The sequence below is a fragment of the Clytia hemisphaerica genome, unplaced genomic scaffold (assembly GCF_902728285.1).
Source record: "Clytia hemisphaerica strain Z4C2 unplaced genomic scaffold, Clytia hemisphaerica genome assembly, whole genome shotgun sequence".
Classification (NCBI taxonomy): domain Eukaryota; kingdom Metazoa; phylum Cnidaria; class Hydrozoa; order Leptothecata; family Clytiidae; genus Clytia; species Clytia hemisphaerica.
In genome coordinates, this window is record NW_027103740.1 from 136,684 (window position 1) to 280,862 (window position 144,179).

The window sequence follows — 144,179 nt, forward strand, 5'->3', positions numbered from 1 at the left end:
ACTTAGTAAATGCAAGTAAAACCAGCAGGAAATTAGATATTACCTGATGTATAAGTTTTGTTCATATTGGCTATGAAAGGGTTTTATTTCCGTCGTACGGAGCAAATAATTTTTGGCCTGAATGGCTGGAGTAATTTAATATGCAGAATTGGGTCATAGGTTGACGCGTTTTTCCAAACAACTATCGGACAAATCAACCTTCCTGTTATTCATATCTTCAAAGAAGGGTGACAGAATTAGATGAGGGGTGTCGACACAGTAGACCAGCTTATGGTAACACACGAAAGCATATTTAGTATAAACACGTGTAACTAGATATTTCCTTATTATTGTTTTAATGCTGGATTCAGTGGAGTTGTTAATTATATAATCGTTTGGGATAACGTGACTACCTATTGACTCAATTCCGCATATCTTACAGCTCTACTCTACCATTTTTGTTTTGATTTAATTTTGTATTTTATTGACCAGCCGAGTCGTTCATTTGACGGCTATGCATGTTAACCTCCACTGATGCAAGTTACTCGATCTCACGGTACCTGCTCCATTACGAAAATAAACCCTAATATTTGAGCTAATATTTTATTGAGCAATGTGCAAGAGGATTCGCAGCCTTATGACATGCTAATTTAGGAGAATGCTAGCGTGCCAATTTCCTACTTGCTTGTTTTACCTGCATCTATAGGGACTTACTAAAGTGTGGAGCAATTATTCTTGCAATAGACCACCGCGTTCGCCAAAAGGAGTATTCAACATGGAGAACATTGCGTCCTACACAAAAGGTGTTTCTTCTATCACTTCGATAGACTACATATTCTTTCCTACAAAAAATAGAAGATCATACCTGTGTTGTTGTCGTGAAGTGTATGTGGTGGAGATGTTCGAAAAGTATACTTTAAATCTATGTCAAGATCCCTAGCACTATAATAGTTATTTGGTGCATTCACTAACTACACAAACATAAAATACTATGTACAACTTGAAACGAATATAAATCTCTATAAATACTCTAAAAAAACACCAAAAAACATTATAATGATACACCACTCAACTCAAGCTCGAGCAGTCATTAAAAAAACTCTCAAGAGGAATGTTTACAAATGCTTGGTTACGTTAACTGTGCATTTTGCGGTCTCAAAACAGTAGGTTTTATCTTAGCAAGTGAGTCCATTTTTTGAATCTAATCGAGAATATTCTAGAAGTTTCTACGTTTCTACACCGTGTTAGTTATACTTTCGTTTTCTAATTTTTCTTCCGATATCGCCGCACCATGCCTATCGTAATACTTTCGCTAAGGCGAAATTAATAAAAAATATATTTTTGAATTCAGCACCATTTATATATTTGCCTATCTTAAAAACTATTTGAAAACGCACTTTTAATTAGAAATTTTTATTCATAGAGATTTCAACGAAATTAGTTATTCCTTCTGATTAGATTTCTATTCACGCTTTAAATTTTGAGATGAAGAAAAATGAAACTACAAGAATTCAGCTCCCAAAATTTCAAAACAAAAGGTAAAGTACATCTAAAAATATCAATGGTTTTCAAAAATTAAAATCTGTTGATTTGGAGAAAACTTCAGTGTAAACGTACCCTTTTCATGAAATTTTTTTTCACGCATCAGGTTTTGAGAAACTGTTTTTACGACTAATAATTGCTTTTAACAAAGGAAAAATGAATGGATGACGACACAGCTTAGGAAAGATGTCTCTCTATTAATTGATATCTCTATGCCACCACCTAGACTCTTGGAAGAGGTTTTTTGGGACAATATTGTCATGGAGACCACTAGGCTGCTGGCATCCACTAACGGATTCGTGCTCTTATAGAGGATGCTTAATAAGCGAGATTTCCTTTAGGCTTCTGCTCATCCTCTAGCGAAAAAAGTTTCTTATAGGAAGTATATAGGAAGTATAGGTCTGCGAATCAGACTAGATTTCCTTTGTCCAGAGATTTGCCGCCTTTAGCCGATATACGGCTAAAGACATTTTTAGCTGGCGAGTGTCTACAAATATAACATTACGTAATAATTAAATTTTCTGTGAGACACCAAATCATAGATTGGAAAATATATTTGGATTTTCAAAAAGAATTAGGCGGAAGGAAGTTTGCTTTTTTTTCTTCCTCCTTTCTTGTTTAATGTGGAGATTTTGTAAAAGATGAGAAATTAGATTTATTGACTTTAAGTTCCCTGATGTATCTTCTGTGTGCACCCAACAAAATATTGCTTCATAAAAATTTTGATGCTTGAATTTGAACTTGTATGAGTGTATAATTTTTTACCACACTGGATTCGTTGATCTCCTCGACTTTGGCTCCAGATAATTGTTTTGTCAGTTCTACAGATATTTTGCTGATTATTTCAAGGTATTTTAGTTATGTTTATACAGTACATTTTGGGGGCTATATTGAATATTTCTGACATTACTTCTTTATGATTCTACAAAAAGGGAGTGTTGTTGTCGGTTGTTGTTTCTTTGTTAAATGTTAAAACAAACAAAGAACTTTTCTTCAGCTATGGCTTTTCACTTTTCGATAGTGTGTGGCCTTTGTGCTTATCTTTTTCACTTAGCTTCAATTCTTTTGAAGAGATTGGAGTGTTTTTGGTTGTTTTCTTTCACTCTTTTGTTCATATTTGTATTTTTGAGCTGAAGGAGAAGTTTTGATAAATTTACAGACCAGATATGTTATAAAAGCAAAAGTCAAAAATAAATCTACAGACTGTACAAAATGCGCGCATCAGATTGTTTTTTATCTTTCGTTCTGTTTTGTATTTCTGGTCTTGGATTCGAATTTCGAATGTAAACATTCTTTTGAAAACGTTCGAAAGGATCGTGCAAAAATTAATGTTTTGCCCTTAGAATTAAAGTGGTTTTTATATTGACAAAAAATTTTTGTTTGCAGCAAACAACTTTCCAACAGAAATTTTTTTCAAATTATAGAAATTTTCAGATTTTTTCAAAAAAGTCATCCAAAAAATTAAAATAATTACAAAAATAGCTAAAATTTGCTAATTTTACCAGTTTTAACTACCCAGGTAGTAAAACTTTTTAGCATAGATACCACCCATTTTAGTATTTAACTAACCTGGGTAGTAAATTTTCCTTTCGATTTTTCGTCACACCACCGTAGTAAACATTATTATATCTGAGATTTTGCTACTGACCCCCCCCCCCTGTACTGTCTTATATTTTGGATTGAAGTTAATCTATTATATATAAGCTTACTTACCTAGGAACCTTTTAAATAAAGTTATCACTAAAAACAAAAATTGATTACTGTAGACAGTAATCTCTGTGTTTCATAAAAAGTGTTGTTTGGTAATAGGTCACTGTCTCAGAATAAAAGAAAAAATATCTAAACTTCTATTCTGGTCACCAATCTTGCCCAATAAGACCGAGGAAGTTAACTTTTCCAGAAACTTTGAAATGAGAAACAAGTTATGAAGTTGAGGGTATTAAAAATGCAAGGATATCTAACTAAACGATCTTCTTTATCGTTTTGTTTGTGATCGATGTTGCATTGCTGCGATGTTGCGATGAATGCCCAATGAAAGATATCTTTTAATATTGTTTTCTCGATTTTCTTCATCTTCAGGCAAAGAAGAGTTTCGACGCATGGGGAAGCAAGAAGGACGAAGTGATAAAGAATAAACGAAGAGAAATGAAAAAGAAAGAACAACAAAAGAAAGAAGAAGAAGATGAAAAATTACAAAAAACTAAAGAGGCCTCCAAATTCTTTGAATCGTGGAAACAACAAAAAGACGAAGAAATAAAGGTCAGAATTTCATTAATAGATCGGATCGATTATAAAGTCTGTTCCAAAAGAAAATGGCAGTTCGCACTTTTTTAAAAAATTGGGAAAAATTATGATCAAAAGTAATACCGCGTTGGAAATATGATTTTAGTGAATTAGACCTCGTTCACACGCTACGGTTCTGTTTCGCTTCCAAACGAAACCAAGTCATTCTATTGGTTGAATTCAAGTTTTTCGAATCGGAATGAAACGGAACCGTTACGTTCAAACATCGTCTTAAAATTTAAGCTTTGAAGAATCTTCTTAAAATTTGAAGATGAAAATAAAAAAATTTAGATGAAAAAGTGAGGATTTTGGGGCTATTAATTTGTTTCATCACTATTTTTGCTACATTTACTGTAAGTGCTCTCATTTCAATTTTTTCTGTCCAAATCTGTTGCACTTCTTGTAAATAAACTTGCAAACTGCCTATCAGCAAAAATAGTAAAAACTTCAACCTTCTGCAAGCAAAGCAAAATTGCAATTTCTTCACATTAAAAATTGCATCTAAAATCAGACTGGATGATATTTTATTAATCTGATTGCCGATTTTGAACCAATCAAATTAAAGAAGTGAAGAGCTGAAACTGTAGCTTGCTCCACGCACGGGTCTATATCTGAATCAAAATAACAGTTACTTTCATAATAGCGGCATAGTGGCCACACAGCTGAGAATAAACAATGGATCCAAAGTTACTTTTTAAAATTCTAAGTACAACCAGGGATTATCAAGATGGCAGACAACAAAACTTGCAATATTTGCTCTCATTTTCAAAGTTTTCATGGAATTTCATAGCACTTTTAGCAGATATCATCTACAGCATTTATAGTAAGTGAAACAAATAGGCCTTTTTCTATTTGATTGAAAATTTCAATTTTATATGTTTTCCTAAACTCTAAATAATATCGCTGATAGTGTATTTAGATTTTTTATATCTTTGTTGGGCAAAAGTTACAGTCATCCAGAAAAGGTCCAAAATGGCGATAAATTGATAAAAATGGTTGATTGATTTAAAAGAGATATGAAAAATCAGAATTATATTTAAGTTTAAAGTTTCAAAGAAGTATACAATATAATCTTTAGATCCAGTAGAAAAATTTTCACCTTTTTCATCTTCAATTTTAAAAGTTCATATCAATCCGCTTAAGATTTTCTTTCCAACGAGGTATTTAATTCAATTATCTTTTTTTCCCACGAGTAATGCTCAAAAATTACATACTGCTAATATTTTCGGAATAGTTTAGTTCACTGATGAACAAATTAAAAAATTTCTGTATATATCGAGTCTGGTACAGACATTTCTTTTATCAGTTCTGACCATTCGGTGTTAATAAAAAAATTCGGGTGGTCAAATATCTGCTTCATTGGCCTCAAAACAGTCGACAATTAGAAGATTTTTTTCTCCAAAGAAATTGACTTTTTAGTAACAGCATCGATATTTTGTCCTGATTTGTGTCCAAACTAACAAGTTATGCCAATATCTTTCTTCTCAGGCTCTTTTAGACCAGGGAGACTTCCCAATTATTCTCGTATAGAGAATTCACGCACGCATTTGCTAAAAATCCAATTTCAAAAGAAAATCAGCTGTAACTGTATCTCTTTGATTTTTAGAGTAAGAAATCGAAAGCAAAACGCGAAGAAAATGAGAAAACGAAAAAAGAAGTGGGTGAGAAAATGGAAAAGTCTGAAGATGCCAAGAAGGTTTTCGATAACTGGTAAAAAAGCTTCTTCAAACATTTTTTTTTCTCTTCAATAAAACAATTTGATGATAATTCTCCAGTCTTGATTTTTTCTGAAAACGGCATACATATACACATAACTATGATACTGTATGATCTTGAACTCTTTACTCTTCATCCTTGATTGGAGTGAAAAAACGACCTTATTTTACGACAAAACCCCGTCCAGATTGATGTTTTAACTCTACTTACATTAGAAACACCCCCTTCTCACAGACCTGGTGGGACTTTTTCTGCCAGTGGAGATAAAAATAACGGACTGAAAATCCATGGGGATTGATATTCCCATATTTTTATGGGTAGGGATTTCAAATGTTTTGTTTTTAAGTCAAAAAAATTCAGTGGGGAGGGAAGAAAATAGCATAACATTTCGTAGTGACGTTTATTTGATCATTTTCAGTGGGGACAAAAATTGAGGATAATTTTCCACCCTGGACGATATTTTGGACAATTTTTCCAGTGGGTCTGTGAGAAGGAAACCGTTACTTTAAAACTATCATCATGTTTGACATCTATCAATATCAAACAACCCCATGACTAGCCTGGAGATCCATGCTATGATTTCTTATTTTATATACTGATGGCGAAATATATAGCATGGTATGGGCTGTGAGCTTGAATTTCCCAGATCCTAAAGACGGTTGAAAACACAACCAATCAAATTTCTGTTATTCTTTCACTGGTCACACTTTCCTAAAAAACGCAAGTTCCGAAATTTGGTTCTTATTTTAGTAAGTGAGGACAGCGCTAAATTCGAATTTCCCACTGTAAATTTTTGAGACAGAAATCTGCCTCACAGCTCGTACCTGTCCTGTATACATCAGATTACAAAAATACAGGACGGGTCTCATGTCTACCCCACAGCTTTGCTACCATTTTGCTTTATTATGATAAACAAAAAATAAGAAATTTCTCATTCCTTTGTGAGATGAATTTGATTAAAAACGGGAGGTTCTTATTTGCCATTGTGGGTGATGTTTAATATTGCAATGGTCCGGATAATGAGTCCCACAGAGCCTAAATAGAAAACATGTGCCGTTTCTTTGTCATAGTTAGGGAAACTTCACCAAAATTATAATTAATCGCTCGTAGCTAGGTCACCTCGTGTCGCAAATTGCACTAGTTCGAGTCACATAAGAACTGATTTTATGGTAAGAGAATTCGATTGGACTAATCTGGAATTGTTAAAGGGATATGAAAATAGGATGCAGCATGATACAAAATCAAAACAAATGTCACATCTTAAAACAAAAAAAATCTAAATATTGTTATTGACACTTAATTTCAATTGTGTCGTTTACACGTTGTTGACAGAAACTTTTACCGCTATACACCTTTAAATAAAAAAAATGAAATTCAAAAGCTACGACTGTGTGAAACGCTTACCTATCCATAGTTTCTAGAGGGGTCAAGAACATTGAGTTTAAAGCCCGAAGGGCTAGAGTTCAATCTCTAACCTTTCTCAGGCAAGAAAAAGTGAAGCCTTGAAAAATGCGCCGTGTTCTTGACGACAGATTGAATCTAGCAATTCCTTTGGTTACAATTGATATTTTTTTCGAAATTTAGCGGTAAATTTTAGTTTCAATCTGTCATTAGTGTAAAAACCTGGCGAGCCGCTCAAGGTCGCGCAACTTTGGTAGGATTTGTTGGCTTCAAATCCTACCAAGGAGATTGACTTCTAGCCCTTCGGGCTTATTCTTCATTGGGGGGTTCTTGACCGCTAAATTTCGAAAAAAATATCAATCGTAAACAAAGGAATTGCTAGATTCAATCTGTCGTCAAAAATGCGACGCATTTTTTAAGGCTTCACTTTTTCTTGCCTGAGAAAGGTTAGAGATTGAACTCTAGCCCTTCGGGCTTTAAACTCAATGGAACCCCCTTTAGGTAAGAGGACCCCCCTTAAGTGCAACCCCCCTCAGGAAATTCATTTAAACTTTCACACCCCCCCTCTTAGAAAATCAGTATAAATGAAACGATTGTACAAGAGTCATAATTAGGTTAGATGATTTTTGTTGAATATAGACTTCTATTTGCAAAGGAAAAAGTTACTTGTTTAGAAAAAAAAGCTAATTTAGTTTAAAGCTGAAGACATGTTGTAGGTTGGAGTCCCCCCTTATCTAAGAAGACCCCACCTTAGGTAAGAAGAACCCCCCTTAACTGGCAACCCCCCTTAGGAAAGTCATACTTTTAACACCCCTCCCTTGCTTTTGGTTCATTTAAACCCAAGACCCCCCCCTAAATGTAGGGGGTAGAAACTCTGCGTATCTATCTCTCTGATTCATGAAGTTTACTTATTTTTCTCATCTTTTATCCACCAGGAAAGCAAGAAAAGATGAGAAAATCAAAGATCAAGAACGTGAGAAACGGAAGCTGAAGAAAAAAGAAGAAACTGACGCCGATTTGGACGGCATCGAGAAAAAGCAAGCCGCGCAAAGGTCTTATGAAGCATGGAAAGAACGAAAAGAAAAATCAAGACCTTCTTCTGCAAATAAACTACAACAGAGGTTAGGCGGTGGTTACACGTAGCCGGAGTGAAATTCACCCCGGGGTGAAATAAAAAAAAAATTCACCCCGGTCTATAAAGAAAACACTGTTCTGTATACACGTATTTAGGCGGGGTGAAATCGTTTTTACGCGGGTTGAACTCACCCCAGGGTTGATTTCACCCCGGTCCTGAAATCTTTAAAAAAATTCTAAAAATGAAGATTTAAATGAAGAAGAAAAAAATTAAGATCTTGTAGAAAAGTGCTATAACTATCATTTTCACTGAAGTGAATCCTTGATCATCGAACGTCATCACTGTGAAAAAAATTCTCAAAAATAATCATTCAGTCAAAAGATATCAAACAAAGTTATAAGCTGATTGACGTCTAAAAACGTTGTTTTCTGCTGTTTTCTGCTGTTTTTTGAGGTCAATCACTTATTAACTTTGCATCATAACTTTATATTGAATAAATATTTTAGTAAAATTTCTTCACAGTGATGACCTCCTAAGATCAAAAAATCTCTCCAGTGAATATGAAAGTTATAACACTTTTCTACAAGATCTTCATTTTTTTCTTCTTTATTTTCATCTTCATTTTTAGAATTTTTTTAAAGATTTTTTTATTTTAAATTGCTTCACTCACAAATATCTCTCTAATGATACCAAATTTATAAAGATTGGAGAATTCCTTCAAAAGTTATAGGTAAAAGAAAAAAGAGTGCACACTTATCGTGAACAGACTTTACGTTTTCACGCCGGGGTGAAAATAAGTTAAAATTTTCACCCCGGACTGAAAAATAGGGTTTTCACCCCGCCTTTCGCCGACGTGTATCCCAAAATGATTTTCACCCCGGGGTGAATTATTTTTCCATTTCACCCCGGGGTGAATTTCACCCCGGTTACGTGTAACCACCGCCTTAGTTGAGTTTCAATCTCAATAACAGATCACCATAAGGCCAGGTCCCCAATTTAATTGTTGAAGAGAGAGGTCATCAAATATTCGAGTTTATTGATAAGGCCCACCATGCCTGGAGGGAGTCTAGGTTTTCGAGGTGACGGGTATGTCAGAGCCAAAGTTCGAAAATCGACCCGTTGTGAGTCTTTGAGAGTTTCCGTTTCATATCAAACACATATTTCATATCAGGACAGTGTCTGCCTATTGTTATATTATGCCGATACAAGCAAAAAATATTTTTCTTTTCCTCTTTCTGACCAATCTTGCTCCACATCCGTGTCAATCCAATGTGAAAAAGCTTGTAAATTAAAATTGATGGGTAAGCAAACAATATCCACTCTTATTTAAAAAACAAACCTTTAAAAGTAATCCTCTACTTCTCATTATGAAGTATGATTGATTGCATTTACAAAAATTTTTATTCCAGGGCATGGTGTCCGTCAAGTCGGCAACGTGGGAATGCGATTCCGGGAGCGGTTAACCCTGTCATCGTGAGAAACAAACCTCCAAGTCCTCGAACAAGAACATTAAGTGCAACTGCAAGACTGCAAAACACTGGTAAAAGATCCAAGTAAAAAGTACTGAGTGATACACCTTACACTCACTGCATTCTGATTTACACTACCCTAAACCTACATTGAATCTTTTTCGTTTGAAGTAAATTTTCTTCTATCCACTTTTTAGTATAAGAGGGTTTCAATGATTTCAAAAAATAAAAAGTTGATTTTGTATTAAACAAGGGTCAATGACTTCCACAATTTGAACCAAATTAGGTATTTTGCTTAACTTTTCCATAGATGGCAACAACTTTTGACGGGTTTTGGATTGAAATATCTTCTTTTTTTATTTGGTGAAAAGAGGAATGATTATTTAGGCTTTGGAATTGTGGGAATCATAAAAAGTTTTTGAATGATATAAAAGTGGATTATTTTCGGCGGGGAATAGATTTTGCAAATTTCGGTGATTTTTACTAATATTTCAAAGTACACCCTTTTTCTCATAACAACTAGTAAATTTTTGTTGAGGCTCGGCTGTTCTTGTTTTTCTAGCACTTCGAGCGTCAAATTGTTCTTATCCTTTTCTTATTTTCAGCATTTTTGAGACTCTTTTTTTTTTCTCATAAAATTATTCTCATAAAAAAATAGCGTAGTTGTCTTACATTTTAGTGCTTCCAATACTTAATTCGTGAAATTAAATCCCCGCAAAAATAATATTTTAGCCAATCGCCAAAATTAAACCCACGTCATAATTAGATTCAGTTTTTATTTTGTATATGTTTGTTTTTATTTGTACATTTCTTGAATTTTTTTTCGCAATTTTTAATAAAACTTTTTGTACATATGTCATGAATATTCTTCAAAAGAACAACATCGAAATTTCAGCAACTGAACAAAACAATTTTTTAATCCTTTTCAAAGCCGTTTTTTGTGTCAACTTACTTACAACTAGACAATCATTCCACCCAACTCAATTCTCGATAAGCGTAAGTCATTTTCTAATGGAATCACTCAAGAAATTTGTCACTAAAAAGACTCGTTGGTTTTGCTTTCGAAAAGTTCCGTGGTTTTGCGAAAGATTCCCATTTCCGTACATAGAATTAAGATGCTTTTGCCACTCTTCTAAAGGAAAAAGACCAGGACTTCGGATACTTGCGTGAGTAAATATGAGATTTTCCGTACCTCTAGAAACAAACCCTTTCCAATCTTATACCGGTCCCCCGGGAAAAATAGCGGAGAGATTCCGGAAAAGTGACAAGAATCTAAGTGCGGGAATGGAATCTTATACAAAACGGCAGCTCTAAAGTCTGTCTCAAATTGATAATAGAATTTGAATTAGACAGTGGTTTTGTGCACGACACAGATCGTTGTCATATAAGGTAACTTTCTCGGTAACTTTTAACAAAAAAAATTTTTATGACGTCACATGGGCATGATGCCAAAGTGAGCAAAAACTGAAAATTCTCTTTGTTCTTATAAATAGCTATTGTATTCTAACAAACGCTTTAGAAAAAAGTTGCCTGAGTTTAAAATGCTTATTTTATCCTAAATATTCAATAAATTACGGTTTAAACGATATATTTGACATAAAAAATAAATTTGTATTGGAAAAGTGTCAATTTTTGTGACACCTTGTTCACCTTACTGTCAGAAATGTCATCATTATGCTCAAGGTGTGATAATTTTTAGGTGTCAAATTTTTTATTTATTTTGAAGCTAAATAAAAGTTAGGAATTTACAGAAAATTTCATGGCAAAAGCTCTATTATTATTTCAGGAGCTATTAACCAATAATTTGACCTCCGAACAGAAACAGCCCCCCAAGTCCGAATAGGCCTAATAGGGGCCTAATAATTAGGCCTAATAGGGGCCTAGGCCTAGCCCCCCTAGGCCGAATAGGGTTAATATAGAATTTTCGTTCGGTAAATTAATCGTAAAAATTCACCTCGGTCTACACTATATGAATTATAATGGGGAAATACCTTGAAAACAAAGTTTAAGCTAAAACGAAATCAAACTAGAAGGATTTTTTTAAATCAAATCCTCCAGATGTAGGACCGAGCCCACTTCACCACTACACTGGTTGCTCATTAAAATTATTACGTCATTGTCAATTTCTCTTTTTAAGAGATTAGATAAATATACATCTAGTGAAATGGAAAGAAAATGGCTGAACTTTCAAAGACACACAAATTTCTTGTAATTCTGAATGATGCAAACTGTTCATACAGGTATTCATATCCGTAAATCTTTAGTTGAAAAACATTTCATACAGTTACTCCTTGTCTTCTTTTGGCTTTGCAGATCTGTAATAGTGGAGAAGCAATCGAACAACCACTTACGTTAGGTGCCGTGGTATAGTGGTAGTCGACCTTGGCTTCTGTGCAGGAGGCCAGGGTTCGATTCCCACTCACGGCAGTTCACTTGGCAAGTGAACGTTCCTTCGCCCAGGTCAACCCATGCCATGTGAGGGGAATTGGGTAGTCAGTTCAAGGTGCTGACGGGACGCTCAGTAGTAAGCGTCTATAGTTGCGAGAATAGGCCTCTAAAGCCTCCTGCAACTCAACCAAATAGAAATAGAAATAGAAAAGTTACCGTGGGTGGAAGTCGGGTGTAACTTGCATATATGCCCATCAAATGATTGACCTATCAAAGCAGCAAAATTTCTAAACAAATGAACTACGCAGCTCCGCTCACAGCTCTACTCTACCATGTTTTTTTTTTTATTTAACTTTGTATTTTAATGACCCGGATCTAACTTTGTCAAACTTATTAATCGAACGACCAAGTTGTGTTCTATAAATTGACATGGTCTTGTAAAATTCCGCAGATCTCCACTTGCGAGGGCTGCGATCGCACCTTTTGCGCGCGCTCGAAATGCTTCATTTTTCTTTTTTTCTTTTGACAAATATCGTGCAAGCTTTTGCTCGAAAAAGTGCAATTGAATTACGCGCAAGTGGAGCGGCCTTCAGTTGGTCGGGTTTTCTCAAATTTTCGTTCGCTTAAGTTAGATTAATGTAATCAAACTAATCGAACTATCGAGGTCTCTTTAAACCTGACGGTACTAATCGAACGTTCGAAGTAATCAATAATGATCAATAACAATCCAAGGTGATCAGTGACCACTTATCGATTCTATGGGTGATTGAATATCACCTCTTAATCATGGCATTTTCTTCGACCATTTTCGATTGGTTCGATTGTTTCGATTACTTTCCGATTACCTTTGATCAAATAGACCTTTTTTCAAAGAGGCCACCCTTTTGAATAATTATGTAGTCCAGCAGAAAAACAATGATAAAACCATGCATAATTATTACAATATGCATGATACAGTAATTATGCATGGCTCTATCATTGTTTTTATGGCTGGACTACATAATTATTCAACAGGACATCCTCTTTGAAAAAAGGTCTATTGAATACCTTCGATTGTATTGAGTACCTTCCAGCCTTTGACAGTTAGTCACACTAGGAAATCTAGCTTTCAGAAAAAAAAACATCAGTCATCTACAGGATACATTTCAACAACAAGGATGAGAGTTACCTGAATCAAGTTCGCAAGACAATATTAATTAAAACTTGAAAGTTGGAAACAAAATAAAACGTGCAGCAGCCAAAATCAACCAACCAAAATTTGTCATTCAATTCCCGAGACAGCGCTTCGATTTTTAAGGCCTTGTTTATACGCTAAAGTAAAAACAATTACGCACATGTAAATGGGTCATTGTTTGAGGTCCGGCAAAATTTCCGGGAGATAGCCTATCCGGTAGTGCGCGGATCTAGGTGGGTTCCGCCTCCCCCGTAGATCTTTTTCTTGGTAAGTTGATCTTCAAATTAGTTTTCAAGGTTGGCTTGGCTCAAATTTTTTCATCTATGGCTCAAATTTTAGGCAATTTCTCAAAGTTTTTGAAAATGTAAATTTCATTAAAAAGCGCTGGGTTATTTTTTCATGAATCCCTTTAGAAGTTTTGCGGTGCATTTTTATGCTTGAGAGTCAAGTAAACGATATAGCGCTTTCGCAGCATTAATCTTTGATACGTATTTTGGCGGGACGCTAGTGTGGCTAACTGTTTGATTTTATCAAATATGTTTCCAGTAGCAGCGCTTCAAAACAATCTAAAACCAAGTTTATTTCGGCCAATTAAAACACCAAAAAAAAACCACTTTCGTTTTCTCCGACCAATCAGAACGCGCAATACGAGTTACTTGAGGAAACCCAGGGCAAAGGCACACAAAATGGCAGGCGAAATGCCTGGGAAATAAGGGGGTCAATTTTTATGACAGGCCTTCTTTTTGTGCTTTGGTTTTAAGTCATTTTTTTGGTTTTTCTTAAAGATATATCATCAGTCCGTCACAAACAGCGATATTTCGAGAGCACGGAAGCGCTTCAAAACACCAGCTTTTTTGGAGTTTTGTCTCGTTTACCCAAACGCTTCAATCTCGCGTAGGCTTAGTGGTCAAGACTAGAACCCCCAATACGAGACATTTGCCTGACCGAAAAAAATCATCATCATCAATTTTGTTAATTGTCAGAATCGTTTACTCACTGAAAATACTCAACTTTCTGAAGTTTTGTTTTTTTTCGGTTGTGCTTCATTTAAAAAATAACGAAGATGAAAAGTATTACCATCAATCCCGCGAGTAAAAAAAGTATTCCGACTAGTCTACGAAAAGTGCGCTTGCGCGGCGAATAGAATATCTCGCAAATTAATATATGCATAAAACTGACGAAATCCTTTCTTTTTTATGCTTAGGTGACGTCACCATTGATCCTGACTTGACAATGGAGAACCAAATTTGGCAATGCATAATTATTACGAGCGGCCGAGAAAGTTTGTGTGATGCAGAAATTGCGCGATAAACGAAGCCCTAGAAAAACGCCCACTGAAAATTGAAACTAGGAATTTATTGAATATTTCACTGATGAAGTATCAAACTTTTTGTTTTTTGTAATTATTATAAATTCATAATTTTTAAATACTATTTTTTGAAAGTCAATGGACAATTAAAGTGAATTTAAGCTGATTGGGTGGATATGGGGCGGACGGGCGTTTTGCACGTTCCGAGATCGGAAATTAAACGAGAGTAAAAAACGAGGGCGTCTTAGTAATTAATAGTAATTCATTATTTTTTTTTTTTTCGCGAATGAAAAATGAATTTTAGATTTTTGAATTAAGGATGTAATTATATAATATATTATATTTGATTGTCAATGCCAAAAGATATATTTCTTTACTTTGCGAATAATCTGCTGTGTTGCTTCACCACTTACCCCCAGATTGTTTTAGTAGACACTTCGGTCACGTAAATAAAAACATGTGTATATGTTGAAGCCGACTGTGGACTGACCGAAATTGCAATTTACATAAATTATTGTGGAAGTGAACGCTTTAGAGGAATGTTTGGGAAATCAAAAAGACCACTTTTGTGAGAATGTTGAATTTTGTTTATATGGCGGTTTGTGACGGACTGATCATAGTAATTGGTTATCAATATCAATAACAATCAAAGTACTCAAACTATTATCGAGTCTTCAAAGGGTTGTTAAGAATGTAATTTCAGTACCTTATTGGAACTAATTTTCGCGGTCGAAAAAAAATATCTGAAAAATTGCATTTCGCGGGTTTTAATTTTCACGGGTTTTTCTATTCTGGAATTTTCGCGGGTTTTAATTTTCGCAGTTTTGCCCTTTTTTGGACAAATTTCTTTCATTTTTCTAGAGATTTTTCAAATATTTCGATAAAATTGTAAAAAATTGTATTTCGCGGGAATTAATTTTCGCGGTTTTCAACTCTCAAAATTTTTCGCGGGATCAAATTTTCGCGATTTTGACGAAAAATCGCGAAAAATGCTAAAATTAAAACCCACGAAAATTAGTTCCAATAAGGTAATCAAACTTAATCAAACTTTGTATTTTGAGAGATTTGTGAGTATTTGATTAAAGTTCGACAACCGAACTAAGTCGAACATTAATCGGCCAATAAAGTTCAATTGACTTTGACAAAGTTCGATTAACCCTTCAGAGACTTGGTAAATGTTTGAGTACTTTGTTTTGATTGTTATTGATTACTGTCAACTGCTCTAACTTAGGACTATCTGACAAAACATGGGACGGCAATTCGGCCACCATTTCACCGAACCTCCAAAGTCATTAGATTTGAGTTATTAAGGAATGGCGTATTAAAAAATACATGATTTCGCTTTCGATTTCGATTTTACAGTAAGGCAAGACCAATAAAATTTGAACATGAAGTTCTCAAAACCTTGGAAAAAATACCAAAGTTTTGAAAATTTTGCAGTCTGTAAAGCAATAAAGATAAAATGTACTACCAAAATCCAGTTAGGAACATTTGACAAGTTCCTGTACGCTACTGCAATCAAAAAAATCATAACATCACTCATTAAGAATGGCGTTCATGTCTTTTTGCACTTTTTTTAGCCTAGACGATGTACTGTGAGATCGGGTAACTTGTATCAGTGGAGGCTAACATGCATAGCCCTCAAATGAATGACCTGGCTGGTCATTAAAATACAAAAATGGTAGAGTAGAGCTGCGAGGCGGAGCTGGGTAGTTGTATTTTAATGACCAGACAGGTCACTCATTTGAGGGCTATGCATGTTTGCCTCCACTGATGTAAGCAAACATATTAAGTATAAGCACACTGTGCTTTTAATTAGCTGAAATTATTTTTTGCGCTGGAAAAACTTTTTCAAACTTTCAGCGATGATTTGACCAAACTGTTACAATGAAAATTATCCAGCGCATTTTTTATCTTCTTACCTTCTTCATTTTCAATGAAGCACTCGAAGTTTACTGAAGGTAAGCACATAAGATATTCTTTAATTAATGATATTCATTGAAACACACTTCGTTGTGCGCTGCAGTAGAGTGCATGGGCGTGTAAATCAAATCGCGCGGCAACTAACTCGCCTTCTGTTGGAAGATCATATTGGGTGTTTTGTCGTTACCACCCGCATAGCAGCAGGCGCCTTTGTCTTTTCGCAACTCTTTCCACCATTTTAGATGGCCTTAACAATAGATCCAAAAGGGCGCCATAATCTTGGAAGGTAATTTGTTTTGGTCTCTGGCTTTGGGAAGTAGCAATGTTTTTGGTTGTTTTCGATAGAAAATGGTAAGAAACTTAAGTTTACAAGTGTCATTTAGTTTTTGCTGGCTTATAGAACAGCAGGATCCTCGATGGTTTCCCTAATTGAAATCAACTTTATTTTTCTTTTATTTTTTGGGATTTCAGGGCCAGCAGGGGGTGGTTGGTACTAAGTTGTGGGGGCCAGTGCCGGGTGGTGGTCTGATACGATAAGTAAAAAACAACTTAGTACATGGTACAAGTGGTGGTCCTAATTGAAAAAAACATTTTTGCAACTTTGTATCAAGGGACTAAATGGTGGTCTCAATACCAAATATGAGGCACCAAGTTAGTATCTGGTACTCAAAATCCTCAAAAATCACAAAAAATTTCTTATCTTAGGCAGTCAATATTTATTTCTTACCAAATTATTAGGATACTGTATTTATTACTATTGTTTATTAAACTTTTGTTCTTTGTTTTCCCCTGGGTGTTATCATAGTAGGCCTGATTGGTGTAATTATCGTGCAAATTTTGAACAAAGCATCAAATTTGGACCGGACATGCCTATTACCCTGTGGATTGATATTAGAAGGGCGGCCCAGAAATTTTTTAAGGGTAGCCCTTATTTCTGGACCCATTTATTGAAAACCTAGGGTAAAGCCCAAGAGCTCATTTTTTATGGAAATTTCAAACTCATTTTAGGCCAAAACTAATTATAGAATCTGAAAGCTCTTGAAAAACTATGTAGAAGACTTTTAAGCGAGTATGGCTGATTTCTGTACTGAACGGGAGTTATTTGATGAAGAAGTGGTGGTTTCCCCCTCATTTTGGTCATAAATCGCTTAAAAAATGACACTTCTATATCAAATAACTCCCATTCAGTACAGAAATCAGCCATACTCGCTTAAAAGTCTTATATACAGTTTTCAAGAGCTTTCAGGTTCTATAATTGGTTTTGGCCTAAAATGAGTTAGAAATTTCCATAAAAAATGAAGTTAAAAAAACAAAGTTTTTTAGAAAATTTAAAGGAGGTGTACCAGAAAGTACTATCACTAAGAATTTAAGGGTGGTATACCTATTTTGAGGGGGAAAATCAACTTAGTACAGGGTACTTAACGGTGGTGTGTCATTTCTTAAAGGTGATATCAAGATTGTACCAGGTATTAAGGGGTGGTATACCTATTTTAAGGGCTAAATTCAACTTAGTACCAGGGTACTAAATGGTGGTGGTCTCAGATAAATTTTAAAAAACAAGAAAGTACAACTTTTCGGCACTGGTCCAGTACCACAACTTGGTACCCCCCCTGGGGCCAGTCAGGCCCGTAAAACAACTAATCAAATTGGTCTTGCCTAAGTGAAAATACAGACCAGATATGCAACAGTCCCATGTTTCGACCAATCGTCCCAAGTTAGAGCAGTTGACAGTACTTCAATAAACCAATTGATTATAGTACATGTTCATAAAATAGGCAAGCTCTGTGACATTCAAAAAATATGAGAAAATCGTTTTTTGTTGAAAACCTTCAAAATAGCTTCTAGATCAATAAAATTTCTGGGTTAAAAAGGTGACACAGGTCCAAAAGACATTATTAATGGGATGAACTTTTGTGGGGATTAAATTTTGCAGATTTGGGTGTCATCGCAAAAATCCGCGAAATTAAGTCCCAATGGAAATTTGGAAGGGCCTCATCCGCGAAATTAAGGGTGTACCCGTGAAAAAAATCGAAATCTTTCTTCGATCTGCAAAAATTTCAATCTTCTATTGTCGGTTTTTCGTTCCGCAAATCAAACCCCGCTTTGAAGAAAATCTCTTCATTATTTTTCAAATATTATCATATAACTACAATATCAAAATTTTGAGAGAAGTTCTGTTTGCTAGCCCGATTTTGCAAAATTTGGAATCACTTTAGAAAAATTAGATTTAATCCTGATCAGCGAAATTATGCCAAAACTCAGGAAACTCTTAACACCTCTTAAACACCTTTCTCGTAATTTGTAAAACTAATGCGTGCGCATTATTTTGATGCTCTCGACACCGTTTGGGCTCTGGAGGTAAACAAACCCGTTTTTGGCTGCGTTTCCTTAGGGAAAGTTGTTTTTTTGAGCTTTTCTGAGCTTTTCTTAAGTTCTGTCAAACAAAATCCCCTCAAATTTTAGTATGTTCAATCTATTCATGATATTATACCACCCTGAAAATCTTTTGCCAAAAAAAGATTGCTATCAAAAGTTAGAAGCTGAAAACCCACTTTTCCTAACCCCTTGCAGGCAAAAACGCATTCATTTACCTCCCAAACAATTTTATACACAACGGTGGAGCACACATTTTTCCTGAGAAGTTTGAATTACAGGAAAGGTGTATCTGTGAAATTAAGTCCCGCAAAAATTTTGAATTTCATGGATAAGTCCATCATTAAATTATAAATTGATAAGTGGTCTTCAGTATCTTAAGACAGTAGAAAAATTAGAAAAATAATCATGAGTGAAAACCATAACTCTGACCAAAGACAGTGAATTTCTCTGCTGTCCATAAAACTTCTCATAAAACTTTTTCCTTCCCTTCAGTGGACTTGACATAGATCAGATCTTGACATAGATACTAGATTTTACCAACGGCCTAGTTGAATAGAGCAGTAAAAAATGCAACTTTTGTATTTTTCCTTTTTTTTGTGCAAAGGTTCCAAAAATGAAAATAAAGGAATAATAATAATTAAATACTATTCACTGATGATCCGCAGCACTATCGTAAAGCTAGAATCGCTTTGCGTACTCTTCGCTTGAGAAAATGATTGACAGATTAAAGTTTTTCACCCGTGTGAGAGCTCGCAGGTGTTCTCCCTATTCCTCGACAAAGCATGGCATGGGTTGACCTAGATGAAGGTAGTCATTTGTACGGTGGTTTGTTAGTGCCATGTACAGTACAAAACAGATATAATTAGCTAACTAACTGGGCCCAAATCAGCCCAAATATATTATGATTTAGCGTGCTAACTCGACTTTGCATACTAACTCTACTTAGCGTACTAACTTGACTTGGACCACCAAATAGAATCCCTTTAAAAATTGAAAAATACGGCTGTTTCAGGCTGTAAAACTCTGATTCAATGATCGATCTGGTGATGGTGACGAAAGTGACGAAGGCTCTCGTGATTATGGTGGTGGTATGATTTTTCTGGTGGCTCTGGTGATTCTGATGGTGGTGGAACTAGTGGTTCTTAAAATAGAATCAATTTTGTTGATGAATCTGATGTTGGAATCAATGCAGATAAATTTGGTGGATCAATGGTGCTGGTGAATCTGACGATTGAATTAATGGTGCTTATGAATGTGATGATGGGAGTAATGGTGTTGGAGTATGATAAAGAAATTAAGGGTGATCATCAGATTCACAATCAGATTCATCATTACCGTTGATCTCACCAACAGATCCATCAGTTCCATTTATTCCATCGTCACATTCATCAGCTACGTTGATTCCACCATCCATTGGTTTCAGTATATGAATCACTAGGACCATTGAATTCAACATTAGATTCATTCAGCACCTTTGCTTTAACTCAGGATCACCAGTACCATTGATTCCAGCATCACATTCATCAGCACCATTGATTGCACTTTCAGAATCACCCGGTACATCATCACCACAATCAAAATCACCAGAACAACCATCAACACCACAATAATCACCAGATCCATATCACCACCAGATTCATCAGCACCAACATCAGATTCATCAGACCCTTGATGATCATCACAGGAATCACTAGATCCATCATCACCACCACCAGAATCATCAGATCCATCATTGAATCAGAGTTTTACAGTCAGAAAAAGCTGTATTTTTCAATCCATTTTGACGTTCCATTTTAGGGGTCCAACTCCCCCGGTAAGTTAGTATCTGTTTTGTACATATGGCACTAACAAACCACCGTACATTTGCCCAGTGAACTGCTGTGAGTAAGGGGAATCAAACCTTTTTCACACCAGAGGGATTAGAGGTAAAAACAGCTAACTGCCATCATTTGTGATATCCTAGATTATATACAAAATAAAATGGTGGGAAATTTGTTGTGGTGAGATTTCATAGGAAAAAATGCAAGACTTTTACAAAAAGATAAAACTTACATGCATAATTCGTATTAGCTATGTTAAAACAATAAAGTGTGATTTGTAGAAGAAAGATTAATTTTGCCTCTCTTAAGAACCAGAAATAATCCTGATCTCTTAGAAATAGCTGTTTAAAAAAACATAACATTAGCCATAAAGTTAAGCTGCAGACGCTTTTATTCACAGGTAGTCGTTTTATGGATTTTTTGGTTTATCGTTAAAATAAACTCATTACTCTCGGGTACCTAATAGCCGGGGGGGGGGGGGGGTTGGAATAAGCAGGGGGTTGGAAAAAATCTCAAAATTTAATAAGCGGGGGGGTTGGAATAAAAATGCCCTGGGTGGAAAATGTTTGAGAAGGAGGCTAATACAGCAGAATTAAGACAAAAAAGGGAACTTTCAAAAACATTTCCCCAAAAATTAATAAGTGGGGGGGTTGGAATAAGAATGTCCTGGGTGGAAAATTTTCGAAAAATTAATTAGCGGGGGGGACCGGCTATTAGGTACCCAAGAGTATTGCCATCAGGGTATGGTAAAGCTGTCAAACTCCACCATTCAACAAATACTTGGTAATTCTAAGTTGCTAATACAGTAACTTTGGATCACCTATCAACCGAGAGTCATGAACTAATCATTAACTTATTACACTATTCTCATCTGTAGGGTAGAGCACTGTTAATAAGAACTTCTGACTTCATTCTCTACTAGCATTCTTATATAAATGATGTATGCTATTTTGGGAAATTCCCTTTTTATTTTAGATGGTTTCTATTGTGGTTTATCTAAGTGTTTTTAAAATGCTTTCTATTCAACAAGAAAGCGAAAGTAGTGGCCTATAATGGATAAGACTTAAGAGTAACTTGAGATTGTTTTTTGTGTACTGTGTGCATTTGTCTGTAATTCTTGTGTATGCCATGTTTGAGAGAAAGTAACTAAAATGATAGCACATGTTTCGCTTATGAGTTTTTGTTCGTTTTCTAATAACGAAATTGTTTGTTATTTTTTAGATACCAAAATGAACCAATAAACTATAAAAAAGCGTTGTAGAGAGATGACCAATCAGGGGCTTACTGGAATGACAATATAATGGTCAAAATGGCGGACACACGGAGGTTCACACACAAAAAAGACGTTTCATTTTGGTCTACCCCTGATTTGGGTTCAGCTTTACTAAGAATTATCAACGTAGAAGTTACCTTTTCAAATCATACACAAGAGATAACCAACGATAACCAACAAAAACCATTCGATAAATCTATGCAGCAAATCATTTTATATAACTAAAAACAAATATTGGTAGGTACTTGTGCAGCCTTTTTGGAAATTCCCTTTGTTTGTTGAGATAATAAAGCGTTGGGTCTGAAAAATACTTTACATGGTCTTTAAAGATCAATTTCATATCATTTTACATTTGCCACCTAGAATTTGGTTATGTCAGCTTTTCAATTTTTTCTATTTTATTCCTTTGTACTATGAACTATGGCATTAATTTGTCAGATAAAATCAGGTGATAATTTGATTTTAGGAATTGTTCCCTTTTTTAGATCAAAGGTTACACCATGAGTTTTAACCCTCACAATAGATTTTCCATTCTATAGCTTTATGTGGGTATTTTCCTGCAACCGGACTAAGCTGAAAGATGACACATGAATTTGAAAAGTAAAGAGGATTTCCCTCATTCAATTACTGAATGAATCTATATTCTTGCCAATCATGGGTAATTTTTGACTTTGAGAAGAATTGCAAGAAATTACGTGACATAAGGTTAAACCTCGTTACCATCTTTTAAGTACTTAACCTTTGTTAATTGCAGGGGAAACTCTTTTGTGAAATTTAGAAGAAACAACATATATATGGTAATTTTCATTTTCAATAAGGGTTTAAGGAGAGTAGAACTTGCTTTTAAACGTCCTTCTTCCGTTGTTATTCTTAGAAATTCGTTATATCACTTCCAGCTTTCGAACTGTCTAATGATGGTCCTTAATTTAGTTTAGCTGATAGATTTTATATTTCCTGTTTTCAGAAACTTATCTTATCTTTCGACATTCTATTTATGATAATTGACTTCGACATCGACATAAATATCCTTGAAGCAGTCATTCTTTGAATTTTTTTATTTCCATGTACACGTTTTTTATAAGAACATCCAAAGTTTTCGAAGCCTTTGGATGTTCTTAACTTTTTGAGATTTAAGGCTAAAAATTTTCTTATCATGATAATATTATCTCATTTATCTCTCATTTTGTGAATACTTTTGTCCGTCTTCCTAAGAAATCGGGTGTTTTAGAGTCTTCAAAGCCTTCAAATGTTCTTAACTTGTTCTTAACATTTTGGCCATCGAAGGCTCAGTGCTTATATAGTTTGCTCTTATAAAAAAACGTGTATTCTCTCATTAACCAATAATAGCTAGTCTTTCTTTTATTAGATTATATATGAATATGGAAAACTATTTTCTTTTTCTCACTAAATCCGTCCTTAATAAATGATCATAGGGAAAGTACTGTCTGTACACTACCCTGTTTAAAAAATTGATGAGAAAAGCAATTTTTATTGTTTATTCAGGTCTCCAGTTGCTTAATAAGAGAAATGAATCAGTTATATACATATTTTATAAGAATGCATGGAAATAACATATTGATTTAGAAAAGTTAAAGCCAAAGGGGCTTCCCCTAAAAATTCTCTTCTGAGACTTATATTATATGCCACCCAGAACTTCACAAGAAAAAAACCTTCGGTCAAGAAAAAAACTTATGCTTTTCATTAAAATTAAATTTTGAGTTGGGTATTCTTATAATGAAACGAAAACTTTTCAAATGTCATCAATATTTTTATTCAAAGTAATTGGCCAACACATTGATATAATATGTCCTAGCTATGATTCTTGTTTCTAGAGAAATTTGTTATCCTCTCAAGCGAAAGTAACCCACGGTCTAATAAACATGTGTAGCGATAGAGATATTCTCGATCGACTCATTCTTGTGCCAAAAATGCTAAGTTGCATGCATTTCAATACCTTTATTATCCCCCTCCCAAAATCCTTTTCCTCTGTAGTTCATTCGGGAAAGATGTTTCAACCACGAGGGGAATATTTATCATGTGCTATTAAAAGATAATGCTGAATCATGAGTTTTATCATTCATGAGACATGCTTGCTCATTCTCATCTAAACTCTTTCTACTTTTTATTAGATGTTGGCAAACGCTTGACAAATTTAAAAGTTTCAAAGAAAAAACCAAGAAGAAGATATTAAAAATAGCACCAAACACACAAAACGTACGATGGCTGGAAATCATGGTAAGCGAAAACGCACATTCTCTGAATGCGACGAAAAAGTCTCTCAACAAATCCTGAACTTTATCGTACAAGCGTTCAATGCTTTGAAGAATCGTAAACCGTTTTTAGAACGGGATTTCACCAAATCGTCCATGATACTTCCAATGCAGTATAACAACCAAATTGTCAAGCGCATCTGTGAATTCTCCATACTGATACCAATGGAGAGGAAAGGAGCAATTAATTGGAATCAAAACATCAGAGCACTTCTGCCAATGCATGTAGAAGATGATGGCAACTCACTGGCTCACTCTGTATCAGTGTACATATTCGGGATACAAGACAAGGCGCAACACTTAAGACAATTGATCTATCAAATGATGTTCATGGAAAAACAAGGCCAAGGTATTGTACTAAACAAATGAAAAATGAGGTTTTTTCCTCTTGAGCCTAATTTCTTTGTATTTTAAAGGCCTAATAATACCTCGTTAAACTTCAGTTGACTCTTGCTAAATCGATCTCGGACGGGGAACTTATTTCTTCGAATTATAGAGAGATTCGAATTATAGAAAGTATTCCAAGACGATTTCTCCTTGATATGGAATCCACAATCGGTTCAAATTATAGAAATTATAGAATTCAAGTTGTTTTTTCTTACTCTTGATTTTATAACGGTCGTTTCTCTTGCTTTGAAATATTTTTTCGAAGACGTTAATATTTTCGCTCATATCCGAATTATTTTTATTATTAGCTTATTTTTATTTTGATTATTATTAATTTATTCATCAAAAACTATTAGATATAGGGAATCATTGAATATTGCACTCAAACAGGAACACATACACACAGAGAGATTTATCAGAAACCGTGTCATTTTTTTCTCGTATCTAACGCCGTCTTATAGCTTATCGATCAGAAAGTAAAATTTATCTCTTTGAATATCTTTTCAGGTGAAATCTACAATCGTTGGACGGCTGATCGGTACCAAACAATCACAGCTCTTCAGAGGTATCCTACCTCGTGTCAAGAGGAAAATGGACGTTCATGGGATTATTACCTTGGAAATGCACAACATCGCAATCGTGACCCATTTACTGGCAAATATTTTCAACTGGAAGCTATCCACATTTTCATTTTATCCAACGTCATCGGTAGACCTATTATAGTGTACACAAGATGTGAATCAAGCAACGAAAACGAATTGGCCAATGCGATACGATATGAAGGTGTTTACCTACCCATATTGAGAATCAACAGTTCGTTCGAAAAATCTCCAGTTCTTGTCGGATACGAAGGAAATCGATTTATACCGCTATTCAGTACAGAGAATCAAGATTTGGATATTTACACTCACAAGTCCTATCCACATTCTCAACACTGTGCTCCGTTAGTTCGAAAAGATTTCACAAAGATTCCGGTACGATTCTTATTACCAAGAGAAAATGAGAACATTTTTCATCTTTTTCAAACTTTCCTTGATATGGTGAAGATCCCTACTGAGATTCCTCAACAGGATATTTCAGCCGCCATATTAAAATTCAAAGCGCCTAATGCGCAATCAATCGAACTGTTATGGTCTATGCTCGATGCGGCCAAGAATTACACAAACGAAGATGAACAACGACCACCCCTACAACACCAACAACAACCACCCCTACAACACCAACAACAACCACCTCTACAATACCAACAACAACCACCCCTACAACACCAACAAAAACCACCCCTACAACACCAACAACAACCATTCATACAACATTGCGTTCGTCAAAAAGCGGGCAAATGTAATAACCCAGCATCGGCAAATTCGCAAGGTATGTGTGAGCCTTGTTATGTAAAATTTCAAGCAGTATTAGCAAACAAAAAGAAACGTTCTCCGAGTAGCTCTGCACAGCAACAAAATGTACAACCTCTACCAGCTATGGACGATTATAACCGTATTGGGCTATGCTTCCAATGTAACCAAAGGCCCTCCAATACCTCGTATGATAAGATGTGTCGAAAATGTTTCGAAGATAAAATTCGTAATACGAAGCCAGGAGATGATGACGTGTTCGCCAATAAACCCAATGATAATGCTTATGAATCGTTGGAAGATTACCGGAAACAAAATATCCCAGCGAACGTTCCACCTAATCTCACACCGAACGCCCCACCGAATGGTCCACCCAAAGGGAACTGTAACCAGTGCGGAAAACAGTATTTTCTTGAAAATGCTTTCGGTTTATGTGAAGATTGTTTTGAGACCATCAAAAAGCAACAAGAAGAAGCCGAAGAGAAACAACGTAAAAATTCCGAAAAGAAAAATCAGCAACACCTTAGCATGCCGGTTGAAAATGATAACAACCCACAACAAGGAGCACCTGGTGCTTATGCAGGAATCGCAGCATATCAACAGCCTCAAGGAATTAGTATGCCGCCCATGGGGAGTGGATACCAAGCAGGTGCCCCTGGAATGGCAGCAGGGGGTGATTACGAAGGAAGCAGAGGGATGAATAGAGAGCCTGTTGCAGCCGCGCAGGGAGGCATTAGTGGAAAACCTAAAACTGAAAATGATAAACTACGTAAAAAGATATTTTGCTCAGTAGCTGGTTGTGATCAGAATGTACGTTCAATAAAGGATAATCAATGTGAACACCATTACAATTTCAACCAACAGAAACAAGTAGAGAAGAAAATGTGTTGGAATTGCAATAAAAATTTTGTAGATGATAACGCTCTTGGCACGTGTACAGTATGCGTGGCGACGCAAGGTAATCTCATCAAAGAAGCACAACAAGAAAAACAAGGAAACAGAAAGAATCTTAACGTTGGGCGTGGACCAGCTAACTTTAACGAACAAGCACCTCCCCCACAGCAGCCACCAACGGCCAATGTTGATCTTTTCAGTCTACCGGACCTTCCCCAGGTCAAACAACCTCCACCACAAGCAGCACCTCGTAAACGAGCAGATCAGCAGCAGCCTCAGAACCCGAACTTCCAGCAAGGGAATTATCAAGCCGGTTATCAAGGAGGACCAAGACCTGCGCAATACAATGATGTAGAGATGCGCTCACCGAATTACGGAAATCCACCCCATCAACAACCGAATTACGGAAATCCCCAACAGCAACAGCAACCGTATTACGGGAACCCGCCACAACAACAGGTGCAAGGTCAGATATTAGCAAGTTTACCTGATCTACCACAAGTTCGCCAACAACAACAGCAGCCACCGCAACAGAATCTTTCACCAGTACCAACTCTCTACGAAGGTTTCGGGCAACCGCCACACAATTTCGGTCACCAAGAAGGCCAAATGAAATGGCAACAACAACAAATACAGCAAGGCAAAACGTGCAAATTCTGTAACAAGCCACCTACACACGGTGAATACTGCCAAACCTGTCACGACGTTAAACAACTACCGAAGTGTGGAAATCCGGACAAGGCGAACTGTCCGAACAAAGTTGCTAACAAAGATGAGTTCATGTGTCACAACTGTATCAAAGAGCAGAGGGATGGGTTGGAAAAGGCGTTAAACAAAGGTCGGAACCTCCCTGTTCAACAACAAATACCGGCGTCAGGTCAACCACAACTGCCCATACAACAACAACCATACGCCATCCCTCAACAACAAAATCAACCTCAATACGCCATACCTTCGCAACAAAACCAGGTAATTATTTTTGGTTTCTCTTTACCACCTTTTAATTAAACTAATTAAACTATTCATTATGGTAAATTTGATTAGGATTTAGATTTTCTACGTACGATTATTGTGAATCAAGAGCTAAACTGGACACTTGCTAGTTTAAGTTACAAGGTCCTTTTTCCCGGCTTCCTATAACATCACTTATATACGTTTTCTCTGTTTGATGGTTTTCTTTTTCGTTGATCAACTTTTGAATAGCGACTGTAGCGCGGAGGCAGATCGACTCCGGTCGCAGATTTACCTGCTCTTAGTTTCCAAATAAACGCCCCCCCCCCCCGCTGTTAATTTTTCGTAAATTTTCCAACCCCCCGGACCTCATTAGGACCCCCCCAGTCTATTATTTTTAGAAACTTTTCAGCTTTCAAAGAGAAGGTCCCTTATTTTGCTCTAAATAGCCTGATTTTAGCCTATATTTACCTTATTTTTGAGTTTTCGCAAGTACAATTTTCAACCCCCCCCCCCGGCCGTTTATTTGGAACCTAAGAGTACTTACTTTATAGGCAGAGTATTCCTCGAAATATTCTACTTACTCTTTTATATTATTATTTGTATGTTTTTACTTTTGTTAGCCTGAGGATGAACGTAAGGTGGAAATATATTGCAATATTTTGCATACCCAGCCAAAATATTCTACGGTCAGTTTTTTACATTCAAATATTAACTTTTTAACTTCTCGTTATTCAGATGCCATGTATGACAAGAGGTTGCACTGGATTCGCTGTTCCGACAACAACACTATGTGACAGATGCTCCAAAGGCCAGTACCCCAATTTTCCGCAAGCTTACGGTATGGGGGCTCCACCGCCACCGCCTCCGCAGCAACAATACGCCGGTGGTGGGATGCCAAGTCCGCAACCCCAAGGAGGAGAAGAAGGATTTCATCCACAGGCGCAGAAGTGTAAAAGTTTTGATTGTGATTTCGTTGGGACGTTTGAGTATGGTGGTTATTGTCACGGATGTTTCTTGGAAGTCACCAAACATGAAAACGAACGAAAAAGTAAGTCAATTAATTTACTGTTTAATAAAGCTTTAAATATATGCATTCTTCGAAGAAAAAATTACTCCAGTCCCATTTATGAAAGACTGCAACTTAAAGATTATCACCAAGTAACCTCAGGTCAGGGACCTTTTTTCTCGATTCTCAAAATAACTCACATATCTTTTTGATAGCTTTAGGATTTCAATCACAACCACCCATGGGCGGTAACCCGATGATGATGGCGATACCGCCCCCTAATCCAGTTCAAAGTGCACCAATGTTTCAACAAATTCCCACAAAATGTCGGAATCCGGATTGCGATATGTTCGGACGAGCCGATTGGAATGGATTGTGCAGCAAATGTTATCAAATGAATAAAGTCGAACCCGATTAAAATCATTTTAACCACTGGATTGTGTCGTGAAATACAGATACGCCCATGTCTTGATATTCATTTAATGATAGTTAACGAAGCTGAAAGCACACGATGTTAAGAGAAGGAATGGTGTTGGAAATATACGAGTTTTGTTAGATTCGACTCGGCTTGATTTCAATTTCGATCGCAGTACTACGTATGTTGATTGGAGGTTGCTGCGTGGCTGCTACGAACGCAGTCTAGGTGCTTTAATCAAACTTCAATCGCTTAACCACGATAAAAGGGTTCCAATCTCCCGCTTTTTCTCTCAACTCCAAGTCCCCCTGAACCGCTAGTAAATTTTTCACATCACTGGAACAGGACAGCCCCGATGACTTTGTTCGTCAAAACTTTGTAAAGGGCATTCAGGAGAAGTCTTTTTTTGAATGTCAATCTCCATTTTTTTGACGACTCCCTTTGTTGGGCACTTGAGAGTGTTAAAGTAATGTGGATTCGAAAAAAAAACAAATTCAAGAATCAATAATTCGCTCAAATGACTGTTTTCGATTCAGAGCACGAAACAGGTGTTGTATCCTGTGGTGTCTGTAAGAAAGCTGAACAGAATTTATGTAATCCTTCCTTTTTTTCGAGGGTTGAGTTTTTATATACACCTTTTTGACTGTAACCGCCAATTACCGCGCGGGCATTTTTTTGTCCGTTTTACCATCCTAAAACCGTCCCAGTCTTTTTTTTCGCACCAGTTAACAATAGAAAAAGGTTTGTGTTTAGGGGGATAATTAAATAATAAAGACTGACCTGACCGCGCGACTACGGTCGAAAAGATGTATTGCCAGGCCATTATATCGATATTTGCAGCCCAATATATCGGATTTTCTGTTTGATTAAAGCACCTTACCTTAACCGCTTGTAATTTTGTGTGGAGAAATCAAGAGACGGCTTCTTAATTATCAATAAAGGAGAGCATTTTAAATTCACTGTTATCATTAATTGGTTTTTCGAACTATTCCAAAAACTTTTACAAAAACGTGAAAAATGAAACATTCCTGAATATGGGACTAGATAAAAATGGTTATGATTATTTACGAGACCTTTGTTGAATTGGAAAAATTGTTGTTTTGCAAACTTAAATAACGAACTATTCAAACTTTTGACACAGGTCTGAACTAAATTGACAGTAAAAGACTAATATAAACTTTATCTCTGTTTTCTTTTAATATTTTCATTATTTTTAGTATTTTCAAATATTTTGTTTCACGATTTTTTCTTTTGCCAAAATCCAATCCAATACACAATCACACAAAAAAGTGGCACTGCAGATTTCGTAGAATTAGAAATTCTCTCTTTTCGATTTCCAGTGTCCTGTTTGTTTACTTCATATTCTTTATTATACCCGTGAGAAATAATTTTGATAAAGTTATCGTCATAAATATAATTAAAATCTTCACAATAATTTTTCGATTTTTTACTTCCTCATGAAATGGGACAGCGATAGTTGTTGTCCTTAAAAAGTTGCTTTCTGAACTTGCTCGAATTTTAAGAATTAAATTGTTTTATAAAAATCCGATAGGGGTAGAAGAGTGACAGATCTGTCATTCGTTCGTGTGAGTGATTCACGAGTTCTTGTCATTTTTCCTCGTTGTAAAAGAGTCTTTGAATCTAAACGTTGCCGAGAAATTGACCTTACTGATGTGGCTCTTGTGCTTGGGCTTTTCTGAAAATTGGTTCTATCGTACAAAATCTGACCAAATGCGTACGGATTGTAAATAAAGTCGTTTTTCATATGCCATTCTTTATAAGCAGTTTCTGCGATTTCTTGTCGTATACTTTTCATAACTTCTTTTTCTTTCACGAACCTTTTGCGTAATTCATTCGAATATTTATCAAAAGTTTGCCTCGATAACTCCTTATCATTCTTCTGTTTGAACCACATCTGATGCGCAAGTAATCGAGCCACTTTTTGATGTCCCCATAAAGTTGCATAAATGAAAGCCATCCTGTTCGATGTATCCTTGAGATCTACCGTGGCTCCTCGTTTTAGAAGTAGTCTAACTTCTTCTATGTGCCCAATTGAACTCGCAAGATGTAGAGCACTCATACCATGATCTGTTTGCCTGTAAATTGGAGGTTAAAAGTAGAGTTGATGAATCATTGAATTATGTAATCTCTGTATGTGGATACCTTTTTACAATTTCTCAGCTTACATTTATGCTATATTTTTAAAAAGCAATAATCTGTTAGGAGAAAAATACTTCCAAAAATAAACGCCCCAATTCTTTTAAACGCCCCTTCGAATAAACGCCCCTCCTAAAAGCTCTAGGGGAGGGGCGTTTATTAGAAACTTGTGACTTAAATACTTTGATACAAGTTTTGTTTAAAATTGAAAAGAAAGTCTTTTTTGTAACCTATCAGTTTTGATGCAATTTTAGTCGCTGACCCAAAGAAATTTGCACTGAAATCCTGATATTTAACTAAAACGCTGATCAATCTGTAGATATGCTCTAAATATTCGACGTTAGACTCAAGTAATTTAATAAACACCCCCTCCTAAAATCGAGAAACTTAAATAAGGGGCGTTTATTTGAAGCAATACGGTAGATTACAAGGTTCAGGTATTCTAAAAAAAATCTGATATCATGATTTGATAACCAGATCTTCATTTTTCTTCTTCGTAATTCAACTTTTTTAAATCTTTCATCTTTTTTTGAAAATATCTTTCAAAAAAGAATTGTTTTCATAAGAACCAGGTACAATTTTGCTGAGGCTCGGCTGTTCTATTTTTTGACACTTTGACGAGCCTCGAATTGTTCTTATCCCGTTCTTATATATATGTATAGGGTGTAATTGAGGTATTTTAGGCTTTTACCCATTTATACTACATACTATGACCTCTAAATTGCTTGAAAGTAACTTCAGGCTCCAACATTTTTCTTAAGTTGTTCTTATTTTTTGGTGATTTTGAGCCTCAATGTTCTTATAAAAGAAAAAAAGGAATAGTAGCTTTTTTATATAGCATAAAAACATGCTGAGAAATTGCCAGGTAAATTAAAAAGTGAGACAGTCTTTTAACAAAACTTGGTTGTTGACTAAATCTTTGCTATCCCTTCTAATTTTAAGCCAATAATATCTTTAAATTTTGATGTTCTGACCGTTCAGATGAGCCCTTTCTTTGAGGCAATCCCTTCTTGCAGGGTTCGGGGAATAAAAGGATCTTTTTTTATCTCGATCTACCTAGACATTGGTTGATGCTAGCTTGCATAATAAAGCCATATATATAGGAACAGGACAGAGTACGAAATATATATACAGTATTTGTATACTTTTTTTATTCACATTTCGCAACAGCTTTAACAACCAATCGAAATTCTTGTTTAAATTGCCTTTCCTGCAGCTCTTATGTACCTTCGATATTCTCTTACGTAATAAAAATCTCATTCCCCTTGTTGAAAAACGAGTTAAGAGAGCGTCAACTGTCTTATAAACAGAACCTGATACTTCTTTTTACTGGGCCCCCAGCGGTTCGTGTGAATGCGGGAGGGCTTTTTCACTTGCGTGAATGCGTGAAAATTAAGAAAAAATTGCGTGAATGCGTGAATTGGAAAGCTTTGCGTGAATGCGTGCTCGAATGCGTGAATTTGGGGAAAAAATTGCACGATTGCGTAAATTGAAGGTCCACTGGGGTCTTTTTTTACCCTTCACGTCCTTCACCAAAATTCTATCAACTCACCTGTCAATGTCAGCCCCTTTCATCAGCAAGTAATCCATACACTTCAGTGATTCCATTTTTTTGTTATTATTGATTGAGAAATGTAAGGCAGTCCATCCTGATAGAGTGGCTGAATCAATGCAGCAACTAAGCTTCTCCACCAGATATTTCAATGCATCCAGTTTGCATTCCATTGCGGCTATGTGAATCGGTAAAAATCCCTGTATTATAAAAGAGAAGGGTAAGGGGTCGAATACAAATATTGTAATATCATTCCAGCGCACTCCGGCACTTCTCCAGTGTCACATATTTTTCTATTATGTTTTGTACTAGCTCGACTAATTGATACTACATACTGTACAAAAGCAGCCAACGAAGAGATTTTTTAGAAATATGTGTTCTTATCTTCTAGGAGACCAAATGTTATGACCTTTCACAATTTTTTATACAAATGCTGTGTTCGGATTTCTCAAGCTAAAAGTTTCATAAATTTTTGACCCTATAATTTTTGCCTGAGACCGAAATTTGTCCGAAAATCACAGCAAACTGTCCGAAAAAAAATTTGCACCTAAGTTATTTTGACCCCCCCCCCCCCCCCCCCCTCTACCCCTTAGCTTTCCAAAATGTATAACAAGTGCTTTAACTAAAAAAAATCGAGCGATTTTACAAATTTCACTCTACTAAATATCTTACAATACAAGATTATCTCGGCAAACTTGTTTTCCCAGATTTTAGAACACGTCAAACCATAAAGTAGTGATAAGTTTAGGGAGACAAGTAGTGCGATAAAGGTTTCCTAGAAATCGGAACACATAAAAAAAAACGTACTAATTTGTTTTTCTCCACGAAAGATGTGTTCTGAAAATTTATAGGGTTACCAATCTTTTCTTGATTATACCCCTGTCTCGTTCAGAACACATCATTTTATTTCCGGTATTTCTAGCTGATTAATTTTCGAAGATCTAACCAGAACAACAGATCAAAATTTCTAGCTGAAATATGCTCTCAGCAGAACACATAGGAAAAAAGGTCGCCTCGCCGGCTGCTTTCGATACTACTGTCAGAAGCAGCCGGCGAAGGGATTTTTTAGAAAATATGTGTTCTTATCTTCTAGGAGACAAAATGTTATGACCTTTCAATTTTTTATCCAAATGATGTGTTCTGATTTCTAGGAAACCTTTAGCGCACTATTGGTCTCCCTAATTTTATCACTACTTTATGGTTTGATGTGTTCTAAAATCTAGGAAAAACTGTTCGCCAAGACAAACTTGTAAGATATTTGTTTTTCTCCACAAAAGTACAAAAGATGTGTTCTGAAAATTTCTAGGGTTACTAGGCAACAAGATTACATCAATTTTTGCTTGATTATACCCCTGTCTCCTTAAAAGATGTGTTTTGAATCTTTCTAGGGTTACCTAGACAACAAGAAGACGTCAGATGACCTTGATTATACCCCTGTCTCGTCAGAACACATCATCATTTCTAGACATTTCTAGCTGATTAATTTTCGAAGATCTGATCAGAACAGATCAAAATTTCTAGCTGAAATATGCTCTCAGAACACATCGGAAAAAAAGGTCGCCTCGCCGGCTGCTTTCGTACTGTATATTCGGCATTTATTTCAAAACATTTTACTCTCTCATGGCCTCTCATCTCTGTCGTATGGCAGAGACAGCAGCTTCGCTTCAATGCAAGGTCTTCCTTTTTTCTACTCACCTTTCCGTCTCTTGTGGAAAGGGCTGCTTGTTTTTCCTTTTCATTACTTGTGATTTTCTCAAGCCATCTTACATCTCCAACCCTACACGCTATAAAGACATCTTGTGAATTTGACATTCTTCTTCTAGACATTGTTAGAAACTGGAAAAAGGATCAATCAAAGAAATAAAATATATTTTTTCGTCGATGTTCTGATTCTGATTTGTTTTTGTTTTGAAGCGCACGATCTTTGAGATGAAAGCTATACCTCGAAACAACATAGCATTTTAAGAGCCTAACCTTTTCAGAAAAAGAGAAGCCCGAGAAGCCATTGATTTATGTCACTCAATCGGTTGGGCCGGCTTATCCCGGGTTTTTGTTCGACTATTTTTGTTAATTTTTTTAAGCGGACCCCCACACGGCTGGTGGTGATGGCTGATTATATGGCTGTGTTGATGGTTTGTGTTTTTTCTTCAAAATTTGCTTCTAGTTCCCTCTTTGAATGTAGAGATAATTTTCTCTTTTTTTCTGAAAGATTTTTTAATGGACTTTTTTATTCTTTTCTTTTGCTGGCCATCAAGGTTGGTCGTAGATCTTTTTATAGCCAGCGACATCTATTTCTTCTCAGTTTGGTTTTACTTACGTTCTTTCAAAGCTTCTTGAGTATGATCAAAGCACAAAACAAATTAAACTGGTATTATTGCACCTGAACTAGTATTGACGAACTTTTCCAGGGGGGTCTGAACATTGATTTTCCAAGGGGTTCAGATTTTCCAAGGGGGTTATTAAAGGTTTCTCCAGGGGTTTCTCTCCACCTAAACTGGCATCAATAGTCACTTTCCAGGCCCTTTTTCACAAAATTTCACTTTCCAGGGGTGTCGACTCCTACTGTAAGTTGGTCTAATATCGACATCCCTCGTCTAATTCCGACACCCTTTTTTAGAGACAGGAATAATACTAATATGAAAGCTTGAATCACTGATTGAAAAAGGATTATTCCTCTGTGGCCACTAGGCCAAGAAAAACAGTCTCAACCTTTCTATCAATTTCAGCTGATAAAAAGGGTGTCCGAATTAGAGGAGGGATGTCGACATTAGACCAAGTTACGGTAATTTCCAGGGGATAGTTTGTTATCCAAAATTTCCAGGGGGTTAGTGAAAAAAGTTCGTCAATAGACCTTTTCGCCTTTCCATCTGCCATATTGAATTGTATGCAAAAATTATGGTGACCGAATTGCCGTGGTGAAATTCCCTTAGAAAGTATGCAAAACATATGCAAAAAGAAAGTATTAAATAAAAACTTACATGCATAATTGGCATTATATTAAAGTGTAATCTTGTAGAAGAAAGATTAAATTTGCTTCTCCTGAAAACTAAAAACAATTATATTCACTCATCTCTTAGAACAAGCACTTCAAAAGACCATAACATTAGACAGAAACTCAAACTGAAAAATCACACGCGAAGGTAAAAAATAATCCTTATTCGGCTGACGGCAAATTATTCTCCTGGGAATAGAGCCGCCAAATGATCAAATCAAAACATTGATAAAGTGTGACGTCATAATTACTGCTTTCAGTTTGCGTGTTTTGAAAGTTTGATGTGTGTACTCCGTCTTTGTAGAATTTTTTAATGGCATGAAAACAGAATATGCAATGTCTTTAAGAACAAATTCCTAAAAGGCTTTTGTTGTTCTGTAAATATTTCCTTTTGGATTAAGAAATTCCATCTTTTATTGTTCTAATGATTATGATATTTATTTATAAGATGCTTTGTTGTCTTTTTAATCTTTGTGTAAACTTGCATATGTTTTGCATACATTCCAACTAAATCCAACCACGGCATTTTCGTTCCTGTATTTTTGCATACAATTCAAGATGGCGGACAGAAAGGCGAAAAGGTCTATACCCCTGTATATACAATTTTTTTTTTTTGGAATAGCCCAATCAGTCTAAACTTAAACTCCTATATCAGGATTAGAAACTAGGCCAGTCTTACTTCTTTTATCTTTTCCTTTAAAACAACAATACAATGCTGACAAGTTGACACAACACATGTGTACATGTATATACATTGACAAGTCATCCCTGAGAGAAGTTTTTATAGAAATCTGCGACAAAAACGAAAGTGTTCTCTTCTACTGATTGATTCCCAGCGCTCCTTCGCAGCTGTATATATATCAAATTTCCACCAATGAGGTTGCCGCATTTCAAACAGCTCTTCTTTTTGGCACCCGTGACGTTTCTGTGCCTTGCACGACGAGCGGCTGTAAAATCCCACCCCTTCATTTATTTGTTTCAATTCATGATCCGTGGCTTTAGGTTTTTTCTCATTTTCAATTCACTGAAGAAAGGGGGAATTTGATGCAAGAGTTAGATTGTCAACAAAGTGCCGTAATCATTGAACTTAAAATCTTAAATATTTTCACTTTGAAGAATAGGTGCAAAAAAGTGAAACTTAGAAAAGTTTTATTTTTCATTGCATTAATCAAAATGTGGGATTTGGAAAATTTTCTATGCTTAGTTTTTTGCACAAACCTCTGTAACTATGGGCAAGCACCCTGTTGCTAAGATGTTGGCTTGAAATCGAAAGTGAAACCACTGAAAACAATAGTAAAATCAGCCCGTACTCGAAATCCCGTAATCTTGATATACAAGTTTAAGTCTATACCGTGAGAGGTCCTAAAGCCGACAGCCCAACCTAATTCCGACCCCCCAAATAACTGTTATGAAAAAAAATTCTATGTTTACAAACATTCCCTCTCCAAGTTGAACGATAAACTATTGCTAGAACTCTCGAAACAAAACATCTAAGAAGATAGCTGTAATGTCGAGATGTCAATTAATGTAATTAAAAAGTGCAAGTTGTAAAAATAATTACCTTTTATTCTGGATCAGTTGCTCATGTTTAAAACGATAACAGTTTTGTAATAAAAGTGACTTGTGCGGGAAAAATACGAAACAACTTGGACTGGTTTCCATCAAGAAACAAACAGACTAAATTGTAAAAATGGCGCGAAGTTGAAAAAAGGGCGGATGCAGTAGCACTAATTTGAATAACAAACATCGAATCAATGAGGTGGCAACTATCAACGCCCTTTTTACCACCTATAAGTCCGGATGTTTATTTACGGAAGGCCCGCAATCGGACAGCTCTTCATTTAAGTGTACTCTTTGACGACATATATTATCTTTAATAGAATAGGAGCAAGGTGTCATGTAATACATAATAATTGTAATATACGTCGTCTATTTGTATTCTTATCATGTAATATATGATATAATGTAATATACGTCGTCTATATGTATCCTTACACAAAGTCGTAGCCCCGCAATCAAGCCAAGTGCCAGTGTAAAGTAATAGAAACCAGGCTTGATTACGTAACGTTTCAAAATGAGCACGCTCGTACACAGACTTCTTTTATATTTTCGTGTGCTTTGGAAAATCAAAACATCTCGTTACTTTTTATGATGCTGTTACTACTGTTGTCATTTATGACGTTGTGCATATTGCAATGAAAAAATATGTTTTGTTATAAGAAGCAATTATTGTTATTTGGTTCAATTGGTTCAAAGTATCAAATCTCTCAGTTTAGTTGACACTTTGGTATCTTCGTTGCGTCACAGCAAAAGGTTTGTTTTTATTTTAGTTTGTATCTTTGAAAGGCCCCATCGGCTTTAGGCTGGGCTGTCGGCTTTAGGACCTCTCACGGTACTGCGAATCAATGACGAATAGATAACCAATCAATTGATTCCAATGAATTAGTAACCAATGAATACACCTTATCGGAAATTCCACAAAAACACTTGCGCTAAAATGGATCCGTTGAAATTGGGAGGTAAACATAAATGGTAGCGCGAGTAGCGACGGTATGGCTAGCAATCCATGGAGTACGTTCGCGTTGTACGGCCCAGCTTCAACACTACATTTCCGTCACGTAAATATACTACATGAATTCTAGACCTGTATAAAAGTTCCCGCGTAAAACAAGAACTCATTTGCTTATATCTGGCTTGTTTATGTTCCTAAAAATACACTGAATTTGAAAAAAAAAACAAAAAACAAAGCTTTCAAGATGCTAGCAGAAGCTATTAGAAAGAGAAAAACAACAACTTCAGTGGTTCTTCAGTTGATTTGGAGGCTCTTTTGGCATCAACATTTTGGGTGTTTTGTAAGGCTTTTTGCCTGAAAACCGCAATATCGAGCTTTGTTTACCTCCCAAAAAGTGTTGCGTAGCAACAACGCAAGGAGGTGGAATTTCCGATAAGGTGTATTGATTCCAGTAATAAATACAGGGCTTAAAATAAATACATTTAGTCAATCGGACACCATATGTCCGACTGAAATCTGACAGTCTAAACTTAAACTCCTATATCAGGATTAGAAACTAGGCTAGTCTTACCTCTTTTATCTTTTCCTTTACAAACAACAATACAATGCTGACAAGTTGACACAACACATGTGTGGCTTAGGTTTTTTCACATCTTCAATTTACTGAAGAAAGCTGGAATTTGATGCAAGATTTAGATTGTCAACAAAGTGAAAAATGTAAAAAATCATTGAATAAAAGAAGAACTTAAATAGTGAGGTCTGTTAGCACAAAAATACTTCAGATGGTGATTAAAGCATGAAATTTGGCACAGATGAGGATCAGGTCCGGTTAGCGTGGTACACAGGTACAAACTATACTTGTGAAAGCTACAACTATACTTTGTACCCGAAACTATTTTACTGACCAGATCGAATTCACTAGTATACTTTGTACCCATTACAAGTATACTTTACACCCGCGATCAACTATACTTTACACCCTGATCAAATATACTTTACACCCGCGATCAAATATACTTTACACCCGCGATCAAATATACTTTACACCCGCGATCAAATATAATTTCCACCCGCGATCAGGTATACTTTGCACCCGCGATCAACTATACTTTGTACCCTGATCAAATATACTTTACACCCACGATCAAATATACTTTACACCCGCGATCAAGTATACTTTGCACCCGCGAGCAAGTATACTTTGTACCCTGATCAAATATACTTTACACCCGCAATCAAGTATACTTTGTACCCATGATCAAATATACTTTGTACCCATGACTAATATACTTTGTACCCCGATCAAGTATACTTTGTACCCATGATCAACTATACTTTGTACCCATCACTAATATACTTTGTACCCGGCACTAGTATACTTTGTACCCCGATCAAGTATACTTTGTACCCCGATCAAGTATACTTTGTACCCATGATCAAATATACTTTGTACCCATCACTAATATACTTTGTACCCATGATCAAATATACTTTGTACCCATGACTAATATACTTTGTACCCCGATCAAGTATACTTTGTACCCATGATCAACTATACTTTGTACCCATCACTAATATACTTTGTACCCATGATCAAATATACTTTGTACCCATGACTAATATACTTTGTACCTCGATCAAGTATACTTTGTACCCATGATCAAGTATACTTTGTACCCATCACTAATATACTTTGTACCCGGCACTAGTATACTTTGTACCCCGATCAAGTATACTTTGTACCTTGATCAAGTACACTTTGTATCCACAGAATCCGCAATAAATCAGTTATGGTCAGTAAAACTCGAGTGCACCACTTGCCAGTCGAATCGGTTAAATCGATAGAGAATATCCTATGGACCCTTTTTGCGCACGCCCTTGTCTTTTGGTGTAATAAGGATCGGCTTAAAAAAGGTAAAACTTAACGTCATTTTTTTGGTTCCTGAACACACGTCCATTAGGTATACCCTACAAGTCCACTTGGTGCCCCCTACAAGTTCACATGGTACTCCCTACAAGTCTGCTTGAGACCCAAACACAAATAACTCGGTACCTGAACACAAGTCCACTTGGTACCCCCTAGAAGTCCACTTGTACATTGATGATGTGGTCAAATGGAGTATCCAATCCATACCAATCTCTTAAAACAATAAGAATACGTTTAAAATTAATTTGAACAATTTTCTAGACAACTACTGAAACGCCAACTCTCTCTTTACCCCAAGGATAGAATCTAACAAGATTGCTGTTAAAATTTTTGAAATGATTCGAAACATTTTGACTTTATTTGATGAAATCTTAACAAAACTGCTTGATAGTTTAATGACTTTATGGTGAAACATAACATAAAACCCAGCGAAAACTCGTTCAAGTTTTGCATAGAGAAGGATGTAACAAAAACGCATAAAACCTCGATTGTTAAACGCTAACAACTGTTTAATATTAAAATATGAGTTCCGAAAAAAGCTATTTTAATGCAAATAAAATCAAAGAAGTTACCTCTACATAAATTCCTCCATGTACTCTCGGGTACCTAATAGCCGGGGGGATTGGAATAAGCGGGGGGTTTGAAAAAATCTCAAAACTTAATAAGCGGGGGGGTTGGAATAAAAATGTCCTGGGTAGAAAATTTTTGAAAAGGACGCTAATACTTAATGCTAATAATAATTAGGACAAAAAAGGGATCTTTCAAAAACATTTTCGAAAAATTAATTAGCGGGGGACGGCTATTAGGTACCCGAGAGTAGCTAGTTAGGAATTGGAGCTGGATTCCCTTCATTGCCTTAAGCTTCAATTTAAATCTGTTCCAATATGATTCGATATTCTGAAAGTGAATACATGAGTTTTGAAATTAGATTTTAATTGCTATTTTTAATATATATCTAGAAAAACACCAGCACCAGCACCAGCACTAAAAAGCCTTGATTTCATTCCCTCTAAAGGACAAAAGCCGGGCGGCACATGCCCGTCATTCCGCAAACCTAGTACCCCCGGCCCGGGTTATGTGGAGAAATAATTGATTTTGTGTTGAAAATTTAGACTAGGCACATGGTCTTACTTGTGTGTGTGCACCAGTTTGAGGATCCACAAAATGGTAGGTGTGGTTGACAATGTCGTGTTGTACACAATTTGGAACAAACTGTCGCAACCGATTGTAAGCTGACCACCGGACGCTGTGGACGACAGTGTTTGGGTTGAGAACATTATTGATAACATTCACTAAAGTGGGACGGTTTCGACGGTTGACAATCTCCATATAACCTCTGGCTGGGGTGAAACGCGTGTCCACCAACCCAAATACCCAAACAGGTTGTCTTCTTCTTCCGACTCCTCCCTAGAAATTATGATTGGAAATCAAATCTAGCTAGAATTCAACAAATTCGGATTTCAGAGTATTATTTCCTCTCTCGGGTGGACTTTTTCATCAAATAATCGCTTGAAATTTCTACCTAGGAATAGCCCTCCCCTCAATAAAACATGCTTTGGGTTATACGTTTTGCAGCCTGTCATACTTGTGTATTTTACAGATTAGTATATTGCTGTACTGGCGTAGGCTGCATGCATCCCCAAATAAGTTTTGATATAGGGGATGCGAATCGGGCTCTGATATCGCTTCCGAGAAAATTACCGAATAGCTATGTATTTTGCAGAATTTTGGCGACTTGTATTTTTCAAAAAACTCGATGTGTATTGTTTGAGTTATTTGATGACGTAAATAGAAATCAAATACAGATTCAAATAACAAGAACATATGGCTAGAAATCTCTCTTTCTCCACTCTTTCTTTTTGTTTATCGAAATTAATTGAATTAGCAAACAAAACTCTCAAGATAACAAAAGACGACAAACTGTCAATCAAAGTTCTCTATCATTCAACTCTTTTTTTGGTTAGCAGATTTTTTGCTAAGTTCGGAACGGTTTTGTGAGCCTGATTCGCATCCCCTATATCAAAACTTATCAGAGGGGATGTGTGCAGCCTAGTACTGGCGGTTATGGGTGAAATGTTTTGATAAATATGAAGCCGAGCCCTCGACTTCAAATTAGCTAGTACAATAGCCATTGGTCAATAAATTTTGTCAGGCCTTAGTAGTGGTCCAACAACTCAAAAATGACTTCATATACATTCAACTATATCCAAAAGAAATTCACGAGGTTTCGTCTTAGAATAGATGTCACAGATCCTAAAGGGTTTGGGACCCTTTACTAAATTTCATATAAAAAAGTTTCTACAGCTGAAAGAAAATTTGTTTAGCCAAAGTTTTTCAACTGAATTGTAAAACAAATTATTGAATCGATGGAGTGATCTTAAAATTGTCTACGTGTACAGATTATTCCTATTATAGCCACTTTCATAGGATTCGGGTAACTGCTACATGCTATTTTCTATTCAATTTACACGGGAAAAAGCACAAATATGTGCAGATTCCCCTTCAATAAAAACGGCGGGAAAAGCTAACTTTTGTAATCATTAGTAAATGACTTAGGAATTTAGGAACTGTTGGAACATTGCGAACATTGACACTCTCTTTTGTTAAAGTTATATCTCAATTCGCAAAAGAGTGAGTTACACTAAAAGTTTGATTACTTCAGTGACGTTGCAAAATCAGGATCCAAAAATCATGTACTAAAAACACGAATCCTATGAAATAGGCTGATTAGGAACAGTTGAATTTCTGATAAAGCTGAACTGCGGGGGTCAAACTAGAGATTCCAAAATTAATCCCCCGAAAGATAACTTGCCATTGAGCAACATTACTATTCAATACCAGTATAACTAACATACCCTTTGAACGTGTTGGAATTGACTTTTGTCAATTTGCACCACGAAATTTGGCCCACCACCACCCACAGTTATCGGGTTGGGTTACAGATGATTCGTACAGACCTGCCGCAACAACAGGAACATTTTGATCAACAGATTGTGCCTTCTCTCAGCCTCATTGAATCTCTACAAGGACGGCTATTGCATCTCCTGAAAGAGAAATTTGTAATGTGAGGACCATGACTCATTCTCCCTTTTTGTAGAAAACTTTTATGATCGAATCTTTCTATATTTTAAGCTTCAATGTAAATCAAACAACAACCTTTTAGTAAAATTACAAAGAAGGTACTAATTTTCGCGCGTACTAATTTTCACGCAATTTCGCGCAGAGGCCCGAAAATACGTGAACTTTAATACCGAAATTATGCGCAGTGTTAAGGTGCGTAAACATTGATACTAATTAGTAATTAATAAATTGTTTCAAAACCGTGAAAAATTGTACGTAAAAGTGTAATTTTTTGCGAAATAAATGCCTTGTACGCTAAATTGAATCCACGCGAAATTTTTCAAACTGCTGACTCGCGAAATTAAATCCAAAATATTTCACGAATTTTTTGGCTTGCTAAATTTAATCTCGCGAAATTTAATCCGATTAAAGTAGTACCACAACTGCAATGGAAAGCGACCATGCTTGATGGAAATGACGGTTAATATCTTTAGAGGTTTAGAAATCAAGCAGATGACTGCTCTCCTTCGTAGAACTAAAAGTGAATTTCGAATATCAAACTGAATATCGCACACACTAAATTATTTTTAACAACAAAAAAAGTGTAATTGCCGCCCGTAGCGAGCTTGCGAGCGTAGGGTGGCCTACATAGCTTCACGCAAGGATATTGGACAGGAATCTCGATTTTTGCGTTTGTTTTGTAATCGGTCTTCCGACGTTTTTCGTTATTTTTCCCTTCGGGGTTTTTTTTTTTTTTTTTCTGTTGTGCGTTAATTTGTGGATTAAGTTTTCAAACGCAGGTAATTCTATGCACATTTTCGATGAACAATTATAGGCATCTACTTTATAAGAATCAAATCAATAACTCTTGATTGAAGGCAATATGCCTTTCAGTAATTAGTTCTTACAAAGTAAACAAAGGATGGCGAAAAAGATAAGCATATTTATTTTTATTATAAGCATCTACTTTATAAGAATCAAATCAATAACTCTTGATTGAAGGCAATATGCCTTTCAGTAATTAGTTCTTACAAAGTAAACAAAGGATGGCGAAAAAGATGAGCATATTTATTTTTATTATAAGCATCTACTTTATAAGAATCAAATCAATATCTCTTGATTGAAGGCAATATATCTTTCGGTAATTAGTTCTTACAAAGTAAACAAAGGATGGCGAAAAAGATGAGCATATTTTTTTTTATTATAAGTGTCTACTTTATAAGAATCAAAGAAATTTCAGAATTTTTTGCGTTTTCACTGTGATTAATGTGAGCGATAACTTCTCTTTTTGAGATGTGAATGACCATCTATCCCATGTCATCTCAAAAGTAAAGTTGAAACCAAGCTTTCTTCCTCCAACTTAAATTTTATCGATAAAACGAATTTAAAATCTACACATGCGTAATTTTGCTTACTTAGGGATATTTCGATAGGAAGCTCTGCGGGGCATTCTTAGCGACAGCTACTTGCTAGTATATGTCGATAATGACCTTCATTTTTAAGGAAATATTTAGTGGCAATTTTGCGATTCTTGTTCCTAATAATTTTCGAAACTTTCACTATAAAGAATTAAAAAGCTTTAATCAGCATTTAGTCGTTATAAGCATTTGTAGCGGGTGGCAGTTAGTGAAAGCTATGGCTAGTATAAATAATAGTACAACTCACCACCGATATCCATCACAACATTGGTCTTGTCGCTCCAAACGCACGTTAGAATTACATCCTGGACAGGCTTTCACGATACTCAGCAATCCTTGACTTGCAAAAAGTGGACAATCGCGATTTTGTCATTTCCAAACAGAAGAGCTCCCTATCTTTGTAAAAATCTGCGTTGTACAGTAAAAAAAACTACCCCTAATTTCAGCTCCGTAAACCAATTATACCGTTCTCTACACTGCTCTAAAGTTTGTGAACAAACAAACAAACTCATAAACAAACATTCTGAGATTCTAGCTCAAACTGAACTAAAAAAGTTTGAAGTTAAAAACATATTCCGACGTCAGTACGATCAAGACAAGATTTGACGTCAAATCACAGTACTGTAGAGCTGGCTGACAGGTCACTGGTTTTAAAATGGCTGTATTTCTTTGTGTGGTTGAGTAAGAGATCAGTTGTAATACGTTTATTTGCTCAGAATATCATGCTCTTCCAGAATATACCAATCAATTTCGTTTATTTTGACTTTTGAAACTCAGTTGTTTTCCTACCCCTCATTCATTTTCCCTTGTTTGAAGTTTGAAGTTAAAAAACATATTCCGACGTCAGTACGATCAAGACAAGATTTGACGTCAAATCACAGTACTGTAGAGCTGGCTGACAGGTCGCTGGTTTTAAAATGGCTGTATTTCTTTGTGTGGTTGAGTAAGAGATCAGTTGTAATACGTTTATTTGCTCAGAATATCATGCTCTTCCAGAATATACCAATCAATTTCGTTTATTTTGACTTTTGAAACTCAGCTGTTTTCCTACCCCTCATTCATTTTCCCTTGCAGTTTTGCCTATTGCGTCACTATTTTGGTCATAAAAAGTTTTCCTGGGCCTTATCCGCATCCTCCCTCTCAAAAATATGTTATAATACAATGTTCTTTGGGATAGACTAAAAATGGCTTGGTCCTAAAAATATGTCACGGAACTCCAAGCTTGCCCCCTACTATTATATGAAATTCTTTTTACTACTCTATTTCTATTTCCTATGGGTGAACTGTATTCAATATCAGATACTATTTGTAGGCGATTTATGCTCAAACCCTGCAAATAGAGTTGGTAACGGGTGATCATGTAAAGCATTTGAGAGAACAATGCCAAGCGTATTTGGTGAGACATCCTCCAATCATCGGAGGCCCTGGAATTCATGTGAAAGTTTCAATTCTAAAGAAATGCCAGAAGAACGAAAACCACCGATATTTTGATACTAACGCAACCAAACAAACGCACGGGATATCTTCTCCACAATAAAGATGACCGATTCTCAAATGCTGATAGAGCATGGGTTCTACCCATTGCTCAAGGGAGTATGGTCTTCAGTGAGACAAATTTTAATATTCAACCGAATATTGCGGTATCCAATACTGTTGATTTATACCAAGGCAACAGTCATCTAGCTAAACAGCATGCCAAAAGATGGATTTGTCAGAAAAAAGGAATCCGCTGCAATAAAGTGGGATGGTACTTGGCCGAGTACAATCTCCGTTTCTATGGGGAAATTGCAGAAGATTCTTTCGGGGACTGCTTTTCACAAGCTATGGTTGCAAATTATGCAAATGAACTATAAACATGCACATGTTTGATTATATTGTTTTCTTCTGATATTCGAGAGCGTGCTTTCAGTGCAAGTTGTACTCGAATACTTCCTTGATCTTTCTAGAAGTTTTTAAAATATATTTTTTGTGAAAAATAGGACAAATCCTTAACCTATGAAAATATACCTATCTTTTAGTTTTTTTACACATAAAGCTTATTCGCTTTAAATGTGCGCTATTTTGGTTACCATACTGAAACTACTCTCACGGAAATTATTCTAATTATTAGAGACTGACACATGATAGCAAAAAAGAGTGCACACATAAAGCAAAATGGAGTTCAGAATTTTCATAGGACTTCTTTGTAAAGTCTTTTTTTATTGGGGCCAAGTGCCATACACATGTATGTAGATCATTTCAAAAGAGTAGTGATATAAAAATTCAATTTTTCATTCGTATTATTCCTTAAATTGAACTGCAAATATTTTAGCCACTTGAATAAATTAAACACGTTAAGCCTATTGGCATTTTGCATTCTCATAAAGGATTCGATTTTAATAGCTTTTCCATTGCATTTTCTGTCATGGTATTTCGAAAAATTAACATTTTAGAGTCATTGATGAAAAGTTGATTCCCTCAAGTTCAATTTTGACAGATTAAACAATAAATAGCTATGAAATCTCTCAAAAAGTGCACTCATTATGACTGAAACCTTTTTGCCGTAAGGCTAGGCTACGGCAAATCTATTTTTCGTTGTTTTGGTTCTTTTGTTTGACTTGAAATGCCAAAAGGGAATTCCTTGGCTCAAAATGACATTTCAAATGGGAGCTAATCCCAGCACGATGGCACCATTAGGCGTTTGACAAAGTACACTTGCGGGTGTAAAGTAAAATTGATCAGGGTACAAAGTATACTAGTGATGAATACAAAGTATATTAGTGATGGGTACAAAGTATACTTGATCGGGGTACAAAGTATACTTGATCAGGGACAACGTATACTTGTGATGGGTACAAAGTGTACTTGATCAGGGTACAAAGTATAGTTGATAGGGGTACAAAGTATATTTGATCATGGGTACAAAGTATACTAGTGCCGGGTACAAAGTATATTAGTGATGGGTACAAAGTATACTTGATCGAGGTACAAAGTATACTTGATCAGGGACAAAGTATACTTGTGATGGGTACAAAGTGTACTTGATCAGGGTACAAAGTATACTAGTGATGGGTACAAAGTATACTAGTGATGGGTACAAAGTATACTTGATCAGGGTACAAAGTATACTTGATCGGGGTACAAAGTATACTAGTGCCGGGTACAAAGTATAGTTGATCATGGGTACAAAGTATACTTGATCGGGGTACAAAGTATACTTGATCAGGGTACAAAGTATACTAGTGATGGGTACAAAGTATATTAGTGATGGGTACCAAGTATACTTGATCGAGGTACAAAGTATACTTGATCAGGGACAAAGTATACTTGTGATGGGTACAAAGTGTACTTGATCAGGGTACAAAGTATACTAGTGATGGGTACAAAGTATACTAGTGATGGGTACAAAGTATACTTGATCAGGGTACAAAGTATACTTGATCGGGGTACAAAGTATACTAGTGCCGGGTACAAAGTATAGTTGATCATGGGTACAAAGTATACTTGATCGGGGTACAAAGTATGGTTGATCATGGGTGTAAAGTATACTTGATCGCGGGTGTAAAGTATATTTGATCAGGGTACAAAGTATACTTGCTCGCGGGTGTAAAGTATAGTTGATCGCGGGTGTAAAGTATATTTGATCGCGGGTGTAAAGTATATTTGATCGCGGGTGTAAAGTATATTTGATCGCGGGTGTAAAGTATATTTGATCGCGGGTGTAAAGTATAGTTGATCGCGGGTGTAAAGTATACTTGTAATGGGTACAAAGTATACTAGTGAATTCGATCTGGTCAGTAAAATAGTTTCGGGTACAAAGTATAGTTGCAGCTTTCACAAGTATAGTTTGTACCCGTGTACCACGCTAACCGGACCTGATCCGTTTGATCCTTAGAGGGTCTAAAACTTAATTTTAAACAGTAACACCAAATTTTGCCACCTGGCCACCTGCCAGATGACGTCATCAGGTGGCTTAGCAAAAAAAATTTTTTTGAAAATATTTAAAATCTGATGGTATCAGCGGAAAGAGCATGAAATGCTGATGAAAATCGAGGTATAAAACATGCCTTCAAAATCTTCCTATCAAAAGTTATGATTATGAAGGTTTAAAGTTTTGTGATGACGTCATCATAAGCCTTTCCAGGCAAAACCTAAAATCCCGTAATAACGGAACTAGTTAACCAAATTTAGCGTTTTATTCATGAATCCATGTCAAAATTTGAAGTTCTATCTGATGCTTGGGTCTAAACAACATAGGAAGGCTTAAAACAGCCAAAAAAAATAGTTGGTTGTACACTGTGCTCCTGAAGGGAGAACGCTGCGTTGATTTGCCTTGTAAAGCTCAAAATCTAAGTTTTAGTATTTTGTAGGATTTAAAGCTTTTGATTCAATTTGAACATCGGAATCGGAAAAAGCAATGAATTTTGATATGAATTCATGTATAAAACATGAAATTTGGTCAATTTGTACCAAAATTACGAGGTTTTTAAGTTTTGCCTGGAAAGGCTTATGATGACGTCATCAAAAAACTTTCAACCTCCATAACATAACTTTTGATAGGAAGATTTTCAAGGCATGTTTTATACCTCAATTTTTATCAGCATTCCATGCTCTTTCCGCTGGAACCATCAGATTTTAAATATTTTCAAAAAAATAATTTTTGGCCCAGCCACCTGATGACATCATCTGGCAGGTGGCCAAGTGGCAAAATTTGGTGTTACTGTTTAAAATTAAGTTTTAGACCCTCTAAGGATCATCTGTGCCAAATTTCATGCTTTAATCACCATCTGAAGTATTTTTACGTTTTTATGTGCTACCTGACCTCACTAAAAATATTATTACTATATAATATTTTCATTTTGAAGAATAGGTGCAAAAAAGTGAAACATAAAAAAGTTTCATTTTTCATTGCTTTAATCGAAATGGGATTTGGAAAATTTGCTATGTTTATTTTTTTGCACAAACCCCTGTAACTATGGGCGAGCACCCTGTTGCTAAGATGTTGGCTTGAAATTGAAACCACTCAAAACGAAAGTAACATCGGCCCGTACTTGAAATCCTGTAATCTTGATATATGAGTTTTTTTAAGTCTATACTGTCTGACATTTATTAAAATTTAAAATTATTTTTTTTCAACTCAAGTTTAATACATGAATTCCATGAGAAAATTAACATCTACAGTAGGTCAAAATTTCAAATTCAGAAATCACATAGGTTTTCATTTTCTCTTGAATACACATATGTTGAAGTGTGAGAATCCAGAAAATCTTTCTTTAAAGTCCATTTTTCACGCTTCTGTGCTGGGGTGAAGCCTTAAATAGAAAAAAATACAAAATTGCTTGAAAAAAACCAAGAACTTTGCCAGAAACTTTTTTCATCCAAATATGATTGTATCAGTACACAATCTGTGATAGAGTACTGACAACCAACCACTTTGGTTTTTTTTCTGGCTGTTATGCATGCCTACCCAACTGTCCGTTAGTCACACTGATAAGAAGAAAAGTTCCAATGAAAGCCAAGGGAAGCTGCATGTTTCTTTTATTTTTGTCTTAAAAACAGAAGTATATGACCATAGAATAAGTGCAAACTTTTAGCCCTAAAGGTTGAGTGGATAGCTCACAAGAGGCTCATCAAAAAGTGTCCGTTAGTCACGAAAATCATCCTACCTGAGATGAAATTTCCATAAGATCACTTTTTCAAAATGGTTGGTTTCTAACACCTTATTGCAAACAAATTAAGGCTAAACTTACCATCGGGGAAGCAAATTAGAATGTCCACCTTTGGAGACTTTTTATGAGGACTTGACTAGAAAACAGGCAGAAAAGAATATGTAAAGAGAAACAAATTTTAGGATGCGCAAAAATTGATAATAATACAGGTGCGCAAAAATTAAAGGGTGAGGCAAAGGTTGTTTTTAAGGGGTGCGCGAAAATTAAAGGTGCAAAAATTAAAGGGCTGGCAAATACAACGCGCACAAAAATTAAAGGCATTAAGGTATTAAAATGTGAACAATTCCATTGCAAGATATAGTCAAAAGTTTATCAATACTGTAATTGACTTCAAAAGTCATCAAAAATCATCAAACAAGAGCCCTCTTTATTAAGTCCACCAAGGCAAAGTTTTTTAAAAGCTGTATTTTTTGGAAGTTTACTTTCTTCTTCTTCATTTTTCATCTTCGTTTTTCCATTTTTTGATTTTTTTTCTTTTTTGATAATAATCCACTCAGGATTATCTTTTTAACCAGCTTCATTAACCGCTAACAACTAATTCAAATTCTATCAAAAGTTATTGAGGTTTGAAAAAACACTGCCAGCTAATTTGCAATAAACTTTAGTATCAGTCTTCTTGGATTTATATATCATTTGTTTAGTCTTCAAATAAAGATAAAACATCAAAATGGCTCATGGAATCATCTCAGACCCTTTGGTTTATGTGTCAAAGGTAAAAGAATCTATTATTATCTATTATATCAGGCACAATGCAAAGGGGAAGGCTGAATAATTAGACCTCTTTTATAATACCTATATGATGTTGATTGAATACTTCCATGAAGTCCAAATTTATTTACATATGCGACTCCAGATCAGCGCTGGGATCGCTTAGCATTCTAGCTCATTGGGCTCTTCCAGAAAATGTCCGTACATGGGGGGGGGTGAAGGATAAAGATTCTGGGGGGAGGATAAAGTGTCTGGGGGTAGTGAAAAATCTATAAAATTTGCCCTGTCCGGGGGTAAACTTGCTCTGTTTGGGGTAATTTTGCTCGGTTTGAGGGTTATTTTGAATGTCCAGGGGGTCAATTAATGCTTGTCCAGGGGGGTCAGACCTGCTGCCATGCATAGGTAATCTAAAAAGCTTTCACTTTAATAGTGAAAAAATAGTAAATTTGAGCCCTCAGGCCTTAACTTGGCTCAGTGGGGGGGGGGGTACAGACACCCATAGCCAGGTGATGGTGGTGTCCATTTTTGCCTTTCAAAAAAGTTAGTACCCGGTACTACTTTGGGGGTGGGGTGTGTATTATTCACTCTTCAAGCAAGTACAGGATACTAACTATTTGGGTACTTTTTCACATAATTTTGCTGTTTTTCAATAAAAAAAGTAGTTTGTTGTAATATTTCTAATTTTTTCAAATCTTAATTTTTTTGATTTGAAATTTTTTTAATCGACTAATTTTTTGATTTTTTTGAAGACAAAACTTCCTAAATGGTCAAGAAGTGTGTGATGAAAATCAAAGGACAAAAGCTTCTGACTCCATCATTGATAGTTTGCTTGAATTATCTGTCAATCTTTCAGTCTGAAAAACTAACAATAGTACCCCTCTCTTGGTCTAATCTGTAAAATTTAAGATTTTAGGGGTGGTGTCCCCATTTTTACTGGAGATTTGATATTTCACAGAAAAGTGCTACCAAGGGGTATTTCGGGTCCCATATCTTCCGAAGGACTTTTCTGTTTGCCTTGAAATTTAACAAACTTCTTAACCTAAGGTTGAACTACCACTGGTGTAAAAACGAACGTTTTAGCATAAGTAGAAAAAAAGCTCATTTTTTGCAATCGCAAATTTAACCGCTAAAAATCGCGAATTTTTCAACCAAAAATACATTGAAATATAAGGCTCTTGATTCTCTAAAACAAGCAAAAAAAATTTCCATAATTATATTTGACTGTCAAAAGTTACAGGCATTCTTGTCTCCACTGCCAATTATATCTGGACAGACTTTAGTACCCTATGGGTTAGTACCCTGCCTCTGTACCCCCCCCTGCTTGGTTGCTTATAAAAAAAGTGTAGCCATAAATGTGATTCGTCTAACAAGGTCATTAGAAAAGAATAAAAAGGTGCTTTTCTATATCTGGATGATAAAATGAACCCCTCCAATGTGCTCCACAGTGGGATACATATTTGAAAAAAAAGTTCTTCCTGTTTTAGGATCCTTGTAGCTGTATCAGTTGTCACTCAATGGCAAGAAGTCACCACACGCACCAACATTTTTCTCACTCCTCCACCACCCATATGGCTATTCATCAGGAGATGGCTGGCCATATAAACAATTGTATACAATCATGCTTCTCCCGCATTGCAAGGTATTTCCTTTGCTCTATTTAACAGGCTAGACTTCAAAAAAAATGTTGGTTTGTCTTCAGGGTTAACAGTTTGTCAGATTTTTTCAATTTATTATTAAGAGTCAAGCTTTTAACTTTTCTTTTCGGTTATCATATCACAGCTTATCTTGAAATTCAAAATATTGTATTATATTTTTAGTGAATATATGCCAACGTTTTCAATACCTCCACCTTCATGTCCGCCCAGTAGTGTACCACCGCCACACCCTCACTTGCCGCCCTTCCAGTGTTGTGACCATACACCGATGACTGGACCTTCACACTATCACCAGCATCGACACCACCGACAGCATTACCATCAACATGGGGCGGCTGCTCTAGACCGCCATCATTCGATGCATTACGCCCAATCGTTCTCACCGCCACCCTTAGTGCACGCATCTTGGGAATCTACCCATGAAACTGTTCATGTAAGCTATTTTATTCATTCAGGTTATGCCCCTGTATGCCCCTAAGCTAGGAAGATTTACTTTGTCCAAAAGTTGCCACATTAAATACTACGCTCGCTTGATATTTTTCCCGTAAAAATATATTTAAAGATAATTCTTTTTTATGATATAGATATCGAAAGGAAGCGCGCCTCTATGCTGACAAAGCAGATTGATTTTATACAAAAAGAATTCTCAAAAGGGGTGCCGAAAGGGAGAAAGCTGTTCTTTCTTTTTTTTTTTTAATTTTGTCTAAGCAAATGATATGAGATATACGTTAATTGATTCCCTTTAACTGCTGTGTCAACATCAATAAAACAAAATCAATAATCTCGAGCCTAAACGAGAAAGTCAAACTTGATTGAAGCAAAAGTTTAAAAGCTGGATACTAAGAAACCTTTTAGATTTGAAATGATATAGCTTTTCACTCTCGATTGCACAAAGTAAAATAATCATATTTTCTTGTTTTCAGGGTCACTCACTTCATCATTCATCAGCAACAAGTTCAGATCATGTGAGAGCTGATTATGACCGGCATCAACATCCTCCTACTCCTCACCATCCCACAAGGCGGGCGCACCACCACCAACAGCATCACCACCATCACACAGCTCAATCGCACAGACATACACCTTACTCTCATCATAACCATGATGCTCCTCACCATAGACATGTAGTAAGGGATTTTATTCTTCTTCTTACTCTCGTACAGATGGATTGCCAATCAAACAATTCATCGTTGTCAAAGCAGAAAGGCAAATCTTGAAATTAGAATCTTAGGAAAGTTTGAATTTTTCTATAAGGTATACCTTTGACAACGAGATTCGGCCTTGGGTCATGTGGATGAATCTCTCGTCTTTAACCTTTTGGACCCGAATGCCGTACATATACGTCCTTGAGACGTTCCGAATGTCGTACATATACGCAATTTGATAGGCATGTCTTTCTCGCGCAATATCTTTAATTGGCTTGCTTTCTGATCGTTGAAAAATAAAGAAAAAGAAAGTAGGGAGTCTAAGCTTTCCGTTGATATATAATGATGTAATGTTATGATCACGGTGTGAGTCAGCACTTTTCAAATAAAAACACTAATTCAAAATGGCAGACGGAAAAACACTGATTTTGGAGAAAAGTGAACAATGTTTGAAAAGCCCTTGTGACCAGTAGAATTGTTTTTGGATGCTAATTTTTGGTATATGGCTTCATGAGTAAGTATATTGATAAACTAGTAAAGAAAATTTTAAATAACTTCCCCACTTTTTTTGATAGAAAGTGAAAAATGCCAAAAAAGTGACATTGTCGAAAAATGAGGAAAAAAGCATTGGTGTATGTAAAGCTACCATTTAAGTTAGCATACTTTAATTGAACTTGTACCCAACCTAAAAGCTGCAAAACTTAATTAGCTTTTCAGGGATAGTTTACTTTTTGCCAAAAGATTTCTAGTTCTTGAGTTATGGCAAATTTCCCAAACCCCGCGTTTTCTCAAAAAAAGTTGCGCGCAGACAGCGTGAAAATATAAAAAACAGCGCGCTGGAAAGGTTAAGATGAAAGGTCCTATCAAAGGTTCATCTTATAATAAGAAGATTCTTAATATGCTAAGACTCATTTTTAAATTGATCTTTCTGGTGTCACAACGACGAATGATAACGAATAAATCGAAAGTAATCATCATCGACTCTTCAGCCTTAAATTTAAATTACCAGCTAGCTCAACAACTATGACCTAAATAGAAAAACAACTTGAACACAATGGTTTTAGAGTTCTATAAAATGCATTAAAAGTAGGACTTAAAAAAAGATGTATTCTTTGGCATAATTTACGTTGAAATTATTTAGGAAATTATTTTTTTCTGTGATTTGTTTAATTATATTAGGACAAGATGATGCAATCAGCCTATCATTCTTCTATTTTGTAGGAACACGTGCATCACAACAACTTTGAGCACGAGTTACAAAACCTTGCATTACGTCATTGGCGGTTACGTCAATTAGATGATCTCCATTCCTACGTCTCATACACCTCACACATGCATTTACCATGGCACCACCGCCCTTCCAGGGGCATCCCTGTAGAAATCCAACGCCATGAGTTTGTACCGCCCTTGTTCCGAGAAGAACGTGAGGTGGTGGAACAGCAGAATCCATCACAAAGCAACGAACCTAAAGGACTATCGCAACGAGAATTGGACAAGCTTCCTTCGTATCATGTTACAAAGAAAACCTTAGAAGAGTTCAATGAAAAGTAAGGATTCCGTTCTAATCACAGATATCTTATATAAAACACTAGACAGAGCCACTCTGTATTTCCCAAGTAACGACAGGTGAAGCAAAATAATGCATCATCTTTACTGAAATTAAGTCGTAGTTGGTCACAGTAGAAACTTGGTTTTCACTGTTGAAGTTTTTATGACGCTTTAAAATTTCAAGGATCGCGCAAGCTAAATTGTGACGTCACATCATTCAAAATAGCGAATTATTTTGCTTCAGCTAGGGATAGAGCCATCTAGTGTTTTACATAAGATACCTGTGGCTCTATTCAGGGGCACCATTTTATCAGAAATATGAACGGCTGAGCTATTTTGGATCCAAGGCACTTCTCAGTCTTCTATGATACCATGAACTTTCAAACCAGTCAATACTTATTGTTCATGGAGAAAAAGGGTGTAAGTAAGTAAGTATATACATCTGGTGGCTGTCGGGAGTGTAGGAGTCTATCCCCTTTTCTATTTGCGCTAGACCTGGGAGATCGAATGCTGAGGTGGAGCGCCACACCTGCTCTCAGCTCCCAGTAACTTACCGCCTAGATCAGATTACCCAAAGCTACTCATCCGCTGAGTTGGCGGTGACCGGGGATCGAACCCACAAACCTTAGATTTTAAGACGAATGCTCTACCGACTGAGCTACCCGGCCACTGAGAAAGGGTGACTATTGACAATTTGTACCCAAATTTGCTAAACATAGGTAAATATTGTCTAATTTTTAAATGAATTGAACCAATGTGAATGTAACCTTAGAAATTACTTTTATATTTGTTTAGTGACCGTTGTGTAGTGTGTATGTCTGAATATGAAGTTGAAGAGAAGTTACGCGTGTTACCGTGCGCTCACGAATTTCACGCACCTTGTGTCGATAAATGGTTGATGGTAAGAATTCGTTGTTTTGCAACTACAGTCGGTACTCTCTTATTCGACGTCCTAATATTCGATACGCTCCCTTATTCGATTAAATTCTAATTTTCCTCAAAAGTCGAATTAGAGAGCGCCATCTATTATTTTCTTACCATGGGGTTAGCTTTATTGTTATTCTTAGAAAGGTTGGGTTGTCACTTGTGTACTGAAATAGACAACTATGTAAACTATACCAAACTTCAAACTTGAGATCCACAAACTTGTTATACTTTACCGATTTGCAAACTTGATGAAAATAGATAGTTCTTTTAAATGCTATTCCATAAAGATTGTCCGTTCTTTTGAAATGAGATACTGTATTGTTTATAAAGTCAGATCGGTGTCAAAATCAAAACGTCGGGTCGTAATATCAAACCGTCAGATCGTCGGGCCGAACCGTCAGGCCGTAATGTCAAACTGTCAGATCGTCGGGTCGAACCGTCGGGTCGTAATGTCAAACTGTCAGATCGTCGGGTCGAACCGCCGGGTCGTAATCTCAAAAGGTCAGGTCGTCGGGTCGAACCGTCGGGTCGTAATGTCAAAGGGTCAGGTCGTAATATCAAAAGGTCGGGTCGTGATGTCGAACGGCCGGGTCGTAGCGTCGAACCAGACTGCCGGGTTAAACTGCCGGGATACAATGCCGGATTATCGGGTTTATCGGGCTTATCAGATTAGTTAAAATCTCGTTCCGCAGAATACTATAAACTAAATACTATAATACTAAGAACAAAAGTGGAAGCAAAATAATTTGATCAGTGAAATGTTTATATTTTTACCACTGATTAAATATACTTTCTTATTCAACTATCTTTGTGCAAAGTTTCAATGTTTATTTTTCTATGATGCTGAAGATACAAGAAGATATTTCCAACAAGGCTGAATTCTTTTTCTAACCAATTTATACAGAATTATCTCTTCTCTTGCTTCTTTCAGTTAAATAACAATGTAGTCAATTTTGAACACTCAAGAGGAGAAAGAGATTTCTATTTTCTCTCGAAAGTGTGCATATGGATCTGAGAAGTGAAATGAAACTCATCAACAAGAGACAAGAAAGACTTCATCTCTCGAAAGTGTGCATATATGGATCTGAGAAGTGAATGAAACTCATCAAGACAAGAAAGCCTTTTTCAAAGAAGATTTTCATGGTTCGTACTTCAAAATATGGGACATTTTTGTTCATCCAATGACTTGAAAAATCAACTCTGGAGACTGTAGTCTACATAACTTCAGAATACTTCGATATAATCATGGAACGCGGATATTATTTTCTCGATAAAAGCACTGTATCATGAGATTTTGCACAAACCAAATAAAATGAAGTGAAAAGTAACTCTACGATGAACAAAAAACTCTGGTTCTGAGCATCATATTGTACTGATTTGGAATTTTATGAAATAATAATGTTGAGGAAGTATAGTGCAGTAGGACACATTGATTTGATTAAATTTAAAACCCTGTGACTATCATTGAAAATTTTAAGATCAAACCATCGATCAAGGGACTTTTTCTTCTTGTGCTTCTGGCATGGTTCGACTCTGAAGCTACATATCTCTGCACCCTTTTTGAAAGTCCTCGTTCGTACATGCTATGAATTGGGAACAGTTGAACATATTTTTCATGTACCAGTTTGTTTCGTGATGGATGGACATAACTGCATTTTTTACAGTGGATATGCTGCTGTAAGAACTGTTTACATTTTATTTACGTTGTTAACTTGAGTGAATGTGGAATATTGTGACTGATGTTGTATGTAGTGACGATAAATACATATACTCAATGATAAAATTTTAAGATATTAAAAACTTTTTCTGCTAAAAAAAGGAAGTATTTTTTCACCAACAGTTTTCATAAAATTTTATTTACTAGGCAACTTTTTTCCCTATGAAGTGCTACTGTGTGAAAAATTCTGAGGGTGCTTTAATTGAGAAATTTTTTTTGAATGGAAAGAAATATTTTGGAAGGCAACTAACTTCAAAGAGGAGGTCATATTATTATTCAAATACTTTTGCATCACTCTTCTTAAAAGTGAAGCCGTAAAGTATTTTAAAATACTTTATATAGTTTTCAAAATCCAAATGTATATACAGGAATTTTGTAATGTGATGTTATTTTTTTCAAAAAATGTTTTATGCTTTATTTACTATTTGTTATTTTGTTCATCTGCTCTTGATGAAACACAAAGAACACAGGAAAACAAAAAAGAACTGTTTATATCTTAGATCTCTTTGTGTATAGAAAAACTCTTGTGTAGTATTTACATTTGTGAATCAATTTTGGCATAGCAAAACAGAAAATTTCCTCCATATAAGTATGATACAAGACAGAAGAAATTACACGAAAGATTTTTCATTCCCCTCCCAACTTCGAACGTTTTTATGTCGCAAAGTATTTTTCGGTTTGTTTAGATTACGAAAACGAAAGTTAAAATCCCGTTGACCAATCAAATTGTAAACTTTTATCGCGCTCGACCAATCAAATTCCAGACACGTGACCATAATATTTTGATTTGCGTAGTATTGGATTATCCCTTTAAAAAATGATATTTTACAGAACGATGTTAAATATCCCGATAAACCGGCATTGGATCCCGGCGGTCTGGCTCGACGCTTCGATCCGACCGTTCGATATTACGACCCGACCTTTTGACATCACGACCTGACCCTTTGATATTACGACCCGACCCTTTGATATTACGACCTGACCTTTTGACATTACGACCCGACCCTTTGATATTACGACCCGACCCTTTGATATTACGACCCGGCGGTTCGACCCGACGACCTGACCTTTTGACATTACGACCCGACGGTTCGACCCGACGATCTGACAGTTTGACATTACGGCCCGACGTTTTGATTTTGACACCGATCTGACTTTATAATTGTTAAAATTAATACATACCTCGTTGGTATGATCATTTAGTGTGGATTAATTTAAAAGCTTCTAAACACACATAAGCAAAAAGAATATGACCAAATAAAGAAGATACTGATATTCTGGTTATTAGAGTTTCAGTAAGAAAAAAAATGACCAACGTAATGTCCGACACCATAATGTATTCAATGTGACATATATCTTGTTTATCTTTAGACGAACCCAACGTGTCCGATTTGTCGCGCTTCAGTTTGAATGAGAACACACCTGTACATCATTGGAATGGTGTTATTCTTTAACTGGTGGTGATTCAAAGACAAAGAACAATTTCAATGAGAGATTCTCCAAAGAATATGAATCATCTGAATTCAGTCATTGTGTTTTTAAAAGCAAGAGGGTTAAGCGAATAGTGTTAAACCTCTGTTTTGTTTTTGTTCAGTTCTTTTTCGGATTTTCTTAGTTCGATCAGTTCGATCGTTCAGCGTGTTAGAAAGAGGATTTTTCATATGCGAGTTACGAATTACGAGTTATGAGTTACGAGTTGCATTTAGAACCACGAGTTGCGAGTTACTTTTTACGATCCAACTCGCAACTCATGGTTCTAAATGCAACTCGTAACTCGCAACTCGCATCTTATCGTATCACGTTAGAAATATTCGAAAGGATTTTTGAGTATTTTCTATGTTTTTGAAGCCATTTTCACGACTTTCCTTTCATAAGGTCGCGGTGTTTAATCATCATCTGTAAATTTACTGTCACTTATTTTTTAAGAATTCCGTGAAGATATCCTATTTGAATTTAAATAGTTAGACAAGTGAGAAATTCAGTTTCTTCAATCAATTTTTTTTTCAAGAAATTTAACATAAGATTTATTTTGTTGTAAAGATTTATTACATAAAGACCGTTTATTTTATTATTTTTTTGTTTTTTACACTTTTTTATATCAAATGTATTGTTCGTTTGTTGATTTCTCAGTCAAATGGTGTATTCTGTTGCCTCTGAAACGTGTTATGTATTTTAACGTGTTATGTATATAAACATATTATGTATTACATATTACGTATCGAACGTATTACCATAGTACAGCTTCTATGAGAATTTTCGTAAATCGAAATCTTTTCAATTTTATGCTTTCGTGCGTGTTAAACTACACTACAATGAACCTGCGATAGTAATATTTTTTCTGGATTAAAGCATGAAGCAAATCATGTCCTTAGAGAAAAAAAGAAGTTCTACAGATCAGAGAGACCTTAAAAAAAACCTATCAATTGTATTCGCGTTTGTTACTTCAACATTTATCATTGTATTGTATTATACCTCGTTAACAAAGTCAATTTTTTACGGGTAAAAATAAATAAATGTGAATGACATCTTTGCTTTTTGCAAGGATCTATAAGGCAAGAAAATCAATTGCTTGATCATTTTACGAACAGAAGTTCGGATGGATCTTGTGTGTGCTATTTTACAATGTTAGCTACACGTTTTTTCTTTTATTAGAACCCAGTTTATAAGAACATTGAGGCTGAAATTCGTCGAAAATTTAAGAACATCGTAAGAACGTGCCCAGACTCAGTTTGAAAAAAGATGACAAGAAACTATAATTTTTTCCTCTTTGTAAGCAGTTTTAACCAAATTTTACCAATTTTAAGTGCTCTTTATTTTGCATGATATTGTCGATTTAGAGTAGTCTGAAAAATTAAGATCGCATTTAAGAACATTTTAGGCTGAAAATTGCTAAAAAAATAAGCACATCCAGGCTCAGCCAAAATTTAGATGTTCTTATAAAAAAAAACGTGTAGCTGTGTAGACATAGTCATGTATTTCAATTTTCATGCTCGAGACGAAATTTAAGCTATAGTCATCGTTGCTATAATTAAGTAAAAAATGGTTTAGTGCAACCCTTAGGAGTTTTGAGTATTTGTCATTCAACTTGTATTAGTGTATAGTGTATAGAAAGTTCATTCATTTTCATAAAAAAAAACTTCCATAAAGGGACAAAAATAATTTTTAACAACCGTAATTTAAATATTATTGTAATTTCGTAATGTCATAAATATATCAAAAGAGTTGTATACCTCTCGTGCAATAAACACCAAATGTCTTATTCTATGCGAACCCATCATCAATCAGATGCTTAAAGGGACATAAAAGTACTGACGAAATTTGTAAACAAACCGTATGCAGCGCGATACAAAATCAAAACAAATGTCACATGTCAAAATAAAAAATAAAAACAAATACACGTTTTTTTTTTTATAAGGAACCTTAACTTTGCTCTGAGCCTGGAGTTCCTTATTTTTACAGAGAATTTCAGTCTCAAAGTTCCTTATCGAGTTCCTTACTACATAGGAAATTTTGAACTTTTTGCCCCTTAAAAGATCAAAATTTGGTCAAATTAGTCCCAATAAGGTACATTATTTTCAAATCCACTTATTCTCAGCCTGAGCAGTTCCTTAACAATTCCTTATTTTTTGAACCATTTTCAGCCTCGAGTTCCTTATAAACGTGTTCCATTATAAAAAAAAAACGTGTATGGCTGATTTTGATTGTTTCGATTGTTTTACAAGTTTGTTTTGGACACGTGATTTTAATTTACCAACTGACGGTCGTATTTGCGGCTAAAAAATTGACTATTAGAATCGCACCCTTACAGTGCAGAAAAAAATCTGTTAAATTCATACCCTTACGGTGCATTTTTTCAAATTTTAAACTCTTTTAGAGCAAAAACATCAAAATTTTCGGGCAAAAATTTGCAATTTTTCCCACTGTAAGGGTGGACTTTTATAAGCGAAAACTTCGACTTTGATAGCAAGTGATTTCTAAGGTTCATGGATCGATTCAACCATCCATTCATTTTTGAGTTTCCGTCCATTGTTTCTCTCTGAGGCATTTGATTTTGTGTAAGAAGCCAAATTGTGTTGATCTGTAACAACCAGCTCATTTATGAGGCCGCGACCAGTATATTTTTCTTTCACCTCACATGGATCTTCTCTCCGACTTCAATTTTAATTCCGGGTGATTTTTCAACTTCCCTGGTTTCACTTGCTTCAACTTTAGATTTGTTTTTTAGTTCACAACATTTTCGGAATAAAAACCAAAGCAAAACCATACACATGGAGCCAACACACGTGCACACCATCGTCAACCAGAAAGGTTGTTTTTGCGCATCGAAAATAATGCTGATTGTTGAAGCTTCTTCTGTGCTCTGCTTGCTTGATCGTGATTGAACCAATCTCTGCAAAAAGAAAATTTGAATAATCAAAAGGTTGAATTTGAGTATAAACGGATAATTTCAGACAGTGGGGACAAAAGTTTTCCCAGTTTAGAAGAAGGGGTCCCAGTGGGTCTGTGAGAAGGGGGTGTTTTTGTGAAAAAAATAACCCTTAGAGGGACTTTGAATTTCAAAAGTTTAGGAGGGTTTGTCTGAGGAAAGACTTTGATCAAAAATTATTAAATATGGCAGCATATTAGCACAAAAAGTTGAATCTCACCTGTGAAAAAGCCAAGTCTTCTTGACTGAATTCATTAAATTCTTTTTGCATCTGAAAATAAGGATTTGTTTTCACCATAACACCAAATCCAACATGATAATCGAAAAGTTTTGCAATGTGCTTGATTTCAATTTTCCCGTGATTTTTGAAAGCCGGCAGAGCATGAAAATATGCGTACTCATCCAATGCTATGGCTGAAATCATAAAAGAGGTAAATATTATACTGTGTGGAGGTATACTCATCTTATTATTATTTTTTATTCATAGAATTATATTTTACAGGTCTATCGACCTCTACGAAATAATTTTAGATTTATAAAATATTGTCTAATTCTTCATCTGTCGTCCAGTCGTCAGAAGATATGGACAGAGAAGACGTTGTTTTGGTCTTTGTTCTAGGTTTTCGAACTAGGCGAAGGCTTGTTCTAGGGCTTCCTCTTACATGCCAAACGAAATCATCATTTTTTTAATTCATTTTATTCGCCTTTTGGCACATATCTTTAATAATTTTTCTTTCGTTGATGGTGAAGTCGTCTGTAATGCTAAAGCCACCAATTTCATTGAATCGTTTCAGCTTATGCAGATTTTGCATTATCCGTTCTTTTTCCTCTATACTTTTTAAGATCAACTTATTGATTGGACGCCAATGTAGCCCTTTTCTGTTTTGTCCAATGCGGTGATGGTGGGACGGTTTGATATCTTGGACGCCAATGTTACCTAGTATACCTTCAATATCTATTTTGTCTTGTTCCTGTTGTTCCTCTTTGTTATCTACCTCTAATTCCACCATTCCATGTATAATAATATTTCGTTTTCTTGATTCGATGTCTCTGTCTTCATTCTTGTTTTCTTGTTGGTGTTATAAGCATGCCTTTGAGGGGGAGAGATTCTGATATAGAACAACACTGAAAAAATTGCCAAAAATTGTTCTGGGGCAGAACAACAAAACAATAATTCGAAAATTCAATAGAGATGAAATTTATGATAATTTTTCTCGCCAGAAAAGGATTTTTGCCATTTTCCAATAAAGCAGGGTCCGTTCACGTTAACTGTGCACTAATCCTTGTTTTGCTTAACTTTTTTTTAGCAAATACTTCATTGGGACTTCATTCCTAACATAACACATTATATATACCGTTGAAAAGATCATTCAGAGCACAATAACTCAAAAAATCTAAAAAAATATTGAAGCATAGGTTGGGAAATGGCAAGGATTAGTGCACACTTTTAAAGTGAATGGACTTAAACTGGGTTTTGCGATGTCAAATACCTTGTACTTCATCATTATCAAGAGCCTCCATCAACTGTGTTGTGTTGAAGTACACTATAAAAGAAAAGGATTGCGTGTTTTGGATTTCATTTTTAAAACTTTCATTAGATTTAACACCCCCTTCTCACAGACCCGGTAGGATTTTTCCAACCACTGGGGGTAAAAATAATGGACCAAAACTTGATGGAGATTGATATCCCCATGTTTTTTACGGTTAGGGATTTGAAGTGTATTGTTTTTGAGCCAGAAAATTCAGTGGGAATGGAAAATAGCATAATATTTTGCAGTGAGGATTTGCTTATCTGGTTATTTTCAGCGAGGACAAAAATGTTCTTCAAACAATATAGTTTTCCACTGGGGATGTTATTTTGGCCAATTTTTTCCAGTGGGAAGGGGTCCCCGTGGGTCTGTGAGAAGGAGGTATATTTACTCAACCGAAATGGGTTCAACCCATTTCGAGATAATAACGGCAATGTCTCAATAATTACCTTTCGGAAAAGCAAATTCCTTCATGATGCTGTTATAGACGTGAGGTTTACTTTCAATAAAACCAACCTAAAAAGTTAGTAAAAAGTTGGAAAAAGTTAAAGCCAGGTCTATCCTCTGAAAGGCAGGGTAAGCTATTATGGTTAAAGGTAGGCTAGCGGCCTTCTAGAGACGACTTCTGAACTATTTCCTATAGAGATTGTTTTGCAATTTTAAACATAAATCGTATTCAGATCAAATGGAAACCAGTGCAGTTACCTTGGAGCCACTCAATTCAAAAGTGGAATGTTGTCGGATTGCAGCATTTAACCCAGTGATAATAGCAGCCGTGAACATGTTGAATAGGGTGATGCCGATTAAAATCCAGAGAATAGCAAACAAACGGCCAAATACTGTCGATGGTGTCTTGTCACCGTATCTGGGAAAGAGGAAAGTGTTGAAATGGTTCAGAAATTTTTATTTATGTTCTAATTTGGCTACACATGTAACGACTTTTTTTAATACAAAATCTGTTGACTATAGAATAAATAATGAATAATAATGAATATTTAAATAATAAAACGAATCTTAAAGGAATCGTCAAAATGTTTTATCAGTAATATATTTTTTCAGAGCTCTCAAAATAAAGATTTTATCCTCAAATTCAAAAATCTATTTTCGAAATACAGCTCTTAACTCTCACCCAACTGTTGTCATGGAAACATAAGCCCACCAAAATCCTTAAGCTCCTCTCGGAAACGTCTTTGGAAAATGTTCTTCATTACTCCATTGGTCCTGTGAAGATAGAGAGTAGTAGTGACTGTTAGAAGCAATTTTCTGACTAATGTAATACCTCTTTCTCACAGCCCTAGTGGAACTTTTTCCCAAAGCGGGGATAAATTCTATTGAAATCCCAACGAGGATAGAAATTCTATTATTCTAAAATTCCAGGGTACTTTCCCGACGGAAATGAAATTTTAAACAAAATTTCCAGTGGGGTTGGTCTCGGCGGGTCTGTGACACAGGAGTGTAATTTAGGTTTGTAAACTAAATCGAAGAGCACAACCAAATCTCGCACATTGCCACACCTGAAATTTATTAATTCATTGAAAAAGATATAAATCCTGTTTCCAATTCCCACACCTTCAAATATTCTGTTGAAATCATAGATAGATGAGCAGGTTTGCCATAGGCTCCGCGAAAACAAGACTGTCTAAAGTAAAATCTCTAAATATCGACTATCTAGTTTTTTACTCAATATTATTGGAGAAACTTACAGATAGCCAAATCACCACGCCAGCACTGACAGCCATCGAAAGTGCAGTCACAAACAATGGCCAGGTTTCCAAAGAATTATAAACCAAACTTGTAACTAACGCAAACGCATCCAAATCTTCAATCAACCCAAGATAATATACACTTGTATGGGGAAAGACGGGGACAGTTGTATGTCCTAAAATGTTGGCTTCTTCGCCACGAAATTCCACTGGTGCAACGATTGCGTGATCAGATAAACCGCTGTAATAATTTTGGAAGTATTTATCATCATTTTGTCCACTTTGGATGTATGTGATAAAATTACATCCCAAACAACATCTCTCGATCAAGATTTCCTGCAGGTAGTCTACAAAAATCACAAAAAAGTAGGAAATACAACCTTGAACTTGGATAGAAATTTTTTATCGAAATCCTAGTGAGTATAGAAATTCTATCGACCCATTTTAAAAATATCTAGTGGGAGATGGTTTTTTAGGGTAACCTTTACATTGGATTTAAAATAGGGATGAAATGAAAGTCAATTTCGCAGAAGGGTTGAAATTGACTTTGAAATTGTAGGTGAGATTTTTAGGCAAATGTTCCAGTGGGGAAAGTGGTCCCACCGGGTCCCACCGGGTCTATAGCACAGGGGTTTATAGAACTGATTCTTACGCTAACTCACCTTTTAAGATCCCCTTCACCACTTTGTTCCGTGTCTTGTCAAAAGCCTCATAAATCAAGGGAGGTGAATTAGAATAAAAAACTGTGATATTGTACTGGCAATTTTTAACTATTTGACAAATCGTTTGATCACCGGCGACACTTTGTTTGAATTTTTTGATGAGGTTTTGCTGTAAACGACATGTCACATATGGAGCATCATCAAATGAAGTATTCCCCAAAAAGAAACCAAACCAATCGTCTATGGTGAGATTTCCAGCTAGTTCAGAAGTTGATAATGTGCTTGAATGTTTGATATCATCATCTTTGCCCTCAGCGCCCTCATTGTCAAAATTTTCACCCTCATCTCCAATAATTTCAGCGTTAGACAATGATAAAGGAATTATCAAGATAACACAATACAAAAATACAATTGCAGGATGCACCTTTATGCTAATTCTCAACATTACATAAGTAAGTGTAATTCTTTCACATCTCGTCCGTAGATCAGGATTTCAAATTTTTCATCATTAAATTTTTTCTTTTGAAAACCTTTGCGTGAAATCACAGCTTTCTTCAAAGTGAACTTTTACCTTCAAAGCATGGATCCAATATGAAAATTTTCTTCGGCTATTTGCGGACCATGTTATGTGGTCTGTGAAAAATAATCGCTATTGATTGAATGAGCTATTTGATTCGAAATTTACTATCGGAATAACAAACAGAAAACAAGTTGAATAGAAATCACTAGGAATTTTTTTATTTTCAATATTTATCACTGAAAAGTTTTAAAATAATTCTCGAGCACTGCTTTGAAATTCAATCGGATAATATTGAAAATGGAATTTTAAATAATTAATATTTGTTATTTCGAGTGAAAAATTTAGTCCTTAAAATTGGGGCATAAAAAACTTAAACTGCCCCATTCAATAGTGTTTTTTTACCGCTATCGGTACTCGGTACGGTACACTATAAAATCTCACCATCCTCATTTTTCTTGAAAAACTATTAAAAAAAATTGTGCATGTCTTAAATGTTTTTTTTTTAATAAGAGTGATATCGTTTGCTTACTCATCAATTTTAATTTACAAGCTTTTTCACATTGAATTGACACGGATGTGGAGCAATATGATCAGAAAGAGGAAAATCAAAACATTTTTTTGTTTATATCAGCACAATATAACAATAGCAAGGCACTGTTCTGATAAAAAACATGTGTCTGATATGAAACAGAAACACTTATGCAAAGACAAAACCTTTAATGCCAATATTTTTCATTTAATTCTTAATAATTCTTAATTGGAATTCTTCTCACTATCCAAATAGGGATAATCTTTTAGATTACCTTTCTCAGGAATCAGTACAAAATATAACCATATGAACCATAAATGTATGGACTAAAGAGAAAATTGTCGTGTTTACTACATCGATAAGCAATCAGAGCCCCATTCATTGAGATCATCGTTCGGGGGTGGGGTACTTAGGCAAAATGAAGGCTGGGTATGTGCGAGCCTTTTTGACACCCTCGAACGTCTCTCAAAGGGGTGAAAAAACATTAAAAAGAAAATTGAGTCTCTGTAAGGGTCTAAAAATTTCCTCTCTCAAAGGGTCGTGATTTTCCAAAATTTGGACAAAAATCGGGTGAAATCGATAAAAATTTTGAGAAATGTCTCTCCAAAAATGCCAATTTTTCCTCTCTCTAAGGGTTGATTTTCGATTTTTGGCTCGGACATTCCGGTGGCCTCGCAAACTTAACACCCCCGGGGGCCATCGTTAAGTACTGTGATAAATTGTCTTTATAATGCCAATATCTGTGTTTGAAATAGTCAGAAATGTTTATTCGCAATATCCTGGAATCAAAGTGATACTGGTCTTTAAAATAGAACGTTAGCAGTCTTTTGCGTTATGGTAAATGGCTCCGGTAATCCCACAAGATAGTAAATAGTAGTATTAAATTACAGATATAGTTTCAACTTAACTGCATAATTGCAGTTCAAGGCACAACTTTACGCTTCTCATTAGCTAAACACCATTTGATGAATTGACAAATAAGAGCTAACAGCAAGGATCCAACTAGCGTGATTGTGATAGTCAACCAAAAGGGTTCCTTTCTGGCATCAAACATTACACCCACAAAAGATTTGGTGATGACTGTGGTTGATTTGGAATCTGTTGTCAAAAATTTCTAAGAAAATGAAGAAATAAATATTTATTGTTCATAATGTTTCCAAAAGTTTTTCTTGAATTTGAAAAGTCGCTCCTGGAATATCAATTAGAAATGCTTTCATAAAATAATTCGGGGGTTTGACATCATTATTCCCCCTGAAATAATTTAAGAAAAGCCTAATAAATTTTGGTCACAAAAATTTATGACTCAATGTCGCCATCATAGAATTTGTTTGTTAATAACGTACCTTATCGGGGAAAACTTCGTCGGGGAAAAGTGACGAAATTTCGGCCAAGTGACGAATATTTTTCCCCGACGAAAATTTTCCCCGGCCTTAATGCGTTTACCAACTACCAGCAAGTGACTAATTTTTTTCCCCGACGAAAATTTTCACCGACAAAGTTTTCCCCGATAAGGTATATCATATTATATTCATTAAGAATTCCAACCTCGTCCCCTGCGTATTATCAGCTTTTCGATGCTTACGAATAGGGCTAGATAATACTAGCAACAGCCTACACTAGGATATTCTTTGACGTCAATCAGTAACGTAAATAAAGTCTGGGATACACGGGGACGAGGTTGTCAGAATTCATCATACCTTAGACAATGGTAGGTCCTCTTGGTTATATTTATTAAACTCCTTCTGCATTTTATAGTAAGGGTTTTTTTTGGAAAGTACACCAAAGCCTACATGGTAATCCTCCAAAGAAGAAATATATACAACTTGGATTGTTCTTGTTGCTTTTTCGATCATGTTCAATGCATAATTGTAAGCTAATGCATCCATTGCAATAACTAAATGAAAATAAAAATATTGGTATGGATTTTGATAAATGACTCAGCCCGACACCATATCCTTATCCTAAATTACTTGGACCCCCTGTTAAATTGCATCAATTGATCACAATTGATTAGTTAGTGGAAATAATGACCTTCCTTGGAATTATTTTCAACTAGGGAGTCCAGTGATTTGGATCTAACTGGATGACAGAGGCTAGACTAGGAAATCTTTGGTTTATTATTGATAGACTTGTTGTGTTGTTTCCAGAACCTTTTTAAATGCTTAGTATTTGCAAAAAACAGGAAATGCCGGAAGGATCTTTATTTTAGTAATATTGACACATTGGAAATTGAAAACTTGGCTCTTCCATAAAAGCCAAAATAAATTTTATATTACAAAACAAAATGTCAAAGATCGGCCATTTTCCCCCGCGGATCTCGATCAAGATGGGACTGTTTTTAAAGAACTGTCTTACCATCAATTTCTTCATTATCGAGAGCATTGATCATCTGTGACATGTTTTTGTAAACTAAAAAATTTAATGTCCAATATCCAACTTTTAGCGTGTTTTGATTTCGTTTACCCTTTAGTGGGTACCTGTAGTATAGTCTTTTTGGACGCAAAATTTCAAGTCTGGCAAATGTTACCAAGTTGAAAACAAAGAAAAGTGAAGCCATACTATCGGCTGTATAACTATCGAGTTATACAGATGAGGGATACACGTTTTTTTATAAGAATACACTTTATAAGAATATCCAAGATGAAAATGGCCAAAAAATTAAGAATAATGCCAAGAATATCACCATCATGGAATTTTGCTACTAATGGCTAAGAATGCCATCTTTAGAGCATTTTCAATTATAAATTGTCAATTAACAATTATCAAGTAAGGCTTTTTCCTTTCACAAAAATGCCATTTTATGCTTGAGACGTATGTACTAAATGTTAAATCTAGTCTGAATTAGAATCCTAACCTAAGAATGTGGTAAGAATATTCTAGGATGCTTTTCCCAAAAATATTAAGAATATCCATGATGGAATGGATTTACACCATTCTCTTATAAAAAAAAGTGTGTAACCAAAAGTCCTACTCTATTTTCATACTAACTCATAGGCATAGCATTTTTTTCAAAAAAGAAGCACATTTTGGCTTAGCCCCTATTAGTTATTACCTGTAGATGGTGTAGCAAATTCCTTGATGATTGTGTTATAAACATGAAGCTTGGATTCCATGTAACCAACCTGAAGAATTATGAAAATATATTTCATCTAGTGAACCGTAAAAGTGAGAAATGGCTATAAACTGGCCACCTGTCCACCATCTTAGTAAAATCCGGCGAAAAGGTTACTGCGAGTAATAAAGTAAGTCTGCGACCGACCATTTTAAAAACCTTCTTGGCAAAAAGCCAATTCTCTCTGAAAATAATTCTTTACCTAGGGAACAAATATCTCCACATTTGGACATTCCTCTTTCTCCTTTCACTTTAATTAGGTCCTTTCCCAAACTAAATCTTGTAAAGTTTTCGGTCCAAATAACATTCCACCTATTATCTGGAAAGATTAGAACTTCCACGGTTTCCTTCTTAATCTTTGTAATATCGCATTCGAAGAAAATGTTTGCACAAATCATTGGCTGAAGCCTTATATCATTCCTGTTCCGAAAAGGGAGATCTAACTCTTGCTACTAACTATCGTGGTATATCTTTTCTTCCAATAGCGGCTAAGATGCACAACAAACTTTTACTTAATAGGATTCGGTCTAAAGTGGAACCCATTCTTCGTAAAAATCAAAATGGTTTTCGTAGGGGCGCTCCACACTAACACAAATCCTATCCCTTCGTCGCGTACTTGAAGAAGCCAGGAATTTTAATCTCGATGCTATACTTGTATTTGTTGACTTTAAAAAAGCTTTCGATTCAGTTGATCGAGATAAAATGTTTGATATCCTCTCACTATATGGCATTCCCACGAAAATCAATAATGCCATCAAGCTTCTTTATACAGACACCAACTCTTCTGTCCAAACTACAGATGGCGAGACTGATACTTTCCCATCTTAACAGGTATCTTGCAAAGTGATACCCTTGCCCCGTTTCTTCTTCTTTTTATTTTTGTTGCAGATTACATCATGCACATTTCTGTTGACAAAATCTCACATTGTGGTTTTCTTCTTGAATATATACTTGGGCCTCGTAGTCCAGCAACTTATCTCACTGATACATACCCTGAGTATCAGAGGTTAAGTTTTCAAAGAATATATTAACCTCTGAAGACCAATAATAGAAATTTTATCGCGCATGTGTCAATCTAATCACTGTTGAAAGAATCAAAGATGAAGAGCAAATATTACCTTATTAATGTCTAGCAGACTGTATCAGTATGCAGTTTACTATTTATGAATTCCCCAGAAACCTCAAAGTGTAATTGAAGTATGGGTTTCTTTCGAAAGAAATCTTTTACATGATCCCCAAATGTATAACAGTAATTACTAAACTTTTAATTATGGAAATATCACTTTAATTGAATCGAAATAATAGACAGACTTTATGTTATGAAGGAAGTATCAGAACTCGACTGCGGTCGAGATGATGATGATGATGCGACCGAAGCCGAGAGCAATCCGAAGAAGAATTTTGTTTTGCTGCCTACCTGAATGAAGGGGAGAACACTACTTCTTTTGAGTGTGAAGTCTTTGGTATGATTTGATCGGAGATTGAACTCATCAGGACCTTGACAGAGTGGTATGTTATCGTCCGTTACAGTGAGCGGGAAGATATGGTGGTATAGCGTTATGGCGGTATACGGAAAAAAATTGGCGGGAGAGTTTCAAAGACTGGAAAACTCTACCGGCTGTAAACTCTTTTTGGCAAAAAAGCCTACCGTGAATAGCACAGGTCAAAATCATATATTGACGCTGTGCCAATGAATCGAGATTCTATTCAGCGCGCAATTAACGAAGACAAAAGTAACCATGACGACCATCCAAGATCTTGGATGAAGTTCAGCGTTGATATTTTTATTCCCGTCGTTGAAAACACAACTTAAAAAAGTCAGCAATGCTTTGTAAAAAGAGTCAGTGATAGAGAATCATAACATAAAATATGTCTACTATTTCGATTCAATTAAAGGGACATTTCCATAATTAAAAGTTTAGTAATTACTGTTATACATTTGGGGATCATGTAAAAGATTTCCTTCAAAATAAACTCATTTCAATTACACTTGGAGGTTTCTGGAGAATTCGTAAATAGTAAACTGCATACTGATACAGTCTGCTAGACATTAATATGGTAATATTTGCTCTTCATCTTTGATTTTTTCTACAGTGATTAGATTGACACATGCGCGATAAAATTTCTATTATTGGTCTTCAGAGGTTAATATATTCTTTGAAAACTTAACCTCTGAAGGATAAAAAAAGCCTGTTTGCGAATTTTCTTCGGCTTTGGGCTTATTTCTTAGATAGTGATTTGTCTTAGACTATAGTCTACAGAGTCGATGGATTTTCTTTTCATGTTACGCCCTGATGTAACCCCCTTCCTTACATTCTTCCCAACAATTTCGACTTTGGAGTGTTTCGCGATTGCATTATTGAGACTTGTAACAATAGCAGCCGTAAACATATTGAATAAGGTGATGCCGATTAAAATCCAGACTATGGCAAACAAACGACCAAATACTGTTGATGGTGTCTTGTCACCGTATCTTGGAAAAGAAAAATAATATATAAAAACCGTCTTCGAGAGCAAATAATTTTGTGAAAGAGTGGAAATTTCGAATGTACTTTTGGTCCCTATTTGGCTTCTCAAGTTTTCAAGATCTGAAAATTTTCTGAGTCGAGTCTGGGATGATAATTTATTTTCAAACATCGATGTGCAGAACGAATTAAACTCTCACCCAACAGTCGTCATGGAAACATAAGCCCACCAAAATCCTTCGAAGGCTCCTCTTGGGAATTCTTTCTGGAAATGTTCTTCATTACTCCATTGTTCCTAGAAATAGCAACATTTTCTTACACTCTGTAGAGCGCTTGACCAAGATTTGACGAATCTAACAAAGCCGCGATATTCGTTTTGAAGACTTATCCAATGCCCAGTCTGTCCTCTGACGACTAGGTGACGGACGAGGATTAGATATATTATATATTTCATATTACTTCATAGAGCTCGATACTTGTGAACTATAATTCTATGAATACAGAATTGATTACCAATGGGGAATCTGACAACTTTAATATTTTGTAGAAGTTAAGATGTCAAAATTTACAAAAGCATTATTTAGAAAGTCCTATTGAAAAATATGTGTATTGGATCGACCCTATCAGCTTGTTCAGGTAAAAAAGTGCTCTATCCAGCAGAAATCCCTGCATATATTTTTGCCCTAATACCACCACCAAGGGTTTTTAAACCTTGACTGACTTACCCTTTTGAATTTCCCAATCAGGCACCCCCTTCTCATGGACCTGGTAGGATTTTATCAGCCGGTGTAGGTAAGAATAACGGACCAATACTCGATAAGGATTGGTATTCCCATATTTCTTATGGCTGGATAATTTACCACCGGGGATATATTTTTGAAAATGTTTCCAGTGGGAAGGGTTCCCAGTGGGTCTGTGAGAAGCGGGTGTATTTACCAATTAGCATATTGGAACATACCGAGATCCAGATGATGACACCGGCCAAAACAGCCATTGAAAGTGCAGTAACGAACAGAGGCCAAGTTAACAAAGCATTATTGATAACTCCTCTTAACAAGACGTAAGAATCGATCTCAGTATGAAGCCCTAGAAAATAAACTTTTCGATGCTGGAAGAGTGGTACAAGATGATGACCTAAGAGAGAGCTCTCTTCTCCACGAAATTCCACAGGCGCAATAATGCTATCATTTTCCCATGCATTGAAATTCTCAAAGAACATGTCATCAGGAATGGTATAATGGACGAATTGTAAATTTGTACATCCAAGACAACAACGTTGGACAAGGACCTCCTCTAGAATATCTAAAACATGAATGGTTTTGCATGATATAATAAAACACATTTGAAAAAGGAACTTGCAGACTTGGTAAATATTTCTCACAAGGAGTACACACTCTTTTTATCATTAGAAATTTTTGAAATCTTTTTGTATTTTAAGCCTTATTTTCACCATTTTGTGAGTATTTTAGTCCATAAAACCTTGAATGTTTTTAACTTGTTCTTAATATTTTGGTCATAGAAGCCTTATATTTTTATATGATTTGTTCTTATATGGACGTTATGAACATTACATGAACGTTAAAACAACGTCGTGTGTCAGCTGGGCAGAACGTGATGTAGAATAAAAGGGTAAAAGCTCACTTAATTGATTTAGATACATACAAACTTTAAAAGCATAGCGGCCTTTAGTCTTTTAGGATTTTTAAGCTAGAGGTATCAGAAAGGTTACCACAGGGACAACTGGCTTGTCAGACTCGGCGGAACAACCGTTAAAGTGGGGGAGGCTGAAGGGTCAAAACGAGATAAAATTCCCAGTCTCCCCACTCTCCCCAGTTCCGCCGGGTCTGCTTGTGGCATAATGGGGAAAAAGTGTAAAAGTTTACCTATTAACAGCCCTTTCATGATTTTTTCTGTCCCCTTCATTTCGGAGTATATTAAAGGTTTCGTCTCTGTATATCGAACAATGATCGGTTTTTTACACGCCGGAATGTAACCACAGTATTGCTCTTGATCCACAGAATTATTAAAATATTTAATGTAACGATTTTGTAAGCGACAACCAAGGAATTTACTTCCACGATCAATTTTAAGTGATTGGTACATTAGTTGATACCAAGTGTTCGAATCTAGTAGGCTAGCACTTGGAGAAAATTGGTTGGGCTCCTCGACAAAGGTTTCATCGCCGTCATTGTTATCGTAATCGGTAGTAACGCCGTTATTATAATACCGTGATCCAAGAGTCTGACATTGTTTATTTACCAACAAAAAGAAAACTACCAATGAAAATCGGTTTGAAATGAATTGAGATTTTAGCGCCATTATATACAAAGACTTGATCGCACGGTTAAATGTAGGATGAATCGAGAGAAACAAACTTTTCAATTTTGATTTTCAGATTATGAATTTTGATTTATTTTTTGTTTTATTTTATTTTTCTGGCTCTCTTTATACAATTTCAATAAAAATGGTTCTAATTTTGAAAATTATTAATAATGAATACATTTTTTTCAAAACAAAAAATTAATTAAATTGTCACCGTTTAGAAACCCATAGCCTCAGATTAGCAATCTTTCAACAGTTATAGAGAGAGCTGTGTCCTTGAAAATATTATCCAAAATAACTCAATGTCCAGGTATACTTGGAAAGCTTTTGAGAACATTTTATAAAAATGTACATTCTATGTGAAAACCATGAAAACACGGTCTTTGCTTAAATTTTGGATCTGTATACATTTCCCATATGCAAGGAAAAGGATTGGACCTGTGTACCACTAATGTACCACGTACCACTAATTCGCTACTAGAGTGTAAGTTTCAAGTTTGCCGGGTGAACTTGTAGACTAGAGTCTACTTTTGGCTTGCTCCATACTGCTTTTACCTTCCAAAAACAACTAAAATCTGACATACTGTTTTACAGTCCACCTAAGCAAAAGTATACTACCATATACAACCGGGCCACCATCCAGTCTATAAAAAAAGCTACAAGTCAACCCCGGGCTAGTGCACTAGTGACAACCAAGTGCCATCAGTAGTCTGTCCCTTGGAGGAAATCAACCAATGAAATGATTTTAACTCGAACTTAGTCCTCCTTTAAGCATGTTTTGTGCAACGATTGACACTAAGTGTATTGGTACAAACTATTTCATCAAATGTTTTTCTCTTTAACATCGATAACATCGACTTTATCTGTCTTTTCCTGTATAATTTCTTCAGGATGAACTTCTTTCTTTTGTTTCCCAACAATAAACTTCTTGAAGATCTGACAAACGATGATAAAAAGAACAGAACCCACCAAAGTTACCACAATGGCTACCCAAAATGGTTCTTTTGATGCATCGAAAATGACCTGTGTTGATTTCTCATTGGAGTTTGCTTCCTTCGTCTTCTTTCTGATGTAACGCTGTTGGAAAAAGGGAATATAAAATTGGATACCACCTTTGCTCACTTATATAGAACGTTATAAAGAAACCCAGAGACTTTTTTATCAATAATTGGAGTGACGGCTAAGGTGTGCAAGGCGTCAGTGACATAAACCAGGGGTTTCCGGTTCGAATCTGCACTCCTTCTTTTAACGATCCCTTTAGTTCATAGATAGTCGTGGACCCTGTGAAAACAATTAAAAGACTGTTTAAAAGTCCTATATTATTGGGCTATCCGTGTAGAATATAGACAAGAACATCTATCTAAATCTACATATTTCCGACCAATTTTATTATTTAAGTTGAGTTTTTTTTGTTTGAAACATTTAGGAACTCTACGTATGTAGTGAGTTACAAACATCTTGTGTTCGAACGATAAAGATTGACCACGAACTCAAATCGCTAGAAACATCTCCTTTTCACAGACCCACTGGCACTCCTTGCCACTGGACAAATTGACCAAAATATCTTCCCCGGTGGAAAATTATACTCAAATCTTTGTCTCCATTGAAAATAATCAAATAAACCAATCCTCACTGTAAAATTTTTACTATTTTTCCATGCCCACTGAATTTTCTGACTTGAAAACAAAAGAATTGAAATCCCCAGCCATAAGAAATATGGGAATATCAATCCCCATCGAGATCCAGTTAGTTATTTTTATACCCACTGGCTAGAAAATCTTACCGAGTCTGTGAGAAGGAGGTGTCTAGAAGGAAGAGTAGAATGCAAATGACTAGAAGAATAATGTGAACTAACAAGTTACCTCTCCGACATGTAAATCTTCTTGGCTATGTTTATTGAACTCTGTTTGCATTCTGTAATAAGGGTTGTCATCTTTCAAGGAGCCGAATCCTATATGACAGTCTTTTAGTGAGCTAACGTACTTTACTTCTGAAAATTGTTCTGGATTTTCCAATTTAGACAAAGAATAATGATATGTCCATTCATCCAGTGCAATCACTATAAGATAGAAAAAAACGTTCGTTCGTTCGTTCGTTCGTTCGTTCGTTCGTTCGTTCGTTCGTTCGTTCGTTCGTTCGTTCGTTCGTTCGTTCGTTTCGTTCGTTCGTTCGTTCGTTCGTTCGTTCGTTCGTTCGTTCGTTCGTTCGTTCGTTCGTTCGTTCGTTCGTTCGTTCGTTCGTTCGTTCGTTCGTTCGTTCGTTCGTTCGTTCGTTCGTTCGTTCGTTCGTTCGTTCGTTCGTTCGTTCGTTCGTTCGTTCGTTCGTTCGTTCGTTCGTTCGTTCGTTCGTTCGTTCGTTCGTTCGTTCGTTCGTTCGTTCGTTCGTTCGTTCGTTCGTTCGTTCGTTCGTTCGTTCGTTCGTTCGTTCGTTCGTTCGTTCGTTCGTTCGTTCGTTCGTTCGTTCGTTCGTTCGTTCGTTCGTTCGTTCGTTCGTTCGTTCGTTCGTTCGTTCGTTCGTTCGTTCGTTCGTTCGTTCGTTCGTTCGTTCGTTCGTTCGTTCGTTCGTTCGTTCGTTCGTTCGTTCGTTCGTTCGTTCGTTCGTTCGTTCGTTCGTTCGTTCGTTCGTTCGTTCGTTCGTTCGTTCGTTCGTTCGTTCGTTCGTTCGTTCGTTCGTTCGTTCGTTCGTTCGTTCGTTCGTTCGTTCGTTCGTTCGTTCGTTCGTTCGTTCGTTCGTTCGTTCGTTCGTTCGTTCGTTCGTTCGTTCGTTCGTTCGTTCGTTCGTTCGTTCGTTCGTTCGTTCGTTCGTTCGTTCGTTCGTTCGTTCGTTCGTTCGTTCGTTCGTTCGTTCGTTCGTTCGTTCGTTCGTTCGTTCGTTCGTTCGTTCGTTCGTTCGTCGTTCGTTCGTTCGTTCGTTCGTTCGTTCGTTCGTTCGTTCGTTCGTTCGTTCGTTCGTTCGTTCGTTCGTTCGTTCGTTCGTTCGTTCGTTCGTTCGTTCGTTCGTTCGTTCGTTCGTTCGTTCGTTCGTTCGTTCGTTCGTTCGTTCGTTCGTTCGTTCGTTCGTTCGTTCGTTCGTTCGTTCGTTCGTTCGTTCGTTCGTTCGTTCGTTCGTTCGTTCGTTCGTTCGTTCGTTCGTTCGTTCGTTCGTTCGTTTTGAATTGAAAAGCTTTACCTGGTATGTTTCCGTCTTCTAACGCTTTGAAAAGTTCGTCGATGTCTTTGTATACTAAAAACGAATCAGTGCTCTTGTTTATATCGCGTAACTATCTGAGCTCTGAACCATAATACGGTTACTAAAATGCCTTTTCCTAGGAGCTCTTGCATCAGCAGTTATTCAAAGCTATAACAAAAGCTTCTTTACCTCTTGGAAGTGCAAATTCTTTGATGATGCTATTTACAACATGCACTTTATATCGGATGTAACCAACCTGCAACACAATCAATAAGATATCGTCGGGAAAACATTAACTTACATAGGTGAAAGATTGAAAACAACGTTTATAAATCGGTAGTATGACTTTACTCAAAACATGGAGTTGTGATGGCAAGCGACCATAGATTGCATAGACTTTCAATTATCATTGCCTCTATAGGAGTGCAGGTTTTTAGTCTATAAGTGAGTTTTTTACCGAACTTCAGAAATTTATGTTTTCAGCATACAAAGAAATGAGTACCTCCTTTCCATTTAAGTCAAACGTATTCTGCTCGGTGATGGCGTTGTTCAGTCCAGTGATAATAGCAGCCGTAAACATATTGAACAAGGTGATGCCGATTAAAATCCATAGAATAGCAAACAAACGACCAAATACTGTCGATGGTGTCTTGTCACCGTATCTGCGGTGGAGAAAAAATTACCTTTTAAAATAATGTCATAATCTAGATAGCCAATAAAGTTTCGGTAAATGTTGCTAGAATTTGGGACAATAAGCGATTCCTGGTCAAAATTCTTGATAAGAACACAAGATCTTGCAGGATATTATCAGATCTTACAAGATCTTGGCAAGAGTTTTGACCAGGGTTCAGGATGACTAATTTGGGATTGTTGCCCCTCAGGTCTATACAATACAAATATCAGCTAGATAGCTGACTCAAACCTTGAGTATTATATTGAAGTAAAAATGTCTTGATTGTCGTTATTTAAAGGGATACAAATTAAACTCTCACCCGACAGTCGTCATGGAAACATAAGCCCACCAAAATCCTTCGAAGGCTCCTTTTGGGAAATCCTTAGGAAAATGTTCCTCGTTGCTCCATTGATCCTGAAAATTGAAAACATCATTCTAAATACAATATCTTTGCCTCTGATCCCGAAACATATCAATTTGAAAGATACAAACCTCATTACAAGGGCAGTAATTTTCTACATCTTCACATCTGTACAAAATTTTCAATCTTTGTGAGAAGAAAACTTTCTTGAAATTTTACAAAATTTATTACCGAAATCCAAATGATAACGCCAGCAAAAACGGCCATTGCGAGAGCAGTCACAAAAAGTGGCCAAGTTAACAAAGAGTTTTGTATCAACGAAGTAACCAATTTGAAAGGGTCCATTGGCTTTATTTTACCAAGGTAGAAGACATTCTCATGCTTTAATACGGGAACAACAGCATGCCCTAATAAGGAAGACGGCTCCCCACGGAATTCGATCGGTGCAACAATGTTATTAAGACTATCTGAGTGAAGATTTTTAAAGAATTTGTCATCATGTTTTTTGATTCTTCGATATTGGATGGAATTGCAGGAAACACAACAACGCTTCACTAATACTTCTTCCAAATGTTCTAAAATGTAAACAGTGATGACGTCAGAAATGTGTAAAAACAAAGCACGATGGTTTATCGAATTTTTCAAAAACATTCCTGTTTGCAAACCCAATGAAATCTCCTGTTCATTGAAAGAATTTGCCAAGAAATCGTCCCGAGTTTTTTTAAAAATAAAAATAAACTATATAAGAACATAAGGCTTCGATGGCCAAAATGTTAAGAACAAGTTAAGAACATTTTTAGTACCCTGAGTACCAGAGGTCGAAAATATTTCAACCTCTGAAGACCAATAATAGAAATGTTATCGCACATGTGTCAATCTAATCATTGTAGAAAAAATCAAAGATGAAGATTAAATATTACCATATTAATGTCTAGCAGACTGTATCATTATGCAGTTTACTCCCGGGGGGGGGGGGCACTGGGTTTGCGGACTGACGGTATGTGCGGGCCAAAAATTGGCTTTTAAAATTGCACCCTTACAGTGCAGCAAAAATCAGTGAAAATCATACCCTTAGAGTGCATTTTCCCCCAAATTTTCGATCCCTTTCGTGCAAAAGATGGTCAAAATTCTAGCATTTTTGGTCAAAATATCTAGATTTTTCAAGAATTTTCTGAAATTTCTACCCTTACAGTGCATCTCTAGTTTTTCCGACCCTTACAGTGCATTTTAAACATATTGGAAAAGGTACCCTTAGGACCCGCACATACCCGTCGGTCCTTTTGCCCAGCTGCCCCCCCCCGGGAGTTTACTATTTACGAATTCCCCAGAAACGTCCAAGTGTAATTGAAATGAGTTTCTTTCAAAAAATATTTTACATGATCCCATGTATAACAGTAAATACTAAACTTTTAATTATGGAAATAAAAAAAACTTCGTCCAAGATCTTGGATGGTTGTCATGGTTACTTTTCTCTGCGTTGATTGCGTGCTGAATAGAATCTGGATTAGTCGGCACAGCGTCGATATATGATTTCGACCTGTGCTTTTCACGGTACATTTTTAGGCTGAAAATTACAAAAATTAAGAAAACTCTAAGGCTACAAAAATTTTGGATGTTCTTTAAAGAAAAAAACGTGTAAATTATTCACCTGTCAGGATACCTTCTATTGTTTTTGTTCCATTGTCATTTTCCACAGTATAAATGAGGGGTGGAGATTCAGTAAACCAAACTACAATGGGTTCACCGCACCCAGGGTAGAAATCACAGACTTCTCGCTGAATATCCGTTCCTTCAAATGATCTAATGTAAATATAATTCAAAAAGCAAGTATTGTATTTGTATTCTTTCAATGTTCTGTTTTCAAAATAATTATCATAGTGTAGAATTCCACTCCATGCTGTCAGATTCAGATCTTTAGCGTACGAGGATGGTGTTTCAGCGAATTCAGATTCAAATTCATCCGAATCTCTACTCGGTTCTTCTTCTTGTCTATGTTTTAGTCCTCCTTCACTGCCATCCACTTGACAAATATTTTGAAATAGTGGTAATATTAATACTAAGGTTATTGTTGATCTAAGCACCGTCATTTTAACCTGGATTTGTTAAATTTTCTTGATAAAGGTCTTGGTTGTTCCTTTTTACATTGAAAAAATAATCTTTCATTTAATTTGAAATTCCGTTAAAAATGTAGAATAGCAGTTTTGGAAGTTTTTCAATTTTTCAAAAAGGGTCTTTGTATTATCATGCTGATTTTACAAAGTTCAATTTTGAAATAGAATTTAGCTTAGTTTCATTGACAACATTATATTAACAGTTAACAGCTACTGTGTAAGACTATAGTCCATATAAGAAAAAACTTTCTTTCCATTGATTTTTATTTGTGTACTTACTTGAACTTGCGTTGAGAAATTAGTTTTTTTGCTCTCTTTTTGATCATGTGATTAAATCTTAAACCAATCACAAGAGGAGTACTGGGTAACGTGATTAAAAACCGAGCAAATAGACCAGCGTCCGGGATTCAGAAAAGACCTTAAAAATGGTTTTCGTAGGGCACCTCTTAGATCAGGGTAAATTTTTGATATTATGTTCCTAATAGGGTGTAGAATTGACAAAAAAGATTTGCACGTCGAATCTCCTGCAGTTTTCGAGTGAGTCGATTTTTAGTTACAGTAATCGATATAACTTTACTAACGGTTTTTTCGAAGTCTTAAAATCAAATATCTGAGGCTACCAACGGATTCAGCGTAAAAAGTAGATAAAGAAAATAGGGTTATTTGTTAAGTTTCGACCACCTTGGCGTTTTCCGATGATATCAGCATTTTACTTGGAAAAAACTATATTCCCACATGACACATTTTACACAAAATATATTCGTTTCAAAAATGAATATGTTTTGGTCTCCCATTTTGTAAGGCCAATTCAGAAAATAGATTCAGAAGATGAAAACAATTTTGGGAAAATTCTTTGCCGAAATTGAAAACGCAAAGAATTTGAAGAATTTTCGAGAGGTTTTACTACAGTTAAAATTAATTTGAACTGAAAATTCCCAAAAGATATGAATCCACAAATTGGTGGTTGAAAATTACCGCTCAAAATAGACCACCACGAAACTAGCAGTGATATACTTTTTTATAACGTTTTGGCCTCCTTAAGATCACCATTAATTTTTTAATAAATTGATTACTAACCTTTGGCGACCGGAAAATTCCGTAGACATATAAAAAAATCACAATAACGATGCCAAATTTAGTACATCGAAAATGTTGTTTACTTCAAATCTCCTTTGGAAGAATACTATTAACTGATATTTTCACTAAAAAATTGTTTTTGAATGCGTTCACTTCCTTTAAATGCGACCAATTATAAATGGTCAAGACCACCATTTTGAATAGCAACTGTCATTTTTTGCCAAGTTTCGATGTTATTTTTTGTTGGAGTTTTTCCTTATTTCCGTAGAAAATGTTTGTTATCGATCGATAAATGCACTTCCAACTTCCTACTAATAGGTGGATTTCCGCCTAGACTTTTTGCTGGAATCCATCAATTAAAACCTTTTAATCAAGAAACTATGACAGACTTTTCTCACGTTTAGTTTACAATATTTTTGACACAGGACATGCGTTCACATTTTGTCTCTGTGACCCTGGCGTGTACTGTGAAAAGCACAGCCCGGCATCATACATCGACCTGTGCTGACCAATCCAGATTCTATTCCGCAGTTCATCTTTGATTCTTTCTACAGTGATTAGATTGACAAAATGCGCGATAAAATTTTTATTATTGGTCTTCAGAGGTTGATATATTCTTGGAGAGCTCAACCTCTGATACTCAGGGTACCTGGCGTGCAAAAGCATCACCAATTTATATTTTGAAAAATTAAAATTTTTCAATTCTAAAAAATTTGTTGAACGATGGAAAAGAATGCGGCTATTATATTTTGGTTTTTCCTAATTCTAACAAATTCTACAGTCGTAATTTTTTAAAATTTAACCATATCAATATCAACGACACCTAATATCATAATATCATTGGCGACTAAAATTAAGTAAAAAATATTGTTGATATGCCAACTTAGTGAGCTTTAATGACCACATTAACTTAAATGGCCATGAGCAAGCACTTAATTTTACTTACGGTACAGTGCCGTAGGAAGCATTTTGATATTGAGGGGGGGGGACATAAGTTCAGTGAAATTTTGAAATCTAGAGCTCTAAATTGGCTAAAAACACACTCGATAAAGGCAAAATTTAAAGGTGAAATATTCGATTTTATGAAAAAAATCACTCTCAAAAAAATTGTCGGAGGGCTAAGCAAGCATATGACTACACGATTTTTTTTTATAAGAATACACTTTATAAGAATGTCCATGATGAAAATGGCCAAAAAATTAAGAATATGCTAAGAATATCACCATCATGGAATTTTGCTACTCAAGCAAGAATACCATTTTTAGAGCATTTTCAATTATAAATTGTCAATTACCCCCAAGTAAGGCTCGCTCCTTTCACATAAATGCCATTTATGCTTGAGACGTGTGTACTAAATGTTAAATCTATAGTCTGAATTAGGACCCTAACCTAAGAATATGCTGTAAGAGTATTTTAGGATGATTTTCCCAAAAAAGTTAAAAATATCCATGATAAAATGGATTTACAGCATTCTTATATAAAAAAAGCGTGTATTATTGTATGAAGGGGAACTAAATTTCTTTTTATCATTTGGTGGTTAAAAAAGTTAAAATTCTTCAATCATGGACAAAAGGTTGTAGACAAATGAAATTTCAGTGAAAAATGATGAGAAATAGAGCAAAATGAGTCTCCAATGTGTCTGAAAAAGGAGGGAAGTTAAGAAAAACACTTTCGAAGTCGTGGCATTGCTTTTGAATTGCTTTTGAGGGAACCACAAGCAAAAAATCAGCGTTTTGATTTGAATGGGTTTGAACGAGAGTTTGGAAAGCACCCAGAACCTCTTGGGAACTTGTTTTTGATCGATATTGAAGTATTTTGCAAATACTGCAGAAGTCTACAAACCTTTTGTCCATGATTGTTTATCTTTCTACATGAAAACACCCCTGTCTCACAGACCCGGTAAATTACATAAAATTCGATCAAAATCCCAATAGAAATAAAAATTATATTGTTCCCAGGTCAAAAAACCTAGTGGAGATGGTTTTGTAGTTCAATTTCTTTCCATTACATTTCAAAGTGAGGATGAAAACAAAGGCAATTTTCAAGTGGGGCTGAAATTGTAAGGTATTTTTTTCCACCCGGGACAATATTTTAGCTTTCCAGTGGGTAGTGGATCCTGCCGCGTCTGCAACAAACACATAAAGTTTCTAACCATGAAGATCATAAGATCCATTTGTTCTTTCTTAAATCGTATCTTCTTCATTTTCAAAAAAATGATATGCAGGACGTATTGATGTGTGAATTATTGTGTGAAATAAGTACTAGTTATCGCATGACTTCGAGTGCAATACGAGAAATATTTTACGAGTTCCGAGATTTTTCCGTAATATTTTTCCGAGCCTTTAGGCGAGGAAAAATATCGGTAAAATCTCGGAACGAGTAAAATATTGAGTATTGCACGAGAAGTCATGTGATAACTAATTTATTGTCGACTCAAAAAAATTGTCCTCTTTTTGTTTTAAAAATTACTTCCGCCTTCTTCTGCTTCTGTGTACTTTCGAATGTTTTTATTCGAAAATCTAATTCGAACGTTAGATTCGAACAAAAACATTCGATATCTTCCCGCTGAAAATATTCACACAAAAACAAAATAGAGAAACATTTTTCGATCATTTTCGATCCAGAAGTTTGTTTTGAAGAGTTGCAGATTTTTCAGAAATGTATTTGAAAGTTTCTAGATTGATAATTCAAAATGCAGATGACGTACAGTATTGTTTCGATAGAGAGGAAACCCTCCATCATTGGATTAATCAGATTGATAACATTCAGTCTTTTTCTATGTTTTTGTTTCGATGACATGGCCATGGGAAAGAATAGCAGAGGAAAGGAAGTCCCACGATGGAAATGTATGCTTGTAATAATGGTTAAAGAACAACATTTTTTCAACAGCAAAACAATTTGGATGCTTTCTTGATTATCGTCAAGCTCTAAATGTTTCGAATTTTAGAAGAAGAAAGATGTACTGTAATGATTGTTGAGTTGAAAAGTCAATGACGTATGTTGTTGTGGAGAACGAGAATTAGGAGAGAACTTTTATAAAAATCACTCGTCATTTGGTTTAATACAAGACATTACACTTTCCTTGTTATGTTATGAGAAATTTTATTGGCAAATATTGAAGAATCTCAAGTTTTTTTGTATGCATTGATAAAAAACTGTTTGGTTATCACACGGACAAAGTTGCCAAAAGTTGAAAATATTTGGGTCGTGTCAAGTAGTTTTATAATTAATTCTTTGTTCATCAGATTTGATTTTAGTGTCTTTTATGGAAGAACTCCAAAGTAAAAGTTAATCTGAACATATTTTTGTTGCGTTTTTCCCTTTGATTCCCAGGCCAGCCAAGTCCTGTTTTGTTTTGATTTTTCTCCCGCCGCTTACCCAGTCCCCCAAAGTCAACGCGGTCATATTTCCAGACTAAAGAAATATGAATAAACCAGCCGAGGCTGGAAGGTCAGCTTAGCTAGATAGCTTTAATAAGTGGGTTAACAGATGTAAGAGATGCACTGAAACAGAGTACTTAGACTAAATATGTTGAATAATGTACAAAATGTGAAACATTTGATAACTTGATTTAAAATTAAGTAAAACAAGCCTGAGAGCTCCTCCAACCCCCCTCCCCCCCCCCCACGAGAAGCTCAAAGTATACTTCTCTTTAGCATTGTCCATATAGTACGTACGCAAAGATTTTCCAAATATTTGACACCCCCTCCCCCCTTGTTCGCAGAGAACAATAGAAATGACTTTGTTTAAACAATAGATGTACGCTTTTGCTGAACCCCCTCTCCCCCCTTCACTGTGTACGTACTAATGGATGACCCCTCCAGTCTGGGTAAATAAATTTTATAGTTTAGTAACCGTCAAGTTACACAACATGCACACAACCATCTTGAAGACTTTGCTGGTCGCAAATGATAATCGAAAGCAAAACTTAAAATTCATAACTATGCGGGGAAGCTCATTTTTCCCCCATTTTGCTTTAAACTCGCTTTTGATTGGTCTATGAATTTGGGCGATTGATTTACCGCCTTGGCGGAATAAACACACAACCATAATAAATAAATTCAACAGGGCAGCGGTGTAGCAATTAATTTCAACTGGGAATCCTCTCTTCTGTGCCAAGCACTGGCAGTGTTTTTTAAACTTTAAAACAATGTTAAATGAAGACCAGATTGATCTGTTTGTTATGGCTGTGCAAGTTGTGACGAGAGTGTGCATGTTGTGTAACTTGACGGCAGCCCGCTTTCGGCAAGTCTGATAAGAGATATATACCTATCTATAAACTGTTATCGCCATTCATTCCATTCCATCATTCAGTCAAAATGTGTGCCAAGGTTAGAAAAGGTTAGAAAAACACAATCTGCATCCAGAACTGCGTGAAAAATAGTTTGATCAATTTCAACAAGAACTGTATATATTAATATTAATATAAATGATCAAATTCCAAAGACCATTTGTCATAATTTTACAAGTCCAATAATAGGAGATGTGATGTCATCATTTGGTTCCCGTCATTTGATTTACGGTCAGCAGGTAGAGCTGGAGAGTCGGAAAGCTTTTCCGCTGCTTTGCTGGATTTCCACTGTCAATCTCTGCACGCTCTGTGTTTAAAAGTTTTCAAATCGAAGTACAGAGCCGCATGCTAATGGAGAGTAAACCGAAAACACCAGTTTATCCACGGTTTCTCAATTTTAAAATTCGGATCAGTCCACACGAATTCCCTTTCAACAAGATGTATAGCTGCTTCTTAACAGAAAAATATTTTCGACTGACCGACCGAACAACTCCCACTTTTTAAAGTAGAAATGACCGGAACCAAACAGTTTTTTGCGATTCGCCTTTATCACAAACACGTCCAAGTCCAAAAAGCACGATTGCATCCAGTCTTTATATCAAATTTATACAGTAGCTGTACTTTTGTAAACTTTATCAAATCCCAATAACATTATAACACCATCAATTCCCCTAGAGGCAAACAAGAAAAATATGTTTTTATTGCAAAAACTATTAAAAAGCAGCAATAAAAAGCAACATAAACAAAAACTTGAGCAAACGGCTTTAAACCTTCAAAGGATGTAGAAAAAGAATCCCCTTGATGAAAATCATGTGTTTGATTTGCCGAGTTAAAAAAATAAATGACAGAAATTGAAGCTTGCAACAGATTTACACTGGAAATACTTTGGTACAACACTGACTTATCAGCCGCCATCTTGTAACTACATTATGATCTGTAAAAACAACGCACGCTAAAAGTACCCAAAAAGTTAACCCGATCGGAAGAAAGTTTAGAAATCAAAGTGAGATCGGAAAATCGGATTTTTTTTTTGCCGTCTTATGATGATGGTGATGATGATGGAAGAAAATTTTACCTATTTGAATGCTCAGCTTAGGCTGACCAAATATCGCAAATATCTCGATGCTCTCGACCAATCAAAACGCTGATATTTTTTTGGGTCGACAATAATTAACTATTTTGATCAGCAAAAATGAATAAAGCTGAAAATGTTTTTGTTTTTGTGACGCACAACGCATGTGAGACATAATTTAGAATTTGCATAAAAGTATAAAAATGGACTATTTTTTTCTTCTCTATTCACGGGTATGGTTGTAAACAAATTATACCTGTTGTCATAAAAATTCATCAAAACTAATCAGATGCTTCTCCAATAAATCATTTTTTAATGACGTTCAATTAATGAAATCATATTTATTGATGTTGGTTCTTTGCCAGCAAGTCTCCTACTAAAATTTCTCGTTGCTTAACTTAGAAAACTATATTATTTACTATTATGCCCATGTGTCACAGACCTGCTGGGACCCCAGCACCACTGGGAAAGCAAAAATTTCAGCACCACTGGGAAATTTACTTTGATTTCATCCTACTCGAAATTCTATGTTTTAAAAATTGCACTCTAAAACTATCTCACTGGGTTTTTTTACTTTGGAACAATATGATTTCTATCCCCGTTAGGATTTCAATAGGAATTTTTATCCCCACTGAGGAAAAAAGTTCCACCGGGGCTGTGAGACAGTGGTGTGCTATTAACCTGTTGGAATTTTCAGGCCCAGCCCTATGGTTTTTAGATTGCTAATTTTCATTACATATTCTTGGGGAAGTACTGCTCGGGGTTGTACAAAGAAGATAATCTTCGATCTTCCAGCCAAAACCCAAAAACAAAGGTTGCTCCTTTAGATTTTACCGGCGGGGTTTCAGATAATGAATTACATTAAGGTGTGTTGGTATTTTTAATGGTACATTTTTGCAAATCCAGCGGCAAATATTTCTTTCGATAAGAAGAGAATGAGTCGCGTTAAACCGTAGTCTGGAGATCCATACTGTCTATTCAAGCTTACATCACATAAGCAAAAATCCCATCAGAAGCTACTCATTGAGAGTATGGTATTTTTGACCCAGTTTGAATTTGTTTACATTTGGTTTGAATTTCATGCCAAAAAAGCCGTTGATAAGGTTTGCCAATCAGGTTCGCGCACTTCCAATCAAAACAATAATATCACGTGATTTCAACAATTGTTTAACAGCCAATAAAATTCTGCGACCAGATTTGGCATCTACAAAAATACCCGGCTACTCTGTTATTTCTATATTATTATTCGTTTTAATTAAATGCTATACTTCAAAATCACACGAACAGAGTGGACGGGTCTCCCAGCTACGTTAAACCTAGCCTTTGAATTATAACTCATTGAGAGGAAGACTACAGACGAAAAAGGGCGTCTCTGATTGGAAAGTTTTTCTTAATTGAATAAAGTTACACAATATATATTCAACAATCCGATTCGATTGGAGTCATTAAACGTACTTGGCTAGTTTTATTAATTTCAAGGTCATTAAAACGCGAAATAACCCATTAAAAATCTTCATTAACAAGGTAGTAGTGTAGTCCAGGGGCCAATATCACTTTCGTTACGTGCATGAATGTTGAAAATATGAACAGCACGTTGCACTTACATCAATTCTTTAATCATTGATACAGGATGTCTTAAACTTTTTAAAAATGTTTATTGTCCAAAATACAACACATCGTGGGTGGGAATAAGCTGGAAATTTTGAAGTAAAACTTTCGGTGACGTTTTGTTGTCGTGGAGAAGAGCCTTTAGTACGAGATGAAGGATTGCGTTACGATTCATTCTTGATGAAGTCATTATGGAAAATACACGTTTTTTTTTTAAGAAACTAGTTCTACCAAGTAGCCTCAATGTTTCTTAAGAAATTGGCCTTTTGAGCCTTAAATGTTTTTTACATGTTTCTAAACTTTTTGACATAAATCAGCCTCATAGAAGGCTTGATTGGAAGGTTCTTAAAAAAAACGAATTAAAAAATGTTATTTTCTTATTCTCAGCCTCAGCATGTTTCTTAGATGTTTCTTAGTTTTTAGGCATTCTGAGCCTCATGTTTCTTAAAACTGTGTTTCTTAAAAAAAAAACGTGTAATATATTTTTCTAGGCAAAAATAGAAATATTTTGAACTTCTTTCAAATCAAAACAAAAAAATCCTGGAGAATTTCAGAAGAAAATACATCACAGACCACCCTTTTTGTATATTTTTCAAAATATTATGTTGTGATGGTCGACGGAAAAGACCATTTGTGGCCTAGTTAGCAGACCACACAATATTCAAAAATTTGATTGATTTTGATTTTACGAAGACTGGATCGGACTATTGCGCGAAATGCTAATAGCTTTTAACAAACGTCAGGGATGGTGATTACATATTTAAGGTTTCATTATTAGTTTCTATGCTCACGCAACTTCCTCACGTAATATTTTTGGATTATCTGGATGAGGAGAGAAAACAAAAACATCTAAATTTCTTATTGTTCGTTGGTGGGTAGGAAAATTTATTTCCTCTTAAATTAGGAGGACCGTCGATTGAGCTGAACTCCTTTCGGTCTTTGAAATTGCTTTAAATGCTGTCCGAATCTGTCTTTCATCATTTCAACAACTTTTTAGGGTGAAACTTTGAAAGAAGGATGCTGACTGAGATACAACCATAGCGTAAGCTGTGTAAATGCATTAAAATGATTTGTGTGAGCTCAAAAAAATGTTTTTGGCAAAGAGTCTTAACGGATCTTCAATCAAATTTTATCCAGCTTTTTTCCAGTAATAATATAGTTGTCATGGTGATTATCCTCATTATCGTTTATTTACGTAAAGAAAATTTGGAATAGTTGTTTTGACGATGCTGAATAATTTTGAATAGTAAAACAAGGAGGAATTCGTAGCGGATCATAGTGAATGCGAAATATGAAAGACGTCAATATTTTTTTCCTGGTCAGTCCGTAGTTTTGACATAATTGATGATAAAACAATACATTACAAGAAAAAATGAACCTAAGTGTTACAAACACCTAAATCCTTGATCGCCTCACAAGAAATGGTTACTATAGTTGATATGACTACTCGATTGATCAATCGACGTTAAACTTTATTATCACATTTCAACAATTTTCATTGAAGGAAGGACCTTTAAGATGTTACAATACCTGCCCTGGTGTTTTTTATGTAAGAGAACCAAGGATTTGAGACAACTTTGTTATTCGGTTGCAATGATTATTTGATAAACATCCCCAGTAACCAATAAATAGATTAATAAATTACAAAACGGAAAAATGAACAAAATTAGAACAAGAATGTAATATTGTGAATGCATTAATGATTGAATTTTAGAAGGTGTTGGCTTTGGCGACGACGTCATGTTTAGTGGACTGTGTTTTTGATGCAGATGATGTAGTCGTTTGTACCAACATAAATCTTGTTTCCCAGCCGGTTGAAGTAAATACCTTGAGGAGTGTAAAGAAATGGATAACATCAGTCTGTTCCTCTAAAGGATCCTGCATTGTAACACGCATGCGTAATTTGTCGTTCTTTTAGACCACATGTAGTTAATTCCCGTGATAAACAAAATGGAATGAATCGCTAGGGGTGATACAGTCACTTTCGGTCGGGGTTGTGGACGGTGAAATAAGTCGTTTTTTATGAAATTTGTCGTTCTTTTTGTCTATTTTTAGTAATGTAGGATTCTTTAGATAAACCCCCTCACATTCAATAAACCTCTATCTATATAAACGTACTATAATCAAATTTCATAAAACATTGATTTGAAGACCAAATAGAAACATAGACCGTTTGAAGTCGGGATTTGTTTGTCAAGTGCCCGTTGATTGGCTACGTCACACCTTTGGCCGAAATGTGCATTATATATGTTTTTATAGTCTGATGGATGAGTTGGAGTTTTTATAAGCTCTTATTTGATTTGGTTGGTCGTTTTAATACTGGTAATAAAACAATTTTGTTACTTTTTCTTAAGAAGGCGTCATTTTTACTACTTCAGATGACCAATTATTAAAGTATCTTATAAAAACTCCATCTCATCTGCCTGTGAGAGCTATTTTTACATATGACTATTTGAGATATATTTTCCTGGAAGACTTCCAATGTTAATGTAAAAAAGATATAAAAATATCCGCAAAAAATTACCTCCGTAGTCATGTGCAAAAGTTTTTCCAACACCCATTGGCAATCTCCAGATAATGCGGCCATCGTACGAATCTTTCGCTATCATATAATACATTGCTCCATCAACGCATGAATTGTTACCAGACCAATCTCCGGTAGTGGCAAAGATGATTCCACTCTTCCTTGCCAACATTGTCATTGCTAAAAAGCTTTCAGAACTTTCCCATATGATCTCTTCACGAGGACTCTCACCTTTCGATTTTTCTTTGCCCGTTTGATCAGATACTTTGAACATTGCCATACCTAGAACAGGGGGATGAAACTTTGTTTATTCGAAGTTTGGGACTTGTTATTTAGTATCATCAAAACAGAAACTAAATTTTCTTTACGTAAATCAAACCAATGCGAAAAGAAATCTTTGGTCGAGTTTCACCATGACAACTTTCAGAGTCTAGAGTACCCTACGAATTTTGGTGTTAATCTTACGGGAACTCTCTAATTTGAACCTTTGTTATTCGAATCTTTCTATAATTCGAACTAAAATATTTGTCCCATCAGCTAGAAATTAATATAAAGATAAAACACTTTCCGTAATTCGAATCTTTCTTTAATTCGAAGAAAATTCTTAGTCTAATGAAGATCGAATTAGAGAGAGTCGTCATCCGTCATCCCGTTATTGTAAGAAGGGGTTTGCTGAACTATTTTTAGCTTACCTGGCTCGTTGGCGACGGTTTGCGGCGTGAAGAAGGAGCCAGTAGCGTGTCCAAAGTTGTTCTCGACAACTAAATGTTTCTCAACTCCAATCAAAGAAGCTTCATTTGCACTACGCATCTTGGGGAAGACTGGTGTCTGGGAAAGTTTCTTTCCGTTGGTTGTGTCGTAAACCACTACATTAATCTGTGGGCTGGCGTTGTCAGTAATTGCTACTTTTGCACCCTCATCGAAGATGGTTGGGGTTGTACCACACCCAATATTAGTCTGTCCTTTTTTGATAAGGCCACAATTTTCATAGGTTGATTTCCATTCTTCCTGTTAAGGATCAAGAGAAATACACTTTAAAAAAATACATATTTTATCAAAATCTCTTACCCGTAAAAGCTTTTTTAATAGAACATACAAGCTTAGTCCTTTTAAAGGCAAAAAGTTTGCGATTCCAATTTGAAAAATACCTGAATGAAAATAGACTTTAATTTTTTACAATATTCCTTACATGAATACTCCAAGCGCCAGCTTTGTTTTGTTGAGCGCTCACTTTCCAAATGTAACTATCAGCAGGTGAGTCACTTTCGTTTATTCGTCCACCATTGGTGACAAAGATAGCGCCAGTCTTTGTGACAGTGAAAGTATTGTTGTTCCATTGCTTATCGCACTTCTTGACATCCAAAAGCTCCGTTTTGCCCACATCGTTTCCAGATGTTGTGATTTTCACCAAAGCCATTGCAGCTTCGGTTAAAACGACCTAAATAGGGTAATACGGTGAATCAAATAACAAATTTCAAATGTATATTGATTAAGATTCCAAGCAGCTAAGCACTGAAATAAGTATACTATTATAAATCACTATAAAGAAGAAGGCAAAGATTTGCTATGAAACAATATTACATACGAAATGTTTAATATTGATAAAATTGACTAGCTTTACAATGACACAGGGATGTCAAAGTCTATTTTGAGAGTACAGAATACCAATACTAAAACGTACATAAGCTAGAAAAGTAACCAAAAGGAACTTCGTAGAAGATAACTTACCTTTGTTTTGTGATCAAATTTACCAGCCATCAAACACCAAGTCAAGATATAATCATCAGATGGTTGTTTCCAAACTGGCAAATTCGCATACAACTTATTACCATTTGTGTTGCCAAACTTCTTATCTACCAGATCAACAATACTGTCACTTTTCCATAGAGGTTCCAACTTCTTGATGTAACCAAGATCGGTGAATGGATTACCGGTAGGGAAACATTGCACACATCCATTGCCAACAGCAACTGCATTGCAATTCTGATCAAGATAGAAATATCCACCAGCAAAGGACAATGATTTCGATGTTCCAGTAGGTGTTGCAGAAAGGATTTTACAATCTTCATCGAAGACCGCAAGATTGAATTGACTTTCTTGATCGACGAACATCAAACACATGCCGACCATCTGACCGTGTTGATTACATCCCATGATGGGAGTGAAACCATAAGGGTTATGTCTGCAGAACAAAAAGACAATCAAAAAGACGTTGATTAGAACAGAAATCTTTTGCTAGATCAACAGTTTTTAGTCAGGAATCTGACCAAAATTAGCCAGAAATTAACAGGTCTTTGAAACAACGCAGAATTTTAAGTTACTCTATTATGAAATTTGTCATACATAAAAATATTATGAATGCTCAAACTACTAGCCCTGAAACCTTGCGATGAAAACCCGTTTCCTAGATCAAATCTAGGATTCTTATGATGACGATGGCTTTATCAACTGGTTCGACCCCCCCCCCCCCCAGAGTAACCTAGCGCATAATCCGTACTTTCGTTATTATCAATTTCGAGAAAGCAATTAGATTACGCCAATTGGGAATTCTTTATGATATGAAGATATTTCAGCGATATAAATAGTAGGTTATGAATGATCATAAAATGGTCTTAGACATAGATCATTAGCACTTGGACGGCTAAATGACAATCCTTTTATTCTGGCAATTCCTTTTATACAAAATGAAAACTTACTGTCGGATCATAGATAATTGTCCACTAGTTGGGCCTGTGAAAGGGACAGACTCTGTGCACCAAGAGTCCTGATGAGCGCCATTCATCCCGTTAGGTGCCATACATGGGTTTTGTGGAATCACTGCATCACCAAACCTGAAATTAATACATCCAATAAGTTAGCGTTATGTTGAAGCTTTTGTAAAAAAACTAGTAAGCCTATTATTGATTTCTGAAATCTGTGGCTCATATTGTTCCAAATCTCAAATAGTTTGGCAAATACACACCTCTTTGCGTAGAAAGACGACGTAAGAATGGTCCGAGGCATAGCAAATCCAGAAAGTATCAAATTTTCATAAGAACAAAATGTATAAGAAAACAAGCTTTGATGGCCAAAATGCTATTATAAGAACAAGCTAGGAATACTAAAAGCTTTGAGGACTTGGAAAACACCCGATTTTTTTAGGAAAATGAGTAAACTTAGTCAGAAAAAGGAGAAAATAAGAACATTCTAAGAACAGTTAAGAACATCCTAGGGCTTCAGAAATGTTGAATGCCCTTATTCTTGATATTCGTGAGGCAATCTTTTGTACGGAAACACCCAAAGAACATCGGGTGTTTGCCACAAGTTTAACTGTTTATATTCAAAACTGGTGGCAAACGCCCGGTGTTCTTCAAGTGTTTCCGTATAAAATATTACATCATGAAAATCAAGAATTGTAAAAATATTGTATACCTGTTGCAAACACTTTCTTCCGTTGCATCTACGTGAAATAGTTGGTGTTTGTCAATCTTGGCCATTTTGTTCTCGATGAAAAGTTGTTGTTTAAAGTTCGTCTTGAAAGGCCAATTATTCTCTCACTCCACGATATGATCGTGTTGAAGAAGTGAATGATTTTTAAAAATAAAATCCGGCCTTTTTATACAGTCAAAATTGTAGACAAGATTCTATCAAGGGACTTTTTGATGTAATTGTTTTGTGCTGTAATGATATACAGGGTGTCCCTAATAAAAGTATCGAGTTTGAACATGCGATTGAGTAAAAAAGTTTGTGTGTGTTATCGCTAAAATATAAGAACGTTCTCCATCACATAGGCTCATTACAAAAGGTAGTTACAACGTATAAATTAATCAATAGCCCTTTTACTATTCCCCTGTTGCATAAATGTACGTCTTTAAAAATCAAAATTAATAAAAATTCAAATTCCCTCGTTTTACTTTTTTATTGTTCCATACATTCCATTTTTATTATTTTCATAGTTTTACATACGATTCTTTACAAACATGTTTTAATTGTTGCGTTTTTCTCATGATCGTAATTTCGTTGCATTTGTAAACAGGCAGAGTATGTTTTTAATGTTACGTAATGACAAAGAAAAAAGAGGGAGAGCTTAAAATACAATTTTGTGAATACACACTTAAAACTTTCTACTCAATTGCATGTTCAAACTCGATACTTTTATTAGGGACACCCTGTATTAGCGTAGCATGCATGTTTTGTATTCTGTATACAATTGACATATACCCAAGAGTGAATCTTTTATAATTGGGGTATATTCACACTGTTGCTTGAAAATATTGGAACAAAGAAGTGCACGATCTTCTCCTTTGTCTCTTATTATCTAACTTTGGACGATCGGCTGATCGTATTTAAAGCAAACTTCAAGCCAAAAACCATGATTTTGTGTTGATGTTAAAACATATCTCGTATCTCATAGCCCCGGGGCCCGGTGGAAGTACTTTCCACAGTGGGGTAAAGGTTTCTATCTAATTCCCAATAGGAATTTGTTTTGTTTTCAGAAAGTTTGCCGGGAGGACCTGAAATTGTAGGGTATTTTCCCCACGAAATCTCGGCCAAATTTTCCAGTCGGGCGAGGGTCCCACCGGGTCTTTGACACATGGGTGTTTTTAGACTTGACTGTTCTTATTTTTTTTGTCACTATGAGCCGTTTTTGTTTTTTTCTTCTTTTTTTCCAATTCGTGCAATTTTTAGGCCTGGGATTGTTCATGCATCTTTCTAATATTATAGAATTCTTTAAGCAGCATTATTCAAAAATTTCTTATAAAGAGAAAAAAAATATCATCGAAGCTTCCTCTTTCCAAGAAGGAAGTAACTTCAGACAAATTAATTTTAACGAATGGCCGCCCTCGCTGCTATATTGCTTGCAAAATTTCCCTCAAGGGGGTTATTCGACTTCCTGTTTTGATAGAACTTCGTAAAATCATATCAAAATATCATCGCATCAAAAGTTGAACGTTGAACGTTAAGCCTTAAAGAGCTGAATTCTATCTTCTTCAGTCTTGAAAAAATGAATTTTAGATTTTCCACCGCAATTAATTCACCCGGTAGAATGGGAAATAAGTGTATTTATTTACGTTTTCGTAGAAAATCAAAGTTTAAAGTGTTCAGTTTTTTATATCAACCGGGGCGTAAGTCCGGATTATTACCGTTCTGTAAATTAGAGTTTTTGAGAGTTTCGCGTGTTCATAAAAATGGTACATTTTGTTATTTACATCACACGCCGTTCAAACCTGTTACAAGTCGTATTCTCGAAACTTCTCTTCCTCCCTTTTTTGTTTTTTGGAAAATTAGAATTTACGCTAAAGGCAAAATTTTTTATGGTACGCTAGATTGTTTTTAAACGAATACGATTTTCAATTTCGGATCTTAGGTATTTTAACATATAATTTCCCAATTAGATTGAAGAATTCGATTATCGATTAATTTCATACGTTTTCAGGTTGCAAACATTTCAAGTTGCATACGTTTTCAAGTTGTATACGTTTTCAGGTTGTATACGTTTTCAGGTTGTATACGTTTTCGGGTTACATCCGTTTTCAAGTTGTATACATTTTCAGATTACATACGCTTTCAAGTTGTATACATTTTCAGGCTACATACGTTTTCAGGTTGCATACCTTTTCAAGTTGCATACATTTTCAGGCTACATATGTTTTCAAGTTGTATACCTTTTCAGGCTACTTTATCGAGTTGTATATGTTTTTCGAGTGGCATACGTTTTCAAGTTGTTTATTAGCTTTTTAGGGCTCGAACTGCGACCCTCCACGATTTTTGTTTCTAGCAGCCCAGTTTTCAGAGACAGTCAGGGCACCCAAATTGACGAACCGGGGCTAGAAAGTGTTTTCATCCGAGGGGGTCAAGGAACGAAAGTAGCTGTATTACTATTTAAATGTTTTTGAAGATTTTAGACTCTTAGGACTAAGATTAGGATTAGGATTAGGATTAGGACTAAGGATTAGGAATAAAATTATAACTAGGAATAGAACTAGGGATTATTATATTTGTCATATTTTATAAGATGTTTTTAGACAAAAATACGGCTCAGGATTGGTACTACTACTAAAGTCTGTTCACGATAAGTGTGCACTCTTTTTTCTTTTAGCTATAACTTTTGAAGGAATTCTTCGTTCTTTAAATTTGGTATCGTTGGAGAGATATTTGTGAGTGGAACAATTTGAAGTAAAAAGTCTTTAAAAAAATTCTAAAAACGAAGATGAAATTGAAGAAGAAAAAAATGAAGATCTTGTAGAGAAGTGCTATAACTTTCATTTTCACTGGAGAGATATTTTGATCTTAGGAGGTCATGACTGTGAAGAAATTTCACTAGAACATTTATTCAATATAAAGTTATGATACAAAGTTAATAAGTGATTGACCCCAAAAAACTGCAGAAAACAGCAGAAAACAGCATTTTTAGACGTTAATCAGCTTTTAACTTTGTTTGATATCTTTTGAATGAATGATTATTTTTGAGAAATTTTTTCACAGTGATGACGTTTGATAATGAGGGAGTCACTTCAATAAAAATGCTAGTTATAGCACCTTTCTACAAGATCTTCATTTTTTTTCTTCTTCATTTTCATCTTCATTTTTAGAATTTTTTTTACAGATTTTTTTATTCCAAATTGTTCCACTCACTAATATCTTTCCAACAATACCAAATTTATAAAGATTGAGGAATTCCTTCAAAAGTTATAGGTAAATGAAAAAAGAGTGCACACTTATCTTGAATATAGACTTTAGAATACATTAAATCTGTCTCGAAATCGAGATTTCAGTTGTTGTTTCATTGTGTTTTCCATTTTCATTGGCTCTTTGACAAGATTTTAGAAGAATTAGGAAATAAATGAATTTATTTTCGTTTCGTAGATAAGAAAATAAATAATATATAGGTCACTTCAATAGCAACATGACCCGACCTCAAAGTAGAAAACACGTTGTTTTTGCGGTATTAATGACAAATTCAATTTTGATATATTTTACTGGTAAATCTTACATAATTGTAATCCAATGAAAAACATTATATTAAGATTCACCGAAGAGACATAAAGTACCCGCATCGATGAAATTGTTTCATTTTTTGTTTCAAATACTCATTTTCAAATATCAATTTTACTAGCCTAGATACTGTACTTAAATTATTTTCTTATTTTGATGTTTTTGATGCTTAGTCTACTTAGATTCTTGTCTTGTAAACCTTTTGGCAAATTCTTAGTTTCGTGCGATATTTGAATTGATGAAATTAGCATGCGCTGCCTTCTGAAATTGGAATGCAAATAATTAAAGGAAGACCTGGTGGTGAACCAGAAAAATCAAATATAATATGTAATAGTTATCGGACAGTTGCGAGTACAATATGAGAAATATTTTACGAGTTCCGAGATTTTTCCGTACAATATTTTCCGAGCCTTTAGGCGAGGAAAATATACGGAAAATCCGGAACGAGTGAAATATTTCCATATTGTACGAGCAAATGTCTGATAACTAGTTTATCGGTGAGCCAAAAAATGCACTTTCTGTGTTGGAGGACACTTTTGTAGCAAAGTGACGTTAGATTGCTTCTACCGCTACAATGCAACAACATCTTTTCGTCAATTTATATTTTTACATGTAAAATACAAGATATATTGTACTCTTTTTAACCAATCAGATTGCAGATATTTTTTGGATCGCCGATAAAATATAAATATTAAGGGCTCTGACCATAGTGAATTTTTCATAATTACCGTGTTTAAAATGTGTTTTCTGACTGATGTAACCAACAAAACTATGGCATGTTATACATTTTCTGTTAGACAAACTATTCCTGAATCTGAAAATTCAAAAATTGCATTGAAAAAATTTGATGAAGAAGAAAATGAAGACTTTTGCGAGGAAGAGTATTTCAACTTTGAAGAGCTTAGTTTCGGCGAAGAAAAAACATTTTGAAAAAATTTTCGCAGTAGATGGTGTATCTTTTACCGAACAATAAAAATTTTTGCGGAAAATTTTTGTAAATGCTTCTTTGTCTCGAAATCTTCAAAATAGTGGTTTTTCATCAATTTTTCATCTGGATTTTGCTTAAAAAAACAGTCATAATTTTGACTTATCTTTTTAGAAAAATTGTCCGCAAAATTTAAAATAGTTCAATTCTTTGCGGACAGTGTAAAGAAATTTTGAAACAAAAAGGTTAATTACCCATTAAAACTTAGCACTTTTTATAAAAGAAGGTGATGCAACATATTATTAACGTCTTTTTAAAGTTCATAACGTCATTTCTGCAATTAAATTCTTAATTACTCTGAAGGGATTTGATTAAAGAGCAATTTATAAAGGTAATTCTTTGTTGAAAGTGTTAAAGAACTTAAAACATAACTTTTATGTTCAAATACTAAAATCAATTTTCCGACTATGGTCAGAGCCCTTAAGTGGTAAAATCTTAAGCGCTACATAAGACTAAGCAAGGAATCTGAGGATGAGCCTCTTAAAATTTTCTTCAAAAATAACATCCCGTTATTTTCAAGAATACCTTATTTAGAAATGTGTAATGCCACCTCTATGTTAGTTCCTAAGATGCAGAGACATCAAATCTCGTTAAAAGATTCTAAAGGCTTCCGCCCTGATATTGGCTCTAATTCTTTTGTGGACAAAATTACTGTACTACGTGAAAGATAGATTAATAACGTTAAAGAAGCATGTTGGACGTTTGCTTTTTTTGTAAGAAACGCATGTATAAGAAAACTCTTGCATTAATATACCCCTGTGTCACAGACCCGCTGGGACCCAGGCCCCACTGAAAAATATGGCAAAAATTTCGTCCCCGGTGGCAAAATACCCTGGAATTTCAACTCCACTGGGAAATTCATTTTTTTCATTCAATGTTTAAAAATTGTAAAAACCATCCCACTGAAATTTTTAACCTTGGAACAATAGAATTCTATCCTCATTGGAATTTCAATAGGAATTTCATCCCCACTGAGGAAAAAAGTTCCACCGGGGCTGCGAGACAGGGGTGTATTAATATCCCCATTTTGGGTAGAAATGAAATATCCGAATCTATCCTGATTTTTTTTATATCACTTTTAATCATTTTCTTTGAACTTTTTACATTTTTATAGAATAAATATTTATACCATCTTTTACCAGAGACAGAGGAATTTTTATACCTGAGGATCGCCGTGAAACTGGCAGGTGTTAACTCTGATCACGATATTACACAATTTTTTGTCTTCAATCACGATCACGCAAATCAGCAAAAAATATGAGCAATCACGCATCCCTTTGACAAAGTCCAAATCACGTATCACGGCTCCAAGATCTTTCAAATCACGATCACGTTTTGACCTCTCATCACGCAATCATGAAAAAAAAAATTTCCAAACCACGTAATCCCGCTGCAAAAAAGGCCCTATCAAGTCATCACGAAAATTGCTTGGGGGGGGGCGCATTATATCAAGCTACCTCGTAACGTCTTTTCGAAGTTTGTATAACGTTCTGGGCGTCAGAATCATTGAGTTTCAAGCCCGAAGCGCTAGAGGTCAATCTCCTTGGTAGGATTTGAAGCCAACAAATCCTACCAAAGTTGCGCGGCCTTGAGCGACCCGCCTGGTTTTTACACAAACAGATGACAGATTGAAACTAAAATTTACCGCTTCATTTTGAAAAATATATCACTCTAAAACAAAGGAAGTGCTAGATTCAATCCGTCATCAAAAATACGGCGCATATTTTAAGGCTTCAATTTTTCTTGCCTGAGAAAGGTTAGAGATTGACCTCTAGCCCTTCGGGCTTGAAACTCCTGCCTTCAGGATGTACAAAATCTGAAAATCTAGCAAGTGTCCTTAATCTTTCATTATCTTCTCCTAGACTGATTATTCTTATAAAAAAAATAAATCTTCAGTTATAATAGGAAAAAACAGTAATGCTATTCAAAAATGGTATTAATGATGCTATTAAGTAAATGACCGTTAATGATGATTTGGAGTCGATTGTAATTAAAACACCCAGTAAAAAACACATTTAGCTCAATATTCGAGACATTTATGATTGCTCAAAATTGTGTGTGATGATATACGAGTTGGCCAGCTTGTGGTGGAAGTATAAATATCTCTTGTAATAATGAAAGGAACTTAAACAGTTTCCTGTCAACGCTTTCCGATGATGGTTTTTTCTCTAAACGCCACTTCCAACCGAAAGGCTCCCCAATCATCACACTTCCTTCTTCCAGCTCTAATCATATTCAACCAATTTTCAGGATATGCTATAAATAATAGTTTAACACCTGCTGTTGGAGCTTAATCTAAGAGGTATTGATTTGCCTACAGTCATCAAATTATCTTATTTTTCTATCTTCGGCTTTCGGCAACTACAGGTTAACAATTTTCCATATCGTATTCTAGAATCGAATTGTATATGAAATTGAATATTATTCGAATTGCCAGCGATTCGATAGAAGATGAAACTTAAAGTACTATCATATTTAAATTTTGTTAATTTCACCTAGCGAAAGTATTACGATAGCCTTTTGTGGTGGTGTTTGTGTCATCGGAAAAAAAAATAGAAAACGAAAGTACTCGATATGGTGGATTAACTCACTAAGTTTAACTTGCACGCTGCGTTTAACCACGGCAATTTTCACGGGTTTTTTAAAGATTACGTCATATCTTTCATATTAGCTCATACTAGTTTGGTATTGTGGAGGTAATGAGATGATCAGGTTCATTTTGTCTATTTGTATCATTAGCTCCACAGTCTGAAGCGTACGGCACCATACTTCTGGAAGGCAAGGAGGAATTTCATTTTTAGAAGCGTTTGCAGGTTTGCATCCATCGATTTTGAGCAAATTTCTTGTGTTTACACTTCTTCTTAAAGCAAAAATTATTAAACTCAATAGACTTTCAACTTTGCTTTTCCAGCTCCACATAGAGTTATTTTTCTAGTGGCTCTGTTTTTAAAGCACCTTTTTTGCCACTTCACCTAAAAAGTGATTGAGGCGTCTTTTTTTTTTTTTTTTTGCCACTTTTTTTCAGATTCATTCACTGCACTGAATCTGATTGTGGTTTTTTCCCCACCCTTCAGATTCACGACGAGACTCACCACTGAATCCGATTGCGGCAGCCCGTGGCCAGGGTAGGTGTGGATCCTGTGCCTGAGACTGTATCGAGCTTGTGCGATATCCGCAGCTCTCAAACAATTCAACTGCATTGTCAGTTCAAATATACAAAGCTGCACTGTCAGCTCTTACCAATATAATTTTGAAACAATATATTATTCGATTTTAGATACCTTATAAACAGCACTTAACTAGAAATTATTTCAGTCAGAGTAGTTTTTTTGCGTTATGTGTTTAAAGATGATATCTACTGCATTATATCGTGCACGGATAGGAAGTTTTGTTTTTACATCTCAGAGAAACGTGAAATGTATCGCTAAATCTATTGTTGTTGGTTCTGACCTATCCAATAATGCTCTTTAAAAACTATTGAGACCTGTTCGTTTCATAAAACTTTTTACCCTGTTATGTTTTGCAATCCCAAAGTCCTTTGAGCTAACAGAGCTTTACACACCTTTAGATTTTCTTCATCTTTCAAAAAATGCAAATTACACGCTTCTATTATCAGGCGATACAGAACTTAACCGAGGCCCAACTGTTCTAGGTTCATTTCACCAGGGCAACAGAAAATTTGGTGAGACTGCAGGTATACAATGTTCCTCAAATTGTTTTTTTGCTATTTGCTATGCTCAGTTAAGAAAATTATCGCTATGGAAGACTCATGATTTGGATTATGTTTTAGATCAAGGCGATTTGAATTTCAAAAAGTTGGGAATCAAAGGACAGTCTCCATTTGTTGAAGAGTTTTCTAAGACAATTGACATAGGAGGTAGCACTGTGCACTGAATTTCAACATTTTTGAAGGCTATTTTGAGACTGGTAATATTTCAGTAAATTTTGTTCAGGAGGAACTCTTATTACAACATTCTGGCGCAGTTTTAGTGATAGCTGGAAATTGCGTTGTTGTGATGCACTATAACAAAAATTACTTTTTTTTTACTCGCATAGCAGAGACTCCGAAGGCGATCAAGTTGAAGGCTACCCTGCGTATCAGAGGTTGAGAATATTTCAACCTCTGAAGACCAATAATAGAAATTTTATCGCGCATGTGTCAATTTAATCACTGTAGAAAGAATCAAAGATGAAGAGCAAATATTACCTTATTAATGTCTAGCAGACTGTATCAGTATGCAGTTTACTATTTACGAATTCCCCAGAAACCTCCAAGTGTAATCGAAGTGAGTTTCTTTCGAAAGAAATCTTTTACATGATCCCCAAATGTATAACAGTAATTACTAAACTTTTAATTATGGAAATGTCACTTTAATTGAATCGAAATAATAGACAGACTTTATATTATGATTCTCTATCACTGACTCGGTTTAAAAAGCATGGATGATATTTTTTAGTTGTGTTTTCAACGACGCAAATAAAAATATCAACTTTGAACTTCATCCAAGATCTTGGTTGGTCGTCATGGTTACTTTTGTCTTCGTTGATTGCGCGATGAATAGAATCTCGATTCGTCGGCACAGCGTCAATATATGATTTTGACCTGTGCTTTACGGTAGTTGAAGGCAGTATTGGAACTTCAGTTTTTTTAAAGTTTGACAACTTACAAGAAATTATCTGAGTAAAAGAACATAAATCTTTTCAATATCATTTATCTCAAAACTGATTTTCATGATCAGGAAAGTATAAAAAGTACTGTATCAAGGCAAGTATCACGCAGATTAATCTTTTGATACCTCTGTTTTAGATGATTAACCCTTAATAACAGGAGAAGAACATCATCAACGTCATAGGTAATGTTTTGTGACCTTGGAATCTTCTTTTATGATTAACCCTATTGACCCCAGCTGTTTTGATTTTTGTAGCCCGGGGGGGGGGGGGTAGAATCTACCACGCCCTGAGTATTCACATTGTCGATACCTACCACGTGTCAAAATTTGAATATAATTGGAAAAAATAGTTCAGAAGTTTTCAGCATTTCAAAATTTTGAGTTTTTAGCGATTTTATTAGGTGGGTTTTATACAAGGTTATGGTAAAACTTAAATCTTAATTTCGAACAAATTTCGAGCAATTTCAACACCTGATACTAAAAGAAACATTATCCAATTTTTTTTTTCAAAAAAAAACTGAGATGACATGCTATCTTCTTTACATATGACGGCCTATGATGATGATATCGTTAGTCCCTAGACAACAAAGAACAACAAATTGCTTTGTGTTTCGAATCACTAATGAGCAATGATACCAAAAATATCCCCTCCATTACAACTTGTCAGAAAAAAGAGAATAGATAACCCCATTATTTTTCTTAGCGGTAATTAATAATATTTCAAAAATCTAATTGTATATTGTAGACGCATTAACTCTCAACCAAACTGACTCTTAATTACATAAATCATAGACACTTTAAAAATTGTAACCACCTTTTAGCGACCCTTAATGATCTTTAAAGATCCTGCGTTAATAAAAATATAGTTGAACAGTATACACAAATATATCTAAGGCGGACCATTTGCTGCTATTATTGCATTTCTAAGCGGATGCAAATAGACTTTAAGTATGCTTTATTGCTTATTTAATGTTCTTCGTGTTTTGAAAACTAGCTTTTTACAAGCCACTTGCGTAATACTCGCTAAGCAGATGCTTAAATGCGTCGATGATAGGTGCATAAATAATTGCATTAATATACTTTGTAATAATCCTTATTTTAGAAAGTCGACTTATCGAAGTCGCATCCGTTTAAAGTGCTCAATAGCGTTGATTAAGATTAAATCGAATCAATTAAAGGTTTTAATTGAGTAAAACTTTTTGTTACTACATTAAACATGCGATTGCATCATCATTATCTCATGGTACTAAATTTGGGATATTATTTAATTACAGGTACTGTTTACTGGTTTATTAAACCCCCACACTTCATCAAAAAATTACAATTTGATCTGATAACGATACTCTTTTTAGATTTCATTTGATAGTTGCTTTGACAACAATCAGCTTGTGCGTGATATTCTCAAATATAAGGTTGTGCCTAGGGAACTAGGTACAGAAAAATATTTTCAGACACCTCAAAATAGAAAAAAATCAAAGGGTTGCTAACCAATTAAGTACCACTGGTATTATATGCACAATTTTTTCCGCTCCTGTACTGGCGGGTTTGGACATAAATGTAGTGCAATCCATGTCGTCTTTTTTACCCCACACGAATAAAAGGCTAAGTAGACATTTAGTTGGGTTTAATAATATCATCAAGATGAGACTAGCATCATAGTAGGACGGATCCCAAAATGATACAAGTCATCTGGATGATAGCCGGTCATGCACATCAGGAGTCATAAGAGATCATAAGATTGTTAGTAAAGTGTTAGTGGGACGACATTTTGTCGAAACAAACTGAATGTGAAGATAGATTTGTGTGAGATCTTAGGCTTGGATGTCAAAGTTGTCGTTCTTATAATTTTAAACCTTCATGCAAAATTTGCATATGTATCTGGTTGACTTGGAAGAAGAGCCCCAAGACTGTACAATTGAGTAGTTGAGCTTCGAAAGAAAAAAATCTGGTGGATTGTCTTTGGGGTGAAATAGACTAATTTGAAGATCCTTTTAATGGGTTAAGGGGTGTTTTGATACTACCTTGATTTTTAAGGGGAGGTTTTACTTTAACCCGATCCCGTTGTTACTTCAACATCCTCCGCAATTTTACGATGCGGGAAAAGGGTTGACTAAGCTCCACCACCGTCAATTGTACCACTTTTAACTGTAAGACTTGAATATAGAGTTGTTTACTTCTTTGTATCGTTTGTGTTTACAAAGAGAAGTTGAATTTCTCAATCACTCTCATTTAGAGCGTAATCATTTTCAAAGTCTGTCTACACATGCATCCTTTTGTCATGGCAACTGGCCTCATAATGGCTTCCCTCTATAATTTGTTGATACGACAAATTGCTGATGTGAAATATTTATACACATATAATATGTCCAAAATGGTATCCGCTGGATTAGCAATAAGTTCCTTCATGTAGACACTATCAAACAACATTAAAAATGTTATGAAAGTTTGCAAACATTACGAAAAGCTCAACAAACCTTCCTCATCATTTAGTTTAATCCTGCCATTGCCCAATTTCAAGATTTCACAAAAAAAATTGCCCCCGCACAGCTAAACTAAATATACTTATGGAATTGATGAGGTCTACAGTACAGTACATATTCTTTTTCACTTTGAGGAACGAAAGATGTAGAGTCATATCCGGGAAGCTTTGATGCATAACATAGTCAAATCCGTTGTTTACTACAATATGTTTATGGATAGGGCTGGGAAACACTCTTAAAGCCCTGTTTCTCTGCTTTTAAGATTAGTACGGCGGTAAAAATCAAATTTTTTTTTCTACGGGTAAATCTAGATTCTTCAAAAAAAAAATTCGCGTGAATACGTGAATTGGCAAAATTTTGTGCGTGAATACGTGAATTGGGGGTCGACTTGGGGGGGGGGGGGCTCTCTCTTAAATGAAGCTTGAAGTATTCTCATAATTATTCACGGCTGTGTATGCTGAGAAATGCAATTTTGTAAAATAACCAGTGTAACTTTTAATAGACCGGAGTCGTTTATAATGCGTGTAATACGCAGTGTAGGCGTTATATGATAAAACGATTATTGTTACGGGGTTTAGTTTGTATAGACTCGAATTATTCTAACTTGCACTTATTCTTACAGCTTTTGTCTAGTTTGAATTTGCCACCACTGGCTAAAACTGGGGTATTTCCATAGAAAACTATACGTCATAAATCTCATGAATTCGAATTGAGATGGCATTTCCCTTAGCCTAGATATCCATGCTTGAAACTTTAGAAAAAACAAAAATTACATCAACATACAACGCTCTAAAATTGATGGAGTTTGGCCTCTCAAGAGAATAAATGGGCAAACCAATGTTTCCAAAACTTTTCTTGCTAACCCAGGGCAGCCAAACTAAAATCAATGGAAAACAGCCTTACAAGATCTAAAACCATTTAAAACATCTAAAGATCACATCAAAGTCCATAAACAAATTTGCATCATGACTTATCACCGTGACCAACCACGTTTTCTTAGAAAATGAACTCGCCTCTGCTTATTCTTTTTCATGTCTTCATGTAACAGAAAGCTGTATCTTCACTAACAATTGGAGGATTACCCTAATTTTGTTACAGAATTTCTCTGCACAATGTAGATAGGCTCTTGCGGCTTTAGCGGAGTGAGTGCAAGATAGGGGACTGCATTCTGATTTGAGAATGCAAATCGCTTTAAACAAGAAACATGAAATTAAAAAAAAAAACTAGACTGTGAAATAGTTTAACGTCTGAATGTTCGAGCTACATTCCCCTCAAGTCTGCTTACCAAACTCAGGCAAAAATACTCTCGGTTATATTCGCGCTTTAGTTATTCGAACTTTCAGTTATTCGAAGCGATTTCTATTTTCCTTGGGGCCAATTTTAGGCTAAATCACCCTCAGTTATTCGAAATTTTCTTATATTGGGAGATCGTTGAGAGAGAACATTGATTTTCTTCGATTAAAACACTTTCTTTTCTTCAAAAAATCAGGTTTTAATATTCATTGCCATTTACACTCTTCAAGTAATTTCTTTTTGTGCTCAACTGAACCAAAATGCCTCAATTACTCCAATAAAGTCAATCCTATAAAGATTATATTGAAAATCTGGCGAAAACGAATTTTTCAGTTAATCGAAGTATTCTATCCCCCCTTGGGGCTTCGAATAACCGTCTAATGTATGCTCAATAAAGAGTGAGCTAAACTGCTTTCATGATACTGTATGATGGTAGAAAACGAGCCAGGTTTAACCAAAAATTGAATGCAAAAGACTACTTTTCATCAAACCAACTTTATTCTAGCACTTTAGCTCCTGGAAGAGGGAGTTTATAAAATGGTGTGTAAAAGGAAACGCCTTTTTCCAGAATATTTTCAAATTCAGAATTTGAAAACTAACGATGGTCATTAGCGAATAATTTTGTTTCCTATGTAAGAAATAATTGTATAACAAAATAACTCTTTTACGCAATTATTTTATCGCGAAATAAACAGGCAATTAATTTCAAATAATGAAAGATAAATACGTCATCAGCAGGAGTAGGAAGAACCAGCAAAATAAATACAGAGTCACTCACATACATAACGTAAATTTCTGCTTCAATAGGCATTTTTTGTGTTGCCAAATATAGTAACAGCCTTTAAAGGTGTGGAGCAGGATAGTTGAGGCGCCAAAAGATGTATTGATGTCAATAGATAAAATTAATGATTTTTTTGGGCCAAATTTCTTTAACAATGTCACGATTGTGTTAAATTTAGGTATGTTATCATTACTGCGATTATTGTCTTTTTCTGACATTTTCTGGCAGTTTGGTTTAAGTTGCTGAAAGATTGGTACTTAATTTTTGAAGCCAAAAATTCTTCCTTTTTGGATCACTTTCGCTTTCAATTTTCAAATTTTCGCCACCCACATTTTGAACGCACGCAGTAAGGTAATTACCACGGGAAAATCTCTCTTTCATTCAAGGACAATAATATTGAAAACAACATATAATTCCTCAAAATTTGTCATTAATAAAAATTTTACAAGCAAAATTGAGCATAATTAAGGCGTCGGGCTTCTTTTGTGATATATTATTGTTGCACTAATTTTGTTTCCAAATATGTAAATAATGAGTTTTTTTATAAAGATGATCAATTTGCTGGACAATGGTTAAAGAGCATTTGAAGATTAATGATCTTGCTAATGAGTTTTTTGTCATTAAGAGTAATTTATCATTGTTTACTACAAAATGACATTTCTTTTTAATGACCTTAATGTGGCTCCATCTTCTCATTTACTGACGACTATCAAATCACGTGGGGGTAATTAATTTGAAATCTATTGTTCTTGATAGGTATAAAAGACTGAGGCTGCTTCATTGAATGGTCATATTTTTATTTGATTAAATGAAGCCTGGGTGATCATTCTGGTCGAATCTGAGATTCATTGTCACATTTGTATATGAGTAGGCGTTGCCACACAACTTATTGTTCAATTAACTTAATATCTTTCTCTTATTTACTTTCAGATAGTAATAAAGTGAAAAGAATTTTGCAAAAATATGATTGACACGCAATCGAAAATTTATCTAGCTTCACCACCACCACCACAAACAGCAACTAAAATGTTCAAGCTCAACCACGATCAAGCACCGTGCCATTGCTGTCGAAGCAGACCGTCAACGATTGAGCACCGTCGTGATTATCATCGGGATGTTCCAAAACTCTTACGGTACGACTCTCCACTACACGAATTGAGTCGTCGTCCAGTCAGCCCTGGTGACAGACAACATCAGGTTTCAGTCATCAAAACATCAACAATTGATTATCCACCACGACCAATGAAACGCGCCAATTCAGTATCCAGTGTTGACCAACATTCAACTGATTCACAATCTGAAAGAAGTTTTGACAGTCGAAGTCCACCACCTGTTTCACCCTCATTTACGCATACCCATGATGCAAAAGAAACCTCTCGAAACTACCACGATGAATTCTACCGCACTTTACAATCACCACCACGACGTGAAAGACTTCGTGTTCTCCAGACTGAACATCATAACCAACACTCATCATTATTCGATGGTAGCAGACATGAATATCACGATATTCCATCCCCAAACTACCCACATACTCCGATTCCATCACCTTTCAACCATCCACACCATCCAAGATTACCTGAACATCACCATCATCATCCTCATTTCACATTCGGACCTTATTTAGACGCCAACTTAACACTTAGACATAAATTTGCAGGTAAGAAAAACTTGGAATTTCATTTTATTCGAAAGATGTATCATCAGTATTTTTGGTCTTTGAAAATCTTCATTTTTAAAAATCTTTTTCTTCAAAATAATCATATCCCATGTTCTCTTTTCCAGACTTTCCAGACTTCTCCATAAAGAAGAGACATCGAACTATCTTTACACCAAGCCAATTAAGAAAACTGGAAGAGAAATTTATCGAGTGTAACTTTATCGTTGGAGTGGATCGATCAGCGCTGGCAAAACAACTCAAACTTAAAGAACACCAGGTAATTTGAAGTAAATCGATTATTAAGGTTTAGAACTACTTAAGGGAATTAATCTCAATCTTACCTTTACAATGGATCGATCAGTTTATAATACTGTACCCTCAAAAGCAAAACCACACACGTAGGAAGCCCTTGATTTCTCTAAAACCAATCATCTCAATTAAGCAAATTACTTACAAGAACAAAAACATTGAGAGGAAATCATTAACCCTTCTCTACAATCAACCCCAATTTTCAATATTGTAAAATGTCGTTATCTAGGTCCATTATAGCAAAGGGAAATATGAATGAAGAATACGAAGTTAAGACTTTCATTTGTTTTTTTATCTTCAGGTCAAAATTTGGTTCCAAAATCGACGCACAAAGGTCAAACAACAAGGCAAAGAAAAATCTGAAATCGACGTTGTTAGTTAGACAACCAAAAATCAACACTGCAACATGACGCAGCCCTTTTGCGAAGCTCTTTATTAAAAATCTATTCATATTTTCTACACTTTAATTTTTTTTACTGTTTTCTGAACTAACTTGTATATATTTCAAAGAATTTTTAGATATGATGATATACCTCATGTAATTATACTGTACAATTTTTTGAATTTTTATAAACACAAATATTTAAAACATGCAATGAAAATATAAACAAATTAAAGAATTATAAGAACCCTGATTCTTCACTTCAGTCCATCAATCTAAACTGACCAAAATTATAATTATAATATATTGTGGGCAACATAGACCTTTTCATAAATTACGACATAAACATCACTTGCCTCGTATTCAAACAATTACTATGGTAATGATGTCTCTTGAGACATTAAATGATTTTTATATGAATAGGAAATAGTTTTAATAAAATCCGCTTGGAGTTAATCACCATGACAATAATTTAAAAACGAGGCAAGTGATGTTAGTTAGCGTAATTTATGAAAAGGTCTATTCAACTGCTACCCATTTTTTGTAGTAAAATCCTCCTTGGAAATAAACGTGAAAGTAAAAGATCAAAGTGTCACTGAATCGAAGATTTTCGAAAGCCACAGGTAGAACATCTATAAGAGAATGCTAGCAATATAGGGTAACCATTGCCTTTCCATGCCCTAAATATTGGCCGTCAAGAGGGGGTGGTAGTTACCACTCTACAACCAACTTTACTGAACGGCAGCATACAATTTGAAAGCCAATTTTTTTTGCGGCACATTCCGTGTTGTTTAGAAATCGACATATTTCCGAAATACCGAATGATTTTTGCCAAAATCTCCGAAATTCCGTATTCCATGGCGTGATAAGGGCTTTTTTCTTGTGCTATGGCATTATCACCCCCGGTCAGCACATAAAGCAAGCCACTGAGGGCCTCGTGAAAACTCCTAATGATTTAAAGCATAATGTTTTGTTTGGGGCAACGACTTTCCATGGTGGAGAATGGAGCAATCCTTTCCCTCTGTTGGGGGGGGGGCGTACGTATTTTTGAATCGCGGAAATCGACCCTTTTTTCATCGGAATTTCGGAAATCGGGCAGAATTCCATCGGTATTTTGGAATTCTGAAATTGTTTCGGTGTCGGAAATGCATGAATTTTTGCTTCGAAATTTCGGTATTATAAAGTTTTTATCTACTTTTTTCGGAATTCATACATGAAAAATCAAATTTGATGTAGTCAAAACGAGGAATCGGGATTGCAAGTATTTTTTTTACGGAATTTCGGAGATTTTGGCAAAATTATTCGGTATTTTGGAAAGCGCAAACCCCATACCCCCCTCTGTTGGGGTGAGAAATGATACAGTTTCTGGAAATAATTTTTTCATGACGTCTAAGAACTTAATTACGCTCTTAGTAGCCATATTTTGATGAGCTTTTCATCAAATCTAAATTTAGCGGATAACTTCATCGAACTAAATGATTTCCGGAACTTAGAAATGTTTAATATTTGTTTTCAATAGTTACGTAAATACAGATGGTATTTGTGATATTTTTCTAAGTTGAGTAACTTAAACCCGAACATACTGCTACCGTGAATGTCGTTTTTTAAATATAAAATGTGATTGCGTAACTTTGTTTAATTCAGAAGCGAAAGCATTCATGAAAACTGGTCCAGTGGAGGGCACTCAGGATAAGTGACCCCTTTTTCAGAAAGTAATCTCTCTAAATATCGAAAAACTCACGATTTTAAATAGGTGAAAATTTAGTTTTGAGAGAAAAAGAATTGCAAAAAAGTCTCTCTATGGGTAGAAAACTATTCGAAAATCGAATAATTTTTTTCAGAAATTTTACTCTGAGGGTTTACAAACTTTAGTCCCTCGAAAGGTCGGTTTTGTTCGGCTTAGTCCCCCCATGTAAGTAGCCCACTGTAGGTGTAGCCAGTCCTTATCTGTTATTATTTTAGACTCCTAAAGTAGGCTATAAGGGGAGGGTTGTAGTTTTATGGTGTGACGAGATCAGCCCTTTTTTAGTACAGTATTACGGATGATTGACTTGTTTTTACAATACAGGAAAACAGTATTTTTAAAATCAGACGGTGACGATGATTACCCTTATTTTTTTGTCAGTATTCCAGTATTCAAGCCTCTACAAACCTGTGTGACGGTGTGGTTAGTTTTTTCAACTTTCAGGATTTTGGGATTCAACCAAAATTTTGACGGGAAAACGGTATTTCAAATCCCCACAACTCCCCTTATAAAGATCTTAAGTTGAGAGAAGTTACACTGGTACAAGATCTCGTACACTAACTAGAGAATCCCGAGAATATGAATATGCGAGAGTGATACATGATCACAAAAAATGGAATAGTTTAGGAGGTGCAATATCAATTCGGCTCCACCCGAGCCAAAGTGGCGGAGGTGTTTACAGTGTTCCAAACCGCCACACGATAGGATCGTCTACACTGAGAGCAGAATTTTTGGAACTTTAGAGATATTTTGCCATTTTCTAGAGATTTCCTTTTTAAATTTCTTGGATATTCAGAGCCTATTTAAGGTTATTGAGAAATAGTATAATCGGCCAAAACTTAGTCGGCCTTAATTTTAGTCGGTCTTGATTATTAGTCGGCCCAAATTTTAGTCGGCTCAAATTTTTAGTCTGTCCTAATTTTAGTCACCAAGGCAACGTTTAGTCACTTAGGGCCGACTAAGTTTTGGATAATAAGGTAGTAAGATCTTTTGTGAGAAATTCGATATTTTTTGAGATTTTTAAAACTTATTTAACGCATTTTTGAAATCCCCGTGGGGTTTTTCAGACTTTTTGGATTCTTTTAGATGTACCCCTCTCACGATTGTATTACTCAGCAATATACTTTCAGGGCTAAAAAAGAAGGAAAGTGCGCACTGAAGATAGCCACGCACATGCTCTTTGTGTTCATTAAAACTCATAACGGAAATCATTAGCCAGGAAGCTTAGAATTTTCTTTCCTCAAAAAAAGAAAATATAATGAAAAGAGAGAATATATATATTATCAAATTAAACATAAATATCTATTGATGCATGAACAGGGTGATTAGGTTTTTATTCAGGACGTCGAGAGGCGCCATGTTGGTTGACAAATGACATTCCTATTGAATCGTTAATCTTCGTCATTCAGAAAAATTCCAATTTCTATCCAATTATGTAACTGGATAGCGTATTTTTATGTCAAAATTATTGACAAGTTGATTTCGTTAATTAATCTTGATGTGTTTTTCAAATATGATTTAGCACCTGCGCATCTTTTCCAGTTTCGTGTTAATGAACACAAATTAATCTTTTTTCTTTCTTTGATCTGTTTCGTTCAAAATATTTTGGCAGGAAATCAAAATTATTTATCCATCTTGGATCTATTATTTATAACACTTAATGCAGCAAATTTATTAAAGTTTGTGTTACTAAGGGCGTGGCACTAAATAATAATCAGAGCAATATAGCATATTTAGAAGTAAGTGTGTTTGTTTATTTTCAGTGTGGTCTGTCTCGGTGACTCGGGAAATATTGACTCCATATTTTCTAATGAAGGAAATCGTGAAATTTATATGAGAAATATGTTTTTCTTCCTCTTTATAGTTTAAAGTTTCAAAACACTATACTAGTGTTGGAGCTGGCTGGACCAAAGTCAATCTCGTATCCCAGAGGAGGCCCCCAAGCGGTTTTCCTGACGACGTGACATGGACTTTTTTGAGGCGTAATTACGTGATTTGGAAATTTTTTCTTTCGTGATTGTGTGACGAAAGGTTCAAAACGTGATCGTGATTTGAAAGATTTTTGAGCCGTGATACGTAATTTGGACTTTTTCAGTCCATTTTTTTGTTGATTTGCGTGATCGTGATTGAAGACAAAAAATTGCGTGATATCGTGATCAGAGTTACCACAGGGGGGGGGGCTTCCCAGAGTGCTATCAAAATCATAAAAACACACTAAGGAGCTGGGTTCGAGTTTCAAACTAAATTTGCGTGGAATTGATAATTTTCTTGTGAGACTTGATAGCACCTGCGCTAAAGTCACTGGAGTTTGACATTCAAAATAACACTTTTTTCTGTTTATTTCATTGTAGTTTTGAGATAGCAACCAGCTTGAGAGATCTCTGAGATTACCTTGTCTTAGTCCCCCTTAGTATTTCAGTACTAAATATTTTGCAATATTTTGACTTAAGAAATCTGACTTTTAGATTACCCACGCTACTTAACTCCAATACAATACATGTAATTTGTCAAGAATCTTGTTGACAATAGCACAGTGGGAGTGGAGTGGTGAAAGTTTGTTCCTACACTGATTTGACCAACAAAAATTACTAATATCCCTTTTTAGCTTTTTACATTAAGTTCCTACGTACTTTTAAATTGATTCAGGAGAGGTAAAGTATAATTGTTCCCCCGCTAGATGGACCAATTATGCACCTCTTCTTGTACGGGGGATATAAATGACAATATATCTGTAACTCGTAAACAACTCTGCTTGTAGCCAAAGTTCAATTCAAATTTAATTGGCCACAAGATTAATGATCGCCTTCCCGTTAGTCTACCTGAGATTCTTTAAATAACATTTGAGGTCTTTAAGGGAAATAATTGTTCGGTTAATGAGGTACTTAAAAAGTCTTTTCAAAGAGACAATGGGTCTACAATAACGGGTCTAATTACCTATCCTTTTTCACCACAATGATAGATCTTTATACTAAAACTAAAACTTTGAGATTTTTTTCGTTTCAGCTAGCAACTGGTCGCTAGGTTAAGCTAACGGTAAATTATTGAGTGTCGCCATTTTTGCCACAATCATTTTCAATAGCCTCGAGATCACGTTCTCTATCTCTATCCAACTACAAAGTTATAAATGACATATCCATGGTATTATATTGAGGTGTGTCCATATCCAGAATATTTTTCTATCCCTCTGATTCACGAAAAATTACCATTCTTTTAAAAGAATCAGTAAAATTTTCTCAGGCTCGGTTGTTCTTATTTTTTGGCACTTTGAGCCTCAAATTATTCTCATCCTATTCTTATTATAGATTATAATGGAGGTATTTTAGGCGTTATATATCCAATTTTTACTACTTTGACCCCTAAATTGCTTGAAATTGAGTAAATTTAGGCTCAGCATTGTTATTAAATTGTTCATATTTTTTGGCGATTTTGAGCCTCATTGTTCTTATATAAAGAAAAGTGTATTTCATTACCACATTAATGTCTTTTCAATTTACCAAATAAAATCTGACATTGACTCGTTCGAGAAAATGTTAGAATTTTTGATAATCAATAATTTTTTGGACATGTTATGATTTTTTAAAATATCTCAGCTTTTGGTTATTTTTAGAGAATTTAAGATATGAAGGTCTCATAATTAAATGTCTTAAACTGAAGAAACTATTATCTAGAGAGCATTTACATTTATTTTAGATCCATTTCTTATTTATTCAGTACCCTGAGACATCCATGCTCAGCTGTTGGGTGCCCACCCTTTACCCATTTGAAAAACACTTCTTTAACTCGAACCTCCAAAACTCGATTGTCTCCTTAACTCAAACAAGTTTTATGGTCCCTTCACTCAACGACGCCTTATAAATCTTTCGAAATTTCCTTTACTCGTACAAACTTGTGTTCCCCGTGCGTGTTCGAGTTACGAAGACTCTACTGTACATACCAAGCCCAAGAAATTGTATCCGGTAAATAAAAACTACAACCCCGAAATCTTATCCCCAATGACCATTGTAAAAATCCCCACTATAGAATTTTAAACTTAAAAAATGCATACCTCTTAAAAACTGAAGATTTTTCCATTGGGCCCACAGTGGTTTGTGTGAATGCATGAATGGACTTTTTTGGTTGCGTGAATGCGTGAATTGAAAAAAACTTGCGTCAACGTGAAAACTAGACGATGCTATCGTCCGTATAATATATTATTATAATATTATGATATAACATAGTTGTATATTATAAAACATAATGTGTAGCGCGGCGGAAAATAGAGTCTGTGTTTACATTACAAGACATTGAGCCCCTCCGATTATTTTTCGCCCGCGCGGACAAAATTTCCGCCCGACTGCTAATTTGCGTGTTTCAGATTATTCTTTATTTTTCGAATTCGTCTTAGACTATAGCATAGTCTACGTGAAAACTCACTTTTTGATTGCGTGAATGCGTCTAAGCTATTTTTTGTGTGAATTTGTGAATTTTCCCTTTTTTCAATGATTTTCAATGCAAATTTCTCCGATTTCTAAATGTTCCCCGAAAAAATTCCCGACTCTGGGTTTGCCTGAAACTCGAGAAAAATTTTGGGTCTGCTGGGGGTGGGGCTCTTCATTGGTATTTCATCGTAGGTATCACAATCATCAAACATGTTGACAGCCTCTCGCTTAAAGTCAATTTTCCAGGAGGTGCTGAAATTGTAGTGTATTTTTCCCAAAGTTACGAATTTTTGGCCAAATTTTCCAGTAGGTGGGGGTCCATGCGGTTGTGTTACACTTTGGATGTATGTTAGCTGTCTATGAAAACAACCGGCGATAACAAACAACAGATCTTTCTTCGCACTGATTGTCAGCGTCAACAATAACAATCAGTTTATGATTTACTCATCCAAAAAAAACTTTATCAAAGTTCCTTGATGCGAGTTCCTTTGAGAGATAAAAATGTCTAGTTCCAATTTTTAAAAGCTGTAGAGAAATAGAATTTTCATAGTTTCAGGCATATGAATTTAGTTAAAAACATCACGATGGTAACAATATTCAATTTAGAGACAAGTTTATCTCAATGCTACCTCGCAGATGGTTCGGAACAAAATTTTGTACCAATGTTCGTGGAAAGTACTTTGAAGTCTCAGATTTTTCAAACTTAGCTTAATTTTTTATCACCGTTTCCACTTGTCATAGCATATCACTTCATACATCGAAAGAAGCGCATTTGAGTGTAGATCACTGGAATTGCTGTGCCATAATTAATTTTTTCACCCAAAAAAAGATATTAGGCAAAAACCAAAAAATGCTGACGTCAGCAAAACTTGTTTTTTGAATAACTCCAGTTTGGCTTATGGTAAAAACATGAAATTTGGACCAAAGTTGCACACCATTAAAAGGATCATTTAAAAAAAAAGTTTATTTGAAATTTTGCTTACGTCAGCACTTTATTGCAAAATTTCGTATTTTGCTGATTTCTACTGACGTCAGCAAAATTTGCAAAAATAATTATGCAAAAATGTTAGTATTATTGATATGCAACTTTTGTCCAAATTTCATGTTTGTACCATAAGCCAAACTGGAGTTATTCAAAAAACAAGTTTTGCTGACGTCAGCATTTTTTGGTTTTTGTCTAATATCTTTTTTTTGGGTGAAAAAATTAATTATGGCACAGCTATTCCAGTGATCTACACTCCAATAGGCTTCTTTCGATATATGAAGTGATATGGTGATAAAAAATTATTGTAAATTTGGACGTGCCTTAATTTGCCTGAGGTAAGCTGATTCAAATAATGCAAATAGTTTTCCATGTTGGTTAGCTAGAGTATCATCCCATTTCATCCCCTCAAATGGAAAAATGCTTACCTTCCCAGGTCACTGAGATAGAGGTGACCAGATGTATAATTGCCATTTTTCGGTTCAACTCGGATAGTTTGTAAACAGCGGAAAAAGGCACTGTCAATACTTGGATTTCGAATCAGAGAGGAAAAAGTGAAATCATGTATAGTTTCAAGACGCTGTCATCGAATACGTGTTCATTCAGCCTGTAATACAATGCAGACAGCAAGGCGTCCCCTAGGGCGGCCTTAATCGATCGCAGTATTTCTGTATCGAAAGGGAAGATAGTGGACGGTTTAAACAAAAGTGACTTCACTACTTGCATGAACCGATCAAACATTAATTGATTCCCGAACTAGCACGTTAGTACGCTTTATGATCGATCAGGAGTCATCTATAGCCAATGAGAAAGAGCGAGCGCCGAATAATTGGATAATAAGAGTTGTTTTAACCCAGTAAAAATTAAACGATTTATATTTGTGAAAGTGTAAGAATCACTCAAATGCTGGGCCTGAGAGGAATGCTATTTATTTCAATCCTTTATTGTTCTTTTCTAAGTTATTCCTGGACACTAATCAGAGTGAACTACTATTTTTCACGAAAATGGTTGAAAGCTATTAGAAAAAAATAAAACATTACCCCCGGAAACAGGTCAAAATCGCTAGCGAAAATTAAAACGCTGCAGAGAAAGGCTTCAGACACGTACGGCTATTATTATATAGAAACGAACATTTTCTCCGGCTGCTCTCGGCTGTTTTGAATAATCCTCGAAAGCTGTTGATCAGTTATAGTCGTTGTATAGTGAATATTCACCAAGCTATCAAATTTCTTTTACATATCGATTTTTTAACCGAAAAATAAAATATCATCAATGTATTTTTTGATGTTTCTTTATTCAATTGTGATATTGAAGTAATTGAATCCAGTGCATTTCACAATGCACCAATAACCGTGAGTAGCCGGGACCAGAGTTTTGACGTCAAAATGTAATTAAGCATTGTACTTTTTCCTTTTTACCTCATTCTATATGAGAGCGGAAATTGCAGAATCTATTGAACCTGTTTTCAGAGTTTGGGTAAAAAAACAGGACCTCTAACATTGCATAATTTCCACAGCTGAAAGCATAAAATGTCATGTCCTTCCTTATTATATACAAGTCGCCACTGTGATATGATGTGATTTACTGGTAGAGTAGAGCCTTGATTATACACGAGAATATATACATCCGGGGCGGGGTACTAGATTTTTGAAGTTACAGACGGGTATGTCCGAGCCAAACTACGCGAAAATCGGCCCTTTATGAAGAACTGCGGGATATCTAGAATTCCCCCCGCCCCCTTTTTGATGTTTTTTTTTCATTTTTCCCAAATTAGCTAAACATTTTCAAGCTTTGATGCAAGGATTTATATTCAGTAATTTTGGGACCTTGACAGAGACTCAATTTTGCTATTATATGGTTGTTGTACCCCCATGAAAGACTGGGGAAACTTAAGAGGGTGTAAAACAGGGACCCTTATGTACCCCTCCTCTCCCCTCCCCGTATTCATGAGAATAATATTTCATAAGAACAACCACAGCCGCGTTCTTATATACTACGAAACGGTGACTAGTGAAGTTATATACCTTTCAACCATCAAAAATTTATTACTTCGAAGGGAAAACTAACGCTATATGATTTTTTTCGAGTTTAACAATAGTACACCCCCTTCTCACAGACCCGGTAAGGTCTTTTCAGCCAAGTGGGATTAAAATAAGGGACAGAAACTCAAAAGGGATTGATATTTCCATATTTTCTATGGCTAGGGATTTCGATTCTTTTGTTTTCAAGTCAGAAAATTCAGTGGTAATGGGGAAAATAGCATGATTTTTTGGCAGCGAGGATTGGTTTATTTGGTTGTTTTCAGTGGGGACAAAAATTGGAGGATAATTTTCCACTGGGGACGATATTTTGGCAAATCTTTCCAGTGGGAAGGGGTCCCAGTCTCACAGAACCTGTGAGAAGGCAGTGTAATAGTGTTTTTACCCATTACTAATCGCACTCCGTGGCAAGGATTTATACGTGATATTTGTGAACGTGACCCAAATTTACAGGAAAACATAAAATTGCAAAATACCAGATGTGATAATTACAGATTAAAACCTCTAACAACATTACATCAGTTTTCAAATATACCATTTCTAACCAAGAATAAGAGTGTTTTCGAAATTTAATCGGAAACAGAATGTAGCCATTAAAGGGGATTAAAAGAAAGTGGCTTCAGAACAAAAGATGCATCTAGACATTAGCAGACACTAATGACATGATAAATAGCCTGTGATTTCCGGATCAGGCACCATTTAATTAATCTTCTACGTGTGCTTTCTATTTTTAGAATATGTTTAATTTCAATTCTAAATCCTGAATTACTCTAGTATGAATTAATTCTACCATTTGAACCATTTAGCCTATAGGCTGCTATCACCCACTAACAGATTCGTGCTTTTGTAGAGTTCCGCGATAGCCTGGAAAAGACGAGAGAAGGTTTGCAAAAATTAAATTTGCGATGACTTCACCAAACAAAATATGACCTAGAACATATTTCTATATGCTCGTACAGCTGACTCTCTCTAATTCGATCCTCCTGAGACCAAATATTTTCTTCGAATTAGAGAAAGATTCAAATTAAAGAGAGTAATTTAAACCACTTTCCAGTTGAGATGACCAATATTTAGCCTGTTAATCTTAAAATTGGAAATTGCTTTCTAAAAATGTCAAAAGACAGGAGGTCTGAGGTAATAGGTAATAGGTAATTTTGAGTAGGCCGGTTAACGTGGCTTAAGAATGTGTGAGCCATAAACCATAAAAATGCAGAAACTAGAACAAGTTTGGTCGATTTAAACACACCTTTACTTATCGTGTCTGAGTGCTAGGGAATACACCACAAGATTTCAAGCAAAGCCTTCATCTTCACAAAACGTGGAAATTCGTATGGATAAAAAATCAGATAGGCTTTTCTTAGTGTCTTGGGTGTGACGGACATGACTTTGACCGCTTTTATTCATTTTTATAGATTTTTCCGAGTAGTGAGTAGTATAGTGAAAAGCTCGGTGAAAAAAATTAATTTCACAATGTCGAATTCTAGGTGTATCGTTAAAATTCATTCAAAACTGATATTTTGACCAATAAAATCAATTAATTATATTGGCTTTCTACTTAAATGCAAGAAATTCAAATTACTGTACGTGATATTGTACGTTTGAAGTAACAAGCTAAAAATATAAAATTGCATTGAGTTTAAAGCCTCGAAGGGGCTAGATAGAGTGGAGGAATCTTTAACCTTTCTCTTAGGGGGGACTAGAGGATTGGCAGATGTGCGATGCGAACGGAAACTCCGAAAATCGACCCTTTTAGACGTTAGAGAGACAGATTTTTTGCTGAAAAGGTGACCCTTATTATAGTTAAAGAGACTTTTTTGAAAAGTTTTGTTCAATTTTTGAAAAAAGTGGTACCCTTAGAAAGACTTTTTTTACAATTTTTTCACTAAAATAAAAAGAAATTCCTAAAATCGTGAATTTTCCGACCCTTAGAGAGACTTTGAAAGGTGGAAAAAACGACCCTTACCACCGTGATCCGCACATACCCAGCACCCATTTTTGCCTAAGTACCCCCTTAAAATTTGCGCCGCATTTCGAATGATGGATTGAATCTAAGCCCTTATACTTTGTTTTTGAATAGCATATTTTTCGAAATCTGGCGATAGGTTTCACTTTCAATATGGTGTTTGTGCGTGTGATGAAAACCACGCAACCATCCACGAGTTCTGGGTCTAGCCACTTCGGGTAGGCACTTCAGTCACGTGACTAAAACCTCTCGCCGCGATTTAGTGGAAGCGCGATTTCAATGTTGAGACGGGGTTTTGGTTTTTTTAGAAAATGTATGCATTTTTTAATTGAAATTTCGCAAGGTCTCCTTCTAACCTTTAAAAGAACCAATAACTGTATTCAAAGCCTTGATGATTGACTTAGTTTCTCCCGAGTGTGCTAAATTCATAATTTTCTTCAGTAAAATTCTACACAGCTTTGAAAATCCTTTTTTGTCACAACTTTTTTCCAGTCACGTTTAATAAAAAGGCACACCCTGTTTATTATAAAACAGAAAATAAGCTTTCCAAAAACTATAAATACTTTATATTAAATGTATTGCTAACCTTGCGAAAAATCACTTTTATGATTTTCAAATTTCCAACGTTACCCCCGTCTCGAGAATCACTTTCGATTTTCCACGGGTTTTTTGATCCTGCAGACGACCGACCAAGCAGCCAGCAGAGAGCAGAGCAGAGCAGACACAGAACACATCAACATCAAAATTGTTGACAATCCTGTTAAAATTCTTTAAAAAGACCATAGAATTGTAAAAGGTGAGTTTGTTAAATGATTTTCTTTCCATCATAAAGCTTTTATAAGAAATGAAAGTGTTACAGAGTCATTTTCTTTCCTGGTAAGTTGCCCTCTAAGAAAGGCTTCCCTTTTTATGCTTTTTATCAGGCCTTGATAATGATGCTGAAACTTTACACTTCACACTCTGTGACGCTGTGGTATAGTGGTCATTGACCTTGGTTGCTATGCAGGAGACTGAGGTTCGATTCCCACTCGCAGCGGTTCACTTTGGCAAGTGAATGAACCTCTGCCCGGGTCAACCCATGTCATGTGAGGGGGAATTTATTGGGTACTGTGAGATCGGGTAACTTGCATCAGTGGAGGCAAACATGCATAGCCCTCAATTGAATGACATGTCTGGTCATTAAAATACAAAGTTAAATCAAAACAAAAATTGTAGAGTATAGCTGAGAGGGGAGCTGCGTAGTTCATTTAAGTTTTGAAATTTTGCTGCTTTGATTGGTCAGTCACTTGATGGCTATGCAAGTTTCCCTCAACTGATGCAAGTTGCCCGACTTCACGGTAGTTAGTTCAAGGTGCTGGCAGGGCGCTAATTGAAAGTGTCTATACTTGTGAAAATGGGCCTCTTAAAAGCCCCATGCGACTCAACCAAATAGATAGATATAGACTTCCTTGGCCTTTGGTTATTTGCTGCATCAATCCTTCACTTTAGTCACTCCAATAGATCTTTTCAATAATGCCTCAACCATCTTAAACTAAGCAAATTGTTGGCGGTCTCACTCTACAACCGATACTTTTGGATGGCTAAAATTGCAATCAATATTGGAATAAATAAACTATAGCTATGATAATGCGGGGATATCTTGAATCATGGGCAAAATAGCAACAACTGCTAACAGTCAATGAGAGATAAGCAAGTTGTTTTGGATAGACTTAGGTATAAAATGCTAGGAATAGTTGCTATCTTGCCCATCGTTAAAGATTAGATGTATTATTAATACCAACAATCACGAAAAATTTGAACGTTCATGTAGTTTTCACCTCCCTGTCCAAAATACCTAGTGAAAACGCTTTAATTAAGGTTAATCTAATCTATTTTGAAGACCGTTCCAAAAAAAGTTTGTTTACATTCACTCAACTTTAGTAAAGTAAAGTTTTTACATGCACGTTCAACGTTTTCTTGAATTGCCAGTTTACATTACGTTAGTATTATTTAAGTTAGTATTGATAAGGGTATCAGAGTGGGATTGCCTGGAAGACTTTTGCTTGTGGATACACAGCTAGCACTGGTGACGTAATCTAACAAAACTTCAGCACTGTAGTGTTGTGCGCTTTAAAATCTGTGACAGAGTGAAAGTCAAATACCATAGTTTTTGAAATTTTCTTTCTTTTCTTTTTATACCTATTCAGGATTCCCAATTCAAGATGCTGACGTGTATGTGTACCTGTATGAGAACATTTTGAGCAAGAACAATAACTTCGAAATTTTAGAGAATTGTATGGCTTGATTATGGATTCCTGGACTTTCAATCAAAGTATCAAAGATTCCTACTCAGAACTGAATTATGACTGTTATGTAAAAACTTTTACCCAGACCACGTTGGATATGTAGTCAAGTTGAAGTTGTACGTTGTTCGATAAACTTATTATGTATGGTCACCAGAATAAGATAAATTGGTCTTGATTTAACTAATACAGAACTTTCAGACTGCTTATATGTCATTCCTTGTTTTAAGTCTTATGACACAATAAGAATGGAGAGTAGTACTATTTATGATTGATAATACAAGACCATGATTACAAAATGCTTTATCAAGACAAGAATACAAAAATAACAAATTTTTGGAGACTAACTTTTAAATGAAGAATTTTGAAAAATATTTGAATAATTTTGATAATATTTAACTTGGGGGATGACTGGAAAAATTAAGCATAGTCAGGAATAGCAGGAATCTTAATTTAGCAATTAAAAAATATCTTTGGCCAAAAATTGTGATTAACAAGCAATAAAGCCTGTATTTGAGGTCTGACACAGCACAAGTTTGGGAAGACATTACTACTAATAAATTTATTGGAATTATGTTGAGGATAATTTTTTTATATAATTTTGTTAAATTAAGAATTCCAATTTATTGTAATAAAATATTAGAAAATTATGAAATTTCATGCATGAATCAAAGTGTGTATGTTTATATGAACATTAACCTGACAAACATTTGAATTTTAGCTGTTGTCAGCCGAAGTGTCTGATATAAAATCCTGATATCCAGTGATTTCATCTATATTTCCATCTATTATTCAAGATTTCCTGCTAAAAAAAACAAAAATTGTTTCTATTCTTCAGTGTGTAAAATTTTGCATTTTCTGAATCCATGTAAGAAATTTAATGCAAACATTAATATGATACCATAGAGGAAGAAATTGAGGAAGAAATTTTGGAATGCAAGGATTTAATTTGAAAAATGACCGGGAGAGGAAATTCGACTTGACAGGACTATATTTGGGGATAGTAAAAAAACTATATGACATGATAATATCCAAAATAGCCAATAGCTTTTGACTGGAATGACTTTCGGTGATAAAATTTTGCACATGAAATCAATAGAGCATTTTAAAGAAATGAGATCAAATGTTAAAATTTAAATTCTTTTGCCGACATCAGCAAAAAATAAGCAAATTTCGAATTTTTGCCATAAAATGCTGACGTCATCATTTTTTTCCAAATTTTTTTTTTGAAAATTTGCTTTGTCCTAATATCTTTCAGTGTGCGAAATTTTAGCTTTATAATACAAATATATCAAAAGTTATTTCGAAAAAACGTTTTTATGACGTCATCAGGTCACCGTGACGTCATTTAATCAAAAAAGTTAAATATCTTCCAACTGGAGCCACTTTTGGCAATAAAATTTTGCACATGAATTTAGTGGAGCGTTTGTAAACCAGTGAAATCAAAATTTTAAATTTTTTTTGCTGACGTCAGCAAAAATATGCAAAATTCGAATTTTTGCTATAAAATGCTGACGTCATCATTTTTTTTCAAATTTTTTTTTAATGAAAATTTTCTTTGTCTTAATATCTTTCAGTGTGCAAAATTTCAGCTTTATAATCAAAGCACATCAAAAGTTATTGCGAAAAAACGGTTTTATGACGTCATCAGGTGGCCCGAAATCAAAATTTCTTAATTTTGGGCCAGAAATTTGAAATTTTTGAAAAAAAATTTTTTGATACTACGAGTTACCATTTTTTGCACATAAATTAGTCAAAATGAACATGAAACAATGAAATCCTTACTTTTAATCGTGATTTTTAGTGCTTTTTACCCCCGGATTTCTTCATTTTTTCGTTAGGTGCCCCTACAAAAGGAGTATTAATTTTTGGACAAAATTGATTTTTTCAACATTTTTTTTTTCAACCCATAGTATAATGATCAAAGATCACCTAGAAAAAAAAGATGAGAAAAATTTAAACCCAAATTTGAATTATAGCCAAAACATGCCCAAAATAGAGTTTTTTTCTATTAAAAAATGCCCCTTTTTGGGCCACTTTTTGGAAGACCCTCTGTAGTAAAAGTTGGCTAATTTTTGCTCCAATTAGCTTCACAAAAAATCCCATAACTTTTTTTCTATAAATGCTACGGAAGTCAACGACCCCTCGTTGAAACGAGAAAAGATAGAGCTTTCCAAAAAACCAAGTTTGACAGGGGGGTTTGAAAGTTTGAAAATCGGCCTAAAGTGCCTACTTCGGGACTTTGAAATCGAAGGTAAATTGTCATTAGCCTGTTGCGTTTGTAGCTTTGACTTGAACTATCACAACAACTGCAGGTTTATTCTTGGTTGTAAGATGAGTTACACTAAAAGATCATGAGACGGGTCTTGTTGCGGGCCGAAATCTGCTTAGGCAAAAGGTCATGGGTACCCAAGAGACTTGGTTTTTAGTGGCGCTGACGGTCTTGTCCAGTTATTGCCCGAAAATCCAAAAACGAAATTAGAATTTCGGTCTTGTTAAAAACTCAGTTAGAAAGCAGAAGCAGCCAGCGAAGAGATTTTCTAGAAATATGTGTTATTCTTATCTTCTAGATGACCAAATATTATGACCTTTTAATTTTTTATACAAATGATGTGTTCTGATTTCTAGGAAACATTTATCGCACTATATTTGCCTAAACTTACGGGTGCATGTCACTAGTCCGAGACTTTCTAGTCCGACAGTAAAATAGTCCGAATCTATAAAATAAATTTAAAATTTGGAAGTCTTTTTTTCCGACGTAACTTTTGTCCGAAAACGAAAGATTTTTGGGTGTCAAATGTTGAATAAGGGTTTTTCACTGAGATAATATTAATAAAAGTTGATTTTGGCGGAATTTTGACATAATTAGAAATAAAGGAACAATCAGGGTTGTAAATCACTAAAGAAGAGTCGTAAAAACAGCTAAATCCAATTTCTTGACTCTTGAAAGCCTAATCCTAACAAGCTTACCAAAATTTAAGAAAAGTCGGGTTTAGGGGCCTAACCTCAAAATCGGAACTTTGGATTTTTATAAAATATGTGACTCCTCTTCCGCGATTCATATTACGTTTTTTATATGTTTTTTTTTTACTCGTTGTCGGACAAAATTGTTGTCGGAATACTGACGCATTCGTCAAACCCAACGTCGGACATTTATACTGTCGGACTAGAAAGTGTCGGACTACTGACGACCTCCCAAACTTACTACTACTTTATGGTTTGATGCTCGGTTTGATGTGTTCTAAAATCTAGGAAAAACACCATCGTCAAGCGCTGGAATTTTATTGTTATGTCACACGTGACTTAGGTAGTATTTCCTACCTAACCTCGGCAGGGTTAGACGTCGTGCTTTAGGCTCTTCCAAGCAAAAAAAATGAATATCAGAAAGAATATTGTTGCTATTGTTTTAGAAAAACCGCGGAGCTTCTCTGTTTGGTCAATCGCTGTAATTCTATGTAATGTCACGTGATTTAGGTAGGATTTCCTAGCTAACTATGGCACACTTTTCAGCAAAAGTTTTACATCTAGCCCTTCGGGCTTTAAAAATCTATGATACCCCCTCCCCCCGGGCTAAGCGGAAAATATTCTTTTCTCTTCTTTTTATTGGGATGCCGGATGGGGGGGGGGAGGCCCGGGGCGGGACGCAAAACGTTTTTTCGCGCGCTCAACAACAATGGAATGTCTTCTTTCGAACGTTCGAATTTTCGAATGTTTTGGATTTTTTTACTCGCGAATTCTTTGGTTTGTTTGTTGAGTGAGGTTTGAATAAAAAAGAATGAAGGTTGAAAGTTGAGAGTTGAAATGGTTGAAAGTGGTTGAAAGCTGGGTTATGGAAATTAAAAACTGTTAAATGGAGGGATGTTTTCTCATTGAATTGTTAATAGAATGTTGGAATCTTTATATGACAAAGAAAACTTTTCGTTTTTATCTACGAAGAAGGGTACGTTAAAACGTAAAGACAGATCGGGCAATGTGCTGAAGCCAAGCAATAAAGTTCATCAAGAAGGACTCATTGAGAGCTTAAAAGATTTATCTCTTGCTAGTGAAGATGATACCTGCAAAGAAATCAGAAAGAAAAGGTAATTCAACTTTTTGCCATTTCTTATGGACCCGGGCCGGGCAGGGGGGGGAGTGTCGACGGGCATAATGTATCGACCTCAAAAGTGTTTTTCTCGACCTTCAAAACCCCATTTAAAAACACAAGACCAATGGAGGGCTAGGTTGCATTCCTTCCTTTGTGTTTGTTTAAACCATCGAGTGTGCTCTTAATCTCAAATTCTTTTAATATAATAGCATCTACATAGCTATAAGCAAAAAGCTCGTACCCAAAAATTTTAAAAATGTCAAAAAATGAAGATCTTCAAATCTCTCTAAAACCTATTTTTATGGGAAGCTATGGTATTTTGTAGCAAAAAGCAAAAAAAAAATAGAGCTTATAACCTCGCTTTAGAATTTTTTTATCGCATTTTTTAGGTTTTTGTAAAATTACAGGCCAAAATAGGAGAAAAAATCATCAAGTTTTGCATTTTCTTCTCATTGACTTCATTTTTAACCCCTACTTTTAACCATTTTTGAAATCTACATAAAATTTCTGACAATTTGATATATAACATGCATATGTTCCCGAAAAATCAACATAGGCTAAATCTGGGCCTGCTGCTACGGTACTGAAAAAACTGCTTTGGAATGATGTCCTTATTACAAGGTTTTTTTTTCAGGTATAGATTCAAAAAACTAACCAAAAGGCCTCTTTTGCAAGCTGAGTCAACTTTCTATAGGACTTGGACTGGTTAATCTATGATTTGAGGCTTCCAAATCCATTTTTTCACTGATTAGGACTAGGTCAGAGTTTTTGTCACGCCGTGACGGAAAACTTTCAATAGCCTGTAAAAATCTATGAGAGTGGAATCAGGTCTTAATTTTCTCCATGAAACATCAACCATATAGTGTTAACCAGAAACCTAAAATAGAAATTTAAAAATCAACCCACAAGATTTTCTGTAGCCCTTTTTAGTTTTTGTCACGCCGTGACGGAAAATTTAGGCCTATGTCAAAATTCCCCTATCTTTTCGTCAATTGTACTTGAATTGAGATTTCTTTGCTTGGAAATTCTTCAAATAGGTAGAGTATATCAGAATATGCAAAAAATGGAGTCAAAAATGCAGAATTACAATGAACTAGAGGTCCTGCAAGGTGGATTTTCTCATTTTTGATCAAAATGTTTCGTAGGCTAATTTTGGAAAAACCCGGTTTTTTTTTAGGATTTAGCTCATGTTTTAACTTTCTAAGTTTATTTTTCACATTCTAGTATGTATTTTTGACAACTTTACATTAAAATTATAATATTTCTTACAAATTCAGGAAAATAATTACATATTTATCATTTATGATTTTTAGCGTTTCATCACTTTTCTGGCCAAAAATGGGTCATTTTTAGGCCGAAATCCAAAAAAACCGGAATATTAACTTGAAAATTACCCTATCATGTTATATATCAGTGGAAGCGGAATTTTGAGTAGATTTTGAATATCTAAGTTTTATGTCCTGAAAAAGAACTCAACTCAAATTATTATGCTTTAGTAGCTAAAAATAGACATGGGTACGAGCTTTTTGCTTATGGCTACATATAAGTTTGGTAAATGATCTGTACTGATAGATTTTTGTATTGTACCACAGAATGAATACCTTTACACATCTTTTATAAGAATGGTGCTTTTTTCATTTCAAAATGGATATTCTTAACTTTTGGGGAAAATCATTTCAAAACACTACCATATTTCGGTATATTCTTAAAAGTTACGACCCAAATTCAACTTAAATTTAACATGCGTAAAAAAATGGTATTACAGGAAATAATTGGTAATATATTTATAGTAATAATAAACTCTAGAAATTACATTCTCAGATTCTGTTATGTGTCGGTGAGATATTCTTAGGATATGTTAAATCTTTTAGTAAATTTCATCATTAACATTCTTATAAAGTATATTCTTATAAAAAAGCGTGCATTTACTCTTTGATTATATACTCTCGATTTCCAGAAAATCCAGTTGTCTAGAATTACATTCTTTCACTGAATCTTTTCTATGTTTCTGTTATAAAGGTGTGCACCAATTTCTTTGCAAGCTTCATTAAGAATTCAAAACTGAAAAAAGAATACAAAAGAAAAAATAAATAACTAATAAATAACTTGAACAAAAAAAATAAAGTCAAATTTGACACGCCTACTTTGTGAAAAATCTAAGTTCTAGCAGCAATGTACAAGGAAAATTGATATTGATTGAAAGTCTAAGTCTAAGTTGAAAGTATAAGTGTATGGAAGTATAAGTCTAAGTTGAAAGTATAAGTCTATGAAAGTATAAGTCTAAGTTGAAAGAAAAATGTAAAATATAAGTCTATTTACCAGCATGCCAGGAAATGTAGTGGTGAGAATCCTAGACAAAATGAAGAGCTTGAATGAAGTTTGCTTGAGAGCTTGAATTGAGATTTAATTTGAATTGAATACTGATTGATGTTCCCAACTTAGCTTAAGAGTTAACTGGAAGCCATTTTGAATTGAGTTGAGTTGAGTTCAGTTGAAAGTTGAGAGTGATGTTAACTCCTCAAAAGCTAGTTGACAACTGATGACAAAAAGCAAAGTGCTGGTTTTGTGTCAAAAAGCAAAGTGGACAAAAATTATAAAAAACAAAGTGGATATGTAATAAATTATGAATAAGTAAATTATTTTTGTGCATAAATTATATAAATTATTCTAAAATTGAATTGTATGTAAAATGCAGAACAAAACAAAGGACAAAGACCAGAACAAAGTGGACATGCAAGAAAACTTCCAAAATGTGTCTAGACCCTTAAAGAAAGCTCTGTCCACATGTGACAAAAAACAGAAAGACACTGAAAAACAAGGAAAACTTAAATTTGTATATTTTTGTAGATTTTGAATATATTAAGATAAAAAGCCAAGAAGAACACAAACATGAAATTTTGTTTAAATAAAGAAGAAAACAAATTCCGAATAGGTGCATCTTCGAGAAACTCAAAATTTAAGTTATCAAAAAGAATAACACATGATGTAAAATATGGTATTTAATCAATGTTTCGGCTGGAAAAGGATTATGAAATTTTGTATTTCACGAGTTTCTCAGTTTACAGTTTCTTACTTGTGATTTGATTGGTACGGCTTCATCCGCGGCTCCATCCAAGTTCCTGGATGATTACCATGGTTACTTTTCTTCTTGCTGAGTGTACGTTGAATGAAACTGGGGTTTGTCTTCGCAGTGTGATATGTAATATTCATACGCTGTGAAACCCACAGCACCTTCAATCAAATGTCAAGCAAACTGCATGGGCTGCATGTGCTTAACGGAGAGGGTTATAGCTGCATCTTGGGCTCTCTTAGCCAGCAAATTTAATTTAATATTGTATAGTGCTAGGGTAGATCGTCAACTACCATTTTTAGCATGATGTCAAAAAATTCAAAGTGTAATATTTTTTTGTGAAAATTTAATCTATTGTAAGACATTTTGCGCAATTTTTAACCTCCTAGCTCAAAAATCCAGCATTCCCCAGGGGGGTCTTTGATTTGCACTAAAGCGAAAAATGAGTAAAAATGGCATTTTTTGCCCATTTTAAGACTATGAAAGCCCAGTAAAGGGTCAAAATGGTTTCTAAATGGTGTCTTGTACTAATATTCAACACGAAAAGACAAAATAACCCCAGCGAGATCGCTCAATGTTTCAATTTCAAGCTAAAAAGGCTGATTTTCTCCGATTCTGGGTAGCAAAATACATGAAAGCAGCATTTTTGAGGACCCACAACTTTTAAACTTTTTAAGGTACACACTTGAAATTTTCAGTAATTAAACACTTCAGAGAAAGCTCCAGGAAAAATCAAACTTGAGTTTTCAAAAATTTCCTATAAATCCATAATGGCGCCCTAGGAATTGAGTTTTCATGCTAAATGCCAATATTTCAAGCTAAAACTTGGTTTTCTCAGGCTAAAATCTCAAAAATGGTTTCAAATGGTGTTCTGAAATCTTTGGGTGTTGAAAGTATTCTGGAAAAACTCTGGGAGAATCAAAATGGTTTGGGTTAGAAATTTACCAAAGTCCACCATTATGGAATTGCATTTCCACTTAAAACGCAATATTTAGAGTTAAAGTCTAATTTTCTCAGGCTAAAATCTCAAAAGTGGTTTCAAATAGGGTCCTGAAATTTTTTGGTGTTGAAAGTATTCTGGATATACTCTGGGAGAACCAAAATGGTTTGGGTTTGAAATTTGCCTAAGTCTGCCAATATGGTATTGCATTTCCTACTAAAACGTGATATTTAGAGTTAAAGTCTAATTTTCTCAGGCTTAAATCTCAAAAGTGGTTTCAAATAGGGTCCTGAAATCTTTTGGTGTTGAAAGTATTCTGGGAACAATCAAGGAAAATCACAGTGGTTCACAATAGACATATATATGCCAAAGTCTGCCATTATGAATTTTATTTCTTTTGGAAGAACACTCAAGCTTACTCAAAACAGTGTGTTTTAGAATGAAATACAATTCCATAATGGCAGACTTTGGCAAATTTCTGACCCAAACTATTTTGGTTTTCCCAGAGTATTTCCAGAATACTTTCAACACCAAAAGATTTCAGGACCCTATTTGAAACCACTTTTGAGATTTTAGCCTGAGAAAATTAGAGTTTAGCTCTAAATATTGCGTCTTAGTGGGAAATGCAATTCCATAATGGCGGACTTTGGCAAATTTCTAACCCAAACCATTTTGGTTCTGCCAGAGTATATCCAGAACACTTTCAACACCAAAAGATTTCAGGACACCATTTGAAACCATTTTTGAGATTTTAGCCTGAGAAAATTAGACTTTAACTCCAAATATCGCGTTTTAGTTGGAAATGCAATGCCATAATGGCAGACTAGGGCAAATTTCTGACCCAAACCATTTAGATTCTCCCAGAGTATTTTCAGAATACTTTCAACACCAAAAAATTTCAGGACACCATTTGAAACCATTTTTGAGATTTTAGCCTGAGAAAATTAGACTTTAAGTCCAAATATCGCGTTTTAGTTGGAAATGCAATGCCATAATGGCAGACTTGGGCAAATTTCTGACCCAAACCATTTTGATTCTCCCAGAGTATTTTCAGAATACTTCCAAGATCCAAAGATTTCAGGACATCATTTGAAATCATTTTAGAGATTTTAGCCCAAGAAAACCAAGTTTTAGCTTGAAATATTGGCTTTTAGCATGAAAACTCGATTTTTAGGGCGCCATTATGGATTTATAGGAAATTTTTGAAAACTCAAGTTTGATTTTTCCTGGAGCTTTCTCTGAAGTGTTTCATTGCTGAAAATTTCAAGTGTGTACCTTAAAAAGTTTAAAAGTTGTGGGTCCTCAAAAATGCTGCTTTCATGCATTTTGCTACCCAGAATCGGAGAAAATCAGCCTTTTTAGCCTGAAATTAAAACATTGAGCGATCTCGCTGGGGTTATTTTGTCTTTTCGTGTTAAATATTAGTACAAGACACCATTTAGGAACCATTTTGACCCTTTCCTGGCCTTTTATAGTCTTAAAATGGGCAAAAAATGCCATTTTTACTCATTTTTTGCTTTAGTGCGAATCAAAGACCCCCCTGGGGAATGCTGGATTTTTTACCTAGGAGGTTAAAAATTGCGCAAAATGTCTTACAATAGATTAAATTTTCACAAAAAAATATTACACTTTGAATTTTTTGACTTTGCCATTTGACGATCTACCCTAATAGTGCACTTTTTTACAACCTCATTTAAATGCATTTTCATGAATACCTAATTTCGAGAAGAATTTCAACTATCGCAAAGTGCAGCAAAGTGTCGTAAAATTCGAAGTTATTCAAGATTTTATAAAAAATGCCTTCAAAAAATCAAGTGCATTATGGGCATTAAATCCTGAAAAGTACAAATAGTGGTTGGTTTTGGAAATGGATTTGATCAATTGAATCACGGTTTTAGTAAGTTGTAATCAAGGGGTTAATGTTTGTTGGTTTTAAGGTGTATAAGTGTAGGTTCTTAGGTGTATTTTGATTTTAACGTACAGTTTATTTAGGTACCAGTGATCTAATTGTAACATTAGTAACTTTGCGGGTAATCATTGTTCTAAATTTGAGTCAAAAAGGACTATTTTATAAAAAGTTATTCGGGAAAAGTAGTCCGACGAGAGAAATAATATCTTTCTAAAACGTCATTTCCCTAGATGCAATAATTGACGCAAAGATTACAGTTACTAGAGATCTCCGATACACAATCTCTCTATTTACTTAAGATGGCTTATATTTTTTTTCAAGCTCAAACATGTAAACCACAAATTTTGAAATTTTTGCACTGTACCCTCAAGTTATAAAATGATTGTCAAGTGTCAATTTCTTATTTAAAAAGAAGGGTGTAGGAGCTGAGTATGCATCGATCGAGTCCCTGATGACGACATGATACGCCGATACAGTCAACGGTGTCTGGTTAGGGCTTTCATTTCCCTATCTTTGAGTAGGCAACTATCACCTGATAAGGTCTGCTTTCTGCGTTGGTAGGATCATCTTTCCTCCCTTCCTACAATCAAGGTCATAATATTTGAGGAAAAAGGGAAATTCACCGGGAAGTTTTGAAACCACAATCAATTTGTAAGTGCTCTAAAGTAGGTTCGAAGAGTAGAATTTTAACTCTGAGTTTTAACGCTAGACTTAAGACTGAGGATCCAAAAGTTCAAAAATAATATAGAATATAGCCTGCCAACTCCTCCCAAATTGAAATATTCGATTAAATTAAAGAGATAGCCCAAAGTCGACTTTCTCGCAGGAACTTTAAATATTGAAAAACGTTAAAATAACCAGAATTCTCAATATATTTCAACCATGATTGTAGATATTACATTGTAACGGTATTCAAATATATTTCAATGTGTCCTCCAGACTGTTTTTTTTTTAATTCTGAACCCTCTTTTCTGATTTTTTTATTTTCAAAATTGCTTAGTCACTGGATTTAGAGTATTGTAAAATGAAATTAGTGGAGTGATGTTTTATTTGTAGCATGCAAACTCTCTCAACTTCCCGCTCAACTTACTCAACTACAATTTATTACTAGAAACAAAGTGTGCACTAAGTATTAATATTTTAATACTTAATTTTAATATTTCTTTTGGGGAATCGTTTTTAAATTTTTTTAGTACAGATGTAAACTTCTACTCTTGCTTGTGTTCAAACATTTGAGATTTAGGAGCCTATCGACACCAGATTTGTATGAGTAGTACGTAGAAAATATTTTCCTTTGCTTTGTTTATTTCAAAATTTGTAAGAGAATATTTTGGTGAAGAAATCAAAGCCTTGACAAGATTGTTCTTCCGCCTCCCCTCCTTCTTCTCCCCCTTTTATCTTTTTATAAAAATCTTTCTTCAAAATTTCACTCCAAACATCTTCAAATTTTAGTGCAAATTTAACAATTTCAGGAATTTAACAAGACCTTAGAGAGACAATTTTTTATTTTCATAATTTCGGAACCCTTACAGAGATTCAAATGTTTTTAATCTATTGTGTACCCCTTTGAGGGACTTGCAAGGGTCCCTTATGGTTCGCACATACCCGGGACCCATTTTGCCTTAGTCCCCCCTCTTTTGCATGCATCTACTTTATGCTTATCATGCCTAGTATAATAGATCACTGAGTGCTTGAAAATGCGAAACCCAGTCAGGTGGATACTCTTAATGTAAGTGGGTTAGAGGGGAATGGAAACTTTCAGAATATGGGTCGATAACCGTCATCTCGCAAACCTAGTACCAAAGCCCTCGGGAAATGCATTAAAGAGAGTGAGTAGTATGGTATTCGTAAAGTAGAAACATCGTTGGCATGAAATATATTCAATTCAAACCCCCCGGGAAATGCATTAAAGAGAGTGAGGATTATGGTATTCGTAAAGTAGAAACATAAAGGATTTTTTTCTCCAAACTGAACTAGAATAACGATTTACATTAAGATATACGTGTAAATATATAAATGTTTTGTATAAGAATAAACGATATAAAAATACTTATGATGAAATTAGCCCAAAAAATGAAGAATAATGTAAGAATACCACCACCATGAAATATGGCAACTGAACCTAAGAATGCTATTTTTAGAGAATTTTACCATTGAATTTGCAATTATTACCCAGCAATGCTAAAATGATCAACAAAAATGCCAAATTTTTGCTTGAGGTATATGCTAGATTTTGGCAGGGATTGAATTCAAACTTCAAACCTAAGAAAAGATTTTCCCCAAGATGGTTATAAATATTCATGATGAATTGAAAAAACAGGGTGTAAATTGAAATATTATCCTGATTAAATTCCCTACTTATTATTGTATAATACGATTAAGTAAAGGTGATTTCTTAATCTTAACTAAAATAATTTTTAATTGAATATATTTTACACAATCTCCTATTATAAAAAGGTAGAGGGAAGTAGTAGTAGGGACAATGTTTTAGCGAGCTTTAATGTCAGCTCATTAGTTTATTGCGCAAAATATTGCTGGAGAAACCAGTCGTTTGAGGCTGAAACTCGTGTGCATCAATATGTTATGCGTGTGTATAAAATGTTCATCATTTATTTGAGACAAACTGCAAGAGCGCTTACAAGGAAAGAGAAGATTGTACCAATCCATCCAAAAATAAATGACCATCCATAACTAGCACTGTCCAAAAACTCAACCAATTTTCTTGAATCGTCGGTGTAGATTGAAACAGCAATCAACATACAAATACCAGCGCCCAAAAAGAGGGCGGAAACAGACTTGCCATCCATATCTTTAAATAGACGGACGAGTGAAACCAGGGCGCCAAAACCGGCGAAAAGAACGGAAAGGACTGCGAAAGCACGGATTGCGTGCAGTTTTGTTGAAATATCATCCCAATCTCGGGTAACACAAACGTCGAGAACTTTTACACAATACCTCCATAAACCATTGCGGACCGTAGCATTTATAAACCAATCATCACCGCCTGCAGAAGCCCCCAACAAAACGAAAGTGCCAGCTGCGAATACCAAAAGAATGAGCGTCTTGCATTCCATCTTAATGAAAAAAGTTTGATTTCTCCTCTACACGTCTTTCGTTTTCTTGCTTGTAAACGTCGTTCCTTCCCTTTTTGAATAAAATTTCACTATATGGATTTTTTCACAATGAATAATCTAGGTTTAATCTATGTTTGTACTAAACCTTTTCTTTTAATATACGGTTGTTAAGTACATTTACCAGGGAAGTTTGTCCATGGTTTTTATTTATCTTGATAAAAAAACATTAGAATGGATTTTGTTTATGAAGAGATAACACAGTGAATATATGATAAAAATCCAATATTTGTTTACCATGGCTCCCCAACATGTAGTAATCTTTCAACAAATTTCTCTTTCATTAGCAGCTTTACACGTTTTTTTTTATAAGAACGTCAAAAATTTTCGAAGCCTTCGGATGTTCTTAGTTATTTGGATTTGAAGCCTAAAAATGTTCTTAAAATGTTCTTATTTTCAGCATTTTTTGAGCATTTTGATGTAATTTCTTAAGAAAATGCATGTTTTTAAGTCTCCAAAGCCTTAGAATATTCTTAGAATGTTCTTAAATTTTTGGGCCGCGAAGCCTTATGCTCTTATATAGTTTGTTCTTATAAAAAAAAACGTGTATCTTATCTTAAAGGGCCTTAAAGTATATCTTTTGTAAAATTTTGATAACAATAAATGAAATTCAAAGTCATCTTTAAGTTTCACATATTTATGCGATAATTTATCCGACATCTACACTGTTTAAAACTGGTTTGTTACAACCTCCCTCTGCTTTAAACCCACCGTCTCTCAGACCTTGCTCAGACAAGTTTTAAACAGTGTAGATGTCGGATAAATTATCGCATAAATATGTGAAACCACCTTTTTACGCAGTTTAACGTCTGTTACCTTTAGCAGCGGAATCAAATGTTTTTATAAATATGAAATTCCCTTCAAGATTTTCTCACTGTTGGAAAAACTTTCCTGGTGCTTTTCTGACACCCTTCCGCTGTTTTCGACTGGCAAAAGATAGTTTTTCATGTGCGTACTTACACTATGCCACTATGTTCTGAAGACATCCTTCGTGTGCACAGAGTTGTTAAAAGCAAACTTACTTTTTAAAATGATCAATAAGGTCATCACTTTTGCTTGGGCTTGAAAATATAAGTGAAAATTAGAAGCTCAAATATGGCTCAAATGAAAGATATTAAGCAGATATTCGACAAGAAAAATCGGATATCGAAAATTATTCAGTCGAGCTTGATGATATTCAGTGAAACGAGTTCCCTTCAAAAGAAATTTTCCCCAACTTCCAAGCGTGTAACAGTAATAACTAAGTCATTAATAAGTTCACTCCAAATTTATTTTAATCGATTCTAATTATCTATTGTCTATTGTCTAATTGTCTGTCTGTCTGTCTGTCTGTCTGTCTGTCTGTCTGTCTGTCTGTCTGTCTGTCTGTCTGTCTGTCTGTCTGTCTGTCCTGTCTGTCTGTCTGTCTGTCTGTCTGTCTGTCTGTCTGTCTGTCTGTCTGTCTGTCTGTCTGTCTGTCTGTCTGTCTCTGTCGTCTGTCTCTGTCTGTCTGTCTGTCTGTCTGTCTGTCTGTCTGTCTGTCTCTGTCTGTCTGTCTGTCTGTCTGTCTGTCTGTCTGTCTGTCTGTCTGTCTGTCTGTCTGTCTGTCTGTCTGTCTGTCTGTCTGTCTGTCTGTCTGTCTGTCTGTCTGTCTGTCTGTCTGTCTGTCTGTCTGTCTGTCTGACAAAAAACAAGAAAAGAAAAACTCAATTTAATTTCTCTCCCTTTTCTCTACTATTGTCACGGAGACTTCACACCCTAAGGGATACTTGTTATGTTTCGTTTGTTTCTCAAAATCCTCTTATCACCAATTGTATTTACAAATTAAAAATCTGTTGTAATAGCAACTGCTAAAGACAATTGGAAGCAGATAAATAAAACTGTTTGCACCGTTTCTTTTATGTTTTAAATGAGATATATAGGACAAGAGGCCCCGCCATCGCCATAGTTGGGGCCAACCAAGAAAAATTTGAGATTTAAACCCTCTAGAATTGCGATTCGAGTAATAAATATAATTTTCACGATCACGCTGAACTGAAAATTTCCCGCCATCTTGCCTAAAATCGAATTCACGATCACGCCGGCACTTCATCATCACGCCGTTTTTTTCAAAATTTCACGCCATCACGCCAACTGCTGGGGGGCCTCTCTTACATTTATAAAATAAAATTCGTGTTAATTTTTTGCGTGTTAATTCATCTTCATGGTTAATTTCAAGACCGTTGAAAACTTGTCGCCGACTTGTCTAGTAAATTACTAATATTCGTGTAATGAGGTAGAATATTTTTATCAACTGCATGCTTATTTTATAAGAATATATTTTATAAGAATAATTATGATGAAATTGGCCAAAAAATTTAGAATATAGTAAGAAAGAATATCGCTATCATGGAATTTAACAACTGAACCTAAGAATACCGTAAGAATATTTTAGGATGATTCTCGCTGAAGATTATCCATGATGAAATGAAAAAAACATTATTTTTATAAAAACAAGTGTGTACTTTGTTCTCTAAAGACATAAATCAGAATAAACTACTTAAAAAGAAAGGGCAGGTGGTTATTGTATTTGGGTTTTAGGAGGGGCGTTTAAAAGAAGGGGGTGTTTATTCAAAGTAATACGGTAATTGATAATTTTGAGGTTTGACGTGTCAGATCATAAGAACACAATCGACGATTGCCAAGTTTACAATTCTTCTTTAACCCTTTAAGTGACGAGTTTATTGGTCATGGGCTATGTAGGAGGGCGAAGCCCTCCTGTAATGCCTAGTTTGAGTTAGAAATTGTCACTTTTGGTCTAACTCGTAGGAATTGGATTGGGGTTCATGGCCAAGCAAAAAACATAAATCAAAAGTGAGTCTTTTCAGCAAGATTTTAAGCTAAAAAGTCAAAAAAAGCAAAAATCCACTTTTTTAAGATCTTGACCGTTTTTGACTATTTTTGGTCCAAGAACCTCCAAATTAGGCCCTGCTTTACTTGATTCTGTCTTCCAGCGAATTAGTTTGTTTTACTACAAGTTTTACTACTGGGCACCTTTCTAACATTCAGACAGGTCCGCGCAGCTTTAATTTCCCTTACACCCCCCTAGTCGCTGCCCACCCCGCCCTTCCTAAATCGGACGAAGAAAGAAGAGACTCTAAGCTATCCAACGAACAAGCTTATAACTCCTTCTAGATCCAGAGATATAAGCCTTTAAAGTTTGAACTAACGAAAAAAAAAAAAGATCGTGGCACTTAAAGGGTTAATTTTCACAGAGAAAAATTCATTGACCCAATCAACTGTTTTGACTGATATTCTCTAATTCGATATTGTGTTAATGTTGTCTAGTTGATTTAATTTAATTTTGATTTTAATCAAAGTTTAATTTAATTTATAAGTAATGCCACGAACATAGAATACAAACAGTAAAAGGTATTCCAAGCCCTCCCGCATGAGAGAGGAACCCTATAAAAACAAAAGCGAAAAAATACAATAGAAGGGCAAAGGAAATCTAACATAAAAAAAATAAATAAATGAGCACTGTGATCAATCAAAACATCGGACCCTCGAATCGACCGACTGTTACTAGAATTAGAATCCTCAAAGAGAAGTATTCTCGAAAGTCTTCTTGGGTTTAATGGTAGCAAGGATCTGTCAAGTTGAAGAAGTTTGTCAAATATTGCATGTCTATCGTATCATTGGAGAAATCAGAGCAATGCGTCAGGAAATAAGAAATGCTGTGTAGTTTCGATAGAGTTATTTCGACAGTTGTAAAAGGGATCAACTGTGTCTGCGAAATTGTGTCTGAATTCGTGTTCCCGAAGATGACTGAAGTCGACCCTTAAACGGTTAAGAAAAACCACACCTCTATTGTCAGTAAGTCTGAAAACCGAATTGGCATTGGTTTTTAAGAATCTGAGTATCGCGGTTTTGAAAATAGAAGGAAGATTTCGTATGTTCTTGTCCAGGTTATTCCACTCGTTGATGCAAAAAGGAAGCACGATATCGTTCGACAAAAGGGTGCTTCAACAGGAGGTCTAATCTTACGTCTTCCACTAGCATCCTCATCATTCTTCACCAACCTCCTCCCGTCCTCTGGGGAGGAGGGATATTTGAGAGATAAGAAGGTGCAAACCCTTTAGTTATCGTATAGAAGAGTATTAGCCTGCGACTTAAGCGTCTGAACCTCCTTGTAAAGTAGACTTCAACTACTTGTTTAGAAGGATCAGGATTATAGAACATCCTCCATTGATCAGCCTTCTCATTCATTTTCTGCAAGTCACTGTTCAGTTCTTGAGACAGCGAGTTTGATCAAGAATCAGGGAAAATTCAGAAGAGTTATCAGCAAATTTCTTGATCAAGGAAATTATATCTTTTGGGAGATCGTTGATATAAGAGGGGTCCCAGAGTAGAATCTTGAGGGACACCTGCTGAAATTGGGGTCCATTGAGAGGGTTGACCATCAAGAACTACTTTGTAACCTTTCAAATACAATGTATAGCAATGTGCCCTCCCGGTTGTTACCATAATGGCTTTATGGCAACTCCTGAACTTGGGCACAGGATGTACGGTTTGTAACCTTTCAAATAGAAAGTTTTGGATCAAAAGATGTAGAGAGCCAGAATGCCCATACAACTTAAGCTTGAAAAGAAGACATTTGTGCTAAACTCGCTCAAAAGCTTGGAAATGTCTAAAAAAGACACCTCGGGTGTAAATACCGATCGAGTCGAAAAAGGATCAGTTAGGGTTAAATAACGAACGACACTTTAGTTAAACGGAGCCATAGGTTTTTTTGACACATCTTCACTAAATCTAAATGACTATAGATTAATCGTTTCATTCAACTCACACTAACAAGCGTTAGCTTTACTTACAGCTTTAACAATTGGGATTGTCCTAATAATTATGAAGAAAATGATACAGGATTGTTGATGAAGACCAAAAGATGGATCTTTCCAAAAAAAAGTTTAACAACTGAACCCAAAACTACTGAAACCAAAAAAAAATATACGACAAAATCAATGGTAAAGATCATTGATGGAAATAGTTCAAAACAAATACTCGAATACTACCACTATTTAAAAGCCTACAATCAAAGGTCATAATAATTGAGAAAAAAAGGGAAATTCCCCAGGAAGCTTTGAAACCACAATCGATTTGTAAGTGCTCTAAAGTAGGTTCGAAGGGTAGAGTTAAATGAAGAATTCGATGACAATATTGTCAGGGTACATAAGTAGCTCAGTTTCGACCCTTTACTGGACTTATGCACCAAGAAGAAAACAGGGTCACCAGCAATTATCTTCCCTAGCATACAATAAGGTAAATAGAAATAAAAATCGACAACCCAAAAAAAATTAAAATAGAAAAAAATAGAAAATATAATAAAATAATATTTAAAAAAAAGAAAAAGTAAATAATAAAAAAAATAATAATGAGAAAATTAAAAAAAATTAAAAATATATAAAAAAATACAAAATAAATACAAAAAAAAAATTAATAGAAAAAAAACAAGAAAAAAATCAAGCATCAATTCTAGAGCGAGGATGACTCGAAACCACAATTTGAAATATCAAAAGAATGAATTCTATATTCGTAAAAGATAAAAACCGACAACAAAAGAACTAATTATAACTGACTAACTAAAAAAATAATCAAGTAAATATTTTATCAGCTATCAGTAACATTGTCTATACGTTCATCCCATGTCCTCCTTTCTCAGTTATGTTTTCGTTTCGTCACAACAATTTTACGACGAGGTGGATTCAAGGTTGACCAATAGATGCCGTCTTTTAGACCTGGTAATTCTTCTCCTGGAGCGTTTGAAACTTCAAAATTACGAAAGAAGTTAGTAGTGATGATGAATAGTTGCATTTTGGCCATTCTTTCTGCAATACATACCCGCGTTCCAGCTGAGAAAGGAAGATAGTGTGTTGGCTTCT

At 35.3% G+C, this 144,179-nt stretch overlaps 10 protein-coding genes and 1 long non-coding RNA gene across 12 annotated transcripts in view; 5 read left to right on the forward strand and 6 right to left on the reverse strand.

Annotated features, from left to right (window-relative positions):
• Positions 1-10,216, forward strand: part of LOC136805176 (microtubule-associated protein 9-like) — a 16,743-nt gene extending 6,527 nt beyond the window's left edge. Inside the window, exons 5-8 of the mRNA XM_067061741.1 lie at positions 3,601-3,780; positions 5,411-5,514; positions 7,857-8,042; positions 9,406-10,216. Of these exons, the coding sequence (XP_066917842.1) occupies positions 3,601-3,780; positions 5,411-5,514; positions 7,857-8,042; positions 9,406-9,553 (618 nt within the window). The 3' untranslated portion in view covers positions 9,554-10,216. The remainder of the gene's footprint in view (positions 1-3,600; positions 3,781-5,410; positions 5,515-7,856; positions 8,043-9,405) is intronic.
• An 11,413-nt stretch (positions 10,217-21,629) lies between these two features.
• Positions 21,630-29,499, forward strand: LOC136805171 (mediator of RNA polymerase II transcription subunit 12-like). The gene is made up of 5 exons (XM_067061737.1): positions 21,630-21,965; positions 23,858-24,347; positions 24,893-27,600; positions 28,321-28,633; positions 28,807-29,499. Exons 2-5 carry the CDS (start codon positions 23,948-23,950, stop codon positions 29,007-29,009), a joined length of 3,624 nt encoding a protein of 1,207 aa, XP_066917838.1. The 5' UTR covers positions 21,630-21,965; positions 23,858-23,947; the 3' UTR covers positions 29,010-29,499.
• Positions 29,500-30,353: 854 nt separating this feature from the next.
• On the reverse strand, positions 30,354-34,630 carry LOC136805172 (ankyrin repeat domain-containing protein 53-like). Its single transcript, XM_067061738.1, has 3 exons — positions 34,411-34,630; positions 32,716-32,915; positions 30,354-31,102 (listed from the first exon to the last, which is right to left on the reverse strand). The coding sequence occupies exons 1-3, from the start codon at positions 34,540-34,542 to the stop codon at positions 30,532-30,534; spliced, it is 903 nt and encodes a 300-aa protein (XP_066917839.1). The 5' UTR covers positions 34,543-34,630; the 3' UTR covers positions 30,354-30,531.
• Positions 34,631-34,793: 163 nt separating this feature from the next.
• LOC136805179 (E3 ubiquitin-protein ligase RNF38-like) lies at positions 34,794-60,255 on the forward strand. 2 transcript variants are annotated; one of them, XM_067061745.1, is made up of 7 exons: positions 34,794-34,847; positions 52,525-52,679; positions 52,858-53,128; positions 53,619-53,822; positions 55,062-55,387; positions 56,184-56,289; positions 59,404-60,255. In XM_067061745.1, the coding sequence occupies exons 1-7, from the start codon at positions 34,821-34,823 to the stop codon at positions 59,440-59,442; spliced, it is 1,128 nt and encodes a 375-aa protein (XP_066917846.1). In that variant the 5' UTR covers positions 34,794-34,820; the 3' UTR covers positions 59,443-60,255. The 2 variants fall into 2 exon arrangements, with proteins under 2 accessions (XP_066917846.1, XP_066917845.1); XM_067061744.1 differs by lacking the exon at positions 34,794-34,847 and adding an exon at positions 50,948-51,044.
• Positions 60,256-61,130: 875 nt separating this feature from the next.
• Positions 61,131-75,347, reverse strand: LOC136805177 (uncharacterized). The gene is made up of 8 exons (XM_067061742.1): positions 74,862-75,347; positions 73,937-74,280; positions 73,179-73,273; positions 64,693-64,852; positions 64,437-64,503; positions 63,949-64,002; positions 62,679-62,872; positions 61,131-62,422 (listed from the first exon to the last, which is right to left on the reverse strand). The coding sequence occupies exons 1-8, from the start codon at positions 75,295-75,297 to the stop codon at positions 62,159-62,161; spliced, it is 1,614 nt and encodes a 537-aa protein (XP_066917843.1). The 5' UTR covers positions 75,298-75,347; the 3' UTR covers positions 61,131-62,158.
• Positions 65,126-66,985, reverse strand: LOC136805182 (uncharacterized). Its single transcript, XM_067061747.1, has 3 exons — positions 66,353-66,985; positions 65,691-66,037; positions 65,126-65,208 (listed from the first exon to the last, which is right to left on the reverse strand). The coding sequence occupies exons 1-3, from the start codon at positions 66,795-66,797 to the stop codon at positions 65,155-65,157; spliced, it is 846 nt and encodes a 281-aa protein (XP_066917848.1). The 5' UTR covers positions 66,798-66,985; the 3' UTR covers positions 65,126-65,154.
• Positions 75,348-75,418: 71 nt separating the features above from the next.
• Positions 75,419-81,682, reverse strand: LOC136805178 (uncharacterized). The gene is made up of 8 exons (XM_067061743.1): positions 81,151-81,682; positions 79,734-80,077; positions 79,461-79,555; positions 78,971-79,130; positions 78,658-78,724; positions 78,469-78,522; positions 77,163-77,359; positions 75,419-76,377 (listed from the first exon to the last, which is right to left on the reverse strand). Exons 1-8 carry the CDS (start codon positions 81,587-81,589, stop codon positions 76,123-76,125), a joined length of 1,611 nt encoding a protein of 536 aa, XP_066917844.1. The 5' UTR covers positions 81,590-81,682; the 3' UTR covers positions 75,419-76,122.
• Positions 81,683-91,237: 9,555 nt separating this feature from the next.
• On the reverse strand, positions 91,238-95,753 carry LOC136805173 (uncharacterized). Its single transcript, XM_067061739.1, has 7 exons — positions 95,597-95,753; positions 94,882-95,016; positions 93,914-94,367; positions 93,375-93,623; positions 92,878-93,193; positions 92,186-92,467; positions 91,238-91,488 (listed from the first exon to the last, which is right to left on the reverse strand). Exons 1-7 carry the CDS (start codon positions 95,659-95,661, stop codon positions 91,406-91,408), a joined length of 1,584 nt encoding a protein of 527 aa, XP_066917840.1. The 5' UTR covers positions 95,662-95,753; the 3' UTR covers positions 91,238-91,405.
• A 14,526-nt stretch (positions 95,754-110,279) lies between these two features.
• LOC136805199 (uncharacterized) lies at positions 110,280-111,936 on the forward strand. The gene is made up of 3 exons (XM_067061762.1): positions 110,280-111,029; positions 111,155-111,306; positions 111,640-111,936. The coding sequence occupies exons 1-3, from the start codon at positions 110,333-110,335 to the stop codon at positions 111,718-111,720; spliced, it is 930 nt and encodes a 309-aa protein (XP_066917863.1). The 5' UTR covers positions 110,280-110,332; the 3' UTR covers positions 111,721-111,936.
• Positions 111,937-123,452: 11,516 nt separating this feature from the next.
• Positions 123,453-125,481, forward strand: LOC136805174 (uncharacterized). Its single transcript, XR_010846348.1, has 2 exons — positions 123,453-123,662; positions 125,053-125,481. It is a non-coding gene; the product is annotated as an uncharacterized lncRNA (long non-coding RNA).
• Positions 125,482-143,807: 18,326 nt separating this feature from the next.
• Positions 143,808-144,179, reverse strand: part of LOC136805175 (steroid 17-alpha-hydroxylase/17,20 lyase-like) — a 7,840-nt gene continuing 7,468 nt past the window's right edge. Inside the window, exon 3 of the mRNA XM_067061740.1 lies at positions 143,808-144,179. This exon is cut by the window's right edge and continues 759 nt beyond it. Coding sequence (XP_066917841.1) covers positions 143,956-144,179 — 224 coding nt within the window. The 3' untranslated portion in view covers positions 143,808-143,955.

Bases quoted from the DNA above. Each gene is read 5' to 3' on its own strand.
- LOC136805171 (XM_067061737.1), top strand. From the start codon at position 23,948: ATGGCTGGAAATCATGGTAAGCGAAAACGCACATTCTCTGAATGCGAC. The intron at 27,601-28,320 runs GTAATTATTTTT...CTCGTTATTCAG, and splicing joins TACCTTCGCAACAAAACCAG to ATGCCATGTATGACAAGAGG. The intron at 28,634-28,806 runs GTAAGTCAATTA...TCTTTTTGATAG, and splicing joins ACATGAAAACGAACGAAAAA to CTTTAGGATTTCAATCACAA.
- LOC136805172 (XM_067061738.1), bottom strand. From the start codon at position 34,542: ATGTCTAGAAGAAGAATGTCAAATTCACAAGATGTCTTTATAGCGTGT. The intron at 32,916-34,410 runs GTGAGTAGAAAA...TTTATAATACAG, and splicing joins TTTCCACAAGAGACGGAAAG to GGATTTTTACCGATTCACAT. The intron at 31,103-32,715 runs GTGAGTTGATAG...TCCAATTTACAG, and splicing joins AAAGGGGCTGACATTGACAG to GCAAACAGATCATGGTATGA.
- LOC136805179 (XM_067061744.1), top strand. From the start codon at position 51,000: ATGGCTCATGGAATCATCTCAGACCCTTTGGTTTATGTGTCAAAG. The intron at 52,680-52,857 runs GTATTTCCTTTG...TTATATTTTTAG, and splicing joins TGCTTCTCCCGCATTGCAAG to TGAATATATGCCAACGTTTT. The intron at 53,129-53,618 runs GTAAGCTATTTT...TCTTGTTTTCAG, and splicing joins CTACCCATGAAACTGTTCAT to GGTCACTCACTTCATCATTC.
- LOC136805182 (XM_067061747.1), bottom strand. From the start codon at position 66,797: ATGTTGAGAATTAGCATAAAGGTGCATCCTGCAATTGTATTTTTGTAT. The intron at 66,038-66,352 runs GTGAGTTAGCGT...TGATTTTTGTAG, and splicing joins GGTGAAGGGGATCTTAAAAG to ACTACCTGCAGGAAATCTTG. The intron at 65,209-65,690 runs GTAAGTTTCTCC...CTATCTTCACAG, and splicing joins GCGTGGTGATTTGGCTATCT to GACCAATGGAGTAATGAAGA.
- LOC136805177 (XM_067061742.1), bottom strand. From the start codon at position 75,297: ATGGCGCTAAAATCTCAATTCATTTCAAACCGATTTTCATTGGTAGTT. The intron at 74,281-74,861 runs GTAAACTTTTAC...TTCATGTTTTAG, and splicing joins CATGAAAGGGCTGTTAATAG to ATATTCTAGAGGAGGTCCTT. The intron at 64,853-73,178 runs GTGAGAGTTTAA...CCTCTTTCCCAG, and splicing joins GTTTCCATGACGACTGTTGG to ATACGGTGACAAGACACCAT.
- LOC136805178 (XM_067061743.1), bottom strand. From the start codon at position 81,589: ATGACGGTGCTTAGATCAACAATAACCTTAGTATTAATATTACCACTA. The intron at 78,725-78,970 runs GTACTCATTTCT...ATTGTGTTGCAG, and splicing joins TTGACTTAAATGGAAAGGAG to GTTGGTTACATCCGATATAA. The intron at 78,523-78,657 runs GTAAAGAAGCTT...ATTCGTTTTTAG, and splicing joins AGAATTTGCACTTCCAAGAG to TATACAAAGACATCGACGAA.
- LOC136805173 (XM_067061739.1), bottom strand. From the start codon at position 95,661: ATGGCCAAGATTGACAAACACCAACTATTTCACGTAGATGCAACGGAA. The intron at 95,017-95,596 runs GTATACAATATT...TATTAATTTCAG, and splicing joins GAAGAAAGTGTTTGCAACAG to GTTTGGTGATGCAGTGATTC. The intron at 94,368-94,881 runs GTAAGTTTTCAT...TTTGTTCTGCAG, and splicing joins CAATTATCTATGATCCGACA to ACATAACCCTTATGGTTTCA.
- LOC136805199 (XM_067061762.1), top strand. From the start codon at position 110,333: ATGATTGACACGCAATCGAAAATTTATCTAGCTTCACCACCACCACCA. The intron at 111,030-111,154 runs GTAAGAAAAACT...TCTCTTTTCCAG, and splicing joins ACTTAGACATAAATTTGCAG to ACTTTCCAGACTTCTCCATA. The intron at 111,307-111,639 runs GTAATTTGAAGT...TTTTATCTTCAG, and splicing joins TCAAACTTAAAGAACACCAG to GTCAAAATTTGGTTCCAAAA.